The 144,179-nt window shown below is 40.9% G+C and overlaps 5 protein-coding genes and 1 long non-coding RNA gene across 14 annotated transcripts in view; 1 reads left to right on the forward strand and 5 right to left on the reverse strand.

Annotated features, from left to right (window-relative positions):
- The first annotated feature begins 7,307 nt into the window (after positions 1-7,307).
- On the forward strand, positions 7,308-27,548 carry apba1a (amyloid beta (A4) precursor protein-binding, family A, member 1a). Its single transcript, XM_076165177.1, has 12 exons — positions 7,308-8,858; positions 10,521-10,619; positions 10,737-10,776; positions 12,012-12,157; positions 19,235-19,267; positions 20,698-20,784; positions 22,075-22,260; positions 22,450-22,629; positions 23,308-23,520; positions 26,492-26,611; positions 26,733-26,873; positions 27,477-27,548. Exons 1-12 carry the CDS (start codon positions 7,308-7,310, stop codon positions 27,546-27,548), a joined length of 2,868 nt encoding a protein of 955 aa, XP_076021292.1.
- Positions 27,549-32,121: 4,573 nt separating this feature from the next.
- Positions 32,122-49,332, reverse strand: fam189a2 (family with sequence similarity 189 member A2). Of its 7 annotated transcripts, none has more exons than XM_076165114.1 (12): positions 48,860-49,329; positions 45,836-45,892; positions 43,840-43,950; positions 41,367-41,486; positions 40,742-40,849; positions 37,918-38,048; positions 37,040-37,172; positions 36,195-36,273; positions 35,092-35,196; positions 34,180-34,517; positions 33,190-33,482; positions 32,122-32,339 (listed from the first exon to the last, which is right to left on the reverse strand). In XM_076165114.1, exons 1-11 carry the CDS (start codon positions 49,130-49,132, stop codon positions 33,204-33,206), a joined length of 1,734 nt encoding a protein of 577 aa, XP_076021229.1. In that variant the 5' UTR covers positions 49,133-49,329; the 3' UTR covers positions 32,122-32,339; positions 33,190-33,203. The 7 variants fall into 7 exon arrangements, with proteins under 7 accessions (XP_076021229.1, XP_076021228.1, XP_076021227.1 ...); XM_076165113.1 differs by having other exon boundaries at positions 32,122-33,008; XM_076165112.1 differs by having other exon boundaries at positions 32,122-33,003; positions 33,186-33,482.
- Positions 49,333-50,999: 1,667 nt separating this feature from the next.
- Positions 51,000-55,445, reverse strand: LOC143012127 (uncharacterized). 2 transcript variants are annotated; one of them, XR_012964983.1, is made up of 4 exons: positions 55,211-55,445; positions 54,279-54,348; positions 53,409-53,838; positions 51,000-51,822 (listed from the first exon to the last, which is right to left on the reverse strand). It is a non-coding gene; the product is annotated as an uncharacterized LOC143012127 (long non-coding RNA). The 2 variants fall into 2 exon arrangements; XR_012964982.1 differs by having other exon boundaries at positions 51,000-53,838; positions 55,211-55,443.
- A 1,004-nt stretch (positions 55,446-56,449) lies between these two features.
- Positions 56,450-102,591, reverse strand: LOC143012134 (tight junction protein 2-like). Of its 2 annotated transcripts, XM_076165197.1 has the most exons (23): positions 102,348-102,591; positions 83,490-83,543; positions 82,637-82,761; positions 81,439-81,541; positions 80,371-80,890; positions 79,462-79,565; positions 79,184-79,337; positions 74,411-74,516; positions 74,205-74,320; positions 73,364-73,427; positions 72,604-72,754; positions 71,824-71,932; positions 69,632-69,851; positions 68,478-68,662; positions 67,853-67,948; positions 67,636-67,715; positions 66,960-67,170; positions 65,672-65,772; positions 63,979-64,197; positions 63,108-63,215; positions 61,707-62,207; positions 61,503-61,588; positions 56,450-59,939 (listed from the first exon to the last, which is right to left on the reverse strand). In XM_076165197.1, exons 1-23 carry the CDS (start codon positions 102,405-102,407, stop codon positions 59,798-59,800), a joined length of 3,615 nt encoding a protein of 1,204 aa, XP_076021312.1. In that variant the 5' UTR covers positions 102,408-102,591; the 3' UTR covers positions 56,450-59,797. The 2 variants fall into 2 exon arrangements, with proteins under 2 accessions (XP_076021312.1, XP_076021311.1); XM_076165196.1 differs by lacking the exons at positions 56,450-59,939; positions 61,503-61,588; positions 61,707-62,207; ... (11 more) ...; positions 74,205-74,320; positions 74,411-74,516 and adding an exon at positions 77,966-78,156 and having other exon boundaries at positions 102,348-102,574.
- Positions 102,592-136,018: 33,427 nt separating this feature from the next.
- Positions 136,019-139,913, reverse strand: fxn (frataxin). The gene is made up of 6 exons (XM_076165098.1): positions 139,756-139,913; positions 139,564-139,641; positions 138,681-138,769; positions 137,328-137,448; positions 136,545-136,642; positions 136,019-136,421 (listed from the first exon to the last, which is right to left on the reverse strand). Exons 1-6 carry the CDS (start codon positions 139,840-139,842, stop codon positions 136,283-136,285), a joined length of 612 nt encoding a protein of 203 aa, XP_076021213.1. The 5' UTR covers positions 139,843-139,913; the 3' UTR covers positions 136,019-136,282.
- Positions 139,914-141,935: 2,022 nt separating this feature from the next.
- LOC143012128 (3-hydroxy-3-methylglutaryl-coenzyme A reductase-like) overlaps positions 141,936-144,179 on the reverse strand; it is a 12,759-nt gene continuing 10,515 nt past the window's right edge. Inside the window, exon 20 of the mRNA XM_076165192.1 lies at positions 141,936-143,715. Coding sequence (XP_076021307.1) covers positions 143,661-143,715 — 55 coding nt within the window. The 3' untranslated portion in view covers positions 141,936-143,660. The remainder of the gene's footprint in view (positions 143,716-144,179) is intronic.

A 144,179-nucleotide genomic window follows, 5' to 3' on the forward strand; every position in this document is an offset into this window, starting at 1 on the left:
CCTAGTTTCTATTACTCTTTCCGACAGCGTCATTGTATGGCACATCAACTTTATTCCCCTGTAGTTGCCACAACTCTGCACGTCTCCCTTGTTCTTAAAGATCGGCACCATCACACTTCGCCTCCATTCCTCAGGTATCTACTCGCTCTCTAAGATCGTGTTGAACAACGGAGTCAACTGCCTTTCCACTCTTCATCCTCTTCATTGCCCTCCTAACTTCCCCTTTACTAACCTTTGGTACTTCGTGGTCCACAATGGTCACCTCCTCTACTCTTCGTTCTCTCTCGTTTTCCTCATTCATCAACTCTTCAAAGTAGTCTTTCCATCTTCCTATCACACTTCTGGCTCCTGACAATACATTTCCCTCTTTATCCTTCACCACCCTAACCTGCTGCACATCCTTCCCGTCTCTGTCTCTCTGCTTGGCCAATCTGTACAAATCAGTCTCTCCCTCCTTACTGTCCAACCTAGCATACAGGTCATCGTTTGCTCTTTGTTTGGCCTTTGCCAACTCTACCTTCACCTTACGCTGCATTTCCCTGTACTCCTGTCTACTCCTCAGTGTCCCACTTCTTCTTAGCTAACCTCTTTCTCTGTATGCACTCCTGTATTTCTTCATTCCACCACCAAGTCTCCTTGTCTACCTTCCTCCCAGATGACACACCAAGTACTCTCCTGCCCTTCTCCCTGATCCCCCAACACTCTTTTCTTTTTCTGCTTCCACCACTTCGTCCTCTGCTCTGCCTTTGTCTTCTTCATCTTCTTCACCACCAGGGTCATCCTACACACCACCATCCTATGCTGTCTGGCTACACTCTCCCCGACTACTACTTTGCAGTCACTAATCTCCTTCAGATTACATCGTCTACACAAGATTTAAGATTTGGATTTAGATTTAAGATACTTTTATTGTCACAATACATGCAATTCACAATTAAATCACACACAATTGAAATTTGTCTTGCACCCCCTCTTACATATCACACACAAAAAACACATGCATTACAGAGGGGGTGCAGGGCAGCCATTATACGGCGCCCATGGAGCAGTTGAGGGTTCGGTGCCTTGCTCACGTGCACCTCAGCAGTGCCCTGGAGGCAAACTGGCAACTCACCAGCTACCAGTCCACTTGCTTGGTCCATACGGGACTCGAACTGGCGACCCTCCGGTTCCCAAGCTGAATCCCTATGGACTGAGCTACTGTAGTCAACCTGTGTGTTCCTACCTCCACTCTTATAAGTGACCCTATGTTCCTGCCTCTTCTGGAAGAAAGTATTCACTACAGCCATTTCCATCCTTTTTGCCAAGTCTACCACCATCTGTCCCTCTGCATTCCTGTCCTAGATACCAAACCTGCCCATCACTTCCTCATCACCTCTGTTGCCTGCACCAACATGTCCATTGAAGTCTGCTCCAATCATCACTTTCTCACCTGTGGGGATACTCTGCATTACTTCATCCAATGCACTCCAGAATGTCTCCTTCTCTTCTAATTCACATCCTACCTGTGGGCCATAACCACTGACAACATTCAACAGCACACCTTCAACTTCCAGCTTTATACTCATCACTCTATCCGACACTCTTTTCACTTCCAGAACATTCCTAACAAACTCCTCTTTCAAGATAACTCCTACCCAATTCCTCTTCCCATAAGCACCATGATAGAACAGCTTAAATCCTGCTCCTAGGCTCCTGGCCTTGCTACTTTTCCATCTGGTCTCCTGGACACATAGTATATCCACCTTCCTCCTCTGCATCATGTCAACCAACTCTCAATTCCCCACATTCAAAGTCCTGACTCTCAGTCCTAGCCTCTTAACTTTCCTCTAACTCCTTCTCCTTCCTCCTCTCCTCCTTCTTCGCCCCACAGTAGCCCAGTTGCCATCAGCGCCCTGCAGGTCAACAGCACTGTTGGCGGTTGTTGTTAACCCGGGCCTCGACCGATCCGGTATGGACATCAGATTAACTTGCATCATTGATTTTTTGGCGTAGGTTTTACGTCGGTGACCTTCCTGACACAACCCTCTGCATTTATCCGGGCTTGGGACCGGCACAAGGAAGGCACTCGCTTGTGCCCCCCTTTAGGCTGCATTTTTTTGGGAAAAATACTCATGTCATAATAAAGCAGTTTCAGATGACTGAAAACCTTAAGTAGGATTGCCCAGAATGCATACGTGCCCCTTGGAATAGGAGTGTGCCTTGCATTTTTCAGTGTTCACTCAGATCCACTCACAATGCAAGCAGCTTATTAAAATTGAGTGCATGTTAATGTAAATTGTAAATGCAACTCTTGCCATCAGCTATTGTTAACTACATGACATGTCCAGTTACTGTTAGGCTCAAGCAGCTGTGCTCTCCAGTCAAAGCAGCTGCACCTAAACCTGCCAGCAAAATTGTTCAGATCAGTGGTTCTCAAATTTTTTACATCGGGTACCACCTCAGAAAATATTTGGCTCTACAAGAACCATCACTATGGCCGATGTTAAAATACAGTAGCTTAGGCCTACCCTATTCAGCGGCTATGCAAAATACACACAGGAAGCACATTTATTCCTCATAAGAATATTATTTAATTTGACCTTTGTCAACCACTCCCACATTGTACAAATTGGTACTAGAACAACTCTCCTATATGGGGCAGGGGGCAGTCCCTCTTACACCCACAGCATGTTCAAACACACACACACACACACACACACACACAATGGACTGGCAGCTGGAGAGTTGCCAGTTTGGCCTCCAGGGTACCTCTCAGCTGGGAACCAGAGGGTCGCCAGTTCAAGTCCCTGTGTGGACCAAGAAAGTGGACTGGCAGCTGGAGAGTTGCCAGTTTGCTCCAGGTGCCCGTGTGAAATTCACTGCAAAATTACTGCATACTTTTGCAGATAGGACAGATACCTACTTTGTACTGTATCTATCCTATCTGACTCCCAAAATGGACGGCAGTAAAAAAGCAACAATGGCTCCTTATCCATTTTACCACCTGTTGGATCTCCTGGTTCTTAGCTGCAGAATACCACACAGCGCAGTTTTCTCTCTTCAAAGTCGGTGAGTTGGAGTTTCCAATGTTGGGACATTTACTTTCTAAAAAAAAAAAAAGACACCCCCTTGCAGATATAAGAGAATATAATTTGTAATTTAATTTTCAAAGAGTTTCTTGAGACAGAAATACGGTTAGGTTAAAAGAATAGAATAAAATAAATCTACAATTTTATGTTGCATATTTATAAAACCCATGTTATTAATAATACACAACGTGTTTCTCTTTGTCTATGTTGTATGTGTGCGTGGACAGTGCTCCACAGTTAAAGAATTAAAGTTAAAGGTAAAGTTTTGGTGAATAAACGGCTTCACGTCAGCTGAGCAACAATCATCTATAAGCTTGTCCTCTCCAAAAGAAGGCGCTCCACGTCAAATGAAAACTTGAAGGCTGTGGTTTTTCTGGTATTATATTCAGTGACTGGAGATAAGTGGTCTCATGGAAATGGAGTATTGGCCCATTGGCTGATGAAGTTGAGATATAAAAATACCCAGTTCCAGTGTTACTCATGTCACATTTAGTTTGAGTGAGTGTTAAAAACTTCGGTTGGTTATTATGTGGGAATAATTTTTGTCTGCGTTAGATGTCTGTTATATTACTCATGGTTTGAATGGTTTTCAAATTCTGAAGTTTTTCCTTGACACACACACACACGCAGACACACACACACCATCAGAGTAGTGTCATGGAAAGTGAACTGTTAAAGAATTAAAGAAAAAGTGTATGTAAATGTAGACTGATATGTTCTCTAGCTAGATGACTCATGGAACTGGATAAAGGTAAGAAAGAATAATTGTAATCGGTGCATACAAACTTACAATCAAAGATTTGTTTAAATGTCGATATTTGTGTTGTGAACAGTTTTCAAACCGCAATGTCTTATGAGTTCATGATCCTAAGTTGTGTAGTTGAATTTGAATGTGTCAGAAATTGTATGTGTAGCGACAGGAAAACAAAGGTTGTCCTGTGCATTGTTTGTGTTTATTTGTCATGTAGATCCATTTAATCCTAGTTACGTAACATTAATAAAAAATCGAAAAGATTCAATTATTGCAGGGATTTTCGCAAAACCTGTATATGGCATGTACTGTTTTAGGGATGGGCATGATACACTGATCATATGCTTTAATATCATTGAGCTTCTAAAACCAAGATTACTTTAAGTAATAGCCTTAAATAATTTTTCCCCATTTTACAAATTTGTGCTCAAGGCCACCATTTTGTTATATGTTGATATATTTATTAAAATGTCTCCTTCCTCTGTTATGTAAACGTTCTTTAAAATTGTAAGAACACAACAACATTGTTGTAACATAGTTAGCGTTACTGTGATTCAATATTCACTATAATATGATAGAGAGTCTACGATTCATTGCGAGTTATCTCCCATAGAATTTATTCAATTATGTGCAAGATGACAAGGCAAAACAACATTTGGGAAATTTTCAATAGGTTCACATCCAAATTCAAAAATAAATTCACCTGAAATGTATTGAAAATGCAAACTCATCTCTTTTCTTATTCAAGTGACAATATAGCAGTGTCCATTCTATCGTTTAATTTCAGGTCTAAGGCTGGACTTGTTATCTGAAGCAGTTGCCTGCATGAAACGGTAACCAAGTGGAGTTGGCAACAAGCTGCCAACATAATCTAACATCTGCAGGTGAGTGCATGATGGATTAATTATACATAATAATACATTCTCTAAGAATGTCATAAATATGTATAGAATTTGTATGTGATTACTGATTTAACTGCCATATACTCATCACTGGTTTTTGAAAACACTCTAACCAGTATTTTTGCATCATTGGATCAAAAAGTTAATTTGACTTACTAAAAATCTCAAAAATAGTTATATAATCCTGACATTTCCTCTACTCTTTCCTCAGTGTCCAGATTCAGATAAGTCTTTGTCTTTCGGCCTCAATGATAAGCCAAGATTATTGTTACCAGCCAAACAAATTCAGTCATGTCTGGATGTCTCCTTCAGTCTTAAAATGAGGATTCAATTATTGAAAATGTAATATGCACTTCTTCTTTCAAACTGCAGACAGACACATCCTGAATAACAAAGTAGAACAGTGGTTCTTCAGTCTGGGTTCGATCAAACCCCAGGGGTTCGGTGAGTCATTCTCAGGGGTTCAGCAGGGGTCAAGACACAGACAGTATAGCCCGGTTCCTCCTTTTTGCAACAAAAAGGAGGTCTCATTAAGAAAGATTAAGATTAAGATTTTTGAGGGTTCTTCACTCCTTTTAGACACCTTGCTTTTGTTTACTTTTCTATGGGCTCGTAATGCCCTTTCAAAAATGCTGGCTGTTGAGCTGAATGTAAAACCCAAGTACACTTACCAACTGGTCACAGTTTCTTCGGGACCTTCTTGTTCAAAACAATGATGATCATGTAACTAAAATTGGAAGTGGAAAAACAAAAGTGGAGATTGATGAGACGGTGATAGCCAGAAGGAAATACAACAGCGGGAGAGTTGTTTCAACATAGTGGGCCTTCGGCGGAATATGCCGTGAAAACAAAAAGTTTTTTATTGAAATTGTAAAGAACAGAACAGAGTCATATCCAGCATGGATGAAGCTGTTCACGTTAAGTGTTGCAACAGCAGATATCAACGCTGAATACCTCGACGAAATCATTGAACGCCCTCAATGTTTTGGTGTCACCAAATCTTACCATACCCTCTTATTGCTAAGAAAGCCGTCGAACACCGTTTGATACAATGTGTCTTTGCGAGCAATCCTTTTCGAAGATGGTAGACATGAAAACTAAGAAAGGGAACAGACTTTGTTGCAAAAACGATATGAGAGTGGCACTTGCCAAGGTGAAGCTGCGCATTTCTGAACTTGTATCTAAAAGGCAACAGCAAAAGTCACATTGATTTGCAGTAAATATTCATTGAGTTATGGTTTTGTGTGAAATTCATGTTTGTTGGTTTTGTTTTTTGAACACAGTGATTTTGTGTGCAACTGATGCACCAATAAAATATGTATCTATGTTTTGAAGAAATCATATTTTATTTTTGTAATTACGAAGGGTTCGGTGAATGCACTGATGAAGCTTGCAGGGTTCAGTACCTCCAATAACGTTTAGAACCACTGAAGTAGAAGGTCCTGTTAAAAGGTTTTACAGCTTACGGCTCTTAACAGCCACGAGAGCAGGACAGAAAATTTTCACAAGAATTGAGATTCACTATTTTCACCTATTTCAAGTGCCTTTGGGCATTTCTACATTTAGATGTCGACCCACCCATAACATTTTCCTCCTGATAGGTCGTCCTGTTTAGCTCAACCTGTCACCTGGACCCCAGCCAAACAAACAAACAGACAAACCGCTCTCCAGCTATAGTAGTAGGATAAATATCCGTTATAAGTTACAAATATGAGTTTTTGTTTGTTTTTAATGCATCATAAAATTCCTTTTTATTACATGGTGTAATAGATTCACTGTAACCTGTGACTGTGAAAAAGTAGAGCATATCACATAAATATGGACAACCGCATGCAACATACAGTGTGTTTTATCAAAGTCTTTTTATTTCACAAATGTGGTAATGCTGATTGTCTAAAAATATGTGAAAATGCTTAGTTGTTACTTAACTAAGCACCTAAGACCTAAAAAAGCTGGTAGAAACCCTGGAATACACATGTGTGGAATATCACTAAGCAACCCTGTTAAACATTGCTTCAGACCGATAAACCTGATAATCAGAAACAGATCACTCTGGGGGATTTAATTCTGAGAACATTTAAACTCATGTTGTGATGTGATCATTGCTATGAACTGATTAAAATCTATTTGTACTGTATCCAAGGAAGGTTCATCTGAGGAGATTATTAGGAGGAGATTATTCTGTACTATTACAGTACAGATTTGTACTGTAATAATAATAATGATCATGCATGTAATTCATAATGCAACTTTCTCACACTAGCACAAAAATTGCAAGATAGTAACTGACAGTTGTGAGAAATGAGTTTAAATTGCGAGACAAATACACAATTGTGATTATTTTTGAAGTTGTAATTGCAAGATAAGTTTTATCCTTTCCCTCATGTGGAATAAACCTACTTCTATAGGTTTGAATGTGAAATTGTGATGAATTAACTTTTTTACATTCTCACTTCCTGTCTTTCACTCTTAGTCCCTTCCCAGCAGCCTTTGCGCTGACCCTTGTCTTTCCCAGCCACCTGTTGATGATGGATTCTTAAATTGATCCTTTGGCACCTTGGACGCAACTAATCCCTGACAACCATGAATGTCCAGGAGACGGAGCTTGGACAGGAGGTGATGGAGGAGGCAGATGTTCCTCCACGCCACCGCCACGACAGCCACTCTCGTAACCATGGCAACCAGGAAAGGAGCTACAGGCGATCCGATGCCCCGGCTGGAGTAAGTGCAGGAGGCAGAGCCAGGGTGCTGCCCCAAGACACAGCACTAGAACATGGAGGCCAGTCTCCACAGCCCCAGCAGCCCCATCCAATTCCACGGCCAGCTGTAACACGCTACCGCAGACAGGGTGACAGCGAGGCCCGGATCAGAGCCCAGCATCAGAGGCACAGGCAAAGGCAGCAGAGGGAAGCTGAGAGAGCACAGCAGCAACAGGACAAGCTACACCATGCAGAGATAAGCCAAGAAGATGAAAGAGAGAGGGATGATTCAGCGCTGGCCCGCTCGGCTAGCACAGAGAGCGGCTTCCACACCCACACTGACCGGGCAGAGGGGGATGACGGCCTGCTGATGATGTCTCTGGAGCCCGAAGCTCAGCTAGAGGCAGAAGACGAGGTGGGAAACTATGGAGTCCAGCTACGGCCTGAGGCAGAGGGCTACACCGAGAGTGCCGAGGCTGAACAACAACATCTCCACCCGCACCCCAACTATCCCCCTCAGCCCCCGCCTCTCCCAAATGATCCCCTGCCAGATATCCAACGCCCTCAGAGACAGGATGAGGCAGAGCAGATGATGAACCCTGGTAACTCTAACTATGTCTACACACAGCCCCTCAACCACTCTGGGAGAAGAGCTGACATGTCAGCTGAGGAGAGCTCGGTGAGTTTAGGGCCAGGACTGGCAGATGAGGCCTACTCTGAACCATATGACATTTACTCACTCTCTGAACATGTTTATGAGGAAATCCGCGACACTCCCTCGTCAGTTGCATCTACCACTGACACAACTGAGGTTGCCGAGTCTCTTCAACAGAGGAAGATGGGCTTTCGTTTGTTGGAAGGCCCTGCTGGGGTTGGTGATTACCATCAGCAGGAGGCAGTGGGTTCTCGGCTGCGGCACTATGACGAGAGATCAGATGGCGAGTCGGACAGCCCTGAAAAGGAGGCCGAGTTTGCCCCGTACCCACGTGCTGACAGCTGCGACCAGGAGGAGGACATTGACAGCATTGTAGCTGAGGTAAAGCAAAGTCTAAGTTCTCAGAGCCTTCATGCTACTGATGACTCTATAGATGAAGAATATGAACAATTACAGGTGGAGGAAAAGCCTCCTCATGAGTCCCAAACTGATTACCCACCTGCCTCGGACAAAAACCACAAAGCTGACAACCGAGGGAAGCCAGCAAGGAAGCAGGCTGTCAGTCCTTCAGAAGAGGCTGCCGCAGTGAGGAACAGTCAGGAGAAACGAGACGCCATATCTCTTGCCATCAAGGACATCAAGGAGGCCATAGAGGAGGTGAAGACCCGAACGGTGAGATCTCCTTATACACCCGATGAGCCCAAGGAGCCCATTTGGGTAATGAGACAGGACCTGAGCCCAACCACAGAGTGTGACTTGCAGCCATCACTGGGGGGTGATGTAAGTAGACCAATTAGCAATTATGTCCTCTGCCATGTATTGGTCTGTCGATTTAGCAGGATATCTTTTAGAAATTTTAAAAACAGATTGTAATGAAATTTATTCGGAAATTAGTCCATGGAACAATGAGATTGAGATATAAGATTCTTTGGTGCATATCAATTGACATTCCTCTAGGAACTTGATGTAGGTGATATGTTTGTGCGCCGTAATAGTGTGTTTACCAGGTTTCAGTGTGCGTCAAAATACAGACTGATACCAGAGGCTTTAATACACCATTCCGAGTTTGCACCTGCTCTTCTGAGGAATTTCTCACAGAAATAGCTTATTTAATGGAATACGTAATTAACCACACTTATAATATCCCTGCCTGTTATTTGTGAAATCCTCCATCCAATACATTTGCATAAAGGAGAGAAGTGCAGCTTGGGATGACTCACAGAGCTCACATGCAAACTTTGCTTCCAGGCACATGCGCCTGTTTGAGACATGACATGCTTTTTTCTGTCTATCTCTCTGTCTCATTCTCTGCCTCCCACGAGCACCCTTTTGTGAGTATTGACCACGGGAGAGGAGAGACACCTGCTGTTTAGCTGGGAAGGTGTCTGAACTCTATCTATGCTGTTCTTCTTTTTGTGCCATCAAATTTCCCTCCCCTCCCTCCTCTCAATGATTTATTTAGTATTATTGAGACACAGAAAGGTAAAGGGTAAGAGGAGTTAAATAATTCAATGAGGATCCAATAACACAGAATGGCATCAGCTCTTTTGTTTTGTTCTCCAGTCACCAGAAAGCCCACAGTCTGATTAGTTTGAATCATAGCTTTTATTTTAATTTAGTAGATAAATTGGGATTAAATGATGTGATGGTCAACCCAATAAGACAGACATAGGCAAGCAGACACACACACACACACACACGCACACACACACACACACACACAATCACACACACAATCACACACACGCACACACACACACACACACACACACACACACAGATAGACAGATAGACAGGCAGACAAACCAAGGCAGACAGGCAGGCACACATACAGACAAATAGACAGGAAGACAGACAGCTGATTCCATGATGAATCCTGATACCTGTGTGTCACCTGAGCAGCTAGCAGCCTGTGAGCAGCCAAACACTAACTGCTGTTCATTGTGTACACTTGTTTGGGATTGGTAAGGTTTGTCTGCTCCCTGGTAGCAATGGAAAACTTTTGGATTTATCAAGTAGAGAAGCTGGAGGAGGAACAAGCCAAGCAGAAGCAGGAATCTGACCAACATGAGCCACATGAGGTTTGGACATTTTGAAGGGTATTAGTGACCTTAATGGTTTTAATTGTAGCAGATGTGGACTGAATTGCTTATGAATTAACACAAAGTTGTTTTTTGTAAGATCTAACTTCAGGGATGTAAGTTCACAGCCGTGTCATGGAGCCACATTGAAGACAAAATCGCAGTTTTGTGTTGACATGAGGTGCTTAATCTCTTTTTCCGCTGATAAAAATGTCTGTTCTCCTCTGCTCATTCTTGCATTTAAACCTGAGTGTAGAAGCTTGATTGTGCTGCTTGCCACAAAATGTGTCAATGCGTAGCTCTTTAAAATGGTTTAAATCTGGCAAGGTAGATCATTTGCTCTCTCTATCTCTCTCTCTAGTCTCCTGGTTCAGGCTCGCCCTCTCCTCCAGGTGCGGAGTCATCCAGCAGACATCTGCTACAGGATGATGGCTTTGAATCCTCCCCCTCAAGTAAAGAGGTGTGTTGATTACGTGTTCAGTGCTCAATTACTAGTGCTTATATTACATGTGATTTTAACTATTACAAGTGAAGCAGAAGTAATGATTAAATCTCTGCCATGTGATCTCATTAACAGTCTAGAAGAAGCCTTGCATCCTTCCCCACTTATGTCGAAGGTGAGTGTCTCCTCTTTTGATGATTTCAATAATGAAACTGATTCTGAAACTCAACATGTAGGAAAAGCTCCATCCAGGAACTCGGAACCATTGTACTGCTAATCTTTTATTCATAGATTCAAGATGATCACATTTCTGATCAGTATGTATAGTGAAAACATTAAACAATTTATTAATAAGTAATTGTATAACATATATCCATACATTTTTCATAATCCTATTTTAGAGTTCTTGTAAATCCGGGATGATGACAAAATGTTCTTCTCAAGGCACCCACATTCAGAGCAATTAAAGAAACCCAACATTCCCCCATGAGCAAGCACTTGGCAACAGCAGCAAGAAAAAACTCCCCTTTAACAAGAAACCTCAGGCAGAACTCGGCACTAGGTGGGCCTCTCGTTGTACTTTTGGAGATACTAGGAACCACAAGTAAGCCTGCATTCTGGGAGCACAGCATTCTAGGGGAGTAATAGGGTACTAAGAGCTCTTTAAGGTAAGACGGAGCCTGACCATTAAGAGCTTTACTGGCAGCCAGTGCAGCAAAGCTACAATTGGAGAAATATGATTTATTTTTGTAGTTTTGGTTAGGACACAATTCAGTCTCAATGAGGTTGAATCCAGGCTTGTGGTGAACACCGGAGGTGTTCTCAGTCAAAGTCACTCTGTTGCGGATCACTTGTAGTGTAAACTAGATGCAAACTTATTCTGAACTAGAGGTTTGCTTGTGTTTAAGTATGGTTTTACACACATTGGGTCTCATTAGGCATACAAACAAAATTAGAAAAGCCCAGGTCTGATGCAGATGAAACCAAATTTAATCATAATAGGAAAGAAAAAGTTTGGGAACCACTAGTTTAGTCACACCGCAGTTTTTCATGTTTTAGTCAACTATTTTAAACACTATACTGGGACTGATAATCTTTAAACAAAGACAAAAGTGATGAAGCGCTGATAAATAACTTCTGATTTCTGTTCTGAGAGTGAGTAAAAATGTGAATTGAAACGAATAAAATATTTATCACTTCTGCCTCCTCTCATGCTCTAATTGACTATTGTTTATTGCGGTTCAATGAATTTGTCATGGATTCATTCAAACTGGAATAATGCTGAACATTTCGGGATGTCCAAGACTGGAACACTTAGAAATGGGGTTTAGTGTGTGTTTCTAAAATCATGTAGTCTGAGAATAAGAATCAACCGATTGTCTGCCATCTTCCCTTTATTTCTCCTTTCAGTGCCAGGCCCGTGCGACCCAGAGGACCTGATCGATGGAATCATCTTTGCGGCCAACTATTTGGGCTCCACCCAGCTGATGTCCGATAAGACACCATCAAAGAACATTCGGATGATGCAGGCACAGGAGGCTGTCAGCCGCATTAAGGTGAAAACTACATCAGTTCACACACCTGAGTTAGGAGGTGCCATGACATCTTTGTTTCACAGTCTCGTCATGTGGCAAGATCAATCAAGATTCTGCAATGAACAAAGAAATCCAATATTCTGTTCATTTTCATCTTACTAATTTAACAACATGCATTAGCACTAGCTGGGGTCCAATTGACCCCAAAAATTCTGCTTCAAAAACATCCCAGTTTGTGCTTTTCTGTTCATTTTTTATACTGAATTATGGTGGGTGACTTCATCTCAAAATAATTTGACAGATGTTTTCAACGACATTAATGGTAGTAATGAATACAACAAGAAATTCAATAAGACTCTAAAACAGTGGTTCTTAACTGTTTTGGGGGTACTGAACACTGAATCAGTGCATTCACCGAACCCTTTTGTAATTAGATGAAGATGATTCCTTCAAAACTTAGGTATATATTTTATTATTGCATCAGTTGCACACAAAATCACTGTGTTCAAAGAACAAAACCAACAAAACATGAATTTCACACAAAACCATAACTCAATGAATATTTACTGCAAATCAATGTGACTTTTGCTGTTGCCTTTTAGATACAAGTTCAGAAATGCGCGGCTTCACCTTGGCAAGTGCCACTCTCATCTCATTTTTGCAACAAAGTCTGTTCCTTTTCTTAGTTTTCATGTCTACCATCCTCGAAATTGCTCGCAAAGATACGTTGTGACAAACGGTGTGACTATCCCAAAGGCTTCTTAGCAATAAGAGGGTATGGTACGATTTGGTGACACCAAAACGTTGAGGGCGTTGTTGTTCTGATGATTTGCTGTTGAAGCTGGCTCTGCTGAAGTTCAATGATTTTGTTGAGGTATTCAGCGTTGACATCTGCTGTCGCAACACTAAACGTGAACGGCTGTCTCACCCATGCTGGATATGACACTGTTCTGTTCTTTACAATTTTAATAAAAAACCTTTTGTTTTCACGGCATATTCCGCCGAAGGCCCACTATGTTGAAACAACTCTCCCGCTGTTGTATTACCTTCTGGCTATCACCGTCTCATCAATATCCACTTTTTTGCCGGGACCTCCAATTTTAGTTACCTGATCATCATTGTTTTGAACAAGGAGGTCCCGAGGAAACTGTGACCATTTGGTAAGTGTATTTGGGTTTCACATTTAACACAACGGCCTGCATTTTTGAAGGGGCATTTCGAGCCCATAGAAAAGTAAACAAAAGCAAGGTGTCTAAACGGAGTGAAGAACCGACAAAAAAAATTCCCTTTCTTAAAGAAACCTCCTTTTTGTTGCATGGCTTGCTCATACAAATCCGTCACAAGCCTTCAACAGTCTTTCCCTTAATTAAGTTCATAGGTTTTTGACAAGTTTTGCAATGTTTTTTTATCTCCAACAATACTCAATCCATACACAATTGAACTGGAGACGAATAGGATTTGACATAGTCGTAAATATCAAAGATGGATGTTGTTTTATTTACTAGGGTGGGATGAAACCATTTTTTACCATTTGTAATCTAACACAGCGAAGAAAAATTGTGTGTTGCCAAATTGTCGGCACCCAATTTTTTGACGTTCTTCTTCTTCTTCTTCTTCTTCTTCTTCTTCTTCTTCTTACATTACAGGTTTAACTGAACTTGAATCAAACCATTCTTTTCATACATGTGTTTGGGGAATTTTACACATCAAATCCAGTGTTTTGGTTGTGGCAAGGGACAGTACAGTGCCTCAGTGGAGTATCGCCTCACAGAAGGTCGTTGGCTTGTGATACAGCTGAGGCTTTTGTGTTTGGAATTTGCATGTCCTGTCCCCTGTTGTGTACCCTGCCTCTGACCTAGTGGATGCTGGCATAGGCTCTGGCCCCCTGCAACCCTATAGAGGATGGATGATGATTTGGGGTAGAAATATTCACTGTGTATAATGTATAAAGGAATGTGAGGTTGCAGGGAGGTGTGTCAACCCTTATGATATGGTCACTAGTAATTTGTAGGTGTGGCTTTGTTGGCATCCCAGTGCTTAAATTGAGCAGGTTTTAGCATCTACAGCAATAACCACACAATGGTCACTTTATCTGACCTTGCACAGCCTTTTTCCAGTTGTGTTCACATTCTAAATAGTACTCTGATAGACCTATAAACCGAATTTATGTGGAAAATGGATGGTCCCTTCCTCTAAGATAGTCAGGAATTAAACAGCTATGTGCAGTTAGCTTTAGCTTTTGTGTCTGCTGCAGAGCGCATCCACAGTGATATAAGACAAAAGCAAGAGAGACACCTGCTGGTGCTGGAAGGTAATTCCTTATGCCATTTGGTATCATATTACATCTAATTCGGTCAGTTACATGCGCTAATTTTAGCCTGTGCAGTCACAGGGACTGATGAATCATAAAACTTCAGTCTGGAGTTGACGTTCCCTACACCAGATGGTGCTTCACACAAATGGGCTGCTAGAGCTGCAGCATCTTGACAAAAAAAAGAAACAGAAACCTGAAACTAGAGCCAAAGAAAAAAGAGAAGGATTTGTATTATAAGTTTAAATTGAACAAAACCAAAAATAGTATTTGTTATTTTTTCCTACTTTTAATAATGCTTGATTAAATTTCACTGAAGATTACAGAAAACAAAGGAGCGAAAAACAAACAAACGCTACTGAAATTGTAGTAAGATGTTTGACACAGCGTAGACAGCGTCCACCTTTTATACTCTGTTCTACTCTTTTATAGAAACACTGAAACAAGACGAAAATATGAAAGAAAGGGCTTGAGAACTCATCAGGTATTGGGTAAATAGTTAAAAAGGACTGTATGAAGCCAAAGAACCTAAATTGCTGTGTCGTGCTGCTGAGCCTTGTAAGGCACCTTTTTGCCCTGTGGTTTGTGGTGTTTTTAAGCCAATATCCTGCATTGATTTTCAGACTTTTCTTTTTTTTCACATTACAATGTGCAGTTTTCCTGCAAGGCGTTCCTAAAGTGGTTCGCCAGCGACAACATTTTGTGAGTTGCATTCTGATGACATTTGGCATTAACCTTAGACCTGAGTGGACACACACACACACACACACACACACACACACATATTTAATATATATATATGTGGAAATATATATATATATATATACAGTATATATGTCTGTGTGTTTGTGTGTGAGTGAGTGTGTGTGTGCATGTATAGTTGTATATCGTTTGTTTATTCATTCACTCAGCTACTTCACTTAAAAAACAACCAAGCTCTAGAGCAGGGGTGGGCAAAAAACGGCCCGCAGGCCACATCCGGACCGTTGGGCTTCTTAATGGGGCCTGCCGAACATTTTTCTGAAACACCCGGCCTTTCATTTCCGCCCCCCCCGCACCTCGTCAGACCGGCTGATAGCAGCGCAAACTAACTATTGCAATAGCTTAATTAATAATTAGTAATTTATGTAAGTTCACACTGGCCCGACCCCCCCTAAAAAGTTTGCCCACCCCTGCTCTAGAAGCTTTCCATCGTGTTTAGGCCAGGGCTCCATATGGGTCCATTCAAAAGCATAAGGACCCAAATATCTTAAGAATACTAAATGACCTGCAAATCACGAAAGCAGTATCTTACGGTGTCAGGCTTTGAGTTCCAACCAAACCAGACCTGGGCATCTCACGGCCCAGGGCAACATCCGGCCCGTTGGGCGTCCCTGTCCGGCCCCCGTGAGGTTGAGCTCAATCAGAACATGAACGAAAAAATATTATATAATATCATTTATGCCGTTCGTGCTATACAATTGTTTTGCTTTTATTTTGAAAACCGTGCCGTTTTTTTTTAATTTCCGTGACGCGAGGTGTGTATTATACATCTATGACTTGCGTGCGTGAACGGACACAAGTGATGCTGGCCAGCTAGCCCTCAAAATGTCAGCTCACGCCAAAAAAAGGATAGTTGATACCGAATTCCGCGTTTTCAACAAGACATGGACTGCTAAATATTTATTTACAGAAGTCAAAAGTAAAGCGGTGTGCCTAGTTTGTGGTACACAGGTCGCTGTGTTCAAAGATTACAATTTGAATCGCCACTATGTGACCAATCACGAGGAGAAATACAAGAACTTGTCTGATGAAGAGCGCGCAAGGGAGTCGAATGCTTTGCTAGCTAAACTGCGAAACCAACAAGGATTTTTTACAAAAATTTGCACACCTGTCAAGACAAGTTATGTCAAACCCCACAAAATTGCCAGAAAAAGTAAGCCGTTTTCTGACAGAGAGTTTATCAATGAGTGTTTGGTGGACTCTGCAGCACTAATATGCCTGGAGAAAAAGGGCACATTTGGGGACGTGCCCCTCCCCGACACACTGTAACGAGGAGGGTTGAGGACATTGCGGGAAATCTGGAACTCCAATGTACGTGACACTGCCCAGCTGCTCATCTTCTTACGTGGGATAACTGCAGACTTCAAAATCACGGAGGAGCTGATTTGTTCATGGAGGGAAATGCATGTTTGGACAAGTTGGGACTCAAATGGGAAAAGCTGGCTGGTGGGACAACGGATGGTTGTCCAAATCTGACGGGGAACAATGTTGGACTTTTGAAGAGAATGCAAGATAAAGTGACAGAAATGAACCCTGGGCAGAAATTGACATTTTTGCATTGTATTATACATCAGGAAGTGTTGTGTAAGTCAGTGTTAAAAATGAACCATGTTGTTGATGTTGTAACTAAAATGGTTAACTTCATCAGGGCAAGAGCATTGAATCACAGACAGTTTGTTGCACTTTTGGAGGAAAATGAGACTGAACATCGTGACACAAGCTATTAGAGCTTGAGCTTTTCAGGTCTGACGCCGTCAGTCTAGACGAGTACACAAAGGCTGTGACGTCATACATCAGCTTCTGTGAGGACAGCTGTATACCAACAAGCAACAGGGTGAGCTTTAACAATGACAAACCCTGGTTCACGGTGAAACTCAGGCAGCTCCGCGGGCAAAAGGAGCAGCCACTTAGGAGCGGGGACAGAGGCTAAGGACAGATTTAGCAAGGCGGTGAGAGATGCTAAGAAACTGTACTCTGAGAAACTGAAGCAGCAGTTTGCAGCTAATGACAATGCATCTGTGTGGGAGGGTCTCAGAGAAATCACCAACTATAAGCTTAAGCCCTCTCAGTCGCTAAAAGATCTGTGCCTTGCAAACAGCCTGAATGAGTTTTACTGTCGCTTTGATCGTCAAGCTGCCAGCCCAACATCCCCTTGACACCTACAGCCATGATGACATCATCATCCCCCATGATGATGCTGCCCCCCATGACACCTACAGCCATCTCCAGCCCCCCCTCCCTTCCTCCTCCCCCCTCCTCACATATGGCCCTGACAGCAGCCCCCTCCTCCCCCACCTCATCAACCTCATCAACAACCCTCTCACTTCTAGAGAAGGATGTTAACAGGCTGTTCAGGAGTCAGAACCACTGCAAAGCTGCCGGACCGGACTCTGTCTCACCCTCCACGCTGAAGCACTGCGCTGATCAGCTGTCTCCGGTGTTCACCGACATCTTTAATACCTCATTGGAGACATGCCATGTACCAGCCTGCTTCAAAGCTTCAACTATCATCCCCATCCCCAAGAAGCCAAGGACCACAGGACTTAACGACTACAGACCCGTTGCTCTGACCTCTGTGGTCAAGAAGTCCTTTGAGCGCCTGGTGCTCCCCCACCTGAAATCCCTCATCGACCCCCTCCTGGACCCCCCTGCAGATCGCCTACAGAACCAACAGGTCTGTAGGCCATCATTCTGTGTGACTCCCCAGTTGACACTGTGGAGTCTTTTCGATTCCTCGGATCCATTATATCCCAGGACCTCAAGTGGAAGCTCAACATCAGCTCCTGCGGCAGCTGAAGAAGTTCAGTCTGCAAAAGACAATGACGGTGCACTTATACTCTGCCATCATTGAGTCCATCCTCACCTCCTCCATCACCGTCTGGTTCGCTGCAGCCACTGCCAAGGACAAGGGCAGGCTGTATCATACGCTGTGCAGAGAAGGTGATCGGCTGCAATCTGCCGTCCCTCCAGGACCTGCACGCCTCCAGGACCCTGAGGCGGGCAGGCAAGATTGTGGCCGACCCCTCCCACCCTGGACACAAACTGTTTGTAACCCTCCCCTCTGGCAGGAGGTCTGCCACTAACCACATCATTTCCCCAGCAACTTGCACATTTAATCTTATTCAATTTAGTAAATTTATTATTTTGTGTGTTTTTCTAATTTATTTCAATTTCTTTGCATAGTTGTTGTCTTGTTGTCCTGTTGTCTTATGTCTTGTATGTTTTTATCGCACCAATAATCACAAATTCCTTTTAAGTGTAAACTTAATTGGCAATAAAAGCTATTCTAATTCTGATATAGATCCTCTATCACTGATGATCACCTCTCAGCTGTCCTTTGCATATCCACTTCAGACATTCAGCCAGATTTCAATGCACTTGTTAAAGCCCAAGCCAGACTGAGTTTCTCTCACTGAACAAGTTAAATGAACTGAAAAAAGCGTGTTCTGCTTTTTGCGAAGAGTTTATCAATTGCATACCTTTAAGATACTGCAAAGCACATTTTCAGTGTTTGTGAAAGTTCACTAGTTAAAAAATAAAATGAAACACGGATGTAATGATTGTTTTTGTTTTTACTGTTTATGACTTCTAAAGGAGTATTTTTTGTATTTAACCTACACCACAATTTCATATATTTATATAAATATTAACAGAATGTCCTTATTCTTCGGATAACCAGTAGCAGCTAATCAAAATATATAATTTGCTGCATTTTAGAATGGGAGAAAATGAATATTGAGCAGAATGAAGTTCAAGTTGTCATTGGTTCAGCCCTCTAACACAATTCAGGTTTCTCATGTGGCCCCTTGTAAGAAGTAATTGCCCACCCTTGACAAAAACAGTGACGACAACTCAGTACAAAATTCAACAAAGGCACACTCAATAGAGAAACGCACCACATCTGGAAGGATATAACAAAAATTTTGGAAAGCAGTAAAACTTTTTTGAACCTCCTCCCTGCCAGTGTGCCCTGGTTTCTGATCTAACCCAATCCTTTCCTCTCTGCTTTGTTTCATGCCTTGCAGACGGCTCAGAAATTAGCCCACAACAGGAAGAAGGTGCAGTACCTTCGTACACGTCTCTTCGTCCCGACACTTTACTGTCTGTCTCCCCCTCTCTCTGTCTGCTTGCATGCCGTTGTCTTTTCCTCTTTTGTCTTCCTAAGTGTCTTCTCACACATAATTCTTCAGCATTTTCATGAAACCAGCATACTTTTATTGTTATAAGTTTGCATAATTTAGGCATATTGCAATAACTAACTCTCATTTTAGATAACCAGCCACTAGTGGTACTGTAAACTGCTTATAATGAAATAATTCCTCTTTGCTGGTTGCAGGAAAAAGCTAATTGCACATGATGCCATTTACCCTCTAACACAGCTTCTCCACATGCAGTGATATTTTGCATATTTCATAGCAATCTTAAACAAATATGTGGTTAGTTCTTGCCCAGAATGAGATGACATGAGTCTTACACGTTTCTAGTGTATATAACAAACTTTTTCGAGCTTTTCATCCACTGATCTGACTGTGTAAAAGATAGAAAATAAGCTCTTCTAAACAATGGGGGTAATTCATAAAACTCCGCCACAGATTTAATGTCAGTAGACCAACATAGCCATAATGTTTGAGTTGACAGTTTTTTCCTTCATTCCTTTTGTTTTGACATTGTGTCATACAAGGACCATACTTTTCTTGCATTTTTAGATTTTATCCATATGTTTTGTTGGATTTCAGGGGGCATTTCTCTCCTTTCATTTCAGTGCTTTATGAAACTCAAACTCTTTAAATTGACAAACATAAACAGCATTTTTACACAAAATGAATGAAACCACAATTGAAAGCGAGACATTCAGAAAAACTACAATGCATGATTTGCGATATGTGCAATTCAATACAATGCATCATGAATCAGTGATGTAATGTAGTAAATCAATCATTTTCATGGTGTTACTGCAGTAGATTTTGTACTTGTGTCACATGAGCTAATATTGCCTTCACATCATGATGTAAGAAATGATTGTGTCTGTAGAAAACTCCTTTTATTTTGTGTTTATATTTATTTTTTGTACACTCACTTGAGTGGACCAGAGGCACAATGAGGGTTTCTGTTTATGTTGTGTACCTTCGATTGGTGATTATTAGCAAGTTTACATGCATACTTTCGTCCAATGTCTTTCATCCAATGTCTGTCTGTGCTGCAGTTAAGGTAAAAACATATATGTAGATTAGAATTTATAGGATTCCATTTATGATAAATGCATATAATTTATGAATATACATAATGAATACATGTAATTTTTATCTGATTATATTATTTTTATGAACTGCCATGTGGCTTAATTGCAGTAGAATTTAAGTTTTGATGTACATGTAAATATACTGAATGATTGTTCTCTAAAGATTCTTTTCTTTCAGTGATGGCTCCTAATTGCAGCTTTTGCCATTTTATGTCCATCTGTATTTCCAATGACTGTCACTGTGAGCAGGCCTCTGAGGGTGAACCTCAGCCCATGACAGAAGTGGACCTCTTCATCTCCACTCAGAGAATCAAAGTGCTCAACGCCGACTCTCAGGTAGTTACTTTCACAGTGTTACTTCATAACATGAATATAGATACTGCTGGGGCTGATTCAAGGAGCTTTCAGGCACAAAACCCAGAGCTAGTTAAGGAAATACCTTAGTCAGAACTATCCAGAGTAGATACTATGTTGTTTCCTCAGCGAGTCTGTGTTCCTATCCCGACAACGGCTCATGTATTGTGGATAACATGGAAATTAGGGGGGTGACACAGTCGTCATTTACTCTGAGACAAAAACATGTTATGAGTAATTCTGAGTTCTCATAAGGGCAGTAAGACCTTTTTGTTTCACTGTGCAAAGCATAAAAGGAATACCAATCAGAAATGTTTGTGAAGCATTTTGCCTTACTTATATATACCGTCATTTTCAGACTATAAGACGCACCTGACTATAAGCCGCAGAAGCTAAATTGAATGATGTGTACATATATAAGCCGCACTGGACTATAAGCCGCAGTTTTTTTTAATGTTTAATTACCATATGTAAGGGTTCGTGCACAGAGGGGATTGTCGGGAAAGAGGCGGCTGTTTGAGGAAGCTCCCATTTATTAACATTTCAACAAACAAGTTGCATATTTGCATAACGTTTTCAAGTGTTACCATTTAGTGCAATAGTAGCTACAGAACATGTGCTATGCTGTGTAAACTGTACTGTATCACATAGCGTTTCAGACACACAAACTTTTCAACTTTCAAACTTAAACGGTGCGCACGTACCGGCAGTGATCTACAGCAGTGGTCCTTGGCATGAAAAAGATTGAAAACCACTGATCTACATTATAGCCTACAGTAGTACCCTAACAAAAAACAAAGCTTACAGCGCTTGACGAGGCAATATCAATTTCCATAATGAGGGTGTCTCACAAACTGTCTCGCTCTCGTAATGTCCGTCTGTCTCGCTGTCGTTCTATCTCTCGTACCATTCGCGGTTCCACTTTTACTTTTGCGCGCTCTTTTCCGGACTGTAACCTGTAAAATCCATAGATTTAGGAATTCCCCTAGTGGCCGTTAGCTGTAAAAATCCATAGATTAGCCGCACCGTTATATAAGCCGCAGGGTCGAAAAATGGGGAAAAAGCCGCGGCTTATAGTCCGAAAATTACGGTAGTTCTGGTATCAAAATGGGTTCTGGGAAGACAAGTTCCTGTCGTCCTTAAAGAAGTACAGTTAGTACACATCCTCCATATTTGTGATGTTGGCACAGAATATGTGCACTGCACTAACACTGCACAACTCTGTATTTGGGTTTATATTTAACTTAGGTCTATCTTGTGTCTCTGTAACAGGAAACCATGATGGACCATCCTTTGCGGACGATCTCCTACATTGCCGACATTGGGAACATTGTGGTTTTAATGGCCCGGCGCCGGATGCCTCGACCTGACTCCCAGGAGAATGTGGAGGCCTCTGACCCCGATCAGGACAACAAACGCCAGTACAAGATGATATGTCACGTGTTTGAGTCTGAGGATGTGAGTCCAACAGCAAAATCGTCACACATGACACTTTTTGTGCTGCTGAATGAAGACAACCTGTAACTCTATATAGTATGTAGATAATGTCAGCAATGATACTTTATACACACTATGGTTAAAACATCATCTGCTAGTGTGTCAAAAATTTATAACTCTCCCACCCCCCCTTCCCTTTCCTACCACTAGGCCCAGTTGATTGCCCAGTCCATTGGTCAGGCCTTCAGTGTGGCCTACCAGGAGTTTTTGAGGGCTAATGGCATCAACCCTGAGGACCTAAGCCAGAAGGAGTACAGCGACCTGCTCAATACTCAGGACATGTACAATGACGACCTCATCCACTTCTCCAAGTCGGAGAACTGCAAAGATGTAAGTGGTCAAGGCGACAAGAGTGCCCGTGGTGACTCATGGAGTTATTCATCTCAATATCCCAATTTAAACATCCTTCAAACCATTCAAAATCGAAGATTTTCAACTTCAGCATACTCTGCTAGAAAATATACAGTTTTTCAGAAATCAATTGAAATGGGTTGTGAGCTTCTATCCATCCATCCATCCATCCATTATCTATCACCGCTTATCCACTAATGGATCACGGGTTGCTGGCTATTGTAAACAAGCTGGGATTGGCATGTGGGGTACACCCTGGACAGGTCCCCAGTCCATCGCAGGGCACACATAGACACACAAACAACACTCACTCTCACATTCACACCTCCTGACAATTTGGAGTCACCAAATTAACCTGCATGTCTTTTGACTGTGGGAGGAAGCCAGAATACCTGGAGAGAACCCTCGCAGACACGCAGAGAACATGCAAACTCACCCACAACCTTCTTGCTGTGAGGCAAGAAGGACCACTGCACCACCGTGCCGCCCGGTTGTGAGCTTAATAACTTAATTATTAATTAATCATTGTCATTACTGTGTGGTGTTAATTTTTTACAAATTCAGACATATTTTAATATAATTTTCATATTTCAGTTGTTATAGTTTGAGTAGTTCCTTTGCTGAAACTTCTTAGTTTTGTTTTGTGACCTCATCAAGGTGCTCATAGAGAAGTCTAAGGGTGAAATTCTAGGCCTGGTTATCGTGGAGAGTGGGTGGGGCTCCATCCTGCCCACCGTTATCATCGCCAACATGATGCATGCTGGGCCGGCCGAGAGGTCTGGCAGAGTTAACATTGGGGACCAGATCATGTCCATCAATGGGACCAGTCTGGTGGGACTGCCACTGTCCACCTGCCAGAGCATCATCAAGGTATTCCAATCTGTCTGTGTGTGTTTAATAAATGCCATGAATACACTGCTGATGATAATAAATAGTACTAAAATAATTCTAATCTAAACACAACTCTGGACAGGGAAAATATTTCATTCATTTGGATGCATTTTAACTTTCGTGAAAACATAAAGGCAGAATGCAGAATTTGAAGAAATAAACCGTCATTTCAAGCAGGGTCCACAAAAAACCTTCACAGACCTGAGAACTGCGCATATGGCGCAAAAATAGGCATTACAATAATTTAGCAGATGCTTTTATCCAAAGCGACTTCCAATAAGTGCGTTTCAACATAGGTAGATAAAAGAACTTCAGGTCACAAAAAAACCTTTCAAAACCAACAGCCAAGAGCATTACTAGGCTGGAGTAGAAGTGCAATAAGTTAGGTACCAAGATGAATGAGCAAAAAAAGGACAAATTAGAAAACAAGTAAGTGCATCAGAAGAGCTAGGACAGAATAGGTGATGTCCTAAGAGTGCGGATCCGGGTAGTGTCTTTTGAAGAGATGGGTTTTCAGCCTGCGGCGAAGGATGGGCAGCGACTCAGCTGTCCTGTCATCAGTCGGGAGATCATTCCACCACTGAGGTGCCAAAACAGTGAAAAGCCGTGTCGATCGGACGCAGGGGCCGCTGAACGACGGGGCAACCAGTTGCCTGGAGGCAGCAGAGCGAAGTGGTTGGGCGGGGTGTAGGGCTTGACCATAGCCTGGAGGTATGAAGGAGCTGTTCCTTTCACTGCCCTGTAGGCTAGCACCAGAGTCTTAAACTGGATGCGAGCAGCTACAGGGAGCCAGTGTAGAGAACGGAGAAGGATAGTCGTGTGGGAGAACTTGGGGAGGTTGAACACCAGACGAGCTCCAGAGGTCTGATGGCAGAAGCCGGGGCGCCAGCAAGGAGGGAGTTGCAGTAGTCCAGGCGGGAGATGACAAGAGCCTGGATGAGCACCATCGCTGCCCTGTTGGTGAGGAAGGGGCGAATCCCCCGGATGTTGTAGAGGAGGAATCTGCAGGAACGCGTCACTGATGCGATGTTTGCCGAGAACGACAGTTGGTCGTCCAGGGTCACACCCAGATTCCTCGCAGTCCGAGTTAACGTCACCACGGAGTCATCTATGGTGATGGCCAGGTCTCGGTGCGGGCAGCCCTTCCCTGGGAGAAACACCATCTCAGTCTTGTCCAGGTTGAGCTTCAGGTGGTGCATCGACATCCACCCCGAGATGTCTGCCAGGCACTCAGCAGACATCCACTTGGGTGTCAGAAGGGGGGAAACGATAGAATCAGCTGGCTAGCATGCCTGCTAGTACTCTCAGTGTCTCTACAACTGTTGGGATTTGGAAGCTCCACTCAGACTCTCAGGAAAACACTCCAAACTGTATGACAGAGAACGTGCTTCACTGCATGAACACTCCAAAACTATTTTATTCCTCATGAAAACAGTACCACACTCTGTGTCATCTCACTAACATCAGAACAGGCTGAATGCATGTGAAGTACAGATGATATGGGAACTACAGGGAATTCCCTTAATTACAGGGAATGTGAAGGGAAGTTGTGACAGTGATATGTAGACAGATAAAGGGGAAATATAAAAGGTATAGTATTGGTAAAATAAGTAATAACATTGTTTTGTTTTTTTATGAGATTAATATGATGTGAATAAATTAGTGTGCGCTTGACACTGAAAATGTATACAGAAAAAAACAAGCTCATGTTGCTGAATTGAAGTGCATTTTGATACAAAATGTGAGTGTGGAGTGTTGGGTATCAACATTTTGTAAATGTTCACACAGAAGACGCTTATTCAGCTGGTTTGGGTGGAGAATCAGCCATGTGGATCAATGTTACGAATAATGTAGAACATGAGAAGCTCTCGGACACGTTTGTCAAAGTAGCTCCCAGAGACAAAAAGGTTGGAGACCCCTGTTTTAAAGTGATACTGAAGTAAAAGTGATACTCAAGTAAGGTCTTATAATTTGGTGGGAAGTTACAGCTGAACTAGGCCACTGCATATGAAAGTGTCACTCTCTCTTTGTAGAGTGGAATTCTCACAGAATCATAGAACACAATCCATGGAGCACGTGGAAAAGCCTCCAAAAGCTCTATGTGAAGTCATATGCTTAGTTAGATTCACATATGTTTCTGATGACATTTTACCCTGACACATCGGTCTTATTTCATGGATGGCTACCCTAAAGAAACTTCCTTAAGAAACTGTCTGTGAGAGTGAGTGTGCTCACTGGTGCAAGTCTAACCTATGTGAATGCACATTTTGGAGACAGGAGGATCTGGTGAAACCAATGCTCAGGCAGTGAATGAAGCCAGATTACACAGAAATGTTGATACTGTGGAATTACTGAGAAGAATCACTAACACAGAGCCTATGACAGAACAAACATCCACACAAACAGTATAAATGTACGTGAGTTTATGTCAGAATGTCTGTAGTTAACACACACCATTTTAATCAATCGAGCAAAAGTATCACAAACTATCCTGAATATAAAGAGATCTGCACCACCATCCAGATCCAGCACATAAAGGCAACAACCACAGCAACATTCTCACACTCAACTCATTTAAAATTATACTCAACCATTTATTTTTTTATCCCACTGCTATGACTGAAAAGAACAAAAACATTTGTACTCATTTCCACCTTGCACAAGTACATACATTTGTACAAATTGGACGTACAAATGTGCACATACGCAGTTTTATATAGTCTGGATTCCACACAATGTTTTATAAATGAGGTCCCTGGTATGTGAAGCCAAATATCAACAAAAATGCTCCAGCTTACAAAACAATGCCAGTGAAAAGTGTCAGATATAATTTCCCCCAAATAAATAAAATGACAAAATTGTCAAGTGTCTGGAGTACCACTGATTCTGTCTTTTCATTGTCTTTACAATGACGTGCATTCACTATTTCCATGCCTTCTTCCTTATGTAGGGTCTAAAGAACCAGTCACACATCAAGCTGAACATTGTCCGATGCCCCCCAGTAACCACTGTACTCATCAGACGGCCAGACCTCCGCTACCAGCTGGGCTTCAGTGTCCAGAATGGCATAGTGGGTAGCATTGTCTTTCTGTTTGGTTCTGTTTGGTCAAGTAACAATTTAGTGAAATAGGCTGAGTTAAATCCAATTTCACATTTGAGTAACTTGGTTTTCTACTCTTTCCTTTCAACAGATCTGTAGTCTTATGCGTGGTGGCATAGCTGAACGGGGCGGGGTCAGGGTGGGTCACCGCATCATTGAGATCAATGGCCAGAGCGTGGTGGCCACACCCCATGAAAAAATTGTGCACATCCTGTCTAATGCTGTTGGAGAGGTGAAAGGTCACACTAGATGAAGAGCACATTTTAATCATCACACCTTATCTCATTTGCACCATTTGTGTCCCAGATGAACATGTTGAAGGTGACACGTGTTGTTCCTCATCCAGTGAAGCAACATGTGGTTTTCTACACTCTGTCTTCAAGTCAAATTCAGCCTCTGCTTACAGTTTGTTTGTTATATGGTCCAGATGTCATAGTAACGGTCATTGTTCCATGCAGAAACTAAACAAAACTTTTTCCTGTTTTCATTATGTTGCTCCTTCTTCCAGAACAAAGAGCATAGTGAACATTACCACGTGATGAATTCTTTACTGTGTGAAATCAAACTAATAATACAAACTAGTAATAGTAAATGTACTTCTTCTGCTTTATCTTTTATCTTGATACATGTTTCCTTATCAGCTAATAAGAGAGGATATCTAAGCTTTCCCTGAGATGCATTACACATATATAGTATAAAGTGTATATAGTATATTACACATAGCATAATGGATCATTGTATGTCACCAGTGGGAACTTCCTACAGAATCCAGAAAACAGCCTGCATGTGTGTAGGGAAACTTCCTTCCTGAATGTTCTCTCCATGTGTTTATCAGATCCACATGAAGACGATGCCTGCAGCTATGTACCGTCTACTGACCGCCCAGGAGCAGCCTGTTTACATCTGACAAGAGGGACCCCTGACATCCTTGCACTTTCTTTAGATTCTGCTCCCTCTCCTCAACCTAGTGTGCATCCTTCATAAGCAAACCCTTCATCCTATTCCAGTGAGTCTTTGGAGGATTGTTCTGTTGTAATGAACATGATAATATGGAAACTGAAGTCAACAACGTGTATTCAGCTGATCCATCCATTTTCTTACAGTTTCCTCTACTGTGTGTAGAAGCTCATGGATGGTTTTGTGTGCTGTGGAATGTTACTGAAAACTCTCCAGTGGATAGTGGCACAACTTCAATACATAATTTTCACATATGTCAAATGGTTTACTGAATGTATGTATGTAGGCAAGTCAAACCACCTGGATTTATTGTAACAAATGTCCACATTTGTGTGTGCTTTATGGCTCTGCACTGCCTAAACATTGTACACTGTAATACAATCACCAAGTAACTAAAACCTGATGCTTCTGAGCTTTGAATAGATCATTAATATATCACCGTGGTCCACATGCACTCATTAAAAAACAAAAAATAAAAACATTTGTGACACAGTAAAAATAATGAAAATGGAACACTGCTCTGCCATTTTGCGTTATTCCTTAGAAAGCTGCCGGGTTGTGATTTCTGCCCTCCGGCTAAGATTGGATGGCTTCTCCATACATATCAAATTTACATTCTTCTCCTCTGATCCCTGTCGCTGCTGTAGCCGTCCTCCATGTTTATTTTTATGGGGCTAAGAGGAGGAGACGCTGAATGATGATGACCGTGATGTGCCTGCACAGAGAAGTGAGACATCTAAGCACTCTCAAAGTGGTCACATAAACAGATCAGATGGGAATCAGACCACATATGCAAGTGGCTCAAAATTAAATTGGTTTATTCATGTTGCTCAGAAAAAACATCTGATCTATATTCAATGGTGACAAAATAACATCAGATTTGGGACACTTCAGTCTTGAATGTGGACATAGCAATTGTCACTGCCTGCAAGCCACTTTGATCACAAAAGTCCTCCTGACATACAAACTCAAGACTTTTATATACAGATATAGCATCTATACATATTTGTGAAGGCATTAGAATGATCCAACACTAGAGGCTGCAGCTTCTTTACACTGAGGTCAGGAACAAAGGCTGCATTACATCTTAAAATGTAATCTGTATTCAGGAACATTATCCAGACAAGGAAAATTGCTTGTGAATGCTTTTTTCCCATTGTTGAGATAAAATCTCCCCACAAATTTTTGTCTTCCAGCTCGCTGTCATGAACAAAGTTATTTTGAATCAGGAGTTGCGACTTCCTTTAAAGCGGAACCTGCACCTGAGACATGGACAGTGACAGCTCACTCAAAACAATGATGATAAAAAATAGATTAAGTTTGTCAACGAAGCAGCACTGTTCGGAAATTGTTACAGACATACTGTAGATATCAGATGTCAGTAAAAATTAAACAGTTCAAGATGTCGCACAACACAGTGACGGGACATATGGAATATGAATGGAATTTAAAAATACAAGTGGCTGAAATTAGTTTGGAATTTGTTCAAGACCCTTTTGCATTGAAAGGACAAGCTGAGGTGGCTCGGGCATCTAATGACTTCAGGATTCTAGAGGATGTGGCACCCCCCCTGACACACACACATACATACACATACATTTTCTTTCTTAACTGCTCTGCTTGTTTATACAATCATATGATTATTTTGTTAGCATAGTTCCCATGTCAGATTTATTTTTATTATATTTTGGTTCGCTTCCATGTGAAACCTAAACTACACTGAGCAGTCAATGCAGCAGTTTACCAGTTTAGCTCTCAGACCAAAGGAAACTCCTAAGAGATGTTGGCTTGTTCATAAAATGTCCTGTGTGCTCAGAGGTCGAAATGTTATGTTCTATAACATGGTCAAGAATGTGAGGTGTGTGTGTGATTTGGAGTTAATGGCCTAAAACAAACAAAACAATGGTATATTTATAAGAAATGCAGCCCTTTTCTTTGTACACTCACTGTATTTGAATGCATTGAGAGTATCTAGAATTTGTTGAGATGCTAGAAATGTGTGTACTATGGGATAATTTATCTCCAAATGAATTGTACACTGGACACGACTCACACACACATACACACTGCAGCAATACAGTCATAATTAAGACTGGAAATCCAGATATGAATGCAGATATTTAGAAAATGTAAATGGGGCCAAAGCTCTGGTCATCATTGCTTAATTTATTCAGTTGCAGGTTACCATAGCGACATGATTTGGACATATTTTGTAACATTCGTGAGGTCTCCAGATGTGTACTCACGTGTGTATTATTTTCTATATCAAAACACCCCATTTATTGTTGATCTGCTCTGGGGATTTCACAGCTCTGCAGCTGGGAATAGGGCAGTATTCTCCTGCTGCTTAAATGTGTGAGGATGCTGTGAAGGACTCTCTGTCCAAACTCCTCTGTAGAAGTGTCCACTACCCCCCCTTCCTAAACTCATTGCTTACTTCTACACTATGTCTGTGCGCTGCTGAAACTGATGTTGGCCTTACTCTTGCATTACATTTCCTCATGTTAAAAACTAACACATGAAGGAGGAGGGGAAGGCAACCACTTAAACATGAACCCTGTACCATTCCTGCTTTGTTTGTGTGTGTGTGTGTGTGTGTGTGTGTGTGTGTGTGTGTGTGTGTGTGTGTGTGTGTGTCTGACCAGTATACTCCATGTTCAATCAAAAACCAGCTGGACATATATAATGTATACATATAGATGAAATATATAGCAAAATATATCAAGGTATAAACTTCTAATGGTTGTTTTGTGTTTGGAATTTATGGTGAATAGAAAGCAAAATGGAATGTAGTAAACTAATTAAATTGCATTCATGTATATATTCAGCTAGAGAGCACAATATAATTTAAGGTGTGTGTATTTGATTTCTGTCCCTGCTGCATCGGAGTTCAGCTCGTGTGACTCAGTGAGGCTCACTGAGAAATCAGCACTCAAAAAGGTGCCAGCAAGATTGGCGAGGAAGTATTTAATACGTGCACATAGTGAATGTAACTGAAATATAAACATGAAAAACCTACCAGAAAAAAAGTTTCTGTAGCAGCAGCAATGTATTTATTTGCTAGCTTTTTCTGTGATGTTCTAGCTGTTCAAGCTATACTGTACCAGAGCCAGAATGTTTGTAATAGTATTTACAACAATAAATAACTTGCAGAAGGACAGAAGGTGTGGTTTCTAAATGAGGTCACTCAGAGAGCTCATACCTCTTGATTTCTCATTACAATGGTATTGTGGAGATCTTCCTCTGGATCTATATCCATAATTGTGGAAATATATCCAAACATTTTGATTGATTATCTTAGCTACATGTTTCTATTACTTGCTCATTATTATTATTGTTGTTATTAATGTGATGGGACATAATTTATTAATTTGTGAATAATTGTTTTCAAACTGTTTAGCTATTTTTTAATTAATCCACGTCCGTCATGAGATAAATATGTCTATAAGGTTGTTGTTTTTTTACTTTTGAACAAGTTGGCAAAACATTTAAAAATATCTCGTCTCCATGTTGTCATGTCATGTCATGTTGTCTGCCCCACTTCCACCAAGTGTCATCAAAATTGGTTGAGGACTTTTCAGCAGTCAGGTCAAAGAAAGACAGTTCAACATTCCAGGTGATATAAAGATGTATTATAAAAACTGGAAAAGACTCTCATAGACTGTGTGATCTGAATACTGTAACGCCAATACATCTGTTATATAATATCAAAACACATGAAAGGTTCCATTGAGCCACTATGCATGTGATGAGCAAACAAGTTGTAAAGCATATAAAAATTTAAGGTAATTTGTTTTATATAAAGGGGCTCATACTTTCCTATTTCACAGAATATCACCATAGCTGTTTTTTTAGAAACCCTAACACCCTCAAATCTCATATCAGAATCAGAATAGGAATAGCTTTTATTGCCAATTAAGTTTACACTTAAAAGGATTTTTTTGTGGTTATTGGTGCGATACAAAACATATAAGACATAAGACAACAAGACAACAACTATGCAAAGAAATAAAAATAAATTAGAAAACACACAAAATTAACTTAATTAACTAAATTGAATAGATTAAACATGCAAGTTCTAGGGAAATTATGTGGTCAGTGGCAGACCCGGGCCTTGTTAATGAGGCCCACTGCAGAGGGGAAGAAACTGGATTTGTGGTGTGAGGTTTTGGTCCTGATGGACCTCAGCCTCCTGCCAGAGGGGAGGATTGCAACAGTTTGTGTCCAGGGTGGGAGGGGTCGGCCACAATCTTACCTGCCCGCCTCAGGGTCCGAGAGGCGTGCAGGTCCTGGAGGTAGCAGATTGCAGCCGATCACCTTCTCCGCACAGCGTATGATACGCCGTATGATAACACTAACCCTTGTCCTTGGCAGTGGCTGCAGCGAACCAGATGGTGATGGAGGAGGCGAGGATGGACTCAATGATGGCAGAGTAGAAGTGCACCATCATTGTCTTTGGCAGGGTGAACTTCTTCAGCTGCCGCAGGAAGAACGTCCTCTGCTGGGCCTTTTTGGTGAGGGAGCTGATGTTGAGCTCCCACTTGAGGTCCTGGGAGATGTCATTGGGGCCCATTTGGGGTGGGGCTGCATTTAGTTGGAAATCCACAACCTTCTTTGTTTTTAGAGCATTAAGCTCCAGCTTGTTCTGCCTGCACCAATTCACCAGACAGTCAATCTCCCGCCTGTAGGCGGACTCGTCCCCATCAGAGATGAGTCCAATGAGGGTGGTGTCGTCCACAAACTTCAGGAGCCAAACCGACTGATGACTGGAGGTACAGCAGAAGGGAAAGAACGCAGCCCTGAGGGGGACCGGTTCTGATGGTGCGTGCATCCTAGACATGTTTCCCCAACTTTACGTGCTGCTTCCTGTCAGTCAGGAAGTCTGTGACCCACCTGCAGGTGGAGTCGGGCATGTGAAGCTGGGAGAGCTTGTCCTGCAGCAGTGACGTGATGATGGTATTGAAGGCAGAGCTGAAGTCCACATACAGGATCCTGGCGTAGGTTCCTGCGGAGTCCAGGAGCTGGAGGGTGAAGTGGAGGGCCAAATTGACGGCGTTGTCTCCAGACCTGTTGGTTCTGTAGGCAAACTGCATGGGGTCCAGGAGGGGATCGATGAGGGATTTCAGGTGGGGGAGCACCAGGCGCTCAAAGGACTTCATGACTACAGAGGTCAGAGCAACGGGGCTGTAGTCATTAAGTCCTGTGGTCCTTGGCTTTTTGGGGATGGGGATGAAATTTGCTGCTGTGAAGCAGGCTGGTACATGGCATGTCTCCAATGAGGTGTTAAAGATGTCGGTGAACACCGGAGACAGCTGATCAGCGCAGTGCTTCAGCGTGGAGGGTGAGACAGAGTCCGGACCGGCAGCTTTGCAGTGGTTCTGACTCCTGAACAGCCTGTTAACGTCCTTCTCTTGAAGTGAGAGGGTCGTCATATGAACGCACGCACGCAGGCACACACGCACGCACGCACTCACACACGCACGCACACACACACACACAGACGGAGAGCACAACATTGATTATGAGATTTTTTATCTTTTGCACTTTGTATTTTTTACCTCTTTCTTTCAACGGTGGCATTGCCAACATACTGCTGTGGTTTCCTTCAAAGCACCGTCTCTCTAAAGACTCCAATCAGACTGTGAGGTCGTTCGAGATGATCCAGACGTGACCCTGTCCTTGAGCCCACCCTGAGACTGCTTCCTGGATGCTGTGGAGACTCCAGTGCTGAGCAGGTGAAGGAACTGAGGTCCCCACAGCTCTGCAGGTGGAGCAGGCCGGGCCTCCTCCTTGGCCGTCGGGGAAAAGTCTGGGAGGAGCCTTCTGGCTGCTGCTGCTGAGGCGGAGCACACTGACTGGAACCTGGGTCTGATTCAGTGAACACCTGAAAGCACGCAGCTAATCAATGTCCTGTAGCAGACAGAAACATTTCAACATAACATCGCTGCACTATTTACACCTTGTATCGACGAGTTCTTGTTGTTCAAATACACTATTTTGATAACAAATGCAAGGCATACACAAAGGAACAAAGGTCTCATTTCCAGTCACCATAGGCACCTCACAGCTGTCTCTGTTTACAGTCCCTTCTAAGTACAGTAATGGGAATTGTGACTTGCCGTAAATGGAGATCTGCTGCTGGAATGCAGACAGTTGCAGCCAATGCAAAAGAGTTCATTTGGTAGTTTTTTTTAAATTATGACTGGATTTTCTACGGAGCAAGGAAAAAGATTGGCTTGAACAGTGTAATGGCACACAGTGAAGACAGTATCCAGATAATACGGACACGTGTTGATGGACAAGTAAAAGGCGCCTACAACTACAACCTGGGCTGTGTTTTAATCAATGGGCTGCAGACCCCAGGCCTCAGCCCAAGGCCTCCAGTGTTGAAAAATACAAATTAAATTGGAAAAAAATACAACTATTATTATCCTTCAAAAAAATACTTCAGGTCTCATCTGGAACTCAAGCGGGTTAGAGTTAGGGTTAATATAGATGAACTTTATTGTTATTATTTATTATTTATACATATAGTGTAGAGTTTGGGCCAATTTAGTGTTTGGACGTCTCTTTTCTCCCACCTGTTCTATGTAGCTGGCACAGCGAACTGCTTCCTCCATGTGTTCCTGATCTGACTGCAGGACATTTCGTATGCTGTCCACCAGCTCCTGCACCTCAGGCGCCAGGCCCTGGGCAGCCGGCTGCTCCAGGATTTTCTTGACCAGCTGCTGTGTGTGCCGATAACTCTGATAATCTACCATGGAAGAAGGCCGGGGTCGGCAAGGCAACCTTGTGCCAGGGTTCCCTCGCCTGAGGGTGACTTGGCCCTGGATGTGGGCAGACAGTGTGGGATGGGAGGTCTGGGTGGATGAATCTGTAGTCTGAGGGGAGGGTGCAAGGGCAGTGTCGCTGCTCAGCACTAATGGGGAAACCACAGGGAAAGACATGGTATAAACATTGCAAGTTGTCACGCCTTTTTTTAAGGGTGAAATGACATAAATTACAAAAACAACCAGTGGTGGATGCAGCATGTACAGCAGCGTGTACAGACAACATGAAGCATACATACGAAGATATGTCTGGAGGAGTGTATACTGTAGTCTGCCGGCTCCAGTATACAAAAAGACAAAATGACAATAAAATAGAATACTGAATACATCCTTGAACATCACACGCAGTATATTCCTCCTAAGATTTAGGTATTTTTTTAATATCAACATAAATATACCGGATTTAACCAAAAAGCATTATTTTCATCTGTTGTCCTTTGGCAGGCTTGTGTGTCGATAGGATTTGTCCTTCGTCCAAATATCACACGGCCATGTGATACTAACAAAAGACAAAAAACTTTCCGAGACACTTACTGTCCTGATTGATGTAGTAGCAATAGAGGAAATGTTGCTGTCCACAGATCAGTGTTAAGATGCTGCAGTGCCAGAAAAGGAGCTATATGAGGTGACACTGGAATTGTATGATGCAGGAAAAAAACCGACCTTTAGCAGCAATGTCCATCAACACGGGGTCACTGCTGGAACGATGGATCCTTTGTCTCCTCCCAGCTGCCTGTGGTGGGGCCTGGTCCACAATGCCTAAACTCACTTTTAAGACAAATCACACAGTCCCACACACATGAACCATTAGTACAAATATCAGTCTGACATCCACTTTAAGTTAAATAACACTGACTGAGGCTGGTGGGTTGTTGGTGCTACTGTTTTCTATTGTGCATGTAATGGTTTTATGGTTTTAAAGAGCTTTATGGAAATGTTTAATTTTGGTGTTTGGGTCTGATATGGTGATATTATAGTCAACTTTGTTTTATCTGTCTCCATTAATAAATAAGAATGGCACTGTGATTTAGCTGATAGCTGACATTACAGTTACAGTTGCAATAGCTGAGAGAATGTAAAACAAGACCCAAAGTGATACAAATGACGAAATAAAGAAAATCAAACCAGGTAATGGTGGTCAAAAAGAAGAGAAGAATGGAAAAGGAAGTAAAGAGAAATAGAAACAAGAGAGGTAAAGGATCAGGGAGAAAGAGAAGAACCAGAGAGACAGAGCCCCCGGTAGAAGAGCAGGATATATAAGAGCAGGAGGTAGAAGAGAGCCGATAGAAGAGCCCAAGCCCCTTTCACAATGGCGTCTTCCCTTTTCACAATGGCCTCTTTGGCACACCCACTGACAACAGAATGAGATGTGTGAATGTATCCACTACTTTGTCCCCTCCCCTGGAGATTGAGACAACATTCCTTTACCATTTTGCCTATTATACGGCCCTCCATGTGACACCAAGGTATGAGGTGTGATCTGAGAAGATTCTAAGACCATGCAGCATTCCATTCTGTGGTTAAAGCATCATCCTTGGCCTGTTATGTTGAAGTTCCCTTCAACATAAGAGATCCCTTTGAAGTCTCTGCGTTAACGCTTATTAGAAAATGGACAACAACAGACCCAAGCACAATAACATTAACACAGAAACACAACTAAATAATGGCTTCATTTTGAGATGTCCACAGAGGTTTAAAGCCAACAGGCCAACTTCTGTCTTGTGTGCAACAATTTGGATGTCCATTTTTGTCTTACAGTGTCCTACCTTGAAGAGACGTTGCTGCCTCAGGAGCACCAGGAGGGCTCTGGCTGCATGACAACTCTGTCATAGGAATCTCTGTTTCCTGAAAAACATATGGTACGAAAATTATTTGTTGCCACACCAACACAAACATTAAGTTAATTGGGAAACTGGATTTCATGGACACATTTGTGTTTATTTTCAGTCTCATGTGTTTGTTCATGTAGTAACACAGCTGAGCAAGGACGCACATACATCTCCCTAAAAGCTTTGAGCTACGTTGTCAGTACATTCAATTCAATTCCTCACCAACACCCTCAACATACTCTCTACATTTAAGAGTAGGCTTAAAACTTTCCTTTTTGAAAAAGCTTATATTTAGGGCCGCCCAGGCTTGCCTTGGACCAGCCCCTAGTTATGCTGCTATAGGCCTAGACTGCATTACAGAGGGGTCAGCGCAGGGCAGCCATGATACGGACTGAACTGGGGCACTTTGGGGATTCGGTGCCTTGCTCAAGGGCACATTCGCAGTGGCCTGGAGGCAAACTGCTTCCAGTCCATTTTCCTGGTCCTTACAGGGACTCGAACCAGAGTTTCAGTTCCTGCTCACAACTGCATTACCACGTGACTGTATAGTAACGAAGATAAAGTCATCTGTATATTCACTTTTGATTGATTTGTCTTCATAGAAACTGAAATGAACTGAAGCCAGTCGGTGGTAGGCAATGATTCTAAAAGCTGAACACAGCAGTAAAACCAAACATACACTGGGATTTCTTTTGTTGGGCAGACAAAATCAAAAAAAGTTTGTTCCAGCCTCAAAAGCATTTTGCAGTACTAGGTGACTGTAAGGATGCTGCTGTCTGTACCTGAGTGTCTATGTTGGAGCTTCCTGCTACAGCCTCATATGGAGGCGGAGGTTCCAACGGACAGAAAACCTCCACCCCTTTTATCCTTGCACCATAAATGTGAGGGAGGGGGATCACGCTGTCCCCGAGTATCCTTAAACACACAAGAAAAATATAATAAATGATTTATAAATACATGGCATATGAGCATCATGACAATATTGTTGAACATTGATATTTCAAAAGAATAGCAAAGACGTAGTGGAACATCTTGCAGTGAAATTACTTTTGATTATAGTCAGAATAAAGCAGCAGTGTGAAATTGTGTAGTGAGTGGAATCACAGAGAAAATCTGAATGATTTCCTTCTCCTTCCTACCTGCTGCATCCACGTCCTGCCTCCACAACTTCTCACTGATAAACATGACACGTGATTAGCATGTTGACATTATAGTGATAAATGGTGTTTTGTGGTTTCATCGTTTTTCCCAAATCAACAAAGGACTCGGGCTGTACTGAGGATTTAAGTAAATTCTACAAAAATGGCTGTAGAAAGTGACATCATGTAGCTTTAACCAAAAAGTGGATTTTAAAAATAAGTCATCCATACACCATGATTAGAATTGGCATCAGTCACTGTGAAGTTGCTGAGTAACACACAGAGTAACAGATTCCTTACATGTGTCAATCTCATCTTGCTTACAAAATCCGAGCAGTGTGAATGTGAACGTTCTGTAAAGGCTCCTTGTCTATCTTGTTTCTTACCAAAACATTTTTCGTGATGTAGGAGCCTCTCAAGATTAAGTCTAGAAGTGTGTGTGTGTGTGTGTGTGTGTGTGTGTGTGTGTGTGTGTGTGTGTGTGTGTGTGTGTGTGTGTGTGTGTGTGTGTGAAATGTTACCGCCGAGCTAGTCGTGGTGTGTACGAGTAGAAAGTTGAGAAATAGGAGGGAGGAGGTGCTGGAGCCACAAACTCATCTGGGTCCGGAGCCTGAGTTTCCTCAACTTCTTCAACCATGGCCCTGGGCTCATCCTATGACAGAGCAGCAACAAGTACAGGTGCAGCCCAATAAATGTGAATATCGTGGCAAAGGTTGTTTATTTTAGTAATTCAATTGAAAAAGTGAAACTCTCGTATATTTTCTCATATATATTAGATTCATTTTGTATGACTTACAGCCCATGAAAACCCCAAATTCAGTATCTCAGAAAATGAGAATATTACAAAAATGAAATGTCCGAAAAAGTGTGTTTATGTATATGCGCTCAATACTTGGTCGGGGCCCTTTTTGCACAAATTACTGTATCAATGTGGTGCTCCATAGAGGCAATCAGCCTTTGGCACTGCTGAGGTGTTATGGAAGCCCAGGTTTCTTTGATAGTGGCCTTCAGCTCGTCTGCATTGTTGGTTCCGGTGTATCTCATCTTCGTCTTGACAAGGTTCAGGTCAGGCGAGTTTAAAGCAAAATAAAGAAAGAACGCTTTTATTGATCCCGGGGGAGTTTGCTGGCCAATCAAGCGCAGTATTGCCCCAATTCATCACTGACTGTGGAAATTTCGTACTAGACTTCAAGCAACTTGGATAAGCCTCTCCACACTTGTGGAGAGTTGGAGAGTTACACCTTGATTTCCAAATTATATGTATTATTTAAGGACTTTGGACCACTGAGCAACAGTCCAGTTCTTTTTCTCCTTAGCCCAGATAAGACGCTTCTGAAGTTGTCTCTGGTTCAGAAGTGGCTTGGTACAAGGCTACAGTTGTAGCCCGTGTACTGGACACGTCTGAGCGTGGTGGCTCTTGATGCACTGACTCCAGCTTCAGTCCAATCCTTGTGAAGCTCCCCCAAATTCTTCAATGGGTTTTGCTTGACAATAGGGCTACGGTTATCCCTGTTGCCTGAGCACCTTTTCCTACCACACTTTTTCCTTTCTATGGATGTGCTTAAATACAGCACTCTGAAAAGCCAGCTTCTTTAGCACTGACCTTTTGTGGCTTACCCTCCTTGTGGAGGGTGTCAATGACTTCTGGACCACTGTCAAGTCAGTAGTCTTCCACATGGTGTGAAGCTGACTGGAACAGACTGAGAGACGATTTAAAGGCTCAGGAAACCTTTGCATGTGATTTAAATTAATTATCTGATTAGAGTGTGACAACGTGAGTCTAAAATATTGAACTTTTTCACAATATTCTAAGTTTCTGAGATACTGAATTTTGGGTTTTCATGAGCTGCACTAATGTGACAGGGCTCTATGGCAAAGGAGTCCTAGAGCCATATCTCCAGCCTCACAGAGGAGGTGAAGTGTGCCAACATAAGGCTGGAGAAGATGATAACAGAGTCACACAATCCTTTTATAGGTCAAGCCGCCCCACTCTTGTCACTCGCAGAAAGTTGGTCCCCTTAGAAGCAACCGAGCAACAATTTATACACCAGGACATTGTGGGAACAAGGTAACTCCATCGAGTACCCAGGCTTGTGGTGGAAGAGATTTGACGGCAGGACAACAAAGTGTGCAAAGGCTGTGGCTCAGGTAAGGCAGGTAGAAAAGAGAAAAGATGTCCTGGCAGCACATGCAGGTCCTGCAGCAGTGCTGGAAAATCAGCAGACAAACATCAATGCCCTCCCTCCACCTACACCCCACTGCAGGGATGTGTGTCTGACACTGTGATGAGCAATACTGGGGCCCATCACTGTGGGGTCCTGCTGGATCAATAGCACTGTCCGGGAAACTGCTGTTTAGCTATGTCTCTGTGAAGATCACGACGTTTGAGTCCAAAATCCGTTTATTGTTGGTGATGCGTAGTCGTAGTTCATCCATTTTGTTCACCAGAGACCGCACATTAGCGAGGAAAGTGATGGGTAAAGGGAGCCGATGCGGTGTTAGCTTTAGTTTAGCTCGTAGCCCTCCGCACTTTACCCACGGAAGGTGAAGGTCCAGCCAGGTTTGTCAGAGCAAGTTCAGATACTGGGCAGCTGAGCGAGGCATGCGACTGGAGAGTAGACTTAGGCCAGCGTTCGAGCTGTAATTGCATTGACCAATCTCACACTTTACTTTGTGCTCTTGTCTCACTCCATCTTGTTTACATCATCAAGCTTACAATGCATTGGGAGCATGCAGTGGAGGAGGCCGAAAAGAAGGTATGGAGAGCTTGCAGCCGACGCTTAACAACAGGGTTGTAAAAGTAAAGATCCGACCAGTTGAGGTAGGCTGCAGAGGGCTCATAGCCACATCAACAGCAGTCAAAGTCTTTTCCGGTACCCTCAAGTGAGCAAATGGCATCTAGGGGGTGATCCTGGGATCCTTAATCCTCTGAGGTTTGTAGTGTTAGTGATATCAACATCTAGTGCCGCAGAGCAGTTCTGACAAAGTTTGCCCTTACTGACACATGAAATCTGTTTAATAATAAACTGTATGAATTGCCACGATGCATGTTCAGCAGCCTATTACATTACATTACATTACGATCATTTGGCAGACGCTTTTATCCAAAGCGACTTACATTACATTATATTACCACCCTTCGCAGAGGGGGGAGCAATTGAGGGTTCGGTGCCTTGCTCAGGGGCACCTCGGCAGGGACTCGAACCGGCAACCCCCCGGTTCTTAAGCGGAAGCTCTACCCACTCGACTACTGCCTCCCCCCAATAAGACACAGTAGCACATTTTAAAGGAACACCAGAACCAGCCATTATCTAGTAGCCTTGTGGTCTTGTGCAGGAATCTTACCATGCACGGCGTTCTTATGGTGAAGATCTGAAGGTATCGCAGGGCAGCAGCCATGAGGCACACAGCTGTGGTCAGTGCATTCAGTGCACACAGCGCAAACAGCACTTTCTGAGAAAGTAGAGACATGTAAACAACACAGAAAGAGCGTTTTGTTGTTCCACTGTCTGTCTCTGTCTTCACAGTATATTATTAGCAGTGCACCATAAATGAATGTGCTCTCTTAATCAGTGAATTAATTTTAAGGTCATTTGTGTCCAAACTAGGCTACCGACATGGATTATACAGATGTTTCAGGGTAGGAAACACTTTCTGTAGCAATAGCAAACAGAATTGTATCTAACTGCACTTATAAACCTTTTAAGGGGAGATTTGAGAGGTGTTTCCATGGGTTCTGTGGATCTGAAAAGCTCCATTCTATGGACTATGGACCTGGTAAGTGAACATCAAATATCTCCAGAATGGTACAACTTACAAAATAAACAAAATGTGACTCACTTTGGACATAAAAGTTGTTTAAGCCTTTCAGCCAACACTTATCCTTATACGTATCACCATTATTGAACAATATCAAGGAAGAGGCAGCTTCTGTTCTCATGCATTCGCTGGTCATGTTAACACTCTCTACCTTGAGCAGGATCCTCATAGTGCTGCAGGAATGAGCGGGGTGGAGCTGAAGTAGCTTCTCCTCGGGACATTTGGAGCTTGGTGTGAGGGAGCAGCAGTAACACATGTCACCCACCTCGTTCTGAAACAATTCAACAGACAGGAAAAACACACACACACACACACACACACACACACACACACACACACACACACACACACACACACACACACACACACACACACACACACTGAAATTACAGTCATGGTTCCCACAGGGGATGAATGCTTTTCATTTCATGACCCTCAAAAAACCTTTTACACGTTTATCCCACAGCTAGTAAGAATAGAAAACTTATTTGTGTCTTGTTTGTCCTGCCAACAAGTTGGAAGTTGGAGTTGACTCCTAGCGGCTCTCTGGAAGTTTAAGCAATATTCACTTTATTGTAGATAAACAAGGCTCGCTGTGCTCATCTAAAAAGTTCCCAAGCCAAGAAATACATTCAATCAAAGTCAATATCATACTGCCACCAAAGCAGCAATAGTCTACACCAGGGGTGGGGAACCTCCAGCCCGTTTGGTCCGGCCTGTGAGCGGATCCGGCAACCCGGCAGCAATTCGGCGCGCACCCCTATATCGTCCAAATATAATGTGTATTTCACTTTACATAACTTAAATGATGAAGAGTCTGGTATAGCTTTCTCTCCATTCTCACAATCAATCCTGCAAACAAACAACAGACATGGGAGAAAAGGAGGAAATAACCATGTGCCATTTTCACTTTAAATGTATTTTAACAATAATTATCTGTAATGTCTTACGATATAGATACTTTATCAAAATAATAGCATCAAATATAGGGACTTTGCATTAATAAGCACTCTATTATGGGGATTCTGTAGCATTATGAGTGAATCACAGTAGATGGGTCAATATGGGAATAATCTCCTCTTTGCACATTGGGCAAGCTTCATCCATTTTACCAGTGGCGGGCCTTCAGGGCCAGCAAGGCCTTCTCTGCTGGCCTAAACATCATCAGAATATAAATGTAATTTTTGTATATATATATATACACAAATATTGGTAAATTATTCCCCGTAGTCTATTCTTTTCATTTCATAGCTTCTGTCTTGGTTGCGCTGCATCCAGCCTCAGAACGAGAGTTGGAGGGGGCTGGGCTTTGTGTTAGAGCATTTATCCAATCATATTTCAGCCTTAATGTGTTGCCAGGGTCCATGAAATCCTTCCATGAAGGCCTTCAGAATCAACTTTGCGGGTGCCTGTAGTTTAAAGTAAAGGCAAACAAAACTGTGGCGTTAACCAATCAGATTTCGAGTTGGCTACTACGGGCCTGCTAGAAGGCGTACGATAACATCAGCACATGCACGTCTTTTGATTGGATATGCACTATTGAGAAGCAGAGCTATGCAGAGCTAGCAAACTGAACTTGATCGAGCTAATTTGTGTCAAAAAATGGACATCACAGAAGGCCTAGGTGTGAAATGCACAGCCTGCCACTGCATTTTACCATCAATAACCACTTGGTGTGAGTCGTCACTGTCCATGTTCTAGGTGCAGGTGCCCATTCACAACTCCTGGATCTAAGTAACCAGAGGGCGGTCTTCTTCATCTCATGACTCATGAGTTCCATCTGTACTGACTGTGCTTAACCCTGGATAGTTGTGAATAAGATCTGATCACAATGCAACCAGACCACGTCTATATGTGGATTTTCCTCACCTAAATAATGCTACTGGATTCAGATGAGATCATATATTATCGTGAGGTGTAAATATGGCCTAACGGACCCGATAAAGAGTTATCCATGGATTTAACAAGATTAGATGTAGAGATTCGAGTTTTGGCTTCAAGCCTCATCCTTACATTCAACAATAGGTTTCAAACCCAGTAGTGTGCCGACAGCTAATTTGCATCCACAAAACTAATAATTATACAATCCAATGTTGAGAATTCATCAGCCAAAGAGTGTTCACTTGTTAAAGAGGCACTGCACTTCATCTGCATGAGCATGAAAAAAATATCAAAGCATATACACACTGCCAAACATGCAGTTCTAACAAACATTGACACACACAGAAAGACAGAAAGAGAGATGGAGAGAGAATCTGAGATAGAGCGGAAACCACTGGCACTGAGAGAGTGAAAGAGTGGGAGAGAAAGAGAGAGAGGAAAATGGCATTAGTGGAAAAGGTCACACTGAGGAGGAAGGGGACAGGAATAATGCTACTATACTCATCCTGGAAAGATAAACTGCAAGAATCTCTCATCTGGACACTGACCCCAGCCTTCATGGAATGATTCATGTTACTATAACTGAAGGTCATGACAGCCTACAGAAATGTAGTTTACTGGCTCCATGCACATAGATCGTTGTGATTTTAGTAGTTCTGAAGCAGGCTGAAGAAGATGAGTGGTGGAGACAGGATAAATTAATCAAAAGATGAAAAACATGCACACTCAGAGAGCAGCCTCACTAGTTGGCAGTTGGTCATACTGGAAACCAGTTGGGCTCCTTGGCAGCAGAGGATGAATCCTGCCAGATTCAGGAGCACACATACCACCGACAGCAGGACAAACACATTCACCTGGAGATAGGGGAGGTGTGAATGGATGAATAGAGGATACAAGGGAGGAGGAAAAGATGGATGTTTTTAATGCTTGTAATCGTGTACATATTATAAAAGTATATGAATCAATAGACATGATATAGTCAAATGGTGAAAGACAATATCAAAGAAACAGTCCACATGCCAACATGGATTTCTACTATCATCTAGATTAAATAGAATTAATTAAATATGGCGTTGATGTTTTAGCAGTTATGTGGAAATTTACCAACAAAAGAAGAAAGGAAAGGAGCAAATATGCACAATGTAAACACAATCAAGATGAGGGAACAAAAGTTGATCTTTGCATACATTTTGTCTAAATTCCTGCAATTAATCAGACGTGTAATAGCAGCAAAGATTCTAACAGAAACATTTGTTTGTTGAAAATATACCAGACCCATATGCACTTCACCTTTACATGCAATCTGCATCCAGATACATTCTCTGGATAAGGAAAATGAATTCTAGGTGCAATTACAGAACGCATGGTGATCAGAATGCTGAACACAACAGGATGTGTTATCAGTGACAACTATGCAGGTGTAAATGCAGGCCACAGATAAGGCACATCCACAAGATAAAATCCACTACAAGTTCAAAAAGTTACCCGGCAACAATTTTATTTTTTTTTATTTTTATTCCCTGCAGAAATGTACTTTCCAAGGGCTTAAAGTACCACCATAAGTACTTGTACCACAGTTTGAGCTCCACTGCCACAGACAACAGGGTAGATGTAACTTTATGTTACTGAATGTTTGGAACAGAAAAATCTCATTGAGGGCGATATTTATAAAATCACTAGAAGGAATCTGAAGTAAAAATAGTTTAACCCTCACAACGGGACTGAGAGTTATTTGTGAAGCTTCCTACATACAGTACACTCTAAGCAAGAAGAACTTCTTTGGGAACGAATGATGACATCAATTCACAACACAATCATAATATTAGATATACACGGTCGACCATTTTTATTCCAACTTTATGGGCAACAGTGTATATATGTTGCCCATAAGTGTATACGTGTATACTGTTGCCCATGAGGTTGGAATAATGTTTTATTTCAACTTAATTGGGGACTGGGTATTATGATGTCTTAGAGACAAAAACAGGAGAAAAAAGCAGAAGAAATAGGCCACTGCTTAACTGAACATAATGCTTCAAGACACTGTTGTACATGTTAATCCAGAAGCTTTATTCTTGTAGTTTGGAAATTGTGGCTTCTAAATTGTTATGTTTATGAACAAATATCTTTCATAAACATTTTAAGGTGTAAACTGGTATATGTAATACATCTCTACTGTGTTGAAGAAGTTGATTTTGTGTTCCTTCAAATGTTAGCGTATGAACCATGGTAATCCTCTGACAGTGAGGCAGCAACAACTCAGTGCCCTCAATCCGTCATGCTGCTAAAGTGCAGGACTCCAACCTAACATACAATATGACCTCATCATCCTCTCACCGGCTATCTTGGTTGAGGGTTTTAGATATCTCATGGTGAAACTGTATACAGCACAGCTTTAGTTTGTCTGGTAGTACTGACCTCTCTGTGCACTCTAAATCGCTCATTACATGTAGGCTTAACTAGAAATGCCAAACCCAGACCCACTTGGTCCATATGTAAATCCTCTATGCTTTCATGATTTCTGCCCAAAATGCTTTCTCAAGACAAAAGAATCTCAAGCACCTTTCCAGGTGTGAATACAGCTGGAAATGACACCATGACAGGGAAATGCTGTTCTCAATTACTGATAACCTTGCCTCTCATCCTCTCTCTTTCTCTTATGAAGGATCCATAACTTCTAGTGAACTGCAAACCCAACACCATAAAGCTTTACGAAAGGTAGCAGAACATGTCACTTACCAGTAGCAGCATAGGCTTCCTCCATGTTGTTAGGCCGACAATACCTGAGAGAATAACCTGGAAACACAAGCAGACAAATTAATCACATTTAAAAAATGTCCGTGAATACATGCATGCACTAACACAGGCTTGCTTTGAGTCCAACAGTAAAGCATTTTTTAAAGACATTTTTGAGCAATAAAAGAAATCATAAACGTGCTTCCACGAAATGAAAGTTAACCAAATAAATATTCATGAAAATTTTTAAAAACAGGAACATTAAATACTTCAATAAATGTCCAACTACAAATACCATCACCCTTACAGATTTAAGTAACCTTGATATTTTGCAGGCCTCCATACATTCAATGTGGCAGTGAACTAGAATGACTAAATGAAACTGAGCTTTGTTTTAAAATATGTTGATTTTAGATGTGCTTTTGTTGCTATCTATTTATCAGGAAGCGGTCCACTTTTTAGCCAGTAAGCAAATCAGACACCGCCACTACAGTACAGTGTTTCTTCAGTTATATATTATATTTTGGTAAATATCTTTAATATTCAATGACAACACTATACTTTTACAGCATCGCATAGGAAGTACAGATTGTTAACAACTGCTTCATCCTGCTAATTCCACTCCATTTCTCCATGTACATTCTAATTGATGCACACAGTATTACTACACATGCTAACAGCTCTGTTCACATAGTAGGCTTAACTATTTATGTTCTTTTGCTTGTATGCCAAATTGATTATAGTAATGCAATACGTATCCCAGGTTTTGGGAAGATTAAAGGCAGGTGCTTGTTTTTGAAGGGGGAGACTGGACTGGTTAAAAACCTTATTCCCAGAAAGTTGAAAAGGCGATCCTGGTTACCTCACATTTAGGGGCTGGACAAGGCTGATCTTCTGAATGTGCCCACACAGCTCATCTATGAATAACTTTCACAGTGGATCTTTTGACTTAAGCAGTCCCACTACCGGGGCCCACTTAAGTCAACTCTGAACCAATGAGCAATGAGCAGAGGAAGACAATGTATGGAAAACCATCCTGTGCTTCACAATAGGAAAACAACATGCTGCTTTCAAACAGCTGAACAGTAGAATAGAGGTGGACCTGAGGAGGTATTAGTTATAGCTATACATAGTTCCTACAGTCCCAACAAGTGTTGGACATTGGAGGTCCCTATGCTACTGTCTGCCAACATCCTTGTTTACCTGCTGTAGGTCCAACTGAGTCACTCACTGGTATGTGTCAAAGACTGAAATGCTACAGCATAGACTGAAGCGCTAGAGTGGAAAATGATAGTCTCCATCCTTTAATAGCTTTGAATTGATGGAGAAATATGATCATAGCAGTGAGGGGTTCTCTCCAGGAGGTAATTTAATCTCCTCGAAAGGCTGGAGAAAAAGCCAAATGAATTGTGTTGCTGAGACAAAAACAGAAAACTGATTCAGAATTTTAAAACAAATACTATAGTATCAGTAGAGTATATTCCAGTATTCTTTTTGCCATAAATGTATAGCATTCATTGGTTATTAATTTTCATCAGATTAAAGGAACAATGGACCATTTTTGGACCTACTGTATATGATCCCATTAAAAGATCGATATTAATTGAATTTTCTCAGGTTCTAGCGGGACTTGTCTAGACTTGTGCATCTAGTACATAGATAGGACTAAGACTTGTTTAGGTAAGCTTAGCACAAAGACTGGAAGCAGAGAGATATCCGGGCTCTATCAAAAGACAACTCAACCATCAAAAGAAAACTCCACCAACAGTTGTGTATGCAAAACCTGACAAGAATTCAGATTAACCTACAGTGGAGCATTTCCAGATTGAGGAACACACATCAGTCTGCTTAACAAACCGTTAAACAAACTGCACTCCATGCCTGAATAAAAATAACTTCTAATGTGCGGACACAAGGTCTCAGGGCATCGTGGATATTAAATGAAGCTATTTCTATAATTTTAGACTTTAGAACATAGTTAAGTCAATAGTTTGGACAAATAAATTATTCTCCCTTTCTCTCTCTGTATATTATTGCTAGTCAACAGCACATGGAACGAAAGATCCAAAGCAGATTTGACGAGAATGGCATTCATAAGACCTCATACCTTATACCAGAAAAGTAGCTGTCTTTGTCCGTCCAAATACTTTTAAATTCAGACTTGGCATTTGACCAACGCAAACCTTTGGAAAAGTTTACATGTAAACATAAGGGTCACACTCACTTGCTTCTCCAACAAAATGTCCAATGTATTTGATTATCTCATATATTAAAGCAAAGTAATTTAACAAACTGTAAAACAAACAGTTTGAATGTTCTGAGAATGAATTCCAATCTGGTGGGTCAGACAGCGGCCACATTGTCACAATCAGATATGTATTAGATTCCAATACCACATGTAAAAGTGGCCCAGATCTGATATGAAAAGATCAGATTCGTTGTGCTGTTCACACTGTCAAAAAAAATCTAATTTATGGCACATATAAGGACAAAAGATTCGACATGTGCCACTTTAAAGTACCTGCAATCTGAAAGTAGTTTATTAGTAATCCTGCTATAAACAAACAAATGGATGACTCGACTCCATGGCAGAGTGTATTAGTAAAGGAAATGTGACAGAAGAAAGAAAACTGCATCATTAGCCACTTTCTTTTGAAACAAACGTATGTTAAGAGAAGAGTGGAGAATACTGGCCAAACTTAAATCCGTGGCAGGCAAGTCACATCGTGGTGTGTTTACTGGTATCTGAACATGGAACATGCTGTGCTCCAGCGCTCTCACTATAGAGATCATGTGTTTTTCTAGTGAAAAGATATTCGTCATTCCTCTTTCTTTACTAAAAACAACATGTTTCTTTACAATTAACATCAACTCATGTCACTCCAGTGGCAAAATTCGCGTTCTTGTACAACGGATTTAGTAATACTTAACAGCTGCTTAACAGATATGCGGCAGCTTCTGTTACCTGTTGACACTAAACATGTGTTGTATTATATACGCGGTTTGAAAAACCAGCAGCTAACTCACCGAAGATCCTGCCCAGAAAGGACACGAGTTTCGGATAGGAGGTGAGTTACTGAGGGACAAAGCTCCGAAGGACAACGCCACCATCGAGCCACCGAGCAGCAGCTGCAGCAAACCCAGCGAGAGCAGCGGTCGGCCGGGCAACAGCCGCGACCCACCGCTGGCGATCCGCGAGGAGGACAAACCCCGAGGTCGACTTCGGTAAGACGGCTCTGCGAGCTGCGATGCCCCGCTGACCGGGCAGCAAGATCCCGGCAAGACCACCGGCAGGGACATATGTGGGTCGGCGGGCAGGACACGTAAACACAGGAGCGAGAAGCGGCGGTTTTACGGGCCGCAGGGTGGATCCCGATAGAGTTTAGTATCACTAGTCGACAACCCTGCCATGATCGTGTCCAGTTTTAAATAACTGCCGCTGGCGTGGATTGACTTTCACATACTTTGGCAGCAGGCTCTGAAAAGTCAGGAAGGAGGAGGCGTACCGCGGCCCTGTAAAGCATGTAAACAGGAGACTTTCAAAATTAGAATCGGCTATCACATGCACGTTAAATACTCCATATTACATTATTATCTGTATATGATTGGTGTGCAGCCATTTCCTTAACATGTTTTGCCTTTTTGTTAGAGTTACATTAAAATATATGTAGTTAACGAGTTAACATTGCATGAAAAATCAAATTGATTTGATATTAGACACTTGTTTTTCAAATCACACAAATAATAGAAAAAGCCTCTGAGACCTAGTTGCAATTATTTGTGTGAAAGTCAAGAGGTTTTGATTTCACTTCAGTTTTTGCTCTCACAACGTGAATCCAGCCCCAGGCACAGAGCAATACATTGTTTTAAGTTTATTTTAATCAGTTATGTTCACATACAATATTACTTAAGAATATGAGATTCATATTTTAGTTCCTTGTCCTTGACATGTTAATTAGCGTTCATTTTTATTCAGTGTGTGCGTTCCAGGGCCAGCTAGCTAGCTTATCTGCTAGCTTCTCTAGCTAGCTACGTCGGTCTCAGTCCAGCTTGGTGGGTAATGATTTAAGATTAGACTTGTTTTAAAGTACGTGGCCAATACGTGTCTTCAAACTCATCAACTCACTATATCCTCTGTTGTGCCACTGTTTGTATTACGAGTTTTAGTTGGCATGAATACTAATCCCTTTTGTCGGAGAAATATGATCTAGTAGTAGAAGAAGAAGTTCTGCTACTAGAGTGTGTTGTGATCCATGCTCATTTTAAGTATGTGGTTCTTGTGTAGGAAACTATAAGGAACTCGTGCATCCACCAAGGCCGAGAAGTCCTCCAGTCCCTCAGTGAGGACATTTCATAAGCTAGTGACTAGACCATGACAACATTTTACTGTTGCGGTTGATGTTGATATTTCAATCTTCAATTAAATAGTGAGTTTACATGTTCACCAGGTTTGGGTATATTACCTGAGACTTATTCCCTCATGAGATTTGTGACAATTAATCCAATTTTGGAGGAGATACAAACAACTATTTTGGCAGAACTCCTTGATCGCAAATGTGTCACATCATCACCTGTTTCATGGAAATCCTTCAACAATTGTTTTAGATATCCTACAGACAGAATTACAAATCTGGCACTCACGTTCGAGTCGATTGGATCACTTCCCTCTGACTTTCACACCGATTCCTGGTGGCGAGGGGTTTATGGGACAACCATCGAAGGCAGAAGTAAAAATCTATCTTTCTGGGGTCAGCTTGCACCGGATTGATTGCTATTAATTTTTGCGTAAGAGAAATGTTGAAGTTATTATATAATATAATAATCATAGAACAATACATACTTGTTCCTATATTTATGCTTTTTCTCTCAGTACAAGATGACTTTAGTGAAGGGATCAGATAGAGAAAGAACAGATGTGTGTACCAAATGTTGAGATTCAGAGGATCATGGAGAACAAGGACAGATGATGTATGTAGAACTAGGCGTGTAAAGGCTCCATTCACCCATTCAGCATGCATTTGTAAGCCTGCCTTCATTTGCGTCATGCTCCAGCATTAATAAAGTGTGAAGAGATTTGTCTTGTTTCTCATTATTGTCAGAGTGGAATTAAAAAATAATTGCCATGACAACATGATACAAAAAAGGATTTCTATGCCCATTGTACAAGTTGAGTGCCTCGTTTGTTTTTTATTTTTAACTTTATGAACAAGAACAGAATACACAGGAACATATTGCAAGGGTATCAGAACATAAATATAAATCACATTAAACATCACAAAAATATCTAGTACATCATGTTTTTCTGTTAGTTTTTTTTCAATGTATTGTTTGGTTCAATTTCCAAAAATCGGAGACTTTATGATTACCATGTCTACATCTATGGATCATAAAATCCGGTTGCTCATGTAATACCATTTTCTCTGCTGGTAGTGTAACTTAAAAAGCCAAACAATACATGCTCATACAAAAGGGAGAAATTCGACTGTACAGTATTTAAAAAAAAAAAAAAGTAACATCTTGCCATAAAGTACAAGTGTCGGGACAAGGGCAGAATCGATGACATAAATCTCAAGAGGACAGAATGAGCAGTTTACATCAGTGTCCTTTATAAAAACCTTTGTAAATACACCTTGGATAATGACAATGAATAATTGTAAACATCACTTCCTTTTTTATTAATAACCAGATATTTGAAAGGTAAGTTCTAAATCTTCAACTTGAGATGTGAAATTACTTGATTGCATTTAGAAAATGCATTCAGTAAAGACACCATCTGCCTCTTTCCACAAGTCTTGCATGAATATGACATGTAGATGAGAACATAGATGACACGGGGAAGTCTATGCAGACCCGGCAAGACCACCGGCAGGGACATATGTGGGTCAGACCCACGCATCTACAACAGAATGACTTTGCATTCTGCCCTCTGTTCGGCCTGTGGAGTACTTCCTTCCCCACATTCACTTTCGCCTTGACCAGTGCAACGTAAGCTGTTATGACAAGAGAAGAGGAAGGTAATTCCAAGAAAAAGTCAAAGGTTTACTTTCTGAACTTCAGGTTTTAGTGTGAAAGACAGGAGTGTTTAATTTGTGGTGAGTTTTGCGGTTGGGAAAGGGGAAATTAGCAGCACAAAATAATAGCAGGAGCCTAGCTGAGGTCATCCCTTTAGGAGCTCCTGCTGGTAAAAGCAGAGACATTTGAAGGCCATAAAGACTAAACAAAGTCCTCAAAGCAAAACTTGCCTGATATCCCCAGTAAGTGAACAGTTACCCAAATGTTGAGAGAAGGCTTCTGTTACTCTCCAATTTCAAACTGATGTGTGAAATGCTGCATTTCTTAAGGCTGATATTTCTGTTTTCCATTCGTCTAAATCAGTGAAACAATCTAACTCATTTATATTTTACTGTGTAACAGACATGGGCTGCCTCAAAACTTCAAAGATCAGGAAATAACTTTTGATTTAAGCTTTTTGTGACATTTTAAGCTCTGTGCCCGAAGAGCCTGATCTCGCATAAAACGTATTTGCGTCTCATGTATCATTTAAGTTCAAGACTGTTTATCTGTATTCGGACATTATAAGAAAGAAAGTAAAAAGCAAAAACTTCCGCCAATGCTGAACATTTTTCTCAGAATTTCTTAACACCCAAAACACATATTCCTATATACATTTGACTTTTGTGGTTGGATTCTTTGTTCATGTATACAAACCCCTAGGATATAGCTTCAATTGGAAGATTTATATGTTGCGGTGCAAGTATACATGTGTACAAGTACATACACAAAAGGTGTGGTGGTAATCAAAAATGAACAATTTCCATCTTACTCCTTGACCTATTCTCTTCATTAGTTTGTTGAAATATTAATGGACAACAATAATTAAATAATGGTGGTGTTCTAAATCCAGCTCTGTAGCTATCAACGATACATTAAAACTGTTTGTACTTTACTGAATCAGCCAAATCTCAACTACATGCTGGTGGTAGTTACATATTTGTTGCCCTGCTAGGCACCCGGCTTTGCCAGATCCCGCTGAAATTGCATTTTTGACCACCAGATGCAAATTGTTATCCTGATAGAAGCCAGGTAGTCTATTGATAGTCTCAAAAGAGAGAGGTAGTCCACACTCTGGGTTTTTCACTCCCAAAAGATTATTCATTAAAGCAACCAACCAGCTTCATCAGGCAGTCTGTCTGAATGGAAACCTCTCTCTTTTGTTGCTGTGAAGTGTTTTGTCCAGCCCCGGATCCTAACTTGGGTTGGACGAACAAACCACCTTGTTGTTTCTCCTTACCAACTGATCAAGGGACACATGCGGCTGATTGTTTTCACTAAGGTCGACGTATTCATTTTAAATAAATTGACCAAAATGAATGCCCAATCTCGCAATGATAACAAACGTGAAAATAACTCCTGGATCTGCCTTAAAATTGAATCAATTGTAGTTTAGCCCAAGACCAAGACACAGCACCATAAAATTTCATAAACATTTGTCCTATCTTACAACATGCCTCTCCATTCCCTCTCTCACTGGAGCAAGCCGTTTCTTAGTAGGCCTTGGTTCTTTCTTGCTCTATACCTTTGCATCCTCTCTCTGTTTGTAGCCCGGCGTTTCTCAGTGGCCTCTTGGCTCTCCTCCGCTCTATAACGCTGCATTCTCTCTCTCGCTGCAGCGCGACGTTTCTCAGTTGCCTCACGGGTCTCCTCTGCTCTATACCTTTGCATTCTCTCTCTGTTTGAGGCACGACGTTTCTCAGTAGCCTCCTGGCTCCCTTCCCCTCTGTGACTCTGCATTCTCTCTGTCACTGCAGCAAGGCATTTTTCAGTGGTGGCCTGGGTGTCATCCGCTCTGTACCTTTGCATCCTCTCTCTGTTGGAAGCACGCCGTTTCTCAGCAATCTCAGGTGTTTCATTCAGCCGCATCCTTTTCATACATTCAGCGCTTTGTTGTCTTCTCCGTTCTGGACTTATCGGCTTAAATGTTGGCATGACAGCTGAAGAATCTCCACCTAAGTGCCATACAAAATATAAATACATTATAACGAGTGTCAATTATTTAGCATAAATTAACAGAAAACCTTTCTAAAATATCATAAAACATAAAGAGGGTCTCTGGCTATAATAAACACCAAAAAAATGTTATCTGTAATTTTGACACAGTATATCTCAACTACACACCACAATCACACACAATTAAATTTGGTGCTATTGCCAAATGTGAACTATGACTACATAATGCTTTGTGATAATATAATAAAAAAATATTAATTAAGTACAACCTATAAAACATTTGACACTGTGGGTGGTCCTGTCTTATCAATATGGTGACCAAACAAAACAAAATTTACAATATATAATGAACAAAAGCCCTATAAAGAAACACAACGAAAAACACGTCAAACTATTTACAAATTGACATTTAGATACATACAAATATGTAGATATTTACCAATATTTACATACATCCTGGGAACCCTAATTTACTTCTGCACAGTTCCCAATCTTCATCAGATGATTCCCTGAAGTTTAAATACGAATAAAGTTTCACATTGTGTTGCAGAAACATTGAATTATCACTGCAATAAAAAGTTCATTAAACATTGACGGTAAAATAATTTGATATTGCAATGAAAAACAAAATAATATTTGGTTAGACATAAATAGATAGACTATCGGTTTTCAGTTAAATGACCTGAGCACAGAAGGAATTCTGGGTGATTTTAAACTGAAATTGAAATCACCACTGGCTGTTGTTTATAAATCAAAAGCTGAATAATGAACGGAGCAGAAGAGGTGGACAGCCATTCGCCATCACTAAGGGATGCCAGACCTCCATTAAGATTTGGATACAATTTAGGATCATTCACTTACATTAGGAGCAAAGCTGCATTTGTAAGAGTTGAGATTGGACATGTTCCCTTGTTCATTTATTCTCCATTTAGTTAATGTAAGATAGGATTTAAAATGACCGCAGTTACTCTTGGTGTACCAGAATAAATGAGTTTTTACTGTGTTGTTACTGAACACAGCCAGTCAGACGTGATTAGCTCACACCGACCTTATACCAACCAGTCTGTTACTTTTATTCCAGTTAGATCCTAAATCTATTGCTGTTGAACTTATTGTCTGATTCATGCATGTATAGGTCATCAGTCATGTACGCTGTAACGCACACAATTGGTGTATCCAGTGATATTATACCATGCAACTTCGCTAGTGTACTGTTTCTGAATATGGATAATCTACAACAAAAACGGCAAAATGTACGAAATGTACCAAATATGTGCACATCGTTGCTTCACGCAACCGGTTGTAATGACAATAAACTTTAGAAAACACCCCTGTTAAAATAATTTGTTAAACAAAGGGTAACTTGCTTACTTGCACCCAACCTCGTTAATATCCTGCCCCTCACTGTTGTTTTTTTTTATCCTATCCAACACCTCTTCGACCGTGTAAAACTTAAGGCGCGTTCAAGTTCTGTTTTAAATCTCCGTTTTCAAATAGTGGCAGTAGTTTTAGGCAACCGTTACGCACAGCCACACAAATATTTTACAAGCAGTAAACAATAGCTGATGGGGAAACCCTGCCACCAATCGAGGGGGCTTTTACTCAGCTCACCAATGGCAGCGAGTGTTTTACGCCGTCGTCTTCTTTTTCTTCGTGTAATTTCCAAGACACCAGGCGCTACTATGGCACATTGCTGCCGCGCTCCGGCCGAAAATGGGACTCCAACCGCAACTCGTTACTCTGAAGTGGTCTGTCTGCAATAAAAAGAGAACATGTGTTACAGATTCTGATGCTCCATATGGACTAATGCTTTGTGCAAAGGGGAGGATTATAATTGGGTTCATTTATAACACAAATTGTAGCTAATATACAGAGTAGTAGCATTGTCTATGCATTTTTAATCAGGGGGTTGTATACGACATTTCATTGTCTGATTTGCAGTGTTGTGGATTAGCTAGCTATCACCATGAATGTACTTTATTCAGTAGTTTAAAAAATAAAATACAATAAATGTTGCCTTTCTAGCAACTTGCTATGTTGTTTCCACAAGTAGTGGTGTAGCCTTTGCCAAGTTGCAAAGGGGAGTCACTGTTATCACTGTTATTGCAAACACACACACGTGCTAATACTTGTTAGTGTTGCCAACTACTTTAGAAAGAGTAGCTTGGCTGCAGTTTAACTACTTTAAATAATGAGTAGCTTCTCCAAAACTGCTAATAATCCTCAATCACAAATAAACACAGGGCACAGATGTATGTGGTTTAGACTGTTTTATTTAGTGTTTTCTGGTGAAACCATAGAAAATGTCCAACAGATGAATACTTTTCATTACCATCATCTCATGTATAACGTAAGGACTCCGTATCCGTAAGTGCCGGTCAGATGTGGCAAAAATTGTAATAGGATCAAATATGCTTATATTAATGTGTCATTGTATGTATATGGTGAGGTGAAAAGGTAGGCAGATTTAAGTTTCTACATCTTTTTGTCAGTGTCCATGCTTACAAATCTATGCTCTACCATGAATGGCTGTGAGGAGAGAAATGAATGGGAAAGTGATTCCTGTTCACATTGTTTTGAGATTACACAAAACACAGAAGATGAAGAATCGACGTTATCGACCCCTTCTTTACTAAAGTGAAAGTTGGTTCAGTTGTCATAGTTTCAATAATTAGTATGAATCCATCAATATTACTGACATACGTAGGCGTGCCCATGCACATGATCAAAAGCACGCACTGACGTACACACACACACACACACAAACACGCACACATGTGAAACAGCCTAATAAAAGATGTTTCAGGGACAAATGTCAACAGGAAAACACTTTCTGGGGCAACAGTAAACACATTTGGATCCAATTTAACTTAGAACTAAACTATCTAACTTTTTCAGGCTTTTGTATATGTGATCCATGTATCCATAATAGTCCATTCAAAGGTCCACAGACCTTGTGACTGCATGTCAAATATGTCCCAACTATTGCTATAAGGTCTTTCATTGTGTATTTGCTGCATTGTTGTTTTATTTCACTGCTGTGTTAAAATCAATTAGCATATACTCTTGACACTCAGTTGTTTAAGCCATTACAAAGAACATAACATAAATGTTGCATTGTAATGCAGTTCTGAGTACAGATTCAGTTTGGTGGACTATCTTGAGACAAAAGTCTTGAGTCAAAAAACGTTTTCTCATTCAAAGTGATCAGTTACACATCTAGTAAAAAACAGGAGCGGATTTTCAGGCCATACAGAAATGCAATAGAACCAATGGCTGTCTTGGGAGGGTTGGCAATACACACTGAGAAACCCAAAACACAACTGAATGATTTACTTCATTCAATAGGTAAAATTACTATTGCTATTACTAGCACAAACCAGTTTATTGCATCCTATTCCACATTTGATGATTGTTCGTGCACTCTTAATGGCCATTTTAGGTCATAGGGTGACCTCCATTATGTTAGCATGTTACTTCAGAAGTTAAACATGACATCAGTAATATTTTCATCTCATCTGTTACTCCCTGTGGCTGGTGGAACAATCCAAACTGCCTCAACAGGTTTAATGACAGCTTTTACAAACACCAGGGCTTGCAGGTTTTAGGTTTTGCTGAGAAAAGTCGATTGGCACACAGAAAATATATTCATGTTGATTTGGAATCAAAGACAGGCTGTGTTCCATTCAGGAGTCACTTACTTGAAAGCATGAAGTCTACTCTGTTATGCTGCAAGATTCAGAGAGGTAATGTCAGTTGACCAAACCTGCGCTTGCAAACTAAGACCACCTATAGAGGATGTGCTTGGCTATCATCATCAGAGGGGGCACCAAGTCGTTGCTTTGCAATTCAAAAATAAGTTTCTGTCAGTACGTTTTGGCACTTACATCCCAAATCAGGCTAGGGAAGTCAAAGGTCAAGACTGACTGATTCAAATCAAGTCACAATGATGTAACTTGGGAGTTTTGAGTCATATGCACAATATACAAAAAATGAATTGTTCACTCTCTGGCTGTAAAACGTCTGCATTATATACACATATTTGCATCGAGGACCCAACAACAAAACCTGACAAATAAAATAAATCAATGTTCAATATTATCACCTCATCATCATTACCCAGTTAAAAGCCTTCATAACTGTGCCAGGAATATCACAAGGGGACATCAGCACATCTACAAATTATCCATTTCTCTCTGAAATAACAGAAAAACTTAAATCAAATCACTCTGCAATGCTCAATATGTCAGTAAATTAGCTTCATCAACAGTTACAACATGTTTTAATGGAATTTCCTTTTAACCAAATCAGTGTCACTGGACATTTTTCAACCTTTGCATTGGGGCAAAGGTGCCACGTCGTTGGTTGTTGGTATCAATGTCGATTTGCAATTCAATTTGGAATATGTTGAGTCATCAAACTTGTGACTTAAGTCCAAGTTGAGTCAAACTCATGTAACCACACCTCTGATGATACCCGAAAAGCAAACAAAATAAAAACAAAATAGTTTAAAAAAAACACGATTGAAATCTAGCAGACAATGCAGAAAGTCTCTGCTTCATAACTTTAATGTTTCTGTCATAACCCTTTGTACCAGCCTGGTGATGTACAATATGCAATGGCTTCTAGTTGATCCACTATATGTATATCTGGGATATACTGTATGATGTAGTCAGATTTCAGCTTTACATGTTGAAGTGGACTGAATGAATTGCAGCACTTTTAAGAGTGAAAAGGATCAGCATGCATGCATGTGTGCCTTTGGAATGAGACAGTTTTCAGACTAGTGGAGGCAGCCTCTTAACTGGGATGCAGACCTTTACAGGTTCTTAGCATAGGCAGTGTTAACCACCATGGTTAAACAGACTGAAAAGAGTGTCACCTCCAGAAACTCAAAATGTATCAACGCAAAAATGAAGGCAAACAATGTCAACACAACTGGCCACATTGTTACGATGAACAATTATTTCTGGCTTGGAATTGTAGTGCAAAAAACATTAAAACAGTGACTGCTGAGCATGAAAGATGGCAAACAATCTTGTAGACTTCAACTTGAGCGGCCTGCTATTGCCTACTATTGTAATGATAGGCAAACAGCAGCAGTCCACTGTGTGGGGACAGCATTAAGGTTTTGGTGTCATCGATTCCCTGGTTTCCCTTAAAGCTTGACAGCAGCAGAGGTTTTAGTCTTGCTGGGTGGCTGAGGGGTGTTAGAAGGACAACCCAAACCTCATGGGACTAAGAAAAGTAAAAGGCACTTCAAAAAATTGTAACAAATTCCAGTCTTGCTATATAGAATATCTCTTTCAATATACATACAATATATATTTTTATGTATGTATAGATATATACTGTATACCATATGTATACACAGGCATTATCATATACGAAGGAATGCAAGACAGAGTATAAACACTTGACCTTAGATATAATATATATGTATGTAATAATCTCTATATATTTATATATATATACATTAACTTTTTTCATCATAGCTGGCAAATACAGGAAATTATAATGATAATAAAGCTCATATGTTGGTTTGTTGAGGTTTTTGTGGGGGTGTGATTGGACAATACTCGTGGCAAGTAAGTAAGTTTCAGTTGCTGAGCACAAACTGAAGAGTTGCATAGGCAAGAAAACAAGTGGTTCCTGATCACTCAGTTTCAAGAGTTAAAAGAGGTATTTAAAAAAGAAACAATCAAATACAACTTAAAAAGAGAAGTTATATCTTAAAAAGCTAATTACAGAGGAGAGTGAGTTCCTATCCAGATGGACAGTAGAGATTTGACTTCCTCGAAGCAAAGAGAAAAAGTTTCACTCTCAATTTCAAGAAGCAAGAGTCCTTTGCACGTCAGCAGCTGACTTGTGTAGGTAATTGTGTAATGCTTTGGAAATATAATGTGCAGTATGTGGGTACATGAATGAGAGGGCGAGCACAGCTGCTGCGTGGTGGTCCTACAGTTCAGTGTCTTGATACTGGTGCGAGTTGGCTGTGTAGTATCCTTGTGCCGTCCTCTCCTTGCCTTCATCGCTGGGGTAGAGGGGACGTCCCTCGTTAGACGACGGATGACCTTGGGATTCAGGATTGCAGCTGGAGCTGGTGAGATGCAGGAAATACAAGTTGCAGCTTTCCTTAGAAAATAGCCTCTGTACTACTAGAATCTGCTAATCTGCAGCTCTACTGGACCATGGTATTGGAGTAAAGTGTAATTCTAATACTGTTGTGATTCTGGATGTCCTGCAAATATCACACCAAGAGCTCAAACTGCAATAGTGGAGATATTTAAAAAAAAAAAAACAAAGCCAACAATACAGGACCTGCAGAAATAATTAGAACTTGCTGGAGCAGGCTGACACATCAACTGCTCGTGAACACTCCACATGGAAAGACAACTGAAGGAAACCAGTGCTTCCCCAAACAAATTGATGCACACCTCAGGTTTCCAAAGCCCAATAGGGTTTGTAAATGGACATCAAAGCCAAATCCCAGCAGTGAAGCACGTTAGTGGAAGAACCAGGGTTTGGAGCTAATTTGCTTCCTCGGACCCTGGATAGATCAATATGATTGAGTGAGTGATGTGAGCTCAGGCTATATGCTGTAATTTTACTGGAGAATTTAAGAGATCCTGAAGCCTGAGGATGAATCAATCAGGGATGTGCGGTCACCTGTCTCCCTGTGAGGCTCTGCCTCACTCGTCATCAAGAAAATCAAAAAACAAATGATAATACAATAGAATAAAACAAGTATTTGTCCACTGATCTAAACTATAAATGTAATTTCTGTATGATTCCAATCATTTTATAGTCGATCACTGAATTTCCGTATTTCCTGTTCAAATACAGGGAGAGACGGGATGAGAGGCAGTGACGAAATAAGCTCACTTCAAATTGCACAATACCCCACAAACTGGATTGAGCGCATATATTATATGTCATCTCTTTCCATAGCCTCGGTTATGCGTTTCACATATGTGTTTAACATATTTAGTCTTGCTAATCTGACATAAAACTTCACTGAAAATGCAGGCGGTAAGGCAGCCAGTACTTCTGCCTAACTGAGGGGGGCGTGCGTGGCACCCCAGGTTTATGCTTGCTCTGCTGTTGCTTTTCTTCACACAGAGATGGTATGCGCTGAAACACTAGCTTTTCCATTCAATTCATTGCATTATACAAACAATTTCATTTAAAAAGTTGGGACTTAAAATGATGTGCTCTTATACTTTAGTCACGGATTGTATATACTTTCCTTTGTATTGAATGAGTATGAATTGTGGGATTGCGATGGCAAACACACAGAGGGTGCAGAACAAATGCGCTTTCTCTCTCTGAGCTGCTAGAAATGTAACGTTCTTCCTTGGTCAAATATGTACCTTACCCTACTTATTTATAAATCAGACTCTGAAAGAAGAGCCAGCGCCCCACCAGGTTAGAACCTCACTGCATGTCACTGGAATCGATCATGTTTTTAATAAAGGCATTCAAGTACAGATGTTTGTCTACAGAGAGTGTCTGAGTAAATTTTCTTTTTTTCCATGGTGCACTATCGCAGATTTACGGTAAACTGGAAAGTTACCAGGCATTGCCACAACATGTATTGTACACCTCACAAGAACACCTGCTGGAGCCTAGATATACAGTGCGGTGGCAGTAGTGCGCCTACCCAATAGGCTGTGGACGACTATTATCTAGCTTGGCAGTCTTCACCGGAACAGCATAGATGTCTGGATGTTTCTGAGTGATTTCAACCTAGACACAAAAACAGCCAAGAGGGACGGGAAGAACAAGGTTACATGTATTTTGCAAACCTTACCTGACGGGACCACTGACCAACCAAACACTGAGCCATGCCATTTCCCACACCTACCTTAGCATTCTGGGCCTCCTGCAATTCCAACAATCTGTGGGCTCGGGCAAAGTGATCCAGCTTCTCAAAGGCCTTGATCTTTCCCACGAAAGACTTTGTGGATGGGTCCTCTACTGGACTCTCCTCCAGTGTTTCCTCCTGTTGACCACAGGGTATCATTGGTGTACTGGGCAGAGCAACAGATGAGTGAACTGCAGCCTCTGTTGTACTCCTGCAGCTTCCCGGCTTGGGAGTGTTGGGGAGTTGAGGCACTCTGAGGGACCGGGATTTGCCAAAGGAGCTAAGGTGGCGAGATGGGGGTGGTGGCGGCAGCCCACAGGAGAGGACCGAGTGGGAGATTGGGGGAGGATGGTCGTTGTTGCTGCTGGCAGGGCTGCTGCTAGACGGGGAGTCATAACTTCGGCTGGAACTGGGGGGTGTAGGGTGATGCTGACGGTGGTGAGGGTGTTGGCTGGAGGAACCCGATATGAGCATTGGTTCATCCCTCACAGCCAGTTTCACCTGGAGAAAAAGGAAGTAGTTAGAGCAAAGAAATACATAGGCTTGTTTTTTTTTTATTTCTAATTCCAGGTCATATCATGCAAATGTTATGGTTCTTGTGTATTTTTTAGTTTGAAGTATTTTACATTTAATTTAACCCTACAGTTCAGTTGGATTGGTGTTATTGGGAATGCACTGTAAAAAACAAACATGTTGGAGCTTTTCAGATGGTATTGCATGAGAATTCCATGATGGTTGATCCCACTGGAAATTTGCAATGGTAATCATATTAACAGTGAAAGACACAGATGCACACATTTAAATTAATCTGATAGAAAACATTCAAAACCAAGCAACAGCCAAAACAAAGAGCAGAAAGACCAGAGAAATATTGACATAATATAGAACCCTTAACTTGTCTATAAGGGCAAACAGTAACATGTTCTTCATTCATCATTCATAAAACCCTGCATCACAGAAAAGTAACACATTTCAGTTTGATGGTACGTATTATTGCTATGAAATCTGAAATACACTGTCGCCCATTAAGTGGGAATAAAAAATTATTCCAATCTTATGGGCAACAGTGTATATTCTCCCCATGTGAAAGTTATCAACACTTGAAAGATACAGCCAATTGATTAGTCAGTTTGTTTATTTAAATGGAAGGTTTTGATCTAATTTGTTTGAGCATCGTCATTTGTAGTCGCATTATATACTGAAATATATGAGGAGGAGGGTGACTTGCTTGAGGAAGGCCAATGATTGTCAAAGAGTGTGGTGGCAAGAAATACAAAGAGGTGTTTTCTTCCCAACCAAGCAGCACCACTCATTTTTTCAGTAGTTTACATGAGGATGAAGCGTGTGCTATGTTAGCTGCCATAGTGTTTTCTTGGATTAAAAACACACAGTGTCCCCCACCTTAGATTCCGGTAGGTAGACAGGTGGAGGGCTTGACCTGTTTAGAACTTCCCGGCTGCTGATTTTCCTAATGCGAACCCGGATGTCTGGACTGTATCTGCGCAAGATCTGCACGTGCACACGCACACGCACATACACACACACACACACACACATTTTATACAGAGTCATAGCAGCCAGTTCAGTTGAAATAGCTCGTCAGTCATTTTGCTCCTGGCAGGGTTCATACAGATTTTGACCAATGAAGAAGCCATACTTGCATACATAAACCATACTTAATAAATGACACGCACATTATAGCCCAAATAGAAATTGTTAACCTTTATATTAAAGGATAAATAATTATTATTATCATGATGTCCCTAAATGGGAATAAGTGAAGCATAACATTAATATTCAACCACATCGAAACCTTGATAAAGTTTTATTTTGGTATGATATGAAATTTGATATGTGACAACCCGACATAGTTATGAATGTGGGAATATGGAAAAATGTACTCCTAAAGCAATTTGAAGTCCTCATTTATTTACATGTAATTCATTTATACTTTTAGCGCCATGATAAATAGTTCTGTTTCACTATTTCCTGGTGAACTAAGGATATTGCTTCTTCTTCTACTCACTGTTTCATAGCTCTTTTACTCTGGTGCTGATGAATCACGTCGTCGTGTTATATAAACTACAGCAAAGTGCCCGAAGGGCGCTTTCCCCTAGTTTCATCCCCTTCATCCCTTCACATCACCCCTTATTAAGCACGCAATAAGGTTATATTTCATTCTATTCTATCTGCCTGAAGAAATGCAGTTTAACAACAAGTAAACAGTATTTTAATTGCATTAAGTAAAAGAAAAGGTTTGTTTGATTCTAACCTCCTCTGCTGTGACAGGCTCGGATGAGCGGCTTATGGCGGATATGTGGAGCATGTCCAAATCTGGCTCATTGTCTGTGTAGGCCCCACCTTCATCGGCAGTGTCATCCAGGTCGGAGGTCAGCCGGCTGTCCATGCTGAGGTAGTCAGCGGACATGGCAGACAGGAAGGAGAGGCGCTCTATGTCCTGGCAGTCCAGATCACTCTCTACTCCGTCCAGCTAGAAGAGACACATGATGGATCTTGGGTGTACGGGAAGGAAAGACAGACAGACAGATAGCACGAGAACACAGAGAGAAGGAAGAAAAACAAACAGAGCCGAGCTGTAGAGCACTAATGGCAGGAAGTAGGAAGAAACATAGTGAGCATGCTCAAAGCGCACGCTGAGAGTGGCTTCTATGAAGGTGACAGAACAAGGGCTGAGCACACGCTCACTAGACCACTACAGACTAATAGGAAGACTGAATCACTTACTACATACATACATAGTTTACTGTAGGCTGTAATCTGGTAAATGTGCGTGCACACACGTGGTATACAACCATGACAGTCATTCAGGTCACTGCAGATGAATGACTGAATAACAATGAGTCAATATATACAATATATTATACTACTACATGATGAACATGTGTACAAACATTCACATTGGAAACCATACCTTGTTAATAAAGTTATTCTCTATAAAGAGATACAAGCAAGGAGGACACACACACCACCCAACAAGCTGCCTACTGAGATCCAATCAGAATGCAATGAGAACACTACAATGAATGCTGTGAATGCAAGTCCTGACATGGCATTAACCAGATAAGGTTTCCAGATACAGAGATCTCATTTTAATGCAAGGTGTAAATGAGGCCAGTTCCAAAACAGCCAAAACAGTTCCAAACACGGCGTACATTTACAAGAGTGTATTGCCCAAAAATACACAGTCAATATACTTTGAAAGCACAGTCACATGTGCTGATCATTGGCAAACAGCGGGATCATCCACCTTGACGAATGCAGGCATTTTATATTGTTTTTCAATATCCACATGACTAGTCTAGACGAGTATTTTCTCTTATATATTGAGAGCCGATATCAGTATTTGTGGGTTAAATCGTCAACTGAAATATGTTCATGTCTGTCTTCAAGGCAGATGCAGTTTGTGATCCGGAAACAAGATCTCTTTTCTAATCTTAAACAGTAAATGTCGGTCTGTCTGTGCTATGATGGGACCATTAATCAGTGCAATTTACTGCACCTTCAGTAACAACCCGCCTATGACAATACTGAGTAAGCAGATTTTCAACAATTACGATTCTGATTGTCTGCACTACTGCTGTACAACACATTTAACACTTCTGATTTGAGGTGATGACTGAAAATTCTGGATTTATACTGTCAAAGAAATAACATCAAATAAATCAAAGCACTGTGGGTCCTTGAAGGATAATAACAATGCCTATAGGGCTTTCATGAACTAAATACACTGCTATCCTTTTGGCTTTTTACTTTTCAATGCGATTCTTTACAAGATGTTCAAGCTGTGTTTTCTTCTGCACAACTTAATATTGTGATCCTGATGGAAGAACACACTGGAGGCCTGTAAAATTAATGTGTGTGTGTGTGCGTGTGCGTGTGCGTGTGCGTGTGTGTGTGTGTGTGTGCGCGTGCGTGCGTGCGTGCGTGCGTGCGTGCGTGTATACCTTGCCGTCGGACACCCACACAGTCTGCATCTGCTGCTCTCTGATGGAGTCTTTGATGCTGCCATACCAGGCATCATTGGCTGAGTTCAGATTGATGACAGCTGAATAAGCAGACAGGAGAGAAAACCATCACCTGTAAGGTTAAATATGAAGTAGACCTCAAAAGAGTCTAAAACCTCACAAATGGACCACTGACCACTATTTTATGCTATCAAATGGTTTGCGCTGGCCCGTAGTCTGGGTTTGATCGGTTTGTTATTGTTGAAGAATGAGGTCCCTGATTGTGGACAGTGCAGCCTTGTGATGAATGTTCTCGGAGGGGCACTGTCACCGCGCCTGCCAGTGAGAGATCAGTGAGCACAGTCCACTTGAAAAGCCATTCAAAAGTGAAATGCTCCCAATACAGTCGGTATAAGATCCATGATGCACTTGGTGGGATGTCCTCTCTTGGCACCCTCAGTGAGTCTGACATATCTGACGTTTTTGGACCTGGATTCTAGGTCCTCCAACTTTGGTTGTCCATCTTGAGGGAGCTGCAGAACGATTCCAGTTCATCCAGCCGATGTCATTGTAGGTGATGTCAGTTTCAAGCACTCCAGCGTTCCCTAGTCTCTGTGACATCTGAATGGAGATTTTGCATTTAACTTGATAGATTTGTCCTTGACAAATTTGTCCTCTAGATTTTATTTAAATTTGTAATTTTGAGAAGCAGTGACGTCCGGTGAGGTTTCTTTCAGAGTTACATTTAGAAATACAGTATATAAATTCAATAGAGTAGCTTAAATGCCCTGCCTTGACCTCACGTCCATAGTGAGGAGCAAATCTGATGGCAAGAGTTCTTTCATCTTAGCTGTCGTCATAGACAGAGCCTGCAGGATCTGCTGCAACAGGGCTCACCTCTAACTCACCAGTCTTTTCATTGGTCAAACCAGAGCCTGAAGTTGTGTGTATTAGGGCACGTTTCTTGGTTATAGGTTTACGGGGCATGGTGTGTAGAGATTTTAGGTCAGAAAGTACAAAAACTATGTTTCAATCAGTTATTTGCAGAGCTAATACAGACACTGAAAACTGGTCTTGAGTGACCCCAATCGGAGAATCATTGAGTGTGGAAGATTTGCTATTGATTCTTGTGCAATGTTCCCTTTTGTATAGATATGATTCCTTCTACTTGGTTGTATCCATTGATAGGTTTCTATTTTGTAAACATATATCCAAGCAGTGGCTGCTCTATGTGAACTTTGTGAACAGTGGCATTTCAGGATGTGTGTGATGCGTGTCAAATACCAACCAGTGAATAAGTGTGAGCAGGTCTTCCTCAGTTTGACAGCTTGATCATAGAGTTTTCGAGCACTGCGATTAGAATTGGAGATGACCCTCTGCCTCATGGCCTTGATGCCATGCTTGCTGTCTGGGTTGAGGAGGATCACGATAGGATACCACTGGGTGTAGTTCAGAGTGTCTACCGCTTTGGGTGTCACATCCAATAGGGCATGTTTGTCCTGCACAGAGTGAGTAACACACACATGTGATCAGGGAAGTCACTGACAAGCTTTTATCCTGTTATCTAATGTCATAAACAAAGACATTGCAGACTCTCACTCATATGGAGATCAATGTTCCAGAATAGAATCAGTGCAATCATTGTCACTCAATTATTGACAATAATTCTGTTATTTGCACAGCATCAAATTATAATTCATAGTGCTGATTTTTGTCTTGCTTTGTACAAAAACAAATTAAACATGAGTATTTAAAAGTGGCTGCTGTGTGCTAGGAGAAGTTTGTGTCGGTCCAATTAGAGATGTTTGGTCTTGTGATCTCCACCCAGCAGAGCATGAACCATAAGGTACTGTTAATACAGTTCATGAACTAAAAAAACACATTAATACCGAAATACATAATCAGGATTTCTACCATCATGAACACATGATGATGTACGAGGAGGAACATTTGACAGTGTGTACCTGCTCAATAATTTGTCGGATGGTGTTAAGACGAACTACGCCTGAGGATTTCTCAGATCCAGCGTCTTTGGGCTCAGTTTCTGATGTAGAGATGGAGTGATCAATGCAAAAGTTATTTCAAATGAACAACATAAAACCAACAACATTAAATAATATTGGAAAAGGGCATTTCACACTATGTACACACAAAAATCCAAATAAAAAGGAAGCGACTCACTGGCAATAACAAACAAGTCAGGCATCTCTGTGGCCAGTTTCTCAGTGGCAGCATCAGCAATCGGACCGAAGAGCACGACAGGACGCCGGAAACCAGCTGCAAGGACACACTGATCAATGCAGGGCCACCTGGATGCTGCCTGTGAGTTTGGTTTTCCTCCTTGCTCCATGGCTGATCCATTTTTTCAATTAAAGTAAAGTTACCTTCTTTGTGTGGACCCTCACTGTTGTGGTTCCAGGTGCAGGTACACATTTACAGGAAGTTGCAACTCCCGGTTAAAAATCTGATCACGATGTGAGTGAGACCACATTCCTATCCCTTCCATTTGCCCAGTGCTAGTGCCACGCAGTGGACAGTGTGGTTTATGGTATTTATATCAGGGAACCTGGAAATGCCCATTAACATCCAGTGTTTTTTTTTCTGTTCATGGCCATGTTAGACTAAAAATGTTTCATCAAAAACCTATTGTTGGGTCCCCTCAGGTTTAAGAGGTAAAAAATAAGCCAGATCCAACACTCTGACACTAAAAGCACAGATCAGAGGTTCTGTTTTCTAATATTATACTGTATAAAAATGAATTAAATTAAAGACAGAATAGATACAGAATATAAAATACTACACACACCTTCTCGAAGCACCACCCGTTCATAGGCAGGGAAGCGAGTGGCCAGAGTCAGACTGTTGAGATTTTCTCTGCTCTTCCTCAGGTCCTTCCTCTTCACTGTACGTTGACCCCGCAACCTCCAGAAGTCAGCTCGGTCACCAGCACAAGTTTTATGCACACTCTGGACACTGGCCATCTGCTCCGCTCTGACAGGGAAGAATCAAACCTTTAACTTTCCATTATTTTATGTGTGTCCAGATTTTGACCTTCTGATACATTCTAATAAGAAGACACAGATTCTGTAAGACCTGTGAAAATCAAGTTGGACCAAGTCTTAGTTATCTTATTTACATTCAAAGCTAGTTAAAACTACAGGCAAAATAAAAATTGTAGACCCTACATGGACATAAGGACAAAATTCACGAAAACATGATGGTAGTCTGTAATGTACAAACTGTTGGGTTATGGTCAGAGATGAAAGTAGACGTTTTTGCCAGTTCTACTACCACAACACAATGAAAAATAAGAGGGACAGAGGTACGGAACAATAAATCAAGTGCACCCTTCCATGAGCTGTGTGTGTTTAGGACGTAAAGGTTCAGCAAAGGTATTCAGAAAAGCATCCGCTGTACATCCCCAGGAAGGTGGTCCTTTTACCACCAACATTATTCACAATTAACATAACGATACTGGCACATCCTTTACCCAAGGCTAGGATTGCCATCAACACAGATCACTATACAGAATGTATATTTTAGCAACACTAAAACAGAGCGCAGATAGAAAATCTAAAGTCCAACACTGTTGCACCAGAACACCAATTCGTATCACTTCAAAAAGGAGAAGGAAATAAGAGAGAAAATGGCAAAGGTGAAAGGAGGATGAAACAGAAAGAAGAGCTGATGGAGGAACAGATAGGAATAGAGCTGAAAGGATGGGCAGTGGCATGTTTGGCTGGATGGACACCTGATCAGACGTCTGGTCTTTAATTAATCACAAGGGCTCAGATTGCCAGTAGTGGCCAGTGACTAGGACGGGCCACTGTAATCTGGAGTTGAAGTACAGAGTTTCACAAGTACCCAACCGGAAACAGCCTGTGGAAAACCTGACATGCATTCTTGACTTGCCTGAAATACCTGTACTGTGGTATTTATATCTCCCGGTGCCCAGCTTACCTGCTTTTGTTAGGAATGATGCCCTTCTCCAGCAGCTGCTTGTCCTTGCCAACGCGGATGGCGAGCCAGTTGCCAAGCTTGCCGTCATACAGGGTGTCCACCACCTTAAAGATGTTGCCCCGCAGGAAGGCCAGGCTCTGAGGAGTTTCTTTCTCATATTCGAAATGGGTTCGAATGAAAAAGGAGTCCCCACGTCCTGACACCAGGATGTCATTGTAGACTAGAGTCATAACAGTGTAGAACGGAGTGACAGATGAAGTAGAAGGATAGAAAGTGAAGAAACAGTGGGTAAAGGAGAAGGAATACAGTTTCACTACTCAGACCATGGTCGTGTAAACCTGTATTTGTGGTGACTACAGGACAATCATAACCAGTGTCACCAAAGTTTCTCCCACTTCAAACAAAACACCACAACCAACCTCCCACCGTCCACATTGCCAAGCTGCCCCCTGCCTCTCCAGAGGTTTCTTCCTTTTTTTCCTTATACATTAAGGTATTCTCTGGAGTTTTTCCTTGTCTTCCTACAGAGAGCTTTGGGCGAGGTCGGGAACTTTCCAGATGTTGTGGGTCTGTAAAGCCCTTTGAGCCATTGTATGTGATATTGGGCTATACAAATAAAGTTGACTTGACCTGACTCAAAGTTTGGCACCAAACTTTGCTCATGTCATCAGTCCTGCCAAACCAGAGTAACCAGTCTTCTATTTATTATTGAGTGTTACATTGTCTGGATACTGACAGCGGCTTTAAGAACTTGGGATTGAAATGCAATCCAATGTGTCAGAACATATACAAATGTGGACAAGTTGAAAGATTCATCCTCAGCCAATCACATTGACTTTTACCCATCAACACAGCATGCTGCAACCAAACTAACAGTTGCTATAAGCAAGGTGTCTGACTGGTTAGCTACTGCATGCATTACCCCCACTCATCAAGATCAGGCATCCAGTGTCCTTTTGCCGCAAAAGTTTTTTGATGATTCTATTCATCATTTGTCTCAAGCCTGTGTACTCTCTCTACAAACATGTCCTGAAACGCTACATGGAAAAAAAAAAAAGGGATTTACAACACTAACATTTTACACTAACATCAACTACTAATCAACTACGATATGCTATATTTATAAATCCTGATGTTTTTGTTTCAGTCTTTCCTCTAGCGCCCCCATAAAAATTTCCATGTGTAAACATTGTGTAAATCTCATTACCAGTCGGCTGAGTCATCATAGGGACAATATGGCAATAATAAACACTACAACAGTGCTTCCTAAACGTTTTCCTTCATGCCCCTCTTTTATAGATCAGAAGTTTTCACCTAGTTTATTTATGAAATACTGTATCTTGCTGACAAACAGAACAACAAAAATACGAATATAAACTTTTTGATGGCAATAAGAAAATACAGACTAATTGATTGCCAGCATTAGTATGAATTAAAACTAATTCTATTGAGTGAATTGATCCTCAACTTAGACTTACAGTTAATTAGCACGGGTTAGTACCTTAACCTTGAAATGTTTTTCCCCCTCACAGGAGTATGTGGGCTGTGAGAAGTCTAATTCCTGATGTCAGTTATCATTTCAAGATAAAATATAATTTCTCATCAAAAAGGCTAAAGCTGATTTCTTTCAGGGTCACAAGCTCAAGGAGGTCAATGCATTCATTATATAACACTAATTCTGTGTGTGTGTGGAACAATTAGCCTTATCTGGTCTAAAAGCCTCAGGGAATCAAGCTGGTATTGCCATTATTACATAGAAAAATCACAGCAAGAGAGAGACACAGAGACCGCAAAGAGCCACAGCCACAGCCACAGCCACATTCTCTCTGAAAAGCTACAATTGCGTGAATTAAAACTCCTCGTATGAACACTTTTGTTTGATTGCTCATCAGTATATTATCATTATTTAACAAGATAGACAAATAAATAGACAGAGTAGATGAATAGAAAAAATACAGACAAACCCAAACACCGTTTTTAGCAATATTGTCAATTTGTAGGCAACTGCATTGTAAAATTGCACACTAATGACAAATGAATGCCTAAAAATGGACTCAGATTGATACTAAACTTACATCTACGTGTGTAAATGCTACTTTCTGCAAATGCCTTGTGGCAAACAGTGGATGTATTGAGGTCAAGGGAAATTTGAGTGACCACGCGTGATTGACATAGTAATAGGAATCTTTTACCATCAGGTTTGCTCTTTGCTATGATGGTGATGTCCTCCCCTTTAGGAATCTCCAGCAGGAAGAGCACTGCTTCCTCCCTCACAACGCCTTGAAAATTGTTGTTGTTCACCTTCAAGGCAACCGAGAATCATCAGTGTTACATCTGTGTCCTGCAAATATCTGCGACAAACACTGATAGTCAGAAAAACTGTAACATAAAAATATGTCTTCTAAACCACATTACGCATGTAAATCTAACTTTAACTTAGTTAGCCCTGCAGTTTATCATATGTACCCCGCACCCGCACTTACCCACTGAGTATACAATCAGCACCTCTCCCAGTAAACCCGGATCACACTGTGCAATATCCCCAATGTGCAATATGTAACGTATTCATTCACTCGAATTTGCAATTTTTTTAGATAGGCTCTTTACTTTTGTTAGGCTCTTATCTTATTTTAACTTAATGCCCTTTATTGCTTTGCACTATCCACTTTGCTGCTGTAACGTGTGGATTTCCCCTTGTGGGACAAATAAAGGATTATCTTATCTTATCTTCTCCTATAAAGTTTGATTTCCTTCAGTACCTCCACCAAGCCTGAATCACATTGCAAGAATGCTGTAAGTGCACAGTGTAGAGACAGAAGTGAAAATGACCTCAAAGGTAATAAAGCAATATTTCTTATCACACTAGATCATGTGGTTTTAGCAGTAATAAATGTGCAGAAACAGAATAAAGAACATTTTAAAGGTTTGTTTTACTGTATGGAATGAGAAGCGTTTGTCTTTGGACCTGCTACCTTTAATATCTGGTCTCCGATCTGAAGGCCCTCCTCCTCAGCAGGACTGCCCTCTTGAACACCAGCAATATAGATGCCAACATCATTTCCTCCAGCCAGCCTCAGCCCAACACTGTCCCCTTTCTGGAAACTCACCATCACCGTGTTAGTGCTGCAAGGAGAGCGATACACACTTCCATAAAAACACAGGCACCTAGCACCACAGATGAACAGGATGTGATAACATCATATAAACAGACACAATGTCACAGCAACGAGTTCCAAACAATGACTATAGAATCTTTTCACCTTCGTTTGACCTTGCTCCAAAATGGAGCTCCAGATAAAAATGCTTGGAGACATCTTTGTAATACCATAAGTCCATCTTCTGTAATTTCCTGCTTCCCAAATCCAGCTCATATAACACATGTACATGTAGGACCAGTGTACTTTAAAAAATTAGCTCTAGCTTTTAAGTAGTTAAGATGAAGTTAAGTAGTTCAGCTACTTAACTTAGTAGTAGTAGTAGTTCAGCTACTTGTAGCTGAACTACTACAGGGTGGGTCAGAGAACAGTGAGGGATTCTTTAACTTTAAAGCAATAGGATGTCAGTACAGATGAGGAAAAGAATTGGATTTGATAAGAGCAAGATATTTTCACAAATCTGCAATGGAAGTAACACTTCTTCACTTCTTGTGGAGCTCCAGATTGTCACTGATTGTAACACTTATTTCCAGTCTAACACTCTTTCATTTCCCTTAAATAAAGATAGAAAACTCACCCATATATTTTTTCATCTTCTGCAGTGGGTCGGATGAGAATCTTAGGTGTGGTTGTTACAACACCTGTATGAGACAAAATAGTATGAAAATGTTTCCAGGATATGATGAGATGTTCCTATAGAAATCCCTATAGCTTGTATAATTTTGGTGCTAAAGGTGTTCCAGCTGTCAATAAAACATGTGGCATCCTAAACCAGAACACACAGTAATGCAAGTACTGGCCTTTTTTACCTGGATCACAATGTCATGTGACACTACTGCCATGTAGGCTTGTTAACGTATTTATTTATTGAATCACTGGTTCTGCTGTAGTAAATTATTTGTTATTCATGTTGACTACTCACCCAGTACTGTTGCACAGTCACATCATTCTTTCCAAGAGATCCAAGACTGATTAACTGATTAACTTAACTGTCACAATCTTGAGCCTTACTAGTGTTGTTGGATATTTTAAGAAAGACAAAGGGAAGTTTTCAGTGTGATCTAACACACTCCTTCTTCCTTATATGCTGTTTCTCTATGTGCGACTACCTGCACACATCTGCTGCATTTGTTTTTGTGTGTGTGTGTGTTTACTTGGTTTGTGGCTACTGGCAAAGTCTGCTTACTATATTAAACTGCCTGGACTACAGAAACAACAAAAGGGTGAATCACCATTGAATAAAAGTTGAAAATGCTTTAGACAACTATTTTTAATCAATTAATTTACTAAGGTGATAATGATAATTGTTTCATTCAATTGAAGTGTTGCTCTTATATTGGGTTTGTTTCTAGCTGTCACTGTGAAGAACACAATATTGTCATGGCAAGCTACAGTGAACAGTGGACTATGTTGATTACCTGTAGGCTCCTCTGTGTGTGGAGCAGCTTTGTCAAGCTCAGAGGCTTGTGGGTCTTCAGGAACTCTGAATGGGGAAGCCATGGCCGACACTTTGGCTGTTCCGATTGGCTCTGCCCTGTCACACACACACACAGAAACAGACTAATAATGCATTATTTCCACCAACATTGTGCCAGTGCTAATGCTGTGCTCGGATTGTCTGTACCTGGTATTGTCTCTTTCATTAGATGAGTGGGAGGACAGGTCTGACTGGCGGGACTTCCTCTCCTCTGGGGGAGAATAGGAATGGTAGGACTCCATCTCAGACATGTCTGACAGACAGACAAACAGAGACGTCTCATTAGGCACACTGTGAATCATTTCAAGAAATGCCCCTCCCCCTCCAGACAGTGTGCCACCGTCACCAGCAGTAGGAAAAGGTTATCACAAAGCCCAACACCAGCTAATGAATGCCTGGGAAAGAGTGACAACCTTATTAGAGACATTTGTCTGAGGACAAACTCTGATCCCATAGCTCAATTTATGATGTAAAAGCAGCCAATACAGGGACAAAAATGAAAATAATGTGTAAATATGCTACCTATCAGTTGGCTATTTTGATTTAAAAAAGGCAAAAACCAGTTTACTTTGTTTAAGCATCATAATCTTCCAATGTATCAGTTTCATACAGATTTCATTGTAGTCAATCAATTTCCCGCCTTAAAGATTGAAATGCAGGAATGTCTCAATCTAAGAAGAGACATAAAATTCATCAGGTTACTAACCCCCTAAACCATAATTTCTTTGCTCTTTTTCATCATAATCCAGACAGCAGGGATAATTTTATCTCTCCCAGTTGAGAATTACAGAGCAAATACAAAAACCAAATTCACATGATTCTTCCCAACATTCTTGATTGCTTTTTGTTTGCATTACATACTGCAAACTTTTACATATTGTGCTTTTCATTAACCAGATAACATATCTGGATAAAGATTGCCTTTTAATCAAGGTTTGTGAAGGTTTTCTTACTGTTTTAAATTCATTTAAAAAAAAGCTTCTGGTCCTAAAACACGTATGTAAACTATGCTATGGGTTCTCTTTGTCGCCTCCCTGCTTGCTCTCACAAATCAATAGGAGTTGTGACTAGTGTATCAGGATAGAGACCTCATTTTAAAACAAGGTGTAAATGCAGCCAGTAACATTGTGTGTTTTGCTCAGGCAACCTGATACATTCATACAGTATGATTCAATAAACTTAATGAGAAAACTAAAATTAGATTGCATTGCCAAACTGATTGGACTGTTGTCATTTAGTGAACCTGGGTATGTCACTGGCTACTTTTACCTTAGATTGAGCTCAGAAGACACAGAGGCAAAGCAAATTAGAGATGGAAGGTTTGACAAAAGCCTGCACACCAAAAGTACCAAGGAATTTCAATGTGAGGGACAAGCAAGCGAACCACATAAAAAAGTGACAGTCTGCACCTCTTCAAATCATATACCATGACAAACCACTATTACACTTTGATAGAGGTGTAGCGTCCTGTCATTCCAGACCATACACAATTTAGCAGTGGTTAGTCAGTAGATGCGAGGAAACTGGGGGTGTTGCATAGGTGCGTTTCACCAGAGACAAACCATAACCAGGTAGTTTGATAAGAGTTAGACAGATATTCTGCATGCAAGTCTGTCACCATAAGTAATGGTAATGACAACTAGGAAAGCACAGGATGAAGACAATGGCGGTTACATTAGTCGGTGCAATGATACCCCATTTCTGACCTGGAAAAAGCCAATGAAAATGAACTGCTACATACCCCCTTTAGTAGTAGACGGAGAGATGGAACGAAGAACGTGAAGGTTGTGTGGAAAGTAGGGTTGATTTTTGAGGTGCTAATTTAACTGCATTGATCCAAAACAGTAAACGGTAAAGTAACGTTGGTCACCGATTTTGTATTATTTACCTGCCGGAATCTATGGGCTCTTGCTGAAGAGGCAGTACTTTTAGGAGTCGAGACGCATGCAATAGTGTCAATAGATTAGCCCAGTCTTGTATTGCTAGGTTGACGTGCACCTTAGGGAGAAGGTAGATTTAAAGTCAGTCAAATGAAAAAACACGTTTGTTTGATTTGATTGTTGTTTGTTTGATTCTGAAGATTGATACATATATTGATTGTTGGTTTTTCATTCTGATTATCGTTTTGTCTATATATTAGTATATATACATATAAAAAATAAATATATTATTTCGAGAAATAAAAGTTGACAATTCAGTTAAGCATGAAAAGGGTTGGGTTAAAGTAAATGTGTCAAAATAATAAAATTGTGGTTGAAATTAGTTTTCAAATGCATTGATGTGTAAAAAATCAAATCAAATTGCCTTAGGGTCAAAGATTTAGACCCCTGTGGTTCTTGAGTTCACATAATTTGCCATCAATAGCAATGACGGCCAAACTCTGATTGGGTCCAGATTGCAAAATTCTGCACTTTATTTCTATACTTTATTTTACTTAAGGAAACTCATCCACTGCACATGGATTCAGCAGTGTGTGATATAAAACAGAAGAAGCTGTGCAGTGTAAGCGCATGCGCGCGCGCGCACACACACACACACACACACACACACACACACACACACACACACTTATGAAGTTGATGTTTAATAACTGTTGCTTTAAAAGTAAAAATCCATGCAAATGGCACTGCTTTTAGTTTGAGCCCTAATTTTGTCACACATCACATTTACAAATATTCTAGTCTTGAATAATCTAACTGTTATTTTTTTACAACCTGAAGAGAAACTCCCATATGAAGATCCTCATTACAGGTCTTCACAGGTCAAACATTTTGGACCAAACCCAAAATAGAATGAAAAATAGACATGCACAAATAATATTCCCCAAAAAATAACGCAACCTGAGGATAACTGCATAATTCCAAAACGTGCTCAACCACAACAGACTCAAACAGAAAGAGAGAAGACAAACCCTGCCACCAGTGTGATTCTCCTCCAATGAACAAGCACCTTTTCTTTCTACCTGTTGCTCACATCGGCAAAGAACTTGTGAACTTGATTTCACTTTCTGTCTCAGCTCAAACAGCACATTTTCTGCTGTGGTGATTGTAACGCGTCACATAATCAGAGATGCAATATGAAATATATAGGCACATGGATCTGAGACCTGAGGCAATAGCACCAGACCCAAACTGATTTGACCAACAATAATTGAGTCTGACTTGACTTGGGTGTTTGGTTCCAAAAAAACAAGTGGGCCTGTGAAGACCTCTCACTGTCATTCTGGAGCCAATACATTTTGGAGAGTTGTTGCTGTTTAGTACAGGGTGTGCATGTCTCCATTCAACAACACTCCAAGCATCTGTTCAGGTTACTGCAGCTCTAGGTCTCAGCTCAGCCTGGAGGAAGGTTACTTCAGGTCGCATTCACTCAGTCAGGGTGACCTGATAGGTGAACATGATATCATAAATGTTCATTTGCAATTCAAATGCAGCATGATGGGGAAGAGTCACCTGGACAGACACTGTTAAGACAAATGTTATTACAATGAGAATTTCATGAGCATCTTACCAACTTAATGAGCCACGGCTCATCATGCAACATTCTGCACCGACAAAAATACATCATTACCACTGAAAAGTACAACATGATTAAATGGTCCCGCATTACAATAAAAATTACCTTCATTCTACACGTCAGAAGATGCAACTTATAGATTTCATTACATTTTTATAATTCATGAATCACACAATTCAGAGTGCATAGTGATTAAAATAGGTTTTATTTATTCAAGAAATGAATCATGTTTGTTAAGGTTAAAAGATTTTGATTAGTATAAAGAGAAGTGTAAGATATACAACTTATTCATGTTGTGTCTCAGCTTATAAAAGGCAACAGATTGTTACACGTGCTGTGTCTCAGCTGGTCCTTCATCTAAAAGTATGACATATTATCTGGAAGAGAGAAACACACAGAGATTGCATTTTTGAGCCATTATAGGCATCTTCTGGTCATCAAGCTGAGTAATTTCAAATCAGTATGATCACTAATTCTAATACGTTCAACTTCAAATAGGGCTAGGCCAAATTATTTAGTCCACAAAAAAGTAACTGTACTCAAATACAATTATAAGAACAAGTATTGAAATATTCACACACTAGGGGCCAGTGTTAAGCACAGTGTGACACTGTTTAGTTTCAGCTGATTTTAACCGTTTTATATGTATATGTGATAATGGTTGCACAACTGGTCTCCAACTTCTGGCTGCTAAAAAAGTATAAATGGTATGAAAGCAAAAGAAAAACGTTTCATTTGCTTTAACTTTTCTTTTTAATATAAAGAATCCAGTAATGGCCTCATAAAATTATTAAATGAGAATTAAAAGAGATTTGGATAAAAGCTTAAAAATGTGCAAATTACAAAATGTAGCTCAAAATACTTTCATTTTTTATCAGGCAATGTTACCCGCACTCAGGTGGTCTAGAAATCCCTTAACTAGATGGTGGAAATGTAAGCTAATTCTGGATATGACAATAGCTCAAGTGAGTTGCTGCCAACTAGCTCCAGTCAAACAGGGTTTTCATGAACATAGAAACCCTGTAACACAGTGTAGTTCAACCTTTTTTGAGCCAAGGCACATTTTTTACATTAAAAATGAAAAATGAGTCACACCACCAATTTGTGTGGGAAATTCAAAATTTGCGCTGCGAGCTGTCTCATGGGCCGGATCGACTCGCAGACTAATTAAGTGAACTTGGATAATTTTCCACGGCACACCTGACGATCTCTCACGGCACACTAGTGTGCCGCAGCACAGCGGCTGAAAAACACTGCTGTAACAGACAGACCAGCACAAGCACTGTGACTTGTGGGAAACACTGCACACCACCCTGTCTACCCTGGACAGTTACAACAATGTATTTACAGTAACCCTGCTACTCAGAACATAACTTCATTTTGCTAGTTTGTTCTGGGACTCACCATCATTGTCAGAGTCTGAGTCTGCGAGAGGGGGGATGCGGACGAGGATCTGCCGGCGGTCTCTCTGGACCACCAGCTGCAGCTTTCCTCTCGACTTCTCTATCAGCTTCCCAGCATCGTGAAGGGAGAGATTCTCTGTCACAGTCCCGTTGATCTGCACACACAGCACAAACTGACGGGAAGCTTGGTAAGATCACTTAAGACAGCACATTTACACGTTTATGTAGTTGTAATGGCAGTGAATGAGTGAAATTACTGTGAATAAAGGATCACTGTACCTTGAGAATGATGTCTCCCTCTTGTAGGTTTCCATCCTTGGCAGCCAGGCCTGTGCTGGTCATCTGTTTGATGAATATCTGACTGCCCAGACGTAGGCCATACTCTACAAAAAAACACAACATACACTAAAACTTCATAACACAGTTTGTGTGAATACCTGCTGCAAAGAGAAGATACATTCAGTTCAAATGCCAGTCCTTACAGCTTCTGTAAAAAAAATATTTACATTTCTTTTTGTCAAATCAAAAATAATGTGTGAAATAGTGATGCTCTCTCATACAGGGCAGTAAAGTCATACTGGCTGCACCTGATCCTGGTGCTCCTCCTGTCTGGTAGAGAAATAAAACCCATAAGTTCCTCTGACTCAGAAATCAAGCATAACCCTGCACTGATCCTGTTTTGGCAGAGAAAGCCACTTAACACTTAAACCAATCTAGAGCATGCTGGAAGTCACAGCTTTGTTACGGCAACATAACTACAATCGTGACAACTTTGTTTGTTTTTGAATGGATCTAAAATATAAATAATGTCTATAAAAATAAAAAAAATTAATTAAGTGGAATTCCAGGTTCCGTGAAATAAGACTGCCAATTGAGTGATGCTGTATCACTGGGCAATTGAATTGATTTCCCTGATGAGGTCCCTCCCTGTGGACATGAAGGCCACTGGAAGTAGCTCTGTAAAGCCTTTAGAGGAGGAGCAAGCACCCCTTACATAACACTTCACTGTTGGCATGGACAGAAAAGAAGACCAGTGAACAGCGCTGCAGGTCTCCTCTCCTCTGGACAAAGCTGCTAAAAACGATTAGAATTTCACCAATAAAGGCTTGTTTTGCAAACTTTTGAGTTTGAGATGTCTTTAGTGGGTGTGAAGTTATGATGCCAATAATTGTTTTTTGTATGTTTTACCTTCACTAGGTTTGTTCTTCACAAGCAGGACGTTGACTGGTTTTTCCAATGGCTCCAGTTCTCTGGAAGGCTCTGGGGATGGTGGGGTGTCATGAAGCTGATCCCTGCTCCTGTACCTCCCTCCTTTTCCTCCCCCACCTCCTCGTTCATACTTGTCTTCCATGTGAAAGCTTTCCCCAGGGCTCCCTCCTCTGCTGTGGTACCTCTGCCGGTCAGCACTGGTGTCCAGGGTTCGTCCACGACTCCCCTCCCTCCTGGGTCTCTCTGGGCTTGGCGAAGCTCTTTCTTGGCTTCTTCCTCGGCTTCTCCCTCTCTGGTTGTAGTCCCGTCCTCCCCTGTAATCAGGTTCCAGATAAGCCTTACTGTCAGAGGAGCGCTCCCGGCTGTCGTCACGGTACCAGCCGCTATCGTTGTCGGCATCATAGTAGTGGGTAGAAGGGGTGTATTCCCGACTGTCTCCGCCTGGAGAGGGAGGCTGTTTGTTTGAATGGGCTGGTACCTTGCGGGATCTCTTCACAGTCTGACAACAAGAGAAGACACAATACAAAGTCCTTAAAATAACCATGAGTCAACAATTACTGTATGTTCATCCAACAGCCACGTTTACTGTGAAGGAGTTTAACAAGCATGGTGAAGACATATACATAATGTTTTTTAATATTTTCGTTTGTTCAAGAATAAATAAATGAATAAATGTATCTTTGGTTAATGTTTCCATTCTTCAATGCAAGTGCTAGCCTGAAACCTAGCCTGGCCTGTAGATCGACTCACTGAAAATGTAAGTCCAAAGCTTTTTCATATTTTTTCTGGAGTGCAGAAATGCAACATTCCCAATGACTATGGCATTGTTAAGTAGTCCTGAGCCTGAGGTGGAGATCGTTATGAAATGATAAGGAGCTTTTGTCTTTAACAAAATGAGAATATAACCAAACAAATGATCACAGACGTCTTAAAAATCAGCAACGATCCAAACAAATTACCTTGGAACTTTAATCATCAACAAGCATTAATGCCAGAGAGACTCGCTGATCAGGACAAGATGAAGAGCAAACTGTGTTTCATACTCACTATTTTGGCGACTTTGCCACATTTGCGGAGCGATTGCACAGCAAAAGAATGAGGCACGTTGTCCATGGAGACAGAGTTAACCTGAATGACACGATCGCTCTCACTGAACAGGAAAGGAACACAATCATGCAGAATGAAAATGAGAACAAAATGAAGGTAGGAATCAGTGAACAACTAAACCAGCTATAATCAAATTAAAGTTTAGGTATATTATAACTTGGGTCTAATTGTGTAGTTTTCCTTAATACACCGAATGCCAAAGCTCAAGTGACAGCTGAAACACATCTAGGACTCCCATGATCTTTGGTTGAGTCCATTGTTAGGAGCCAGTAAAAACATGCTCCATTCTTAAAACACACCTGGTATTACCTGTGTGTATTTATAGACATTTCTTGTGTATTTCAACACAGTAATAATGATGATGCTAATGATGAAACAAGTAGACTGGTAATTTGAATATTCATGATGTATATCAGAAGTCTAACATGGAAAAAACCAGTGGATTATTACATCTCACACAGTGTAAGAGAGTAGTGCTTAGAAAAGAAATATTCTGCCCACCCTATCATCTTGACAGAGCTGCTGTTGAGATATATGCAAATACTGCCCGAGGCATTTTGCACCTCAGATACGAAGGCCTTAACACCAACCTAACAGGGGGTCCAATTTTCTCAGGAGCGACTTTATTGAGTATCTTGACTACAGCTTAACTACTTTAAATCCTGAGTTGCTTGTAGCTTGAACAGTTACCGATTCAAGGCTTCCCAAACACTGGATGGTGTCTTTGTAGTGCTTCCTCTGTCCTCCAGGAGTGCACTTTACATTGCTGAGTTGGCCAAGCAAAAATTGTTACAGTCTTGGGATCAATTCATGCAAATTATGCAAATAATCCATAGCAGGTGGTGTTGAGTGATGATTGTGGCTATGCAGTTAGTAATGATCTCTACCAAAATGCACGCTTTACCAACTAACTCAGTATTTTCCAGAAACATCTTGAATTTACTTAAATACCTACACAGACGTTTGATTTTTTTAAGAGTTACTACAGCTTTCTGCAAATGTATATTTGACTGCTAAGTAGCTAAGGTGTTTTTGATTTGACGTTAGAAACTTCATGTGTCACTGTAGAATCAGTACACAGTAGACAGCTGAGTCTGCTAAACCAAGAGTGTTGCTGTCACCATTGTGACGGACTTACAAGAGTAATCCATCTGCCGGCCCTCCCTGCAGGACATCTGACACAATGATCGACGTCTCGCCATTCTCCACATTGGGGTTGTCGCGGCCCCCTGACACAGCGATGCCAAAACCCATCTTGGAGTCCTAAAAAGAGAGCAAGAGAGTAAGAGATGGATGGAAACGAGAGTGTGCCTCTGTTACTAACTGCACATGAATGTTTATGTGAATGTGTGAAAAGCAAGGAGGGGCAGACACAAGATGATCACATGCCAAAGAAAGTGCATGATCTCGGAAAGAAAAAAGCAAGAGATGTTTGTAAGCACCCAAAAATAGGATGTCTGGATAGCATGATGTATGAATAAATGCAGGGGTGTTGGAATGGATGGATGGGTGTCTAATTTGATTTATTGTGGACCCTCTCAAAATGTTACAATAAGGGGAATGGATGGATGATATCTGAAAGGATGTCGTTATGAATGAGTGAATGGAGGGACAGATGACTGAATGGACAATTTCTCAAACTTCTTGCTGATTTTTGTTGCAATCAATAACATCTCTATTATTCAATGAATGATAATGTATGGGTAGATGATACATAGATTTGTGAATGGATGATGGATGGATGGATGGATGCATCAAGGAGTGCTTGGAAGAAAGACTGATGATGGCTGAAGAAGTGGTTCGATGGATGGCTGAAGGGCTAGATGAATTCATGGATGGAAGATGATGGCTGGATGGATGATTGGATATAGACAAATGGATGGCTGGATGAATGGTCTATAGCTGGATTAATCTATGACTGTTTGACAAATCGCTGAATGAATGGCTGAATAAGTGTGTGGATGGATGGATGGACTTTAAAGTGAACTTACGCGCTGCAGAGTGACTGTATATTGCTCCCACACTGTGTCTTCCATTCCTGAACTCTGCGGGAAAAAAAGAAACATCATACTTCAGCTGACACACACAGCAAATAGAGATATGTCACACACCACAGCTTGCAAATATGTCAAGATATTGGAACCATCCAAATACATCTTCACAAAAATTCAAATTCATCACATTTTAGTGTCAAATCAAACATAATTTTCAGTCTCATACACCAAATACAAAACTAGTTTATACAGTAGCTGCAGGTGGTTAGCCCAAGCACAACTAGCACGAGTCATCACAGTGACAGACTCACCAGAGGAGTTTTGCACAGCAATATGGAATGCAAAGCAGAATACTACTAGATACCCTAAAAAGACTCAATTAAATTTCTACTTCATTTCATTCCATGTAAAGTGTTTTTTAAACTATTGCAATCCTCAAGTCAATCAAGATTATCTGAAATGTACTTTCTGGCCCAGGCTACATAATTACTGGTCTGGTTACTTCAACAAAATTTCCAAGATATTGGGAATGCAGTTTCTACCTTCTGCTCATATTGTCATCTCTGGAACTCCACTCAACTCATTTCACCTCAACACTGCACTGCTTGCTAGACGTGCCTGCTTTTGCCGTGGAAATCTCTCACACCTCCATCTATTTCACAATGGCTGAGGGACATGATGTTTTTTCTTAAACTCGGGAAAATCAAATACACTATGAGGGGACACACCAATAAGTTCTATCACAAATGGAAACCATTTATTTCCTTCTTTACAGATCTACAGGCTGTGCCAGACCAATGACTGGAAACTTGAACACCAAATTGTTTCTCTATCACAGGCGGGCCAGGATGGGGGTGTGTGAATTTGGGGTTTTGTGACTGCTAGGTTGGGGGTTGGTTCATCGGTTGGGATTTCTTCCTTCCTTCTTCCTTTTGTTTTTCTCTACCTCCTGGTCCCCCCCCCTTTTTTTGTCCTTTGCTCCTTTGATGGCTGTGGCTTTCTGCTGTCGCCCTGTTTGTCACCCTATTGTCTTGATTAACATGAATGTTACATAGCTAGGTTCGCTTCAGGATTTCAGTCCTTCTCTCTCTTTTAATCTCTGCCTCTCTCCCCTCCTGTATTAAATAATAATAAATAAATAAATGAATGAATGAATGAATGAATGAATGAATGAATGATCTGATCTGTATATGGCAATGTGCTACACACATGGACCCAACTAACAGAAATATGACAATGTGGCCTCGATAGTTTCACTTTGGCATAGCTGATTGGTTGCAACTCCTCGTTCTAGTCAGATAACAGTGGAGCTTAGCATCAAGTCCACAAAGGCAGCTAATCCTCTGCAGCTAAACAGGATTTCCATTTAACCGCACTCCTAAACCCCACTAACCCTTGCACACATAGAGCTGCTCTCTGATAATTCTCCTCAGATTATCATTGCTAATTCAGTGAGATGAGCCTGCAGTAACACCTTTGTTTATAGAGACACTGTGGATGCTTTTCCAGCATATTATGAGGGGCTGTATGACTCGCCTGGACAAGAACAAAACGTGAAGAGATTGGTGCATTTTTGCAAACATCCATCGATCCATCCATTATCTATCACCGCACCACTCACTCTCACATTCACACCAACAAACAATTTGGAGTCACCGAATTCAACTGCATGTCTTTCGACTGAGGTAGGAAGCCGGAGAAAACCCACGCAGACACAGGCTAGAGAACTACAACTTCCGGAGTTACCCAAGGTCAACCCCTTTTTCACACCTTGGTCATTTGCAATATGAAAGCCCTGGAATCCTTGAATTCTTCCTCTCTGGCTCAACTAAAGCAGAAAGGAGACCTACGAATTTGCCCTGGATGTTCCAATCCAGTTAACCCAGAACCTCTCCCGAATCTGATCTACGTACGATTGGAGGCTTCCTCTGTCTCTCTCTGGGTAAAAGGCCTTGTCCCAGTGAACACTGTTCCTCTAAATCTGTTGCCGGCTAGATTTTTCCTTGATTGTTCGACCTGGATCCTGATTGCAAACCAAGAAGGCAAACGGTTTCCTTCTGTTTCTTCAATTCCCCATCGACAAACTTCCAACCTCCCGCCAGGACCGGAGATTTTAAGCTATGCAGACCTGCCCTTGTGATCAATCCACCAGCGCACAGATGTGCCTGAATCCACCAAGAAGGCCCAACTGGACTCTCAGCGCAACAGGCTGCCCTATCCATTCCACGGTGAATTGCAATAAGGACGCAAATTCCACCAAGTAAGGCTTAGACGACTGGGCAGAAATAGAGTTAGAAAGTGATATTATATGCATTAGATGTGGGTTATTGTGTGTTCTTAAGTAAGCAAAGAATTACAATTGTGTTCTTTTAACACAATTGAGCATGCGCGCCGTTCCTCTCGTTCCTTTCTCTTTCTCTCTCACTCCTTTGTTCATGGTAAAACTGTGATACTGAGCGAAACAGCCGTGTGTCTAACTAAAGGTTTTGTGTATTGCAAGACTCCTCTGAGTCTACCAGCCTGCCTCACAAATCACCTTCATCAGGACTGACTCAACCCCATCCTCTCCTTCTTTGAGGGGTGGGACACCCAGCTTACCTCCACGCACACACATGCACAAACACACGCCCACACACTAAACTAGGAGTGAATCTGCCATTTTGGTGGTGAATCCTAACCCCAGGGACTCCGCCCACACACATGTGTTTACCTGCCATTTTGTATAGCCTTGTTCCTCAAACTGGATTCCCCATTTTAGTTTAATCCAGTTCCCATTAGTGGATGTGTCAACAACTTGGCCATAATCTTTCTCACACACACACGCACACACACTGACACTCTCTCTCTCACACACACACACACACAGACAATCTCACACACGCACACTTCCCTTGTGATTGAATCCATTATTATCTGAACTTCCCGTCTTTCTGGTTTATTATATTTATGGTGATGACTCTTAATCATTATTGTGAGTTAATAAATCCTTTCATATTATAACAGAAGTGTCTGATTTTGTTTGCTTTAATTTTGTATAATTCAACCTCTGCCCACATCAAGTCTCACCCTTCCAGGTTGATTTCGAGCGCAAAAATAATCCTTAAATTGTTCCCATTTAATTAATCAATTAATTAATTAGATAATTTTAATCGATATTTAAGCTTTATGGTAAATCTTTGAGGCTTAGGTCAAGTATCTGCTATCTTTTTCCCCTTTTTAAATAAGGGGTGGTTCCCCAAGGACTAATTTATTTGAGTTATTATTTTTATTTTATTTTGATAGCAATATTTGATTAAGTGAATATACCAACAATGATCATCGAAAAAACACAAGCTCACTGTTTCACAATAGCATCATTGTTTTTGCTTTGGTGTCCACTTGACTACATTAGGCTCTATTATTTTCTCTATTGTATTCGTATGAATGAATATCTAGGTCTCTTGCAGGTCAAGCTACTAAACTGGTACTCAAATATTGCAACATTACTCTATTTTGATCACTAACTTGAATCATCATCAATCGTTAAGGCAGCATTTAGGACTTTAAAGATCTTATTGGTTAGACTTTGCTGAGGATTTAGACCATTACATAAACATACCTTGGACCTGTGCCTTCTATTTGAAAGGAAGACACCCTCTTGAAAGAAAATTGTTTTGGCTGTTTGTGCAATGCCACAAGCAAAGATTGTAAGAAGCATCTTTCATGTAAAGTCTGCAATCTGAAGCATCCCACCATGTTGCATGTCTGCACCAAGGAAAGTGGTTCAGTCCAAGGCTCCAAGCGAAAGTGGAAGCAAAGTAGCACTGGAGGGGCTGACCGATGACTGGAGGTAGTCGTTGGTGTCTAAGGAAAAGAGCAGAGGGGAAAGAACGCAGCCCCGAGGGGAGCCGGTGCTGATGGTGCGTGAACCCGAGACGTGTTTCCCCAACTTCACCTGCCGCTTTCTGTCAGTCATAAGTCTGTGATCCACCTGGAGGTCAAGGCAACTTTCCGAGTCAGGAAGATCTTGTAAGATGGTCACACCTTAATCATGTGAACGGGCACCGTAGAATGGCTGCCCTGCATGCATCCCCTCTGTAGTGCATGTGTGTGTGATATGTAGGGGGTGTAAGACAAATATCAATTGTGTGTGATTGCCGTGAATTGCATGCAAAATGTCTGTAGGCAGAGGGCAGCTTTGACAAAAAAAAGCCTATCGACATTAAAGCAAGGTTGTCTGCTGCAAACGGCTGGAGAGCACAAACATACATTGTTTGATGAGCTCAATTCAATTTGATCATTTTACTTGTTCCAAAGTGTAAACTGTTGTACAGCAGAAACACAACACAGGCCCAAAATACTAACACAGAACATACAAGAACAAGCTGGCACACTGTGTGAAGTCCTTGCCAACACATCTGTAGTGTTGGGGGTAGCTGCTTTGTGTGGCTACCAGCCTCTAATCATTTTAAAGCAAGTTACTCTTTTAATTAAGTAGTTGGCAACACAGAAATCTCCTAAGAAAAGTAACAGTACACTGATTTCTATGTCTGAAATTGTTTACAACAAAATAATGTCTTTGCACAATTTTGGTATTAAGGGGAAAACAATGGGGCATTGTTCTGAATATGTTAACACACAACTGTTATACATACAACTACATTTCCTAAAAGACTATGTAAGGTGACAGGGAAGAGCGATGCATGCTGAGATGTGTTCAAGGGAGTAGTAGAAGCGGTGGTTCAATTTGTATTGCATAAGACAGTCAAGAGCAGATCACGACTATTCATGAAGCATGACCAAGAATACCACTTCCTGATTGGTTGTGCAGTGTGCTGTGAGTCGTGGAAAATCAAGGCTTAAGTCAAGTTAATTCTCCTTTAGGAGTTTCTCCAGCAAGCCGAGAAATTATAAAAGTACAGTCATCCAGGGTAACCTAACTGATTACAATATATCAATTCTTACTTAAATGTGAAACTGTTAAGTGTCTGTATATTCTTATTCAAAGTTTGGTGTTGGAACAGCAAATTACAGCTATTATGAAAGTCTCCTTTTCCACTATCCTTGGTTTTAAATTTTCAAACCTAAATTGCTCTCACAGACAGAAAATGTGGCCTGAGTTATCAGCCACTATGTGTGAGCAACTGAAAGGATTCATTCAATGATCAAGTTTGTTTTTTTGTGAATAAAGCACGTTTGTTTTTCCATATATAGGGCCTATAGAATAACAAAATAAATTGTAGGTTGTTGAAACATAATGTGTAATGGAAAACCAAGTACCCAATCTCATGACACCACAGGCCATTACAGTTTTACAGCTACCTTCGACAAAATATGTAATAGACAAAATATGGATGCAATGCTCCAGAGGGATATGAAAAAATACAAAGAAAATATCTGAGGAGTCAGCTGGGGCTGAGTTTAGTGGCCTCAGTATTATGGCCTGGCATGTTTTTGTTACATTGTACTCTTTGACCACAGATGTAACTGGCAGCTGCATCTTGCTGCTTGTGATGTACAGACCTATAGAGCAGAGGCTTCTTTGGATGCCCAGCCATCTCCTCAAGTAGGTGTTCAACCTTCTCTCCAGCCCCTCAAAAGTGGAGACGGGTACCTCATAAACAAGCAGTCGCCAGAGAACTCTGGGAAGCACCCCAAGCTGGTATCCCCAGACCTCATACTTGCTGGGTAAGCCACTTTTCTCCAAAGGTATCATCCAGATTTGCCTTGAGGTGCCTTGAGGGAGGGAAAGAAGATGGAGCGATGGGCCTGGCTAACAGATGGTGCAGGGGCAAGACTGAAGCCTTCCACATTCATGTGGGTCTGTAAGCCCTTTGAGACATTGTATGTGATATTGGGCTATACTGTCGTGAGTGGAATCATGAATGATGTTACAGTTGTTAAAGACATCGCACGCACACTACTTTGACAACATATTGGAGAACGTAAGGGCAGGGATGAAAGTAGATTGAAGTTCTTGCCAGTACTACTACCCCAACCTTTATCTCTTCCTATCGTTCTCCTCCCATCCCCAGCTTCATTCACCCCTGAACATTATTCAAATTTTCACTGCCGATAACTAAATAAAAAACTAATTTAGGATGACATAAACTATGACAAAATCAATTGACATTTCGTTTTCAGGAAGGATGAATTGGGAAGAGAGCCAATCAGAATGGTAACTGCCCACAAACACCACCGCAGAGGAATCTACCCGGGAAGTCAACACTGCGTTGCAATGAGCTGCCATAAAGCTACTAAAATGTCCGCACTTGTTGAGAGTGACCAGTAGTGACATCAAGATACAAGATACATTTCAAACCAACAACAACAACCAACCTGAGGCCACATTTGCAGGTGAGCCACCCCAACTTTCATGCAAAGGTAAAGCAGAACTGGTAGATGACAGCGAAGTCAAATACATACAGTGGAGCAAATAAGTATTTGATCCCTTGCAGATTTTCTAAGTTTGCCCACTAACAAAGAAATGAATGGTCTATAATTTTAATGGTAGGTTTATGTTAACAGTGAGAGACAGAATATCAAAAAAGTGCTGTCTAAGGATGTAAGGTACAAAATTGTAGACCTGCACAAGGCTGGAATGGCCTACAAGACCATCAGCAAGCAGCTTGGTGAGATGGATGCGAGATATTTGGCTCTCCAAGTACCACCACTATGGCCGATGTTCAAATACAGTAGCGTAGGCCTACCCTATTCAGCCACTATGCAAAATGCACACAGGATGCAAATTTATTCCTCATAAGAATAGTATTTATTTTGGCCTTTGTCAGTCACAGCCACATTGTACAAATTGGTACTAGAACTCTCTCATATGTACAACTCTCCTATATGGGGCAGTGCCACACACACACACACACACACACACACACACACACACACACACACACACACACACACACACACACACACACACACACACACACACACACACACACACACACACACACACACAGCATGTGAGAACATAAATAACAACTGCATTTCACTCAAAAACACAAACAACTGTACTTCAAACACACAGCATTTTGGCAACTATTTATAACTCTTATAGGCCTGACAGAACAGACAGACCCCCTAAGCTGCACCATCATGCTCATATCTGACATAAACAAGTAAATTGGCCAAACCTGCATCATCAGAAGTTTTGTCCAGTTCATTGGAATAATAGCAACTATTTTTAATGCGTTCAATCAGTGTCTTCCTAACGTCATCTGCCATGGCTCCTATTCTCTGCGACACTGTGTTATCTGTGTGTGTGTTTGATGTGTGTGTTTGTCATGCAGCTGTGCATGACGCATCACCACTTTGAAGAAGCCTTATTGCACATGACGCAGCTGAATGGTGGTGAAATGCACTCCAGAGCTCTTCATCCAGGATGAGCTCAGAGCACTCGAACAATGTAAGTGCTGATACCTCACAGCGCTGGTTGTTGACTATTGCTGTGTTTAGATAATGAGCGTCTTGAACACTCATGTCTTTATTTTTATTTTCATCCCTCCATTCTCTGGGGGTGCTGGCTGTGCTGGAATCTCATTCATTCTGGATTCATTATGCAGTCATATGACCTGCTTACTATAGGGCTCTTTGACATAAAAAAAAACAAAGGTTGTTTTATTTCTACCCTCATTACAGAGAAGCCATATTTGATTTACATCACATTTGGCTTGGGAACCATTATGACTGAAGACAAAAACAGACTGAGGCTAAACAAAGTCAGGTTTGTCTTCTGGTTTGTGGGAAACACACTCACTACAGGCACACATTTGAGTACAGTATTCATGTAGATATGTAAAGCCATTAAAGCAAAAACAATATTCTGGATAGGTTGCTTGGCTTTGAACATAATTCATTATTGTCTAAGATATATACAGGTACATCTAAAAAAATTAGAATATCATGAAAAAGTCCAATATTTTTTGTCACTCATCTCAGAAAGTGAAACCCATATATTATATAGATTAATGACACATAGAGTGAAATATTTCAAGCCTTTATTTCTCAAATTTTGATGATTATGCTTACAGCTAACAGAAACGCAAAATTCAGTGTCTCAGAAAATTAGAATATTACATAAGCTCAATCAAAAAAAAATTAAACAGAAATGTCAGGCTTCTAAAAGAATGTTCATTTCTATGCACTCAATACTTGGTTGGGCCTCCTTTTGCATGAAATTCTGCATGAATGCGCCGTGGCATGGAGGCGATCAGCCTGTGGCACTGCTCAGGTGTAATGGAAGCCCAGGTTGCTTTGATAGTGGCCTTCAGGTCATTACATTGTTGGGTCTGGTGTCTCTCATCCTCCTCTTGACAATACCCCGTAGATTCTCTATGGGGTTTGCTGGCCAATCAAGCACAGTAACACCATGGTCACTGAACCAGCTTGTGGTACCTTTGGCAGTGTGGGCAGGTGCCAAGTCCTGCTGGAAAATAGAATAGAATAGAATAGAATAGAATAGAATAGAATGGCTTAAATCAGCATCTCCATAAAGCTTTTCAGCAGAAGGAATCATGAAGTGTTTTAAAATATCCTGGTAGATGGCTGCATTGACTGTGGACTTCAGAAAACACAGTGGACCAACACCAGCACATGACATGGCAGCCCAAATCATCCACTCCTCCTCCAGACTCAGGGACCTTGATTTCCAAATGACATGCAAAATTCACTTTCATCTGAAAGGAGGACCAGTGAGCAACAGTCATGTCATGTGCTGGTGTTGGTTAAGGCAGCCATCTACCAGGAAATTTTAGAGCACTTCATGATTCCTTCTGCTGACAAGCTTTATGGAGATGCTGATTTTATTTTCCAGCTGGACTTGGCACCTGCCCACACTGCCAAAGGTACCACAAGCTGGTTCAGTGACCATGGTGTTACTGTGCTTGATTGGCCAGCAAACTCGCCTGAAATGAACCCCATAGAGAATCTTTGGGGTATTGTCAAGAGGAAGATGAGAGACATCAGACCCAACAATGCAGATGACCTGAAGGCCACTATCAAAGCAACCTGGGCTTCCATTACACCTGAGCAGTGCCACAGGCTGATCGCCGCCATGCCACGGCGCATTGATGCGGAATTCATGCAAAAGGAGGCCCAACCAAGTATTGAGTGCAAAGAAATGAACATTCTTTCAGAAGCCTGACATGTCTGTTTAAAATATCCTTTTTTGATTGATCTTATGTAATATTCTAATTTTCTGAGACACTGAATTTTGCGTTTCTGTTAGCTGTAAGCATAATCATCAAAATTTGAGAAATAAAGGCTTGAAATATTTCACTCTATGTGTCATTAATCTATAAAATATATGGGTTTCACTTTCTGAGATGTGTGACAAAAAATATTGGACTTTTTCATGATATTCAAATTTTTTGAGATGTACCTGTATACTGTATATGTACACATCTGGCTGAGGTTGGGTTCCTTATTTCACATTTGTGTTTTGTGATTAAGCACAGCAGTCACATGCTTATAAATATGAGGGAATGAATCAGGTGAAAATGTGTCAGAAAAAATCGGAAGTATGGACATACTATATGTTTATAGGCATTGTTATGCTGAAACAGACTTCTTGTAAAAACAAAAAATGTCTGCGGTTGCCTACTGGTCGATTCCAAATCAGTCCAGTTACAGTTGGGTTTGCATTAAAAAAATCACTCACTGCTCTGTGTCAGACTACATCAGTATGAATGTACATATGAATGTTCTGACCAGATTTCATGGTAATCAATGTCTGATTTTGAATGGTCTTCCACTGACCATACAATCAGAAGAATTGGTACTTGCACATTTGTACCTTGTATCTTGCACGTTTAATATATTCTAATTAAATTTAATTAATTAATTAAATTTTGCGTGTTTTAATTACATTTTTTGCACAGTTGTTGCTCTTATATGTTGGTCGCACCAACGACCAGAACAAATTCCTTGTAAGTGAAAACACACCTGGCAATAAAGCTTTTCTGATTCTGACAGCCCAAACGACATCACCATCCTCGGGATTTGTAGCCAGTGGAGCCAAACACACAAAATATCCATGCTAATGACAACAATATGCTAATACAGTGCTTCACTCTTGTCTTCACTGACAAAGTCTGCTGCTAGTCAGCTGGCTGCTTCCATCTTGTTTCCTCCAGACTGTTAGATTATGCATCTGGTTCCCTGAGAGTGAACCTTCCTTCGATGTTGGCTTAATCAATAATTTCTGAACCAATTTACTAGTATCTGCTTGAATCGGCAGGTCAACACATTTTCAAAATACTTGAAGGAAGCTAGGGTGTTTCAGTCGAAATCTGCCATATTTGACCTGCTATAGACTCCCTGCTACTCCTAAGATAACTGAAGTTGTGAATCAACATTGTTGTAGCCACTGTAGTTTCTTTGTACAAGGACAAAAAACTATTTAGCTTAGTAAATAATTTTGTTGAACTAAGTGTTTGATTAATCTATTATCTTATTAATGTGTATATGAAGTGTCCAAAATATCATTGAATTACACGAAAATGTGAATTTGAAAAATGTCTAAAATGATTTAGCAGTTATTAACATTAGCAGTGATTATTATTATTTTGATCTATGAATGGACTTAATGATCAATCATTCACCCCTTCTCAGCTCTCGGAAATATATAGCGTACATATAGAGTATGCTTGGATTATATTGAGATATTCTGTAGGATTGTGAAAATGCTTGAGCAGCTAAGGGTGCTTGATTAGTGGCTGAGTGGTGTCTTAAACAGTGATCCACTGACTGGAGCAACACAGGCCGTCATTGTCCCAACAATGACAAACAATGCCTCTATTTATACTTTCTCACTAACAGCACCTGCAACGGTGTGGGGGTGTGCAGCAACTCAATCTCTTCCTACATCTGCCTATACCTACATTTTTCCAAACAGCTGATCTCAGACCTACAGCCTAAGAAACTCAATCACGCTTTAATCAGAGTTTCTACCTTTAACATAATACATACAATAACTATTTACTCCATTTTTAAACCATTTCATTCCTCTGCTCAGTCGTTGGCGTGATCAAATTCACACTGGACTAAAATGAAGGAGAAGCTCTGGAGATGAATACATTACCCCACCTGATCAAGCAAAACTAAAACTAATCCTGTCCAAATAGATGTTTGTTGACCTCACTTCCTCTGACTCCCTCCATTCAAACATACAACATCTGTACGCATGTATTTGACTTGCTGCATGCAACAAACGCAAGCTAATGTATGGTGTGAATGTTTTCATGTCAAAAGACTCATGACACAAGCACACATACTCACACAATGTCAGTGTAGTCTTAACATCTCCAAAGCCCACTTCCTGTTATTGCTCAGTAATTACTGTGTTTAATTTCATTCCTATCAACCTCCTAAAAGTCAACTTCTTTGATTTCCTAACCAATTTTAGGTCCCTAATGAAAAACCAAAACATGGGAGAGCATCCATAGAGGAAATTACATTTTATCAGACAACACAGTTATTAATCTTATCAAACAGCATTCCAGAAATAATACTTTGTTAGTACAAGTAGTGTTTTGGAGTAAAAATCCAGTAAATGAAAATGGTTCACTTGTTCCTGATTCCCACATGACACACACGTATGACTGTTGTGCTGGTGTGATGAGTCTGGCCTTGTAGCAAACAGGCTTCGTAGAGTAAGATTGGCATCGAAACATGCCGTACAGAATGGATATGATGTGATATGATGAGGAATGATTTTTGTGGAGATGTAAAATGAAGCAGAGTTGTTAATATTGTGGAGTTTTGTAAAAACAGGCTGCTTCTGCGTGAGGCTACGTTCCTGCCAGAAGACAACTACAACAAGTAAAGAAGAGTGTGATGCAACATCACAGCCATTAGAAAAGCCAGCAGTCCACTGAAAACACTCATACAGATACCGTACCGTCCTGACCTTGTCTAAAATTGCCACTCTTTGTATGGCTGATAATGCCACTGAGCTTTTCGCAATCTGCACAACATCAGCTGTGATTGTAAAGCATTGTGTCTTATGTGCTTGTGTGGTACATGAAGCTAAATTGAACACAAAACAGAACAGAACAACAGCACACTTGCATGCTCATCCACCACTGTGACGTCAGCGTGTTTGGAAAAGGTTGAGCTGCTCCATCAACATTAAAACAATGAGTTGGTGTCTCGGTATTTCACTCTGAAGAGTTTTCAAAAAGCTTAGTTAAAAACGGCACTTTAGTGTGGACGGAACACAGAAGAAACAGATTTATAAAGGGCGGCACGGGGTCGAGGAAACCCATGACCTCTACTCCTACTTTTTACCTTTGTTTTCATTCCTCACTTCCTTCTCTTCTCTTCTTCAAATGATCCTCAAAACTACAGATGTCTTTAATGTGGACACATGGGTACATCTAGGTACAGGCAGTGCACTTGGTAACTTTCACATTACAAGTACCACCCACAAGTACCACCTGCCTCAGCATATGACACAGGGGCAAAACTGTTGGGCATAACTCCTAAATTTGATGAAATGTTTGTGTATGGTGACAGGGGGTGGAATCAGATTTGTTTTAGGTTCAGACAGAAGTCAGGGTGTGGTGAGGAAAGAAGATTCTGCTCCAGGAAGTCTGCCTGTAAACAACTCCTCCCTCTTCTTCCATTTCAATGATAATGTTCACTCACAGGAAACAACAATCCACACACACACACACACACACACACACACACACACACACACACACACACACACACACACACACACACACACACACACACACACACACACACACACACACACACACACACACACACAGACAGAGGGCTGTGTGTTTGTGTGTGTGTATGAGAGAGAGTGATTGCTTGGGAGGGGGGATAACAGCAGCCATAACAAGCTGCCTTTGAGATGATATTTTAAGTATGTGAACTGCGTTGTGCTAGAAGGGGGAGAGGAATGCAAAAAGAAGGGAAGCGTTGTTATCCGCTGCAATAATAGGACAGAGCCAAGCTGCCTCCAGAGGAATGTAATGTAAATGGAGAGCTACAACCACTAAGACCGGAATGAAGGGAAATCAGGGGGTATGATCGTGTGTGCGTGTCTGTATTTGTGAGTAAGTGAAGTTAAACTGCTGAGGTAGGCTATGCTAAGTGGCATGCCATTAAGTTGCATGAGACACACTGTGCTACACATCGCATTTCACTGAAATTCATCTTAGAATAAGTTCATTCCGAGTAACAGACTCAGATTACATGACTGTAAATCCATTTATTGTGATATAGCATATTTAACTGAAGCTTGACTTTTAAGTTATAATGACAAATCAAATTGGAATCATAATATCTGTCCAAAATCTCTTTTTATAAATAAATGAAATCAGAATAATATTTCTTTCCTGAAATGTTCAGCCCTTGCACCATGCCGGGGCACAGCAGAACTACTGAGATATGGAATGGAAACATAGAGCTTTAAAAGCTTCTTTTAGTGTCTTCATTCTTCAGAAACAAAATCGGAAAAGTCAGAAAAATTATTTTTCCACAAAAAGAAATGAACATGTCAATTCAAATGGGACTACTATAACACATGGGACTAATAATATATTAGATTATTTTTACCTAAATGGAAGAAATGTTATTGGCGTAATCAATTCACACTGGACTAAAATGAAGGAGAAGCTCTGGAGATGAATACATTACCCCACCTCATCAAGTAAAACTAAAACTAATCCTGTCCAAATAGAGCTTTCGTCATATTTTGCCTTAATCACAGCTACAGTTTTCTTGAGATCTGACCTGAAACAAACCTGGGGAATAATTACCCGAACCCAACATCATAAATAAATTATCATCCATGAGAGAACTCAAAATAGACCAGGGACTAATTAGAAAAAAATAAAGTCAGCACAAACAGACCAAAACAGAGTGCAACACTGACTACAGTGTTATGCTGAACCAATTAACAAGCAGCCTTCTCTTTCAACTTGTTACTCATGACAAAGAATGCCTATGTTGTTCCTGCTCTTCAGTTCACACTCTCTCTGCCTTTATTTACACTAAAGTGTTCACTAAAAGCAATGTTTCGTATAAAGATCTAATGTAAAACAAACTATTGCCATGCATCTGGCTTACACACCCCCAGGTTTCTTCCTTGCAGCATATTGTGGTTACACTGCAAAACACAGCCGTTGTTCTGTGTAAAACACAAACACACATGACTAAAATGACGTAAACCCCCTTCATCTAGTCTAATGTATATTTACAGTCTAATGTTTTAAGATGCTGCATTTTGGAGTAACTTCCCCCTATGAGACAGCTCTAGCATTACAATAATTACCCTAGTATGTCACGACGATAATGGCGTGCATTTTTCCGTGCTCCCTAAACTACTATATGTTTCATCAAATTGCAGCTACTTGCAAAATTGTTATTTTGGCTGAATTCAATACATTTTGCAGCACTGTTGGTAGTTTCAGGTTCAAAGCCTGTTCACAGTTTGTTTCTTATTGAATCAGGTGCTTTTTAATAAAAGAATGCAGCGGTCAGGGAGACCAGTCAGAGATCAGCAATGTAGCCTAAATTCGGCCTTGCCTTAAGTTAGCTTGGATTTCAGTGCTGCACCACACCCATGGCCTCTGAACCTAGTCCCCAGCCAGAGGGCAGTGCCAGTTAAGTACGCAGTGAGGGAGATACAAAGACATAACCCTGGAATTTTATCGGGTCAGCCGCTCCCAAAAGCTATCCAGACTCATTCGGAGGCTTCCCACGGCTCAAGGGTGGAGTCTATCTATCAGGAGGAAGGCTTCAGTGAAACTGCTTACAATTCAGACACGTATCAATGAGTAGGCCACATCACATCATATATTAGATCACAAGCTAAAGGTGCTAGGAGCCACAGGTGTAGAACATGTAAAATTAATAATCACCGATTCTGTTCTTTTAACTACTGTCACAGAATACAAAATATTTCATGTGCTATGCAGACTTGCTCCATTGCCTTCCATGCAACTTCAACCAAGTTCCCAGAATCCAACATAAAATCCTCAATCATTTTAAGATATTCAAATTGTTTGACATCATCCTGTAAGATCTGTATGTACATTATGACATCATTGCAACTCCAACCTACTTGTATCTACCTCAGGGTCTATGTATAAAGTTCAACAATAGAAGTGATAATACAACCTTCCTTCCTTCTCTCTATCTCTCTCTCTCTCCTCTATCCCCTCTTTCTATATAAAAAATGATCTCCAAAATATCCTACAACTGTATGCACAATGTCATGTACAATGTTTGTTTCAAGAATAAGTTTTGTGTGCATTAAATGAGCCGTCAAAGATGTGAAGGTTTTCATTTTTGGAGTAATAGCCCAAAAAGTCCCCAAAGCATAGGAATTAAGGAAACCTGGTGCACAGACCAAAGCCAATCCATTGCCAATGACCATTACTTTAAGAAACACTCTCTAAGACAATGGCAACAAAAACATGAATGCAAACAGCATCACTAAATAAGTTGTTATTAAGAAGAATTCTTCTCATATTCTACATTTACGTACACACACATAGTCATACACACAAAAACATGTTTACAGCCACACAGCCAGACACACACACGCGACATTTCATGTTAAAGTCAAATCACACACACATTACAGAACATGTGGGAAGTGGGGGAGGGTGCGTTACTAGTGCTGTACAAGTAATCATAATGGTGACTTGTGTGTGCGCCAAACTGCAAAAGCTGGAATAATTACCTAATTTATATTAGGTATCACTGCAAACTGAATTCTTTTCTTTGGTTGGACCTTTGGTGACACAAACTTAGCTGTTGAAAATCCTCCATTTTTTGGGCTTTTTATAGAGTAAAACAGTGGTTCCCAAACTTGTTCTCCACGGCCCCCCTTTTGTAGATGAGAAAATCTTTGTGCTTCCCCCAACGCGCACACACCGACACACGCACACACCCACACATAGCTTTAGCTTCCAAACTCCACCAGAATTTATTTTAAGCATTGCAATTCATAAAACCGCAACTTATTAAAAGTCAAACAATCTTAAGATAAGGTAAGATAAAAGTTTATTCTCTTGTCGATGAATCAAAAGATGAATCAAGTGATCCAAAATTAGGATAATCTGAATTGAAATAACGCAGGCCTGAATCCTCTACATTTACATCTCTTGTTTTCATGGACATTGTGCTTTAGTGTTTACTTGTGCCAGCCATTAACATTTGTGTCCGTGTTTGAATGTATTGCCTGTTCACATCAGCAATGTGTGCTGGTGTGTCAGCAGTGCTGAGCCTGAACTGGACACTCCAGGAGAACAGTTAATCATGGGACTAGTACAGAAATAGTTTGAGAATTGTGACTTCTAACAAATTGAACACCTGAACAGACTGGGCTCTAACGTGTATTCATATTTATTCATACAAAGAGATGCACAGCTAGAGCCACCAATCTGCAAAAATAAACAATTCGAGCAGGTTACATCAGAGGAGCTTTAGGAAGTGATCACTCTGCTTACTGAGAAGTGGAGTGTATTTATTTATTCATTGGTAAAGTTCCCTATGTAAGTAAGTAAGTTCCCTATGAACTGTAGAAGCGCCGAGAAGCGCAGTTTGCATGTTGATATAGTAAATGATATACTGAATATATAAATGAGATATCATAAGAGCTGTTAATTACGTATTCTGTTGAATTTAGTGTCACACAATTAGCGGGGGTCAATTCTGTGTGAAATTTCTCACAGCCTCACACCTGTGCCTCAATCCATGGTTCCTCCATTAAGCCGACATCCAAGACCTTCTCCCAAGCAGATTTCAGAAAATGTAGGGATATATCTACTTGATTAGATATGAAGTTATAGATTATCATAGATTAGATATTACCGCACTTGTCGAATGATAAACAGAAAACAAAGATTTGGGTAGGAGAGGTAGTTGTACTGGATCTAATATAGTTGTAAATTTGTAAAAACTGGTAAAGAAAGGGGACTTAGGAGCAAGAAGAAAATTCCCATGCCATCCAAAATAGTATCCAGATTTCAAGGGGCTGTTTAAGGGACTGTTAGTGTTCAGATTCTGATAGCATAAGGAAGGAAGAGAATTACAGTGCACCAGGAGAGGTAGGATAACATAAGGCCTGCTCATTTCGCAACAAGGCAGGTTGATCATTTGATTCAACAGAGGTTGAACATTATAGGCCCCATGTCTCCGACCTGTCTTGGTCTTTGTACGAAGTCCTCACAAATTCTACGGGGTTTCTTATTCCAAATAAAATGAGTTAATTGTCCCTGCCATGGATAAACGGAGAAGAGACCACCGACAAAAAATCATTGATGATATGTTCAAAGAGGTATGAAGTTTGACTTAAACCAGTCAAGGATAGACCTAGTCAAAACCATGCCTGATATAAGTACGCGTCAACCAACACAAATGGAAATTTGGAGAATAGATCCTGGTGGAGAGATAAATTAAGCTTGTACCCAGAAATCCTATAAAACATCCTTAGCACAGACATGGTTGGGATTGATTTAATTTGATTTCTGACAAAAATAGGATGCCTGCATATTAAGAGGCCTTGATAGGGATAGTCACTCATAGTCACTGAGTGGGTGTAGGACAATGGCCCGAGGCTCGATAGAAAGCACAAATAGTAGAGGAGAGAGGGGACGCCCTTGTCTTGTGCTGAGGGCGAGACATAAAGGAGACTGACCCAGGAAATGCAACTCAAACTAAAATTGTCAGATCCTGGACCTTTAGAACTTTGCCTATTTTTTGCAATAAAGGATAAGGAATTTTAACAAATGTAGAATTGTTCAAATTCCTTATCCTGTTATCTGACCAGAATTAGTTAGAATTTCAGGTGTCATTCTTGAAGCAGCTGATTTTTACAGCCAGAAATCTCTACTTTCTTGCCATGTTCATAATAACTGTGATGGACTACTTATTACAGCTGTGCTTTACGAAAGCAGGTTGAAGTCTGTTTGAAGTACTAATCTTTCTTGGCGCAGGTCAAGGGCGGGATTTAATACTATAAAAAAATCAAATGCGGTTTGTACCACCGTTGGGAATTGTCACCAGAACGCAAACTGGGTGGTTGCTGACATGGCTGTTCCCCGGTAGACATCTCTTTATCTCTCTTGTCATGTTTACAATACTTGAGGCATGATAGGATGCAGGAAACGCATAAATCCTCCTGTAGGTAAAGTGGTCCTGTTTAGTTCTGAAGTTTTGGTTTCATGATAACTCAAACATTTAATGTATTTTCATACATGTGATATGTATGGATAATGAGAATCGAAATTAATGAACACAAATCACCACTGAGGACATAGTCATGAGTGTGATCTCAATGGCCCTAAACGTTTAAACTGCTGAACAAAACCAGCTCCTTGAACGTTGCTGCTTTACTTACTAACACAGCAACCCATTTCTAACGCTGCCTCTCTAATCTCGAGTAAAGCCCCCTCCCCCACTACCAAACCTAAAAACGTCAATCAGGACGGGATTAAAAACTCCACGGAGGATCAGAATGAACTCAAAGTGTACTCCGTGTCCTCATTTGAACACAAATATTATTCCCATTTGCTCTGGTCAATACCCGATAAAACCGCGACGCCACCACAGTAAATATTAGTTACAAGTAAGTAAGTAACAGGCTTTCCTATTGGCTCTTCTTGAACACAACAGGTGTACTGCCAGGCTCTCTTATTGGCTGCCACACATGCACCTCGCCGCCTGTACAACGCCTTAAACACACTTGGACTTAGCTTTTAACTCACACACAAACGAACATTCTGCCCGTGAAACGTCCACACAGCTCTAACACAGCACAACACCTTCAAATTTTCGTTCAGTTATTCTGTTTGTTGATGTAACGTCGCATGTCAAACACAGTGCACTTACTTCGACATGTTCGCTCTTGCTCGGGTAGGAAGCGAGCCGTCCTCCGCCTTTCACCGGCATCCTGCGACTTCTCGTCTCCGTTGGGTTTTTGGTTTGTGTTGGGCAATAACAGCTGGGCGCCGTGTAGTTTCAGACACTTAGTGTATTTGCTGTGTGTTCACATGAAACATGTCTATGCTCTGACAGGCGCACAGCTCCGCCCTCGGTGCTGCTTGTAATGTCGACGCAGACAGACAGCCAACCGAGAAGGAGGGAGGGGCCAGCTGTCAGCTATCGCCATGCCGTGTGCCGTCACTACTGTCACAACAAACTGCTGAAGTTACCGTATCATCGTGGATTGGGGACACATGAAATAGTATGAAAACGCCCCCAATGCATTCGAAGGATATTTTGTGATGAAATCGGAGAGTTTGTAACACAGCAGTCCTGTATAACATCTCATTCTGAATTATTCATCATTTAACTCTTTAGATACTCTACCAATTGTCATATCCATTTATATCTAAACTGATTGGTCTGTTTGAAATAACACACAGACAGACAGGCCTTTGAGATACATTGTACTTGATAAAATGACTATAAAAACACATTATTTCTAAAATTGTGTAGTTGATTCACACACTACATATTGGCCCACTGGGAATGAGGAGTACAGTTACAGCTCAGATGACAATGTGGGTTCAAACATGTATTACATTTATCCTCTACCTAAGGGTAAATTTCAGATGGTCTCGATTTAGATATTGACCCAGTTTATAACCTTAAACTGAATGAGTTTGAGTCCGAGCTCACCAGGATGCAGCGATATAGCTATCACATAATCCCTTGTTATGTTGAAGTTAGGATTTAAAAAACGTGTCTGATTTGGAAATACTTAAAAGGCCGCTTTGCAGGAAACTCATACAGATCCCTAAAGCTGTTAAAAAATACCATCTGAATCTAAATCGAGGAAGGGTTGTATAACTTTGTTATCCCATACTGAGAAACAGTAATCCAAATATGAAGGAGGAAACAGGTGATTGCTGCATAATGGACCTTAAGGGGATGCTGATAAAAAAATGAAATGTTTCCTGATTTGATACCAAATCTTTATCTTTTTATCTAATCTCCTCAAAGGCCAGACACACTGTTTAAGTATAATTTATAGTCTGTTTTTCTGGATGATTGCCTGATGCCAATTTAGTAAATTTATTGTAAGTTTCCGTGTGCCAAAAGAGAGCACAACTTGTAATACTGCTGGAGAACCACTGATCTTATCACTTTCCTTCTTCTGAAATATCACAGGAACCATTTCATGTGGAAACATGCTCATGATGTAGCATCTTTCACCTTCATCCGCCAATGACTGCATTATTATATTTCTGCTTTCTGATCTTGAGTTGAACTTTTATTGATCTCTGTTGGACATCTGGGTCTAGTCAAAGCTGAAAGCAGAGTACAAAACAGTACAAAATAACATATACAAAACTAATAAAATTGACAAAAATCAATCAAAACAAAAGATAATTTTAATGTTGCAACAGTAGGACTTAAATAGTTATGGGATAAGAGAAGCATAACAGGCTCACAAGTCAACTGTGTGATTTTGAGCATGGGAGAGAATACAGATTAGTTTCACATATTAGGCTCCTAGTTACCAACAGCCTGGCCTTGGTATTCAAGACTTGTCGGCGGTGGGGTGAGGCAAGGTAAGGTCAGTACCAATTGGTTGACAGTTGTGATCTCTACTGATGGGGAGGGAAGTGAGGACAGAGGATTTTTTCGTTTCAGCCTCCAACCTTGATCTGGTCCCACATGAGCTCTGATTCACCTTCCATAGCTGCACAATAGGCTACACTGATATCTCCCTCTTGCTCTCTTTACTTTTTTCTGCAGTTTCTACTAGATATTTTCTTTCTCTCTCTCTCTCTCTCTCTCTCTCTCTCCCTCTCTCTCTCTCTCTCTCTCTCTCTCTCTCTCACTCACTCTCCCTCTCTCTTATTGACTCTATCTGTGGGGTGGGGGGCTCACCCTTTAAGGCAGTCTAATCAGTTGAAACCACTTTGATTTCCAGCTACAGTCTCACAGAGAAACAGTGACATCTAGAGGGTAGTGAAGGAAATCCACCAATAACCAGAAATGGCAAAAGCAAATAACTGGATTTCTTGATGCTTTCCAATTGATATATGGTTACTGAAATCCAACATTGATGTTTTCATACTGCAGTTACAAAATAACAGTTGACTGACTGACCCTATACTTCAAATCAGATCAAATCAAAAGTGAACTGAAATACCACAATCTTTCATTAATGAGACATATAACTAGCCAAACCAAGGCTGCACACTAGCAGTACACAGGTTTATATACACACCCTCACACGCAAAACACACTGGCTTCTTATGTAAATGTAAATGTAAATGCTCTTTGTCTTAATGTCATATTTGTTTATATCTCTTCCGGCTCTCTGCCCTAAGTTAAGTAAAAATGCTGCAGCACCTGTGAACTTTCACCCTATGTGTATTAATACACAGCAGATAAACCATTATTCTACACCCCCCCCCCCCCCCCCCCCCCCCCCCCCCCCCACACACACACACACACACACACACACACACACACACACACACACACACACACTGTAGCTTGTCACTTCAGATGTCACACAGAGGGCAAGGGTGCTTCCTCCTGCCAATATAACTGTCAAGGAGCGAGGGAACAGAGCGAAAGAGAGAGAGGGTGGTGAGGGAATGATGTGTGACGTGAAATGAACAAACAGAAATAACACCAAGTTCCAAATTGTCAAGAGTAAAAGTCTGAAGCCTCCCTAAAATCCTCTATAGGCTGCAGTTTCCATAATAATCCCTTCATTATTTCTCAGTTTTATAAAAAATTACACCCAATTTATACGCATAAAGCATCAGTCTTGGTTGAACAGATTTACCATTCTGAAAATCTTAGCAATAGTAAGGCTGTGAAGTATGTCCTGCACTACATTTAGGTGTTGCGTACATCATCTGGGGAGCAATGAATGTGCACAGGAAATGGATTCTTATCCGTCTAAGATTTAGATAATCTTACTCCACTCATTTTGTAAGTGAAATCTGATTTTGAGAGATAAGATAAGATAAAACTAAATTTATCCTAGACAACTCTCTCAAATCCTGTGTCCCTGCCTCTGATTACCTAGGCATCCTAACATCTGACCATGCACCCCTAATTACTAGATATCCAACTGTCGACATACAAATCCTCCCCTCCCCTGTGGAGATTTAAACTCATTACTGCTGGCAGATAACACATTCTATGACACGATCTCCGACTCCATTGATGACTTTCTTTTGTTCAATAAAAACGACTCTACTTCATACTCATTGCTCTGGGAGTCGCTGAAAGCAGTCCTTAGAGGTCAAATTATTTCCTACTCCTCTCACTCCAGTAAAAAACACAACACCAAGGTTAAAAAACTCTCAGCTGCCATCACCTCCCTTGACCAACAGTGCCCATCGGATCCCTCCCCAGAACTTTTCAAGAAACGGCCTAACCTTCAGACCGAATTTGACCTTATCTCCACCAAGGACACCGAGCGCCTACTACTACAGACCCGTGCTACTTACTTAAGCCAGTCGTCTATTAGCACACCACCTAAAAAAAGACAAGACAATCCACCTCCCGGTGATAGGCCTGATCAGAGGTGACGATGAGACGGCCTACAGGGAGGAAGTACGGCACCTGACCACGTGGTGTGCTGACAACAACCTGGCACTCAACACCAAGAAAACCAAGGAGATCATCGTGGACTTCAGGCGGGCCGGGAGCCATGCACACACCCCCATCTCCATCAACGGAGCTGCAGTGGAGCGTGTGCCCAGCTTCAAGTTCCTTGGCATCCACATCTCCGATGATCTCACCTGGTCCATAAACTCCTCCACCCTGGTTAAAAAGGCGCAACAGCGCCTCTACTTTCTTCAGAGCCTTAAGAAAGCTCACCTTTGTCCCAGGATCCTGGTGAACTTCTACCGCTGTACCATTGAGAGCATTCTCACTAACTGTATCACAGTATGGTATGGCAACTGCTCCGCATCAGACCGGAAAGCACTCCAGCGGGTGGTGAAAACCGCCCAAAGGATCACCGGTACACAACTGGACAGCATCGAACAGATCTACCGTCGACGCTGTCTGGGCAAAACCAGGAACATTATAAAAGACTCACACCCCAACAATAAACTTTTCACCCTCCTCCCATCCGGCAGGCGTTACAGAAGCCTCCGCTCTCGCACCAGCAGGCTCGGGAAGAGTTTCTTCTACGAGGCGGTGACCCTTCTGAACTCTACTCCATTCCCCCACTCAACTCCATCCTCCCTCTAGCATCATCTTGCACTCCACTGCAATTTGCACAACTTTCTGTTTGCACTGATCATTTCCATTTCACTTCCGTTTTGCACTAAGACTCCTTGCACTATTTATTTACATATTTATTAATTTATATTTATAGTTAGTATATATAGTATATATAATGTATAAAGTTTATTCTGTATATATCCTGTATATATTCTGTATTCTGTATATATAATAGTACACTTTTGCACTTTCTGGTTGGATGCTACTGCATTTCATTGGCTTGTACCTGTACTTGCTCACTGACAATAAAGTTGAATCTAATCTAATCTAATCTAAATACCCAAGATCAGTACTGAAATGAACACCCCCACTACTGACCCCGTGATAATAAATCATTCTACTCCTTCCTTTACATGTCTGAATTTCCTTCAGACACCACTGAGATTCTTCAACTTCTCTTGAAGAATTACACTCAGCAATCAGAGCCATGCAATCCAACAAGGCCCCTGGCCCCAATGGTTTTTATAGAGTTTTTCAAGAAATTCAGTACTAAACTTGCACCCCTACTCCTTTGGATGTTTAATGTATCCCAAGAGAAAAGCACACTCCCGCCCACGTTGCGTCGAGCTTCAATAGCTCTCCTCCTTAAAAAAGACAAAGACCCCACCGGCTGTGGCTCCTTTAGACCTCTATCCCTATTTAATGCTGATGTTAAGATCTTAGCCAAAACGATTGCTCTTCGCTTGGAAAGAGTCTTGCCCACTCATATCTTGACCGAGCAAAATGGCTTCATTAAAGGTCGACAACTATTTTTTAATACTCGCACCCTTCTAAAAATGACCCACTCCTCTCACTCTGTAATTTACATTAGATTACATTACGGTCATTTAGCAGACGCTTTTATCCAAAGCGACTTCCAATAAGTGCGTTCAACAAAGGTAAATAAAAGAACTTAAGGTCACAAGAAATCGTAAGTGCATTTCCTTCCAAAACCAACAGCTAAGAGCATAACTAGTGCTAGAGTAGGAGTGCAAAAATTTCACCAGAGATTGTAATATCCCTGGACGCTGAAAAAGATGGACGCTAAAAAAGCCTTCGGCAGGGTAGAATGGGAATATTTATTTGCAGTACTGAAGCAATTTGGCAAATTCAGGAGCCACTCCTCTTTGCCCTGGCCATCGCACCATTCTTGATACATTCAGCAGTTTTTCTGGCTACAAAATCAATATTTCAAAGAGCGAATGTTAACCCATTAATACTTTTTTTTGCATCTCTGCCAAATAGACTTCCCCTTTAATCTCAGTAGCTCCGGGTTTCGGCATCAATATGACTCGTACATTCTCAGACCTGCTGCCCGCCAACTACACCGTGCTCACCACAACCCTGAAAAACTGACTTTCTTAGATGGAACAGTTTAACACTCCAAACTTGATCAAAATTAATGTTCAGCCTAGATTTCTTTACCTGTTTCAATCTCTTCCTCTATTCCTACTTAAACATTTCTTTGACTCTTTAGACAAAATGATCAGCGCCTTAATTTGGGGTGCGAAGCCCCGAAAGATCCGCAAACCACTATTACAAAGATGTTAGACAAATCTCCAATCCTATTACTGGGCAATCCATATCAAAAAATTATGCTACTGGGTGAATTCTCCTGAGCTACCCTGGTGCAGGCTGGAAGCCCGATCCTGCTCCTCCTCGTCCTCCTCCTCCGCCACTGCCCGAATGAAATCCTCTCTCCCAACCAAGATTTTCAGTTCACCAAAAACCCTGTTGTCCTTACTACTCTAATGATTTCGTACCAATTCAGGAAACACTTTAAATACGTGAACGCATCCCCCTGGGTCCAGTCCGCAACAACCACATGTTCCCCCCCTCATTCTTGGACTCTTCCTTCTCAGCATGGCACCACAAAGGCATACAATGTTTCCTTGAACTGTACCCGGACGGCAGTTTTAACAGCTTCAATCTGTCAACTCAATATAGACTACCAGACACTTTGCCTGCAGCAATTTCCAAAACTTCCTTTCCCCTTCCCCTCCCCCTCAACTCATGTGGGAATACCTGCTGACGTTCAAGACACCACATCTCTCTGAGATCTATTGCCGCATTCTGGACCTCAGGGACCTATCTAATTCTAAAACAGTGGCTGCCTGGGACACTGAGCTTGAACCCCATCTAGACATAGACTGGTGGGACGAAGCCATACGCAGTCTACATACTGTCTCGTCCTGTGCTCGCCTTGCTCTCATCCAGTTTAAGGTTGTACACTGGGTCCATTTTTCTTAATCCCGATTGGTCAAAATTTACACAGACGTAAAGGACAAATGTAATAGATGTTCAAAGCCTCACTCTAACCTAAGCCCCATGTTTTTTCTCTGCCCCAGGCTCCACAACTACTGGTCCGGTTACTTCAACACATCGTCTATCACACAGGTGTCAAACTCAAGGCCCGCAGGACCAATCCGGCCCGCTGAGTCATTTTATGTGGTCCGCGAGAGCAAAGAGCTTTTACGCGTACATTGTCCATACCCACAACGCGTGTCGATTTTGTGACCCACCCGCGAAGTCAAGGCATTCCGCGATCGAAAAGCAGCGTTTCCACATCAGCGTTAGATCAGCGCTAAACAAAGGTGATTTTCCAAGGATAGATCTATCTCTGATAGGCTATTGCGGTGTGCGATAGGAAGAGGAGCGATACAAATAAGTATCGCCTCAGGCAAATGAATGAGGCTATACTTCTTCATATCGCAGCCGGAGAATGAGCGTCCAGATAACATTAGTGCTTCATACATTTGTATCCTTATCCGTTGTTTGTTTTTATCGGCGCCGCCTCACAGTTTGCGCTGATCAGCTGATCGGATGCATCGTTAGCTTGGCTAGCCACTAGTTTAGTGTTACAAGCCCAGTTGTGAAGGATTTAACTTAATTATTATTATTAACAACGCAGGAGAATGAGCGATTACCCGCCGCTAGGTAGGAGAACCACTCCTTCCTTTGCCACATTCTATCTATGTGAGCCTCAATAAACACAAAATATAATGTTGTAGGAGACGTAGAGATCAACAAGACGAGTACGTTCTTCTTTGGCTGCACACCGGTGTGGCCATTTATTCATTCATTCAAACTTCCCCGGTACAAACCCAAAACCTCACCTTTAACACCAAAATGGCGCTCGTCGCAATGGTTACCCCACGCCCCTTAAAGGGAGCGAGTCATAGTAACCCCCGGAGTCTGTGCGATACATACTCACCACTGGTTGTGGTGAATTATGCCTAATGTCCTGTAGTGTCCGCTACAATGTTTTATATGTTTCCCAGATTTCTCTGGGGAACAAAAAAGCATTACTCAAGTAAAATTTTAAGTGCGCCTGTGCAGCTAAAACAGTGTTCGATTGGTCTACACAGATCTACACATTACCATGAGAAATACCTGCCAAATGCACAAGCAGTCAACTGCTCAACTGAAATTCCAAAGTAGTGAATGTTTTTCAAGACACAACTGACACACAGTATGGAAATACTGGAAATCCTTTCTAGTTTGCTGGTGTTCTAGTGCTGACTACGCTTTGATGAAGGTTAAGTACTGTAGGTGGGTAGATGCGGGCAGGAAAGGTGGTGGGAAAGACGAGCAGGAGGAGAAGGAGGATGGATGTTTGCAGGAAGGTGAAAGTTATGGATATACACCCCGTCTGTGACCGGAGCACACTCATGCAGCCCGGCGTGCATTGATCAAGGTCTGTCCACTGAGCAAACTGACAGGTTAGAAGGTTTCAGCATTGCTGACAGGGAGACAATCGCTTTGATCCTGACGAGCAACAATGAGAAGTGCACAAATAGAGCAGCAATACACTGTGAACACAGTGCAGTCAAGCTTTTTGAACCATCTTAAACCAACTATAGAGATGTGTCAACTTGAGTATTTGTAGCTCTTCTGGTATGTGGTAACAAGGTTCCATGTTTTTCTGTATTGGCAACTGACTTCTTCGTATCGGAATATCGGTGGAGGAAAAACACGTGACGAACCAAGTTCTGCAAAAAGCAAAATAACCTAAGGTGCAATATGGAAAAGACAATTTGAATTGAATATCAATTCCATTTGAGACAAATTATTTCATGAATATTTTTACACATTGTAGCTCCTGACATGATTTACTATATGCTGAACTCCAATTTTCTTTTCAAATCTGAAAGTTCTTCAGTTCTCAACAGACACTGAAAATGTGAGAAAACCAACACATGAAAAGATAAGTATCACAAGGTTTTGATGATCTGCTATGAGGAGAGCGGACTCACTTAAAACAGCAAACCACACACAAACAAATTCAATCTCAATGAAGTCCAGACTCTCGAGACAAATGGCACTAAATCTCTTGGGATCAAACATTACAGTAAACAGACATGGTGGACAATGGACTGGAATTACAACTGTTAACCAGCCCATAAAAAAACAAGATTGTTTCAAAATGGATCGGACAAGTTTAGTGAAACATTTAATACATTTGTGTGGTGATTTCTTGTTAAGTCAGCTTGGCTCCCAGCTTGGGTAGCGGTCTTTCCAGCATTACATTGCACAGTCTCTGCAGTTCTGTGTTCAAATCCCTGAGCCACATGACAATAATGACATCACCCCGAAGTTTTTAATGCCTCCAGAGACTATGTCAAAAACCTGTAAATGCAAATGATAATACTGATAGTAATAATCAAGAATGGAATAACAACACTGTGATAGCAACCACAGTAGTGGCTGTAACAAGGCTGTAAGTGCAGTTGAGTGTTGAACACACCTCTTCTAATCTTCCAGTCAGAAAACCAGCCTGTTCCTCCTTCAAAACCGTACTAGAATACAAGTAGAGATATAAAAATTACTTTGTATCAATTAAAAGTTCCTCATTATAATTTTTTTTAAATATATGTAATATTTTACCTTTTTGATTCAGTTTTTAGATTAAAGATAATTAAAATAATTTTGGGATGCAAATCAATTCCATCAGGACTTAAGTTTGATTTTGCAAAGCTTGAAATTAAACTGCTCTTATAGTTAGGTCTATAAAGGTTCTCGTATAGATTGGATATTTATGAGATTTGGTACCTCAAAATTACATTTTTTGTAAGTATTTGCAGTCCTGATTTAATTTTTGTATTATAATCTAATCCAGTTGCTGAATTAGCCAAATTGCTTCAGTACTGCAAATAAATATTCCCATTCTACCCTGGCGAAGGCTTTTTTGGCGTCCGGCTTTTTCAGCGTCCAAGGATATTACAATCTCTGGTGAAATTACAGAGTGAGAGGAGTGGCGAAAGAAAAAGTTTGGAAATGACTGCATTAAGGGATGTTCTGTTTTAACTTACTTTTTAACAAGAGAATGTATTTACACAACATAAACTTAAACAGAACCTTTTTCACAAAATATTCCAACTTCATTCTTACAATGTTCAACGTTTTCTTTGACGCATTGTGACTTTATCCTTGTAACTGTTCTTATTTTGTTCCCGAAACATTACAAATTTATTCTAAACATTTTACTTTTTTCCAAATTGTTTATATAAATATATTATGTATTATGACTTATTCTTGAAATCTCATTTTCAACAGCTTCCCTAATACTCTTTTGTAGTTTAAGCAAAAGTAATAAAGTAGTAGTAGTATATATTATATTTCGAACATGTAAGTAATTTTTTAAATAATTATTTTTTGAATACTCCATGAGTGAATCTATGAGTCTCCCAATACAGACTTAACCTCCAGATAACCGGATTTTTATAATTCATAATTAATTTCTCCTTGCAATTTGGGAATAGAGGGACCTATATAAAACCAAAAACAGTGAAGGGTGTGATCATATGTGCACTACATATGAAGACAAAGAATAGCACCTTTTCCCCATTGGTGAGACATTGTCTAAGATGGTCCCATGGGCCCTGCGACTCCTTGTCACTCTAGCTCAGTGTTCATATTTTAGATGTTCAGCCTGTGAGAATGGGCTTGGGTGGTGTTGCTCTGCTCTTTTTTTTTTTGAGATTTAGACCATTGGTCCATTGAGATCCCTACAGGACACTAAAGGTTTTCCAAATCATTCTACGAGAAAGATTGACAAAGATATAGTTTAGGCTCCTTAATATTTAGTTATATCGTAGCTCAATATTGCCCTCAAGTGAATTGCTCATGCAAGATATTGATACTAATATGTATATATATTGGGTGCAAAACCTTAGTGTAGCCCCTTTAAACACGCCACTGGCCTGAAGCCAAATAAAACAGCTGGAGACTTTCTCCTCAGGGCTCAATACATTTCCTCACTTTTTGACACTTTTTATTATTTGAAAGTGGTGAAATTAAACTCACTCCAAAAAACCTGACCTGTATGACACAGTCAGTCAGAATAATATTCAAAAACAGTACTTTACCTCTAATCATATTTAGATAGATAGATAGATAGATAGATAGATAGATAGATAGATAGATAGATAGATAGATAGATAGATAGATAGATAGATAGATAGATTTTTTAACATAACTAATTAAATTCTCCCATTACAAGGTAAGTAAACAAAACACCTGCCCCCTCAAAATGGTGACAGGTATTGGTAAGATTCATGAGTACATTGCAAACTTCACTGTACAACCACATATCACAAAACACACAAAACATTACAACTTGTAAAGAATACTGACTACACATCAACTCTCCCTCAGTTTCTAAGCATTGTAGATCTGGAATCTACACATATAAATATTTACAATAATACATGTGGCATTAGCTCGCTCATTACTCAGCTGCTTAGTTCTCCACAATATTAAAGCAGAACTTTGTTTCCAGTACTACAGTTAACTCACACAAACATTTTTTTCTCTCTCTTCTTTAAAGTACAACTCACATAGCACCATGATAACAAAAGTGAATACTTAACAGCAATAAGTTAAGTAAATTTCTTACTGTTTGATTCATGCACAGAGAACAAGGAGAGACATGAAATATTCTGTTGAAAGCCATTTCAAAAGAATTGTGTGTCACCAATTACATGTTTCTGAGTCAAAAATCCAAGGACTAGTTAGATAAAGGACATACTGAAATTTAGCAAATTAGTGAAAAGATTTTTTGACAAAAATGTGCAAGGCCTATGTCAATGTGCACTATTGACCAAACAAGCTGATATACTGTATGTTTTATTAATAGGTGTCTAATGGTTATCAAGTAATTAGCCGTTACATGTTTTACTTCATTACAGGTACTGGTTCCTAATTGCCATTTTGTGGCTAATTGCGGGATCTCATCCTCCTATACCTACACTCCAAACATCAAATCACAATCAAATCAATTATGCACTATGGACATTTACATTGCCTGTGATGTCCCTTTGCTCCAGAACAGCCAAGCACCAGTTTTCAACTGAAAATGTAGTTTGCAATGTGGCACCAATACTGGCACCAGCCCCTGTGGAAAAATGGTGTTAATCAGCAAGAGTATATGAGTTAGTGAATAACGCATGAATGACAGCAGCAGAGTGTGTTGGTGGAATACCTGGCGACGACAGGAAGTCACACACATACACAGTGTGAGAGGCTGCAGGGTGTCACAGCCATCCACACGCCTCAGCACATACACCTCTGAGATGCAGTACTCCCTACAAGGAAACACCAGGGTCAGAACTAATACTTATTAGAGTTCAGCTGCTGCATCTCTCAGACAGGATAATCTGCTAAAATTACTAATTTCAAAATCACAAACATTTTTTCTCGGTCACACCTTGGTAGGGCAGAGCTTTAGTGAGTCTGCGCGTATACATGCACGCAAGGCACGCACGCACGCAACGCACGCACGCACGCACGCACGCACGCACGCACGCACGCACGCACGCACGCACGCACGCACGCACGCATCATTTACTCATCAAGCTGCTATGGAATACTATCTGAATCATGTCCCTGGTCTCCCTGTGTGGCTAGATAGATACGAGGTACACAGATAATACTACTGATTTTTGTTATGTCAGATACTGTCCTGTCATGACAGAAAGGTAGTTGTTTCGATGTTGGGAGGAGGATAGTGTTGCAGTGGATACGCCCTCTGCTAAGCAGAAGTCTGCAGCTCATATCCATTGACAAGGCTTTTGACATTTAAGCTCTACCACTATCAGAAAAAACACATTCTCAGTGTTGCAGAATAGAACACTGAGAAGTTACATGAGTGAGTGAGTGAGTGAGTGAGTGAGTGAGTGAGTGAGTGAGTGAGTGAGTGAGTGAGTGAGTGAGTGAGTGAGTGATTATGCTTATGGCATCGTGGCAACCTGCTGATAAAGCCAAATATAGGAGTGGAAAGGAAGAGAGACAAAGAGGCTACTGCACTGCTTGGGGGGAGACAGACAGACAGGGGGGGAGCAGTGAGAGGAAGAGAGACAGAGACAGACACACAAAGAAAGAGAGAGATGGAGGGACAGGGTAGAGTGAAATCATTTATATTTAAACCTAATTTTACCTCCACCCTTCTCTCAACTGGCTGCTGGCTGATCTATGTTTGGAAAGGTATGACAAAAAAAAACCCCGGCTATGATTCAGATACTGTATCTATGCATTCATCTCTCTATTCCTAACACAGATGTGATCAGAAACCGGTACCAAATATTTCACAGAAGTATCAAAAATAAAAACGTGAGTAAGACAACAAAAGCAAAGTCAGTTCAAACATCAGTATTCAACAGCTCATTTTCTCAACTTCACACACATATAGACTGGGGACCATTGAACTGTAAATAAGGGCACATCTGCACTGTGTTCTTGTTATGTAAGCTTGTGTGTGTGTGTGTGTGTGTGTGTGTGTGTGTGTGTGTGTGTGTGTGTGTGTGTGTGTGTGTGTGTGTGTGACTGAGCATGTGCAGTGCAGTGCAGTGGGAGTGGTGTTGCAGAGGGTACAGTAGCACGCTGTCACCTCATCCATCTGGCCTTTACTAATTGCCGCTGCTGCAGGACGTGCAGAATTGCAAGGCACATGCACAGATACATGTACACAAATATACACACATTCCTCCATGCCTTTGAGAGTGCATAAAGGTGGGTAAACACACAGGGGGACAAAAGTCAAAGCAGATAAGGGATGAGGATGGGAAATGAGAGGAGACAGAGAAGTCAGGATGAAGTTGAGGAAGAGGACAATGAAATGAAAGGAAAGGGGCGCAAGACAAAAAAAAGACAAGAGGTAATGTTTGTCTGATGATGGCAGTGCTGATGGTTATATATCTTTAGGAATGTGAATAATTTGTCTTGATAATGTGTCAAGATATGGTTGTCCCTAGGGAAGAATCAAGGGAGAAAAAGGACTTGACTGCAATGATTGCAAACCTAAGTTACAATGTGAGGTCCTCCTGGGCTCTCATGACTGTGTTTTTGTCTTTCAGTGCCCAAGTAAGTAAGTAAGTTTATTTCAACAGTGCGTATATATATACAATACATATATAAATATATATATATATATTATATTATATATATTGTAGACACAGATGTGGCAGATCAGGCGTGCAGGTGGTGATGTCTGTAGAGTACCGTGATTTAGTGTTAAAAACTGCGCACAGGGACGCGTCTGGACATTTTGGGGTAAACAAAATGCGTCAATTTAACCTGCGCCGCTCGACTCATCCAGTCCGTGGGCACGGCGTCTGAAGATCGGGTGGTGAGAATGGCCGGTGTTGGGATGGGTTGTAACACTTGTATCCACACTGTTAAAAAGGTGAATGTGCACAATAGAGAGAGTCTTCCAGTGATTTTGAATTCAGTTTATTATTTGGTTTGAATTTATTCGTTATGTTTTGGTGATTTGGGAGCGTTGGACAGAGTCCCGTTGATATGGGCCTCTGTCTTTTAGGGGGGAGTGATGTCACGCCCAGCTTTGCCGTGCTGGGTGTGCCTGTCTACCTGGCTTGCCTGGCGTGTTATTATTATCTGTTGTTTCTCCTCCCCGTCGGGTGGCCATTCTCACCACCCGATATTCACCACAGAATGGAAAAGAGTCTGCCTTGGTCACCGCATTCACCTTTCTATAATCTGTACAAAACCTGAAGGTGTTGTCCGATTTTTTAACCAGCAGGCATGGCGATGCCCAGCTCGAATAGGATGGCTTTGCTAAGCCATTATCATGTAGATATTGTACACCTTCATCCAAGTTTTGAGACAAATACGTGCTACTGCTTACATCAAGTTTACATCTGTAGTCCCAAGTTGGCAGGAAGGGAGCAACCTATCTGCAAACGGTTTTGGCCAAGTACAGCCAACATGGAGACAGCTGCGGCAGATCATACATAAAACAGGGAGCTGTGGTGAACAGGTCATATTTTATGGCCTTTGTAAATGAAATTAAAGGTATGAAAAGTCCGGCTCTGCCTGGACTTGTTTTAGAATGAAACAGGTCATATGTTATGGCCTTTGTAAGTGGAATTTAAGGTATCAAAAGTCTGGTTCTGCCTGGATTTGCCTCAGAATGTTAGCTGGGGCAATGAAGAATCCAACATATAATCACAGTTGCATGGTTTTGGGATAATTATTGTGTAACACTATGGAGGGAATAAGAGTCAAGTCAAGTTAATTTTATTTGTATACAGCCAAATATCATATACAATGTCTCAAAGGGCTTTACAGACCCACAACATCAACAAAATTCCTGACCCCGCCCAAAGCTCTATTGGAAGACAAGGAAAAACTCCAGGGAAAACCTTAATGCATAAGGAAAAAAGGAAGGAAGGAACCTAGGGAGAGTCAATTCCAAGACAGATTCCCTCTCCACGAAAGGCTGGGTGTGCAACAGGCACTTCTAGTGGGATTATACAAAGGTGCATGCAGGGCAGTACACACAAACTTGCATTAGGAAATAACAAGACAGAGATTGGGGTGAGAGAGAGACAGCCAGAGAGCGAGAGAGAGAGAGCAAGAAAGGGATAAAGATAATGATAAAAGCACCTATTATTGAGAGAATTTGATCTTATTAATAGAATCCCCTACACCTTCAAATGGTTGGTTTTCAAGAAAAAATTATAACGCCAAGCCAAAATATATCTACATAAGATAAAACTCTGGGACATAAGAATTGTGAAACTATGACCATCCAAAATATGGACGCATCGGGACGATATTCAAATTCAGCCACAGCCAGTGACAGCAATCTAGAGCATCTGCAGTGCAGCAGGAGAAGCCAGGGTGGCCAGTGTAAACATTAGGATTATATATATATATAAATATATGGGGATTGGCTTCAGCGACCCCACAACCCACTTGTGGATAAGCAGTGATAGATAATGGATGGATGGATGGATGGATGGATGGATGGATATATATATTTAGATCAGCACACCAACCCAGCCTTCATAATTAAAAAAGGTAGGGCTGCATATAGGCAGTGCAGGGGTACTAATGCTGGCAGCAGCTTGTGTAGCCATTGCTGTTATTCTCTCTCTTCTCTCTCTGCTGTTTATCCCCCTTCCTCTTTAGCTACTGGTTTTAATACAAACACATGAAATAATTATGTGCATTGATGTACTTATATAAGGGTTGTTTCTGACAACGGACATCGCAATGCATCCTGTGTGACCCTAAATTCTCCATAAGCTTAATGAACACTATTACAGAAGCTGCATGTAGGTAGAATGTCTGTTTTGTTGCTGAATGAGACAGCACGAGTTAAACACAGGTGATTAAGTACACCACGTAGAGAAGACAAAGCTGAGGGTGAGCCCCAGTGCTGGAAAAATTAAGATTGGATCAACACAACAACACATGATTTGACCTTGGCTGTTGAAACTGTGTCAAGAAGGCAGAAAATGTGCTTGTTCATCTAGCTTTTCACAATTCAGCGAGTGTTGAATTCAATGCAAATTCAACACAGCGCACATTTTTTCGTGCTGCTGTATAATTTTCCATTTTCCTCATAATTATCTCATTTTTCATTTTTCATTATAGAAACACAATGATCACGGACCAGACTGCCGTGTTCTAGGGCGCTCAGTAAGCCCATTCAGCTTGTCAAGTCACCACACAGGACCAACACAAACTCCAATTAAATCAGTAAAATCCTTGAAGTGGTCGTGTGTCCTGTATCACGTATTGATTTAAATGTAAAACAAATGTGAAGAAACCGTGATGTTGTTTAGTTTCGTTTCACTGAATTTAAAACTTATTAACTACATTTTTGTACGAACCAGAAATTGTAATTACGAGTGGCACTTGAAAATAAAGGTTGTTATATGCAAATTGTTTATGTTTATTTGTCATGAGGATCTATTTAAACATGAATATAAATAAAATGTGAAAAAATTGCTGCAAAATTCAAGAAATTACCCAAGATTAATTAGTAATTTTGACTGATTTGTTATTTGTTATTTGTTGTGTGTGTCTTCATGGCCCTAGTGAACAATTCAGGACTGTAAACTGTGTGTGGGTGTATGTGTATGTGCAAATAACTTCCACACACAAAAATACACACAAACGCACAAAAACACAATTACCTTTTAAGATTAACACTATTTTCAATATCGCCCTGAGTGTGCTCAATCTGCGTAACTACTTTCGCTGTGTGTGTGAATACACAGACTATTTGAATCCACTGCACTTGTGTTTTGCATCTGCAAAATGTCTGAAAATGAAGTATCACAAAAACAAAGAAGCCTGTTAAAACACAGGAGGAGATAATAGAGACATACTGTTGATCTGATTAATCAATGCTGATTTACAATCTCTGAGTGCTGCTTTTAATTACTGACACTCTGTGGAACTATTTAGAGCAATATGTAATAAATAACAATCACAAGGTTTCCAGTCAGCATGTGTATTCAGAGCAAAACACAGTTGGGAAGTATTTTTCTTGAGAGGCATGGTTGTGTGGTTTAGTTTTGCCATTGGCTAAAAGCAGGCCTGTCCAAGCAGTAGTGGTAGCATAGTCACCACTATAAACTGCACAAAACCAACTTTTAACCACATCTGATGACTAAACTCTTTGTTCCGCTTTAAATATATAATTAAGTAAAATTGCCAGGTAATAAAAAGTTAAAATGCTGTTCAAACGCACACATCATAACAGGCTGGAACAGGCTAGGGAGACAAGCCATTCTTGGCCACCAGATGACAGCAGAGATGACAAAAGTGAAAATTAACCACATTAATCTGAAATAAAGCAATTTAAAAATGGGAATAAAAAACTATTGATTTGGGCAAATCAGATATCAAATGATATTTAACTTTTCAAAGTATCATCCGAGGAATGAATTGGTTAGTTATATGATTTTATAACAAAAGCAAAGATGTACATAGTTGGCATATAAAGTCAGGATTCAAAGTATTTTTGGATATCTTCTCCAAAGAATCGCACAACACCAATTACATGTGTTTGAGTATGAAGTTTGGTGCAATAATTCATTTTGATCTTTTTTTTTTACAACAACACATCAACAAGATGGGCTGGCTAAGATTATTGGGTGTGGTCACCAGCAAGAAATGTTGAGAATCTTGGTTTTAGGGAACAGAATTACTTAATAGAAAATCCATCTCTCAGCACCCTGAGAAAGACCCCATCCCCAAATATATTGCTCAACGCTCATCATCCACTCTTGTCTCAATTTCTCCCCTTAGGTTTGTGTTCAAGCTGGGCTGACTTGCTTTATAAAATAACCTTCATCTGGACACCCAGGGGTTAGACTTACTGTCAACAAACACCCTCCCTGCTCAAGTGTCCTTGATCTAGAAGGCTGAATCCCTGACAGCTCCTGGCACCGCTGCTGGATCTGATCATGACAGTTGACCTACCCAGGAAGTGAATTTATACCCCCCCCAAATGATTGATCCTCCTCTACCTCTCTCTAGCTATGGCGTGGCTGGTGCTCTCCTTGATATTCTCCACACTATGATTGCTGGAGACTGTATCAGGAACCAGCTGCAAAATTGGATAACAAAACATTTTACCACCTCTAGAATCATGGACCTGCTACAACAATACACTAGCACTCGTAACATGGTGAAGTAATCCAAAGATCAGCAGCAGAGCAAGCAACAAAGGTTGAGGGTAATTCACAGAAACAGGTCTAAAGTTGTGTTTTATGAATAGCTTACCCAACATGCAAATGATGATTTTGTGTATCTCATCAGCTCCAAACCCTGCAAGATTCCCTGTACGTACTGTCACAATTACAGTGTGCATGCTTCAGTACAGAAAATCCTCTATGACATTGATCAGTGTGAACGGAACCTTAAGCAGCTGATTCTCTGCCACATTATCACCAAGTCACTCATTTACATCTCGCTGGCGATTATCTATTATTGACAGCCTGCTCTTGAGGTTTCTACTATCGTGTGTTTGTGTGTGTGTGTGTGTGTGTGTGTGTGTGTGTAATATGTAAGTAATATGGCAATGTATTCCAGTGCCCAACAGTGTGAAAACGGTCAGGGGGACAGGGAGTGAATTCTGTAGCCTGTGGGTCACATTAGGGTGCCATAGATACACGCTGGTAAATTGACCAATCAATAGAGGAACATTAATCTCTAGAGGCAGTGGCCTATAGCCGCGACACGACAGCACTGATTAGAATAAGAAATATGGACCCCTCCCACACCTATATAATGCTTGTACTGCTAGAAGCAACACACACACTCCTCCTCCTGCCATCACCACTCTCAAGAGACACTCTTCACACATAATCAGTCACTGTGCAAGAGGCCAGAGAGAAACTCTGCAACACTCTATGACAGCAGTAAGATCTACTGTCTAGAACCAAAGGGATGACTTACCTCGCACTCTTTAAATAACAGCAATTAGCAGTGCAGGTGTTACCGTGCAGAAATACTGAAACCAATCACACATACATACATACTGTTCTGTATCTAAATAAACATTTATGGGCATGAGCACTACGTTTGCAAGATGAAACTGAAGAAGTTTATTTGAAAAGCACCGTTCACAGAAACCAGATCACAAGGTGCTTCATTAAAATCCTGGACATAAATTCAAGAAACAGGGACATTGAATAACTAACAGATATCCACTAAGAATAAATCTAACTGTAAAAGAAAGTAACAATAAAAATGTCTTTATATGTCTTCTAAACATGACCAAGCACCCAAATGGAGTGGTTTTCTTGTACTTCATTGTAAAGTTTTGTACTGTAACTGTTGTGCTTTTGGTGTTGCTTTGGTTTTATTGTAAAATATAGTTGAGTTTACACTACTGTATTTTTTCAAAGAATAAACATCATAGAATCTATAATATTGTATTTGTCCGCCATAAAAACACAAGCACTATACTTCAGTCTACCTTAGAGGATCTTTGCTGTACATCATTTGCAGTACTTTTTTGACTTTTTTTGGTGAGTAGTATTTCCTTTGATAATTGCCATTGGATTTGATAATGCACAGCACAGTGTTTTTACACTGAAACTCTGCTGTGAAAAATAAGTCAAAGCAATCATAAAAAACTGCAATATAGGTCTGAAATATGAGCCATCAATTTTCCACTGCTTATCCAGGTCCAAGTCATGGAGGCAGCATGTGAAGTTAAGTATGACAATACCAAAGCCCTCCAGCTCTTCCTGAGGGATCCCAAGTATTCCCAGGACAGATCTGGGTCCAGGAGGCATCCTGATCAGAAGCCAAATCACAGCATCTGGTTCCTTTGTGTGGACAGGGGTTATACCTGACGACCAAGCTCCTCTCCCTGCCTCCCTAAATGTGAGTCCCAACACCCTGCAAATGATAATCCTTTTGGTCACTTGTATTCATAATATCATCAACTCTTGACCACAGGTGAAATTTGGAATGTAGATTAAACACTAAAGTGAGGGATTCACTTTATGACTCAGTAACTTGACAGTTCAGTGCAGCATCTGAATTACTGGTTCCATAGGTCATGATTATCACCATAAGGTTAATTTAAAAATGATTTTAAAAACCATTAGAGAATAGTGTCACCTATCTGAGTTAAAATTATGTAGCATTCTGCAATACATTATATGGCAGTGATGTCGGGGCTTTGTGATGTTACAGACCCTGCTGATGTGTTCATTGTGTGTAAGTCGGGGGGTCAGTGTTTTCTTGCCATTTACCATATGCCAATGTCAGGTGACCTTGCTACACCTCGCTTTTGCTGAATTGACACCACTGCTAAGTAAACAGTGTTGGAACGACAATTACAAACCTTTCTCCAGTAGTGTGTGGACAAAGCTGCTATACGGTTTGATTGCTTTAGCAGAGACGGAAGTATGGACAGAGAGAGAGAGTACAAATAAACAGCAAGCACCCGGTACTACATTCCCCTGCCAACAGCCAGCATTGAATCTAATACTGCTTCAGTCCCGGGACATACACAGGAAGAGAGAGAGAGACAGAGAGGCAGAGAGAGAGAGAGAGAGAGAGAGAGAGAGAGAGCGAGAGAGAGAGAGAAAGATTGTTGTCAAATATTAAATCGAAAAATTATTGTTCAGCTAAGTCATGTTGTCAGCATGATCACACACAAGCTCCAGTGCTGCTCAAAGCACAGACAGTTACACTATATTAACAAGCCCAGCCAATTACTGATAAGAATGAATGTAGAATTAAATATAATCTAACATCTTTGAAACACCCTCAGGACAAGCTCATTACTCAAAACACTCTTGACGTTTCCCTTTCTCAGTACATCACGAGAATGTCTACAGTTTACATGTTTCCTTGCCCTTTCTCATCCGACAGACAAACACAAATTACTTTTTCAGCAGAGGTAACAATCTTCCATACTGACCCAAATGCTTCAAAATCAATCTATTATTTATAGATTCTGCATCGTATACTAAAGGGTATCTTAAACATCTGGATGACATTCACTGAGTTACACTGACTGTAAGTCTAAAAGTACAATATAGATAAGTATAAGTATTTTGTTCATTTTGTCCCCTTTGACGCACTTCTATCCAATGAATAACAATACAAACACACAAAACAAATAAGGCTAAATTAACTAATGCAATCCAAGCCACTTAACACAATTTACTTTGAAATTCCTTGAGGTGAATTGTAAGGGGGCAACTACAACTACATTGAGGTCCCTTTGGGGTTGGGAAGAGTCTGACATTGTGGGAGGTACATTATGGGATATACACAATTAAAGGGATACCTTTGATCTACTTGTCTGTTACATTGCTACGGAATTTTAAAGTGGTATTGTTCATTCACCCTAAAAAGTATTTTTTGTGGACAAAGTGGCTTGATTTAGTTGGGGTAGAAGTACTAAATATTGTGTAACTATCCTTACTTAAGTTATTGTTACACATCCACAGTGTGACCGAACAGTGCACAGCTCATGGTCAGTGGGACAAAGCACAGTGGACAAAGCAGAAAGAAATCCAAGAAATCAGCAGCACTTTGCACTGCAGACGGTCGTCATAACCAACGTATTGTTATATAGTGTTCATTGGTTAAGGTGCAATATTTGGGCAACCCAGGTGTTATATTCCATGCATGTATTAACGCTCAACTTTGTGCACAGATGCTCCCTGGACATTTAGAAAACAACATAGACACGCCTTTGGTTATCGGTCATGAATGTATTTGGTTTTTGAAAACTTGCTTGGATAAACTCCCAAAGGCTCACAAGTGCCAGTCCCACAAGGAATCATCAAAGCAGAGGAACTGATAACAGTATAAAATACCTTTTGATAATATTTTTCCACAGGCCCAACACATAAATCAGCCAGCTTTCCAGTTGATCAGTGTCATTCTTACATTTGATGTAACTAGGCTAGCAGTTTCCTCCTGCCTCCAGTCTTTGTACTAAGCTGTAAACGGCCTGGACTTGTATGTCTGTACTGGAGACACACCCATGACATCTGGTCTTCCCCTTTTGCTCTTGTTAATTAAGTTATTTTGTCATTATTATTTTGTTATTCATGGTGGACGGATGGGCTTTAATAACATATTGACCCACATACTGAGATCCATTCCCAATGCAGACAGCATCCAGATACCAGGAATGCATGTTGATACCAGGTGGGACTGCAAATGTATGTCTGTATGCAGATAATATATGTGGATACAGAGAGTATATTTTAATGCAAGGTGTACAAAGGGCCTCACTGTGGCGCCTGCGTCTGGTTGTGTGTTATGTTTAATGGCACTTTATATCTTACACACCCAAGACCAGCATTTCAACCTCAGCTACATCTTTAACACATGAAATGTTAAGAGAGAATAGAAGTCACTCAAACACACAAACGTTTCACTAAATAATATCGCCAAAGCTAATCTGCATTAGGACTGCCTACAGTACACTCTCACACTCTCTCTCTCTCTCTCTCTCACACACACACACACACACACACACACACACGAACGCACAAACTTCTCAGTACTGAAAATCCAACCATGCTGTATCAGCTCTGGTGAAATTCAGTTAAAATATGAAATGGCTCAGCATGACAAACTTAACAAATTATGAAAGGTTTGCGTACACACACAGTCGTCAGTATGACATTATTCATCATGCATTTAAATGAGAGTGTGTATCTTCTGAACAGCATTCCAGAGGCCCGGAGCCCACTGATGTTGCCTTGCTCTTGAGCACACTAACAGGGTGGTGGTTTAGATCTACCTTGCCTTCGGCCCAGCAGAAACAGATGTTACTGGAGGTGCTCAGGATATCCGAAAGGAAGGAGCAGACGCCGAGACGCATGGTGATAGACGACAACAAAACCGGCAGATATGGAGCTAAACAGAGGAGGGACAGGAGAGATATAGATGTGAAAGCTGCTAACAAGAACGAAGAGCAAGCAAGACTGAGGAGATGGAGAGAGAGAGAGAGAGAGAGAGTGAAAGAGAGATAGAGCGAAAGGGGAGGAGAGAGGTAGAAGGAGAGAGAAGAGAGAGGGAGGAGGATGCCTGTGCTACTGCTGCTGCATGAGAGGCTGTGTGTGTGTGTGTGTGTGTGTGTGTGTGTGCACGTGCGTGCGTGCGTGCGTGCGTGCGTGCGTGCGTGCGTGCGTGCGTGCGTGCGTGCGTGCGTGCGTGCGTGCGTGCGTGCGTGCGTGCGTGCATGGGTGTGTGTACTGTAACACTTGGGTATACAATGACAAAGATAACAGGTATAGTTTAACCATGTGAGATGAAAATCTGCCACTCCTATAAAACTGCCAGAGAGAGAGGGGCACAATTACAGAATACACAGAGAGATTTGTGTATTGTAACAGGATGAGCATGGTGTACAGCTGCCTACTTTGATACAAACACACATGCATTAATTATACATATGTACAGTACAATTTGTGTTTGCATATTTGTCTGCTTGTGTTTTCTGCTGTCTCTTTTCTACAGCATGTCTCCTGTGGCTAGTGGTGTTGAGTCAGACTGTGAGAGCTGCTCTGTGTGTTAATCAAGATGTTGAAGACAGTTTGTCTATTTGCTGCTAATATCACATTATTGACATAATTTGGTCTTCACAGAAAACCAAAACAACTGCTGAATCATATCATTTTAGGTATGTGGTTACTGACATTTTCTAATGCAGTAGACGCTCACATTGTGCTACAATGTACGAGTGTTTGTACATGGTTTCCTGAGGGTTTGTTCTTTCTTACTGCAGGTCCAGAATAACAAACACCAGGAGATTATATCCATTGTTGCAGTCGGTCGTCTTTGGGCTTTGGCGTCATCTTGCTCTCTGAAGGTCAAACACATTAATCAGCACATTTATTGTCTGTTGTTTTGTGCATTGTGTTCAGGGAAAACACATCGTAGTCATCAGCCAGATGTGTCATAAACTTTGATGTTTAAATTGCTACGGGTACATCTACTTAAACTACAATTCAACAGTGGTGTTATAGAAGGATTATAAAAACATAAAAAATAAACTGCAGGACTGTAATAGAAATATTACTGCCCTCTATTTCTACTACAACTGGATTTGATGAGTTACTCACCACCTGTATAGTGACTTGGATATAGACAAAAAAAAAAAAAAAAAAACAATATTCAAAGGTTAAGGTGCAAAATACAACATTTCGGTGGGTTTGCTCACTCTGAAAAATGGTATATATCCCACAAATTTATTAGTGAATTGTAAATTGTCAATTTCTTATGCAAAAAAAGAAGCATCAATAGACCTAATGGTGACACAGATTAAATCAGTGGTTCCCAAAGTGGGGGGCGCGCCCAGAGCTACTGCAGAGCTACTGCAGGGGGGGCGCGGTGCAGGATCGGAAGAGGAGCAATATGAATAAGTACCGCCTCAAGTAAATGAACGAGGCGATACTTCTTCATCTTGCTGCAGGAGAATGAGCGTTCAGAGCGCCCGAACTACAAACCTGACCAAAACAACAAAACTGGATCATATTTTTCCAATTTTAGCTTTGCTGCACTGGCTTCCGGTAAAATCTAGAACAGAATTTGAAATCCTCCTGCTCACTTTTAAAGCTCTTAATGGTCAGGCTCCATCTTACATTAAAGAGCTCATAGTACCATATTACCCCCCTTAGAATGCCGCACTCCCAGAATGCTGGCTTACTTGTGGTTCCTAGTATCTCTAAAAGTACAACGGGAGGATGAGCCTTCAGTTATCAGGCTGTTCTCTTGTGGAACCATCTCCCAGATTCGGTCCGGTGGGCAGACTCCCTCTCTACGTTTAAGAGAAGGCTCAAAACTACCTACTTTGATGAAGCTTATAATTTAGTTAGGGCCAGCCATGCTTGCCTTGGACCAGCCCCTAGTTATGCTGCTATAGGCCTGGACTGCTGGGGGACCTCCCATAATGCACTGAGCTCCTCTCTCCTGCTCCCCTATCTATCTGTGTATATCCATGTCCTTGCATTACCACTGCATTCCACTAACTCCTTGTAGACATGAAGCTGGAGCTGACCAACCCGGATTCCTTACCTATTGTCCTCGGTGACTTTAACAAAGGTAATCTCAGCCATGAACTCCCCAAATACAGACAGTTTTTTAAATGCCCGACCAGAGAGGAGAACACCTTGGATCACTGCTACACTACGGTCAGTGGGGCATACCAAGCCGTCCCCCGTGCTGCACTGGGACACTTCAGACCACGCTGTGGTCCATCTGATTCCTGCATGCAGGCAGAAACTCAAACTGTGTAAACCTATTTGTGAGGACATCTAAGAAGTGGACCAGTGAGGCTCTGGAGAATCTTCAGGCGTGCTTGGACTGTACTGACTGGGACGTTCAGGTCTGACACCGACAAGTACACAGAGGCTGTGACGTCAAACATCAGCTTCTGTGAGGACAGCTGTCTACAAACAAGCACCAGGGTGCTTGCTACAACAACGACAAACCCTGGTTCACACTAAGGCTCAGAGACGGGTTCAAAGAGGCTAAGTACAGATTTAGCAAGGCGATGAGAGATGCTAAAAAACTGTATTCTGAGAAACTGAAAAAGCAGTTTGCAGCTAATGACACTGCATCTGTGTGGAAGGGTCTCAGAGAAATCACGAACTACAAGCCAAAACCCCCAGGCTATAAATGATCCGTGCCCTGCAAATAGGCTGAACTCTCAGGGCTGCGTTCTTTCCTCTCTGCTCTTCTCCTTATACACCAACGACTGCACCTCCAGTCATCAGTCCAGCTCCTGAAGTTCGTGGAGGACAACACCGTCATTGGACTCATCTCTGATGGGGAGGAGTCCGCCCACAGGCGGGAGATTGATCATCTGGTGAATTGGTGCAGGCAGAACAATCTGGAGCTTAATGCTCTGAAAACAAAGGACATGGCTGTGCATTTCCGACTGAACGCAGCCCCACCCGCCCCCATCATTCTGTGAGATTCCCCAGTTGACATTGTAGAGTCCTTTTGATTCCTGGGATCCATCATCTCCTAGGACCTCAAGTGGGAGCTCAACATCAGCTCCCTCACCAAAAAAACCCCAGCAGAGGATGTTTTTCCTGCGGCAGCTGAAGAAGTTCAACCTGCCAAGGACAATGATGGCGCACTTCTACTCTGCCATCATTGACTCCACCCTCACCTCCTCCATCACCATCTAGTTCCCTGCAGCCACTGCCAAGAACGAGGGCAGGCTGTCATCCGTTGCGCAGAGAAGATAATCGGCTGCAACAAGCCATCCCTCCAGGACCTGTAAGCCTCCCGGACCCCGAGGCAGGCAGGCAGGCAAGATTGCGGCCGACCCTTCCCAGCCCGAACACAAACTGTTTGTGACCCTCCCCTCTGGCAGGAGGCTGAGGTCCATCAGGACAAAAACCTCACGCCACAAAAACAGCTTCTTCCCCTCCGCAGTCTTCCACTGACCATACAATCAGATCAATTGGTACTTGGCTTGGGACTTGACTTGGTTTGCATATTGCACATTTGGTTCATACTATATTTATCTTTGCACTCCGACCTATTCAGTTACACTTTCTGCATTTGTGCAACGACCAGAACAAATTACTTGTAAGTGAAAACTTACTTGGCAACAAAGCTCTTCTGATTTTGATTTGTATCATGTTATTCATTCATCATTTCCTGTTTTATTTCGTATACTCACCTCTCCTCTTGTTTCAGACATTTTCAGTTCCTGCCCTTGTGTGTTTCCCACCTATGTGATTGGCTGCCACGCCCTGTTTAGTCTCACCTGACCCTTATCATCCTACCCTCTCTAGTGTATTTAGTCTGTGTGTTCCCTTCTCTCAGTGCCAGTTTGTCTTTGTTGTTCATATCATGCGTTCCAGCATTAGCCCTAGTTTTTGCTTTTCAGTTTTGTTTAATCTCAGTTTTTTTTTTTTGCCTTTTTGCCTCCCCCCTGTTGGAGTTCTTTATATTTCTCTGGACGGATTACCTATGCACCTTATCCCTTTTGGAAAGTAAAGACTGTTTCCTGTCTCTGCTATTGAATCCAGTTGTTACACATGGTAGATAAGAAGCATGTAATGAAATGTAAAGGCATGACAGCAGCAATATGCATTAGATTGTAAAATTCTTTACACATTTTTTCAAAATATCCTACTCATTCATTAGTTTACACAATATACTGTATATTGAGGGTGTTCCTCAATGTCTGACACAAACAACTTACCGTGCAGCTGTCCAGAGTTTGAGTGGCTGTGGGATCAAAACTCTAGTTAAGTGGAACAACTCCGAGAGCCATCTGCATTATGCTAATAAACTTCTTATACTTCATATTGGTCCTTATTAGTACGTAATCACAGCGAATCCACCAACTTTCACTAAACAATCCACCACAACTCTCATCAGATATTTGTTGGTATGCTGAGGAGCACACCAGGTCGCTGAAGTGAGGATCTGGAGGAGAGTTTCAGTTTCAAGTTTATTTGTCATCTGCACAGTAAAACACAGGTCATACTGAACATTGACATTGAAAACAACAGCAGCATATTAAAATTGAATTGAATTTAGTGCAGTAAAAAGATTGTGCAAAGTATAAGAGAAAATGGAATGAAGTGCAGACCAGACTATATACAACAGAATAAAAATATGTTAAAAAACCAGAACCACGCGCAGAGAAACGTGAAGGACTGTATGTCGTCTCTTCTAATCAGACCAGGTCTTTCCTAGAAAGTCTGCCAATTATGAAGCCCACACTGTTTTCTGGACACCACCTCGACAACCAGCAGTTGAATGATGACACGTGACTATACATATCATCACTTTCCAGATTGGGGAGCGAACCAGCGGAGTCAACATTGTTTTGGCAAACGTGCACACCGATGCCACATTAATTTTAGTGACCCATTAGTGTATACGGGTGTCATTCAAGCCGGCGTAAATAATAATCGTACCATATTTACATTTATCCTTAGTCAGCAGATTCAAGTTGGATTCAATGTGGACCGCTCTGGACCCAGGGATACATTTGAATAGGGCCGCTGGTGCCGCTAAAGACCCAGAAAGGCCCAGTGGCACAAAACACTACAGCAGACCAGACTGAATAACAGTAGATTAAAAATATAAACTATTACAAATAAATAAATATAAAGTGGCATGAGTGCTGATGATAAGTAGAGTGCAAAGTTCATGGTTGAGGAGCCTGACGACCTGGGGGAAGAAATTGTTTGTGAGTCTAGCAATCCAATGCCCGGATGCACAGTTAGCATCTACCAGATGGCAGCATAGTAAACAGTCCATGTCCAGGGGGGCTGTGGTCCTTGGTGATTTTCCGTGCTTTCCTAAGGCATGGTGTGTGATAGATGCCTTAGGTTGTTTTCCTGGCACCAGGTTGCAAAGGCGCTGACTTCCTCTCTGTAGGCGGTCTCATTGTTGTTGGAGATGAGCCCCTTGATGGTGGTGTCATCAACAAATTTTATGATGACATTGGAGCTTCATGTGGCCTCACAGTCATGTGGGAATAGGGCATATAGCAGGGCGCTGAGTACGTAGCCTTGGGGGGCTCCGGTTCTCAGGTTCAGTGCAGAGGAGGTGAGGTTATCCATTCTCACCACTTGGGATCTGCCCGTCAAGGATCCAGTGGCAAAGGCAGTTGTTAAGACCTAGGATCCTGAGCTTGGGGACAAGCTTGGTGGGCACAATTGTGTTGAATGCTGAGCTGTAGTCTACAAACAGCATCCTCAAGTATGTGTCCACCTTTTTCAGGTGGGAGAGGCGACTTATCAGGGCGATCGTGTCGTCTGTGGATCTGTTTTGCCAATAGGCGAATTGAAGGGGGTCCAGGGTGAAAGGAAGAGTGGAACAGATGTGGGTTCTGACTAGTCGTTTGAAGCACTTCATTAGCTGATCGGCCCACGCTCTGAGGACACGGCCTGAATGCCATCTGGCCGCGGGGACTTCCTTGGGTTTTCTCCTTAAAAAGCTCTGCTCATGTTGTTCGTCCAGCCAGAGCTCTATCTAACATCTATCATATTCATGTTTATGTAAACTGTCTTACTGCCTTTACCTTTGACTGTTTAATTGATAAAGCAGCATTTTCAGCACAACAATTTGTTTTACTGATGATTCAAGTAACCTTTACTTTACCTATAAAAAAAAACACACATGCCTTCCAGCTTTGTTAAGCTACATTAGAGGTGTATGTGCAGAAGACCTGTTTGTATTTGAATGAGTGTGTCTGTGTGATGAAAGCAAAGCAACTACATGCGTTCATTAATCTTTCAAGAAACCAGTTGTCAAGGTGCAACTTATCTCAGTCTTGGTGCCATGTGAATGTAGGCACTCAATGAATCACCATTAAGTTACACAGAGAAAGAAAGAGGAAGAGAGAGGGAGAGAGTCAGGGCAATGCTGCAGTGAAGCATATCTTTGCTTTTTTGCTGACGCAGAGTGTGATAGCATGTATGTGTGTGTGTGTGTGTGTGTGTGTGTGTGTGTGTGTGTGTGTGTGTCTGTTGGTAGGCTACTGCATAATGCAGTTGTTTCTAAAGAAAGAGGACACAAGGAAGGGGGGGGGGGGCCTTCAGAAAAAGCTTGGGAACCACTGAGTTAAGAAATTTCAGGTTTTCCATCATATGTTTTGTAAAAAGATAGTTAAATAAAAGTAAACATTTGCAATATAAACCTGTACTTCTTTGCACTTAAACAAAGGGAAAACTTGGAGTTGTCCATTTACATCCATTTACAGGTTATTATGCTATGATTTTACTTATCTGGCCCACTTGAATCTAAATTGGGCTGAATGTGGCCCCAAACTAAAATGAGTTTGACACCCCTGACGTAGGAGCTCTAGCAGGCCGGGCTATATACAGCATATCTACAACTTCCACGGACAGGTCCTGGAGCAGTTTGAGTTTGAGGAACTGAGTGCCAAGCATATCCTGTTAGCTCAGAGGCTGGACTGGTACGCTTTAAGGTCTACCATCCACGTGTGTCTGACAGGCCAGATGCAGAAACATATTACGCTCAATACTTCCCCTATGCTTGCCCCACTCAGTATAACCATCCAAATGGTTAGACTTGACTCAGATCAGAGAATGTCCTGCGCTTGGTTCCATACAATTTAACCTAGACAATGAACTAATCCCTTCCAGTCACTGAGAAACAACAAGGCCCTAGAAACTATTACAATAATTGCACAAAGGATAAACATAGATAGATCAATTGCCAATTTATTTATCAGATGTTTAATTTTACAAAAATATAAGCTTTTAAGTTTTAACAGCTTCATTAAGTTCTCTTTTCTTAAACTAATTTTTAAATGCGCAAATAATCTAGCACCTTCTGTACTCTGTCCGCTCGTGACAAAAACAAACACAAGGAGAGTGGCCACAAGGGGAGCAGTGGGCGGCAACTGCATAGTAGAGGGGCGCAAAACTTCTTTCGGCCAGTCATGTTTTTCAGTAATAGGGACCCGCTTTTGGAATGACTTACCAACGGAACTAAAAACACAAACTGAACTAAAAACTTTTAATAGTAAGTTAAAACACTGGCTGAAAGTAAATCAGGGATGTCACCACTGAGACACACACACGCTCACACACACACAGTACACACACTCTACTGTCCAGGTATTATTGTACTGTCTGTGCTAGATGCCTTGCTTATCGCTTCGGTGAGGGCGGCAGGGTGTCTGGGGTTTGTGTTGTCATGTGATTTACTGTTTGTGTTGTTCTTATGCTGTGTTTGTTCTGATGTGTATGGTTTGGTGTCGTCTGACTCAGACTATACCTTTGATGTTTGATATTGGTCTTTATGTGTATAGAGAGGTGTAAGCACACGTACACAACAACTTTTTTTAATTTAAATAACTTTTTAGACCACTACATGTTATGTTTTTTGTTTAGAAAGGCCTGACCAGGGATTGGGGTTGCAAATTAGCCATCTGGCTAGAAACCTTTCATGTAACACATCTACATACTCTGTTATGCATTAATTTGTGATGGCTATGTGTGTAATAATGTGCGCTGCATTGTCCCTGAAAAAAATAAACTAATAATAATAATAATAAGTTCAGTAGTCAACTACAATAAATCCAGCCAGTGATGACAAGGTATAAAACCACAAACAGATTCCCATCATAAGATAAGTGTGGACCCTGCTTGACATGACGGCTTAGTTCTGCAAATTCTGCATGTTGTCACAATTGTTAACATGCATCCAAATGCTGCTTTTTTCCTGCTGTCGGCAGGATGTCTGTGAACTTTGATTTTGATTGGACTTTGATTGGATAGAAATTTAAACAGCTTTACCACATGACGTTGTGTTGTCAAATGTATGTATTCTTTGAACATTTTGCGAGCTACTCAGAAACGTAAGCGACCTGTTGGAGACCACTGTTATAAAACAATATAAACAGAATTGATAAACAGCAGGAGCCATAACCATGGTTGTAAATGCAAACCTAAAATTTACCCCACAATCTTCATCCCATCCCTCACTGGCCTCTTCATTACTTCTTACACAGTTTTGAGGTGAGGTGGTTCTTCTGGAGGATCTTCAGCTTTCAGTTCACCTTCCAGGTCAGGTCCTCCTGTACCCAGAAACTGGAAGTCCAAAACCCTCTGCAGTCTGCACACAGTTGTCGCTGATGAAGATGTTTTCGTTTCTCCTAAAGTCTATGATCAGCTTGTCTGTTTTGTTGTTTGTCTTGGTGGTGTTGAGGACCAGGTTGTTATCCATCCACCATACTGACTTTGCGGCTTCATACCCCCCAGAGATGAGCCCCACCATCTACACTCACAGATCGCTGCTTTAACATGGCACAGGTTACAACACAGGTTGCAAACACAAAATATTTCTGAGACAATTCATCCGGATTTTCACACACAGCATGAATATAACACTCCTACAGCTAGTACATATGTGCCAGGTGTGTGCATCTATGCAATGTCAACTCTCAGCTGTATTTTGGCTCTTTATAAACACATCATAGAAATGCAGAAGAGCTCACAATTTCAGTTGACATTTTCACCATGACACATGGAATGTGCTCCATCTGTTCAGGTTCCCAATTATTTCTTGGTATTTTGGGGAATTAATACTGATTTGGCGCATAAAATCTCGAAGGGATATGACCTGCGTAAAGAGAAGCTCGGCTTTTACCTGTATCCTCATTTTATTAAATATTACTCTGTTGATCCATGGTCATACTGTTTTGATAGGAATATTCAATCACTGCAGATTGTTCTTATGCACATGTTCTGTGAAAGACAAATGCTGTGTAGAATGCAGTTTTACAAAAGATGACATGGAGATGATAAAGATGGATTTATTACCTTGTTTAAATTGTAATACATGCATAAGATAAGATAAGATAATATAAAAGTGTATTATCCCAAGGGAAATTACTGTGCAACAGTTGCAGTACAGTGCAGAATGAAACGAGAATGAGAACCACCAATACTAGTGCAATAAAAATATGTGCAAGAATGCATGCAGATAATAAAGTACACACAATAAGGGGCACAAAGAACATACAATAGGGGAACAAAGTACATAACAGTAGGGGAGGACAAGGGTACAAAGTGAAAAATGTGCATCTGTCTGGGAGGTAAGAGTAATTACAATCTATACAACTACAGCATACATGTGTGTATACAGTATATGATATACAGAAACATGTTGTGCGATATGCTATAAAGTGACAGTGAAACAGTTTGAGGGGGGAGGGAGGAGTCACGGTTGGAGGGCAAGGCCTCAGATCCCTATGTCCCCACTGAACACCCCACTGTTCTACACGAGGTAGATTTATTATAAAGTCCGATGGCCACAGGGAGGAAGGATTTCCTGTGGCATTCAGTAGTACACCTGGGAGGAATGAGTCTGTTACTACAGGTGCTTTTGTATGAGGCCAGCACCTTGTGGAGAGGGTGAGAGTCATTGTTCATGATGCTACGTAGATTGCACAGCATCCTTTTCTCCAACACCAGACCCAACGAATCTGGTGCAACCCCCAGGACGGAACCAGCCTTCCTGACGATATTATTGATCCTATTGGCGTCTGCTGACCGTGTAGTTCCCATATCATCTGTGCTTCACATGCATTAGGTCTGTTCTGATGCAAGTATAATAATACTAAAAGTACTAATAATAATTAATAAATGACAATTAATAAAGTACGTGAGATGACAGAGAGTGTGTGGTGTCTGCTGAGTGAATCCTCTTCAGTTCACTTTTATGGAGCTCCTTTACCTTCTCTGTTTGTAGCCTGCTAGCAGCTGGAAAGTCCCGTGAAAAGTTAGTGGACTTTGGTGAAGTGGTGCTTGACAGACAAGCTTGCACCGCACCTGCACACTCACACGCAGGATGTGTGTGAATCTGATTGGATAGAAATTTAAACAGGTTTACCAAGTGACGTTGTGTTGTCAAATTTATGTATTCTTTGAACCTTTAGCGAGCTACTCAGAAATGGGTGGCCAGCCACTGGTAGCTTGCGAGCGACGCATTGGAGACCCCTGATGTAGATCTATTTAAACTAAATACAAATAAATAAAAAATAAAAGAATCAGGAAATTACCACAGCAAAATCAGTGATTATGATTGCATGATGATAGCATGAAATCCTATGTCTCTTTGTTGCAAACATGATATCCCGGTGCTCATATATGCATGTACGAAATACAATACTAAAGAAGATGATGGCTTTTTAAACGATATCTATCAATCATAATAACGACAACTGAATAAAAAGTCACTTTGTGTCAACTGTAGTGTGTCTTCATTCATTTATTAAACACAGCGGCAAGGTACAAGTAAAAAGAGGGGGGTGGGGATCAGGAATGAAGCAGGTTAGACAGGTCCATGTTGCGTTTGAAGATGACAGAAAATTCTCTAGAAAGCAGGTTGTGGAGGCTGTTGCCATCATGAGTGTAAACCCAGCGTTCACCTGACCAATTGTAGCGCTTTGGTCCACTGAAAACAAAGGAGAGAGATGTGGCAGCTTTCTGGGATGGGTTGGTTATCTGGCAGGGCCACTGGTGGCCTGTAAGCTGTACATGGTAGCCAGTTTGGGCGCATAGTGCTATGTTTTCTTACCTGGTGGGAGAAGAGAGCCAGATCTGTTTGTTGGGGGTCTGTTTGTTGATTACGTAGGTCCCATAGTCACCACCCACCTTCACTGTCAACACGCCACTCTGTCAGACAAACACAGAGCTTTGTAAGACTACTACCCAAATCGCAATTAAGATATTTATATATATATATACAGTATATAGCCATTTTCCTTTTGATGTAACAGGTCATGTGACTTTGTGTTTGAGTGGCAAAATGATAAGCTAGTTGTTGCTGTGCAACTCACGTAATCATGTAAATAAATGTCTGACAATGAAGAAAATAAGAGCCTGTGAGACAAAAGTGAAACTTTTATAAGGTTTGTTATTGTGACAAAGCTAATCTGTGAAGCGGAGGATGGCATTGTTAAACTGAAGTATCAACATCTGGATCAATAATATGAACAAAATGGACACATGTAAAAATAACTTAATTGATTTGTGATCATTATTAAAGATTTCCTTATTTCCTAATAATTCCTAAGATACCTAATTTACATGTGTATCACTTGTTCACATTAATGTTTCACTCTGTTCTCCCCCACTCTTTGTAAAAAAACAATCTCCAAAATGTCTCATAACTGCAATCTCATTGTCAAGTCAAATGCTTTCTTCAATGGTCACCCACCATGAATCATCATTACATAATGACAGATTGCTGTTGGCATCTTCTCAGGCAAGTGTTTAAATAAGGCCTCACAGTCTATTAAGTAGTCCACAGAAACACATTGGACTGAAACCACAGATGACTCTAAATGTACAGACTTACAGAAAAGATGACATCATAGTCTGATTTGGTGAAAGTTGCATTTGTCAGGTCCTCAAGGTAGTCTGCCAGTGCATCCAGAGTCTCCTCTGCCAACTTGTCATACTCTGCTTCTGACAGCTCACTGTGGATATTCAGTCATCAGATGCAGGTGAAAATACACTCAAACACACTGGGGTTAATTGTACAAAAATCATGGTAACTATACAGCAACACACAAGCACACACACAGCGCAATTACTGAAATTCATTGATGTGTTTTAAGAGAAGACAGAAGGTAATATCAAGACCCAATCTCGAGTACCCTGTGTGAATATGTGCAAGATCAGGGGAACAATTAACCAATAAACTAGAGTGAGTGGGCTTGTACTAAATTTATTGATCGGCAACACAGCCACGTCAGTTTAAGATATCACCAGGATGCCCTACAGACAAATATTTTGTTTTTAAGTAAATATGACTTTGTTTATTTGAACACATATTGAATAATTAAATTGTTCCTACATTGTTGTGTCATGGTGTGGTTTTGAAAGGCTATAGTAATATCTCTTTCAAGGCAACGTTAACAGGCTGGTAGTTAAGTCAAGTTACGTTCATTTATATAGCCCAATATCACAAAAAATGTCTCAAAGTGCTTTACAGACCCACAACATCAGGAACAATAACAGGTATGCATTATTTGATTAGGGGACAGTGGGGGTAATTCAAAAAACACAGCATCAGATTTATTATGTCGGTAAGGATAATCAACATAACACAAATCTCTGAATGTTAAAATCAATCATGTCTTGACTGATTTATTACTCAGTAGGTGTTCTCACAGTTTCAGTTTTGAGCCTAGTACTGTTTACTAACTGTTTTATTTATGAATTATCTACATATTATCCTATTCAGTAGTCATTGGGTGAAGTCAGGGGCGGAATGCCAGTCTATCAAAGTGCTGTTTACTACCAACATAAATAATTTTGATTTATTTTTCTTGTGTCCATTTCTACACTGATTATCCTTTACTGCTCCACTTCTCACCTTGGTAGCAAAACTACAGCTGTAGCTTTTTGAATAGAAATGACAGCAGAATGGTGGAGGTGACAAGGTCAACTTCCGGGTGACGGATTAGAAACAAAGGGAGGAGAGGTTGGGACGAGACATTTCTAGCCATTCAGGATGCACCTGCAACTGTCTGTAAATGCATTATACTGCAGAAGGGGGTGCTCCGTGCTCACACTGCTGGTCTCGAATCGAAGTTATTTCTGTTGCCTTAAATTAGTATGAATGTTTTTTAGTTCAACCTGAAATTTATTAGCCATAAGCTGTTAATTCTCAAAAAAAGAAAGCGACTGTGGTGGATGTTGTTACCTTGTCAGCACGCCAGCCTGTGTGTCACATGTTGGCAGTGACATATGAATCCTTCTCCAACAATCACCTGCTACTCTGCTCACTGGACACTGAAAGGAAAAATTCCATTCACTTCCAAATCAGATCGAACAGGGTTAGAGCAGCTCCATCATACAAAAAGTCTCGTGAAAACTCCAAACTCAAATTGAACTTTTAGCTGCCAAAATTAAGAATACTTTAGCAGTACAATACACTCATTTATTCTGATCAGATGATGAAGAAAAAAGTAAGGAAGAAACGGGACAGATGGAAAGTCTGTGAGTACCATTGTAAAGATTCAAGTATTCTCTAGTTTTTCCAGACTAAATATTTAAATATTCAGTGACCACAACTGTAAGATGTCAAAACCAATTATAATAAGGCAGAGTCACTGCAGTTTGCATTATGTGTCACATTATTGACTACAGTTGAAGATTACAACAACATCCTCCAGACCGATGGATTATAATAACTCTTTGTCCCTGTAAAGATGAAAAGGAAGGTGAGCGAACACATCAATCTTGCTGGAATTAGAACCAAACACGTCTGTATCATGATGTCATTGTTGCTACCCTGGAGCCAGACACATGCAGAAGATTTCTGATCGCCGTGCGTTCTGTGAGGATCAACAGCCTACATACATTTACATGCCATCTTAACATCTGGATAAACACATGGCATATTAATGAGGGGGTGACTTTGGTGAATATCAGCCCACATAATGACTGAGTAATTATGATAGTGATGAGTTATCAAACTTCTCAACTAACTCTGTATGACATAACTAGAGGGGTGCCTTTCATAAAGTGACATGCGTCACAAATGTTACTGTAAGACGGTAATACTGACTGTAAATAAAACTTACTGCAGGGCTCCTCCGTCTGATGGAGAGGTCCATCGAGGGTTGTTTCACTCTTTCTGACAGCACAGAAACGTTCCTCAACTGAAACAACAGGGGGGTTAACATCTGCGACATGTAATGTCAATTTCCGCCAATGGCGCGTTATCTGACGTTAGTTTAGCTGCAATTTGCTCAATCTGGATCAGATGCAGGTACCTGCCGAGACAGAGCCCGGATCCTGAGAGGCGTGGTCGTCAAGTGATACATCTGCAAACAATATAAAGTCCTGCTGATGAACAGCATGAGCCAATACCACGGTGAGCGTAGTGTTTCTTACAGTTCCTCCTTGGTTAGTCTTCTTCTTTATCTTCTTCCTTTTCTCATGGCACTAAAGGTACATACTGCCCCCTATTGAGTCGGAGTGTGTGGCGACATGAAAGCAAATCTTTCTGGACGGCGATTACATAGGATTGTCATGGGAAACATGCATTTACATTGCCAAAGCAAGTGCCAAAGCAAATAAACCAAAGAATGTACAATTAAAGATATAATACAATAAAGAAATGTGTATACAGGTCTCTGGTATGATAACTCAAAATGAAATGGGAAAATGTGGACATTTCAGCTTGAAAATATAAATACAAAACGTCAGAACTGTGTAAACAGTGAAATATATTTTTATTTGTATGCATGTATTTAAAGGTATGAATGTATTTAAAGGTCCTGCTCTATCTGTTAGATACAGCTCTATCTGTTATTCCTGCTCTACCTTTTAGAAGGAGATGATTAAAGCTTTTACTGTGATTGTTTTACATTGAATGTCCTTTCCCTGTCACAACAGCTCACACATGTACTTTTAAAGTCTTTTGCAGTATTTGTAATTGAGCGTGTAATTGAGCGTGTCATTAAATGCTCCCTTATTATTTTGATAATAAGTCTGATCTGCATGCTTGGTGTTTTGAGTTGGATGCAGAGAATAGATTTGCAGAACTATTCATGCGGAGTCTCAATTTTGTGTTTGTCCCATTTTGCTAAATCTTCATTGACAAGTGGACTGGTTAGATCCACTGGCAAGTGCATCTGGAATGCATAATAACATTAATTCAACTAATTTGCTGAAGCTCTGACTGATTTGAAACTAAAGAAATACCACTTTTACTCACTCTGATAGGATACATGCTTCAATATGAGTTTGTTTCTCTTGATACTCAAGTATATTATGCTTGTTTACTTCACATATGTAGAATTGTGAATACAATACAGATTTGTTCAAAGTAATGTAGTACTCTAATGTATTACTGTAATATCTTTTTCCATTGTTGCATTATTGCTTTTACATGATTCGAACGGAACAGAAATGTTACTATTACAAAAACCTTCCTGATCTCTTCAGAACAGATAACTTTAGACATCATTCCTGAGCCCTCCTTGCTGCCGCCCTACCCCTGATTAGCCAATCAGCCAACTCATTGGCTGACAGTGTCTGCTGACTCTCTACTGAGGGCTGTGCTCTGAAAGATCAGTGGAGGATTTCTGACTATTAGAGCCATTCACACTGTGCCATAGGCTCAGCAAGTCACTGGAAATTATACTATAAATAACCTGCAACCCTAACCCTAACCCTAACATATTTAAGACTTTGGACACCTATGATAATGATCTCTTGTACTTAATTTAACTTAATACTTAATACTTAATTTTGTAGTGTTTTTAAACACAGAATATCTCCCAAACTTACCATAATTGTACAACAAAAGTTCCAGAAATCTGAAAAAATGGACAGGGTGATGATTACTCTTGTATAGCAAATTTGGGGGATGGTTTGAGCTGGACCCCTGTCACTGTTGGGTCAAGTATTCATTTGTCCACCCGTGGAGAACATGGTGAATCATGACTAGTCTGACATCGTTTTTTTCTCCCACATCTCTGTCTCTCTCTCAATAGCACAATTCTCTCAGCTGCATGGCTCTGTTAAGCTGTGGCAACATCTCACATGCATGTGTACTTTTACAGGGAAGGGTGATGATGAAACACTTATGGTAGTGGTCTTTTTGGGATTGCAGTGTCCCCATTCATAAGGCATGTGAGGGCACTGAATGGTTTAATATGGAGTTCAATTATGTTAATCATATTGCGCAACCTACTTATGGCACATCCGACATGGTGTGACCACAGTTGAGTAATAAACACTGAAAAATAATTATTGGTAATTATGGATTACTGTATTAATGTATTTTATTTAGAAAATAAACATGACCCACTTATCTAATGATAGTACTTATGTCCATGTTAATTGTAAGGTAATGTTTGGTTTAGTGGTTCATATTCCAGCTATACTGCAATCCACGACAAATGGCAATCTGTCATTAAAAAGTGTTTATTACAAAATATATAAAAAAAACATGTGCCATCCCTGAATACAACAGCAAGTGATTCACTTTCAATTAATTTCTTAGAATCTGTGAGATCTGTCAGTCAGAATGATGAGTGCGACAGATATAAGTACCAAGAAATAAAATTATTCAACGATTATCAATGCCAGCAACCAGTTCACCTTCACACATGTTCCACAAATTTTCATTGTTCTGTCAGCACTGACTTCCAGTTTCCCCTGCACAGGTAGAACACTCATTCTGTTCAGTGCTTTGAAGGATGAAAGTAGTGCTTTTACTCATTGGCTTCACTGCTTTATTTTATTTTGTGGTATTCTCCCTTTTAGTGAGTTCTCCCTGTTGCCCAATACATGTCTCAAATCCAGATAAAGGCCCCCTCGACCAGTGTAGCCTAACATTTTTTTATCTTGTCTTTTTTGCAGTCTTGTTGTAGCATTACTTTTCAATGAATTTGTGTTCATAGACTTGGCAGAAATGCAAATATAGCCAAATTCAAAGAAAAGTACAATCACAAAAATGAGGTGACAGTTAGAATCACTGACTTTTTGGCCCTTATTTGTTATTTTCTGTGTTTAAATATGATGACAACATTTTCAGCTCTGACATTTCACTGAAAACTTACGCCTCCATCCATTCATCCATCCATGCATTCACTTGTTGTCTGTGAGTATATCTGTCCCCCTCTGGTCAGCATTGGTTGACACACAGGATCATTTAGTTGACTCAGTGGACTCTGTCATTCTGTGTGTTTCTGTTAGTTTCACAATCATTCTTTATAAAAAAAACCTGCATCATTTTCACTTTTACACTCAGCAACCAGAAACATTCACTCAGTATGTTAGCATGTATATTAAACACTGAATTCTGTCTGTCCAGGTAATAACACAGTTAGTATATAGTATATATAGTATATAGAGTATATAGTACTTATTTATAGAGTTAATTTCGATTGCCGTTCAATTGTTGCTTATTTGATTAATGACAAGACGTTCACCAGGTGAGGAAATGTAGTGGAGTTGAAAACACATAATCTAGGTTTGTTTTCACTTCATTTCTCAGAAATTGATTTTAATGTGGTTATGTGTTTACATGACATTTGAAATGTAGATGTATTGCCTTAACCAGAAGAGAATGAAAGTCTTAAAGTACATGTAAACATCCTTAAGCTTGCTCCATTTGGCAACATGTAAGTTTCATTTTCGACCTAAAACCAAATCAATTGATAACATTCATGACAGCAAAAAATCCCTGAAATTCAGAGATAAATAGATCATAGCCAGCGTCATAAAACAACAGCTTGTAATGATCCTTTTCAATTCCAGCTTAGTGATTGGTCAAAGAGGTTCTTCAGTCTTTTTTAAAGCAGTTGGAAGACGCAGAATATTTTAACCCCGCTAAGGTAGATCTGTTTTTGCCTGTGCGCTTGTGCTTGTTTCATAAAACCGATTTGAATGAAACTTGGTGCAAGGGTGGGCCATGGCCCATGGAAGAATACGTGAAAATGTGCTGGGCAGGTGCAGGAATTTTTAATTGATGTATTAACATTGCCTGATACAGCATTTCACTGTTTCTTCAAAAGTAATATATCAACCTGAAGGGGAAAAACCTGGCCTTTTTTTGCCTCATGGTAGATGGCTGATACAATTGGTCCAGATCCAGATAGGGAGTGAAGTCCAGTTGTTATAAGAGTAATTTCCATACACACAAGGCCACAATGCTCGGAGAATCTTAAGAGGAATTCTTGGTGCACGTTCCTGGAGTCTCTGACAAGTTCACCTTGGATCTGAAGGGAGAACATTCAGCTCAGTCAGTTTCCATCATTGTATAGATGTCAAACACACACATTATAAATAATACAAATTAAAACTATTACATTGTTGATTTGAAAGTAAAAATATTTTTTATATTAACATAAAATGTTTAAAGATCAGTGTTAAGTTGTTTTCATTATGAAATTGATTTTCGATATTATTAAAAAATACGAAGAACTAGATCTCATGATATCAGTGGAGGTTGGCGCTTAACTGCCACTATGGTACTTTACTACTTTGTTGTTAAATTAGATAAACAATTACAAAGTTTATATTTTCTGACACATACTGTTGACACACTTTGTGTACTCTCATCAAGTCCTGCATACAGTAACCATGACTTGAGGCAAAGTGAAGGTCAGTGTGTGTCTCAATAAATACAGCCAGGACTATCTGAGTGGTCACAGAGTGTGATTAACTGTAAATGTAACTAAGG

The sequence above is a fragment of the Genypterus blacodes genome, unplaced genomic scaffold, assembly GCF_046128005.1.
Source record: "Genypterus blacodes isolate CSIRO-AG114 ecotype Tasmania unplaced genomic scaffold, CSIRO-AGI_Gbla_v1 ptg000141l_1, whole genome shotgun sequence".
NCBI classification, from domain to species: Eukaryota; Metazoa; Chordata; class Actinopteri; order Ophidiiformes; family Ophidiidae; genus Genypterus; species Genypterus blacodes.

Bases quoted from the DNA above. Each gene is read 5' to 3' on its own strand.
- apba1a (XM_076165177.1), top strand. From the start codon at position 7,308: ATGAATGTCCAGGAGACGGAGCTTGGACAGGAGGTGATGGAGGAGGCA. The intron at 10,620-10,736 runs GTGTGTTGATTA...TCTCATTAACAG, and splicing joins CCTCCCCCTCAAGTAAAGAG to TCTAGAAGAAGCCTTGCATC. The intron at 26,874-27,476 runs GTGAAAGGTCAC...TGTGTTTATCAG, and splicing joins TGTCTAATGCTGTTGGAGAG to ATCCACATGAAGACGATGCC.
- fam189a2 (XM_076165114.1), bottom strand. From the start codon at position 49,132: ATGTCCCTGCCGGTGGTCTTGCCGGGATCTTGCTGCCCGGTCAGCGGG. The intron at 37,173-37,917 runs GTAACATTTCAC...TGTGTGTTTAAG, and splicing joins ACACCACGACTAGCTCGGCG to GATACTCGGGGACAGCGTGA. The intron at 34,518-35,091 runs GTCGGTTTTTTT...TTTCCCCATTAG, and splicing joins GATGGACATTGCTGCTAAAG to TGCTGAGCAGCGACACTGCC.
- LOC143012134 (XM_076165197.1), bottom strand. From the start codon at position 102,407: ATGCCGGTGAAAGGCGGAGGACGGCTCGCTTCCTACCCGAGCAAGAGC. The intron at 81,542-82,636 runs GTAAGTCCGTCA...TTTCCTGTTCAG, and splicing joins CCGGCAGATGGATTACTCTT to TGAGAGCGATCGTGTCATTC. The intron at 63,216-63,978 runs GTTAGAATCAAA...GTGCACGTGCAG, and splicing joins AGCCTGTCACAGCAGAGGAG to ATCTTGCGCAGATACAGTCC.
- fxn (XM_076165098.1), bottom strand. From the start codon at position 139,842: ATGCTGTTCATCAGCAGGACTTTATATTGTTTGCAGATGTATCACTTG. The intron at 138,770-139,563 runs GTAAGTTTTATT...TTTTCCTTTCAG, and splicing joins TCAGACGGAGGAGCCCTGCA to TGTCCAGTGAGCAGAGTAGC. The intron at 136,422-136,544 runs GTAAGAAAACAT...CTTTGTTTTCAG, and splicing joins TGGCTCTCTTCTCCCACCAG to TGGACCAAAGCGCTACAATT.